Source organism: Hetaerina americana, unplaced genomic scaffold (assembly GCF_022747635.1).
Source record: "Hetaerina americana unplaced genomic scaffold, ioHetAmer1.1.p SCAF_3, whole genome shotgun sequence".
NCBI lineage: Eukaryota > Metazoa > Arthropoda > Insecta > Odonata > Calopterygidae > Hetaerina > Hetaerina americana.
The window spans coordinates 79165987-79298430 of NW_027286874.1; the positions used below are offsets into that span (position 1 = coordinate 79165987).

A 132444-nucleotide genomic window follows, 5' to 3' on the forward strand; every position below is an offset into this window, starting at 1 on the left:
GAGCATATGGGCTGCAGGCAACTTCACTCAGGTACGAATTCATACCGAGAAACTTGCGGTATCACTTTCTCGTTTGGAGAAAATTATAGGAGCAAAAAAGTCATAACTAGCGGAAAAGTAAGAGAACAATCATTAACACGTAATAGGCTTTCGCAACGCCAAACTCCGCGTGCGACGACGAGATTAGCTTTTGATTGCGGGAAGGTGAAAGTGGATGGGCCGAATAAGACGATGGAGAACGCGAGGTCTTGAATAGGAACGCTATTCTTGCATTTTTTACCACCAAATAAAACCCAAAGCCAGCGGTCGTGGGTAGGGGTGAAAGCAGCAGGCTTGAAAATCGTTTGCTCATCCAAAAGCCACGAACCGTCAAGACTTGGGTACTAATTGAATTTAAAGTAGACATGAAGGAGTTTTGATACAACTGTTAATGATTTTAGATCTAGTGGATACAAATTATGACACATGGGTGCGTCCCGTTCCATCGGAGAGAACATAAAATCGGTTCGTATTACGTCATACGTCAGTAACTTTCGCTTCTGAACTCCTTTCCGTCCCACTTTGATCGCTCCTAACCTCCAACTTGTCTTTTTATTACTTAGATTCAGTTTTTCTGTTGTATTTTTATGCTCTCGAATACCCATCTATATACTTGAAAGTGATCCCACTTTGTATACATATTATCTTCCCTACTGGTAGTATAGGCGAATGAAATGCAAGAAGAACAGAATGATGAAGGTGTATTCAAATATTCGGAAGATAAATCTGAGCGACATCTCTTCAATATTCGATATTTAATCATCTTTATTTCCTTGAGGCTAATTTTCTCGGTGGACAGAAAATTTCATAGATTGTGACTTTCTAAATCATGCCGATGGTCCATTTAATGAGTTTCGGAGCACTCTAGTAACATTCAGCTTATTACTTCCCATATTTCGGATGCCCAATAATTATTATGGTTTTCTCTTCCGGAATAAAATTACCTTAATAAAGTTTATCCGACTTATTTTAGTTCAAACTGAATTTGTGACCTGTCTCGTCCTGTCCATAATAATTTGAAAACATTAAGATATTCAATTTAGGGGATATGATAATCAAAAACGCTATTATTCCATTATTATGGTCCATTTCATTATTCGCGGTACAAAAACGTGCCAGCATATAGTAAAAGCATGGAATAGGTTTATCTAGTGTCTCGTGGGATTATTGCCCTTGGACGCAATTCTGCTGTTAATAGCAGTACAAACAATTTTGAATTATATTTACACTACTAAAATTGGCATGAGATGTCGTTACTGATGTGTCCGTGTAGAATTTTGATGTGAAGGATCAGAAAGTTGTCCTGAGCAAGTCTATACCAAGATATTAGATAAATAGAAGCAAAATCTAATGAAAATAAATGAAGCGCCTCTTGGCAGAATAAGTCTGTCCATTGATAAATGCGGAAAATCGTCAGTCGCCTAATCATATATCTTAGGTTCCAATAAATTGCTACAATCTAACATTAAAATTCGCGCTTCTCAAACTCCACACATTGGACTTCAAATAATTATTTAAGATTACCATTTCGTATTACTGTTTAATGTTGATTATAATTCCAATCCAACTAGCACATGCCTAGAGGTCATAAGAGAGGAATTGAGGGGATCGGGATGGTGCGGGGTCTAAAATACAGACTTCAAACAGGGTTCAAATCCTGAAGACAACAAATATTTTTCAGTGGTATTCCGACCCCTCCTTGAGGTGCTTTATGGAGAGCACTTTGAGAGAGTACGACATCCGTCGGATGGGACGTTAAACTGCGGACCCCTTGGCGCCTTTCGACTAGAGAGGCTAATGCCGACGCCGGGTATCTCTCCACCCTACCTTTCCCATCCATCCGTAATGGCCCAAATGCCCTTTGCTGCCGGTCGCTTCCTATAAAAACTACCCGAGAGGAATTGATCCTCTAGTTGTACGACATCACATTAATTTGTTGTCTTATTCCATATCAAAACTTTTACCAAAACACTCATATCCTACTAAACCGTTGATAGTATCCCAATTTATGTCTTTACGCAATGCCATAAATAAATACAGGTAACTCTTAACACGAGATGTGAGCAATGAGATACGGTGAAACGGCGGCGGCGGTGAAAAAGCTCGTTACTCGGATTTTCGAGAATTCTTTAAATAAATATGCAACATTTTATTGACTTGATGCAGAAATTACAAAAAACCTTTAAAACATTAAAAATGTGTCTTCCCTCAAATAAAATTTTTAATGCTGGAGTTACGAGAATTACCCTCTTCGATTACGATATTAAAAAGTCTGAGGTCAAGTCCAGAACACCAACACGGTTCCATGCGTTTTCCATTTATTTCACCTCGCAACGTAAAAATATTACCCCATAAGTAGGTACTGCCTTTCGCCATACGATTGACTCGTGCTTGCCCAGCAATTATCGAGGGTGCCACTATTTGCACTGTGAGCTTATCCAAGGACATTGTCATATGCCTCATACTCCTTTCTTCTGAAAGTACCATCCTGAGCCAAGCTCATCTCAGCTGAGGCATTAGCTTTTCTAAAGCCTGATTAGGTAATCCTCAGTCCTATGCGCAATTGAGATGGAAGTCCTTCCGGTCTGCGAACTGGGACGATCACATTTGCAGAATGACTATCATAAATTATCAAAGAACGCGAGTATTTACCGTGTGAAAAATCGTATTCATGCTCGAAGAAAATAAAATCCAATTCCAGTTTTTCAAACTTAATATTCGATTCATATTTTTACACTTGAAATGTACAAGATATTATGAAATTAAATTAAAGATTCAAAGAGAAAATGGTTAGTTTCTATTATTTTTTAGTAAAATTTGCCCACTTCATGTACACTAATGCAGAACTATAACTAATATGAAAATAAAGTAAAATACTTCGCAAGTAATTTTCAGTTAATGTCTGACATATTGTCTCCAAGCAGAGCAACACATACGCCCAATTGAACGATTCCTTTATTCGGATTACCAAAATACATATTACATTAATAAATATCGAGGAATCTATTGTACATTCAGATACAAACATCAAAAATATATCGGTAAATAAATGCTAAATTTTTTCCCAATTTTTCACAAAGTTAGTCTTTCAAATAAGTTAAACAAAATACGTGATCTTAGGTTTTGTTTCCACCGGAAAACAAAATGGTAATGATGACCAACCCACGAGAATATTTTAGGGAGAGAGCTACTGTGTTTTTTAATAGCAACAAAACAACTATTAATATCAACCAAGCAAATCTGAGCGAACTCTCACATGTCAGCAATTTTTCTACAAGCACTGTCTTAGGTATTACAATAATATACAGGGGCATTATCAAATAAGCGAATTCAATGATTACATACCTTCCAGATTAATACAAAATTTCACGAAAAACATGTACATAGAAGAAATCGCTGGAAGCTATTTATGATGCCTCTTAAACACATGATGATCATATGTAATAATAGACATTATACTCGTAAATTGCTTGTATATGTTCATGAACATTATTAAATATCCAAGTACCTTGCCTCGAACAAAGTCAGAATGGTGCGAAGTGATATTATTATCTCATCCAATACGGCACAAGATGTGATTCGTAATCGCGAGTTAGTCCGCTTATTTACGGAGCCAAATGCGTCAATTTGTGTCATTCTATGATTCCAGTACGGAAAGATCATTAAATGAATACAGAATAGTATATTCAGGATTCCTTTCTGGTATTCACTTCATTTTATGAATAAATATACTTATCAAGTCCAGTAGCTTTCTTTTCCCAAAAACTTTAAGTAAACCGGTTGACGGGTGAGGGGTGGTTGGGCTGAGGCTATCTACTCACCAAGGCATTAATTCACTCTTTCCCTTATCCGACCTCCTCCACAAACATGCAGATGCCTTTCATGAACTGTCCTTTTCCCGTCAAGAAACAAATCATATCAGAGAGAAAGAAAACGCGAGAACGTGATGGAAAGCGTTGCAACATAAAAATTTAAGGAAAACTTTACTGCAATGATTTCTATCAATTTTTCATTCTATTCCCCGTTAAGAAACGAATTCCTTTCAATGGCGACTCCTTTATTGGAGTGCATGAAGCCACTGCGAAGGGGGAGGTCCCTCTAAAGGGAACCGTTAGTGACGCGGGCGGTGTGGGGTCAAAAGCTCTAAGTGACGTCACTCATGGACGATCCCCAATCTGAGTGGTGGTGTTTTCATATACTCTCTCCCCTCTCTCACGTAGCTCACTGACGACTGATGACGTGGACGCGAAAAAATAAGAATTCAGCGTCAAGTACGTCACTCTGGCTGGAATTCTTCGAGAGAGCGGGAGCGAGGAAAGGAAGGAAGCCCGCGCACCGAGCGCCGACCTCCACCGTGGCACTTTCGTCGACTGGTTTTCCCGCACCGTGACCGTCTTTGGTGTAGTGAAAATGAAAAGAGATAGGGCACGAGGTGCAGGGAATGAGCGGAGGGTGGCCTTTCTCGAGACCACCCCTTATATCTCTCTACCCGTCCGACCAAGGTCCGGCTCGCCCAGGTTCAAGCACCCTCAACCTACCCGGCTCGACTTCTCCGACACCCCGGGAGATCATCGCGTCTCGTACCGACCCCGACCACCTTCTTCACCGACGCATTCCACGCCATTCTACAACACTCCAATCCCCTTCCTGCCTCTTCTTCCCCGCACACTCATTTACATTAACCCCCCCCCCCAGCGATCTTAAGCCCCCGTCCCCGCACACCCACCCCCATCTCCCCACGCGACCTTCCCCCCCGAAGCCCCACGTCCTCCCCTTATCTACAGCGCGCGTTTTTCTCGGCCCAACTCTTCCTCCCTCTCCCCGGCTCGTGCCCCCGCCGCCACCCACGTCCGCCCATCTTGCGTACGCATATATCCTGCCCACCGCACGTCGTCCCTCGTCTCCTCCTTTTCCACCTTACGACACCTCCACCACTCCGGCCTGAGTGCTCCACCTCCAACCCCCTTCGCCACCTGATCCATTTCCGAAGGCGTCGGAAGGTGGTCGAGTAGAGCAAACGGCCTCGTTCGACTCTCCATGAAGCAAACCAAGGGACTTTGAAGAAATCGACTTCAAATACATAAGTACGTTGTGTAGGTAAAGAAATCTCCCGAATTATTGTTCGATAATTTTCTCCTTGAATATTCCATTTATTAACGTCCAAGAAATTTGAAATCTGGAAGAGAAAGCAATCTCTTGGAAATTCCCATCTATATTAATGCTATTCTTCCGGAAAATTTACCATCGTGCACGAGGATGCTTTCTATCTGCTGTAGGTTGGTCCATACCTATATGCAAATTTTACTTTGCACTGTTTATCATTGGCATATATTGGCCTAACTCAAGGTCGTAGCTTTCCCTCTATAATTTGCACCATATTCCCACTATAATTTGGAAGTTTTATACACTTCCACCTTGATTTGGCGTATATTAACAATTATATCAAACAAGACCTAAGTCCATAGCCCTTTACAATTGTGAAACATGGACGAGTATGATATTCGACCACAGAAAACTATAAGTGTTTAAAGTATGGTGATATTGGAGAATGGATGAAAAAAGCTCAATAGCTATGATCTCACATGAGGCAGTTTTGAACAGAGTAAAAAAAAAAGACAAGTCAGGAACACAGTGGTTAGGAGAAGAATTAGAATAGCAAGCCATATAAAGAGACGCTATTGCCTGTATTAGAATGATTATTACAATGATTGATGAATCACTACAAGGGTAAACTATTGAGGCCGGCCAAACTGTCAGTACATCAGCCAAGTAATTGAAGACATATATTTTAGATTCGGCTAGCAGCTGAAGAGATTGACTCAGGGAATAGAGGATTGGCGAGCGACGTCCAACTAATCAAGAGGTTTAAGGAATAATCAAAGAGAAACAAAGGCGGACCAGATAAAATATCACGGACAAATTTAGACTTCCTCAAGCCTGCCTACGAATACATCTGATTATAAAAGAATTGTACAATTATTTTTGCCGATAAAATAACACACTTTGTAGTTTAATGGGAGGTAAAGTTGCCAATTAGATAGCGCGTTCGCCTACAGACAATAGGCTTCCGAGAACAAATCCGAATGATGCCTCTGGAAATCTCCAGCATCACTCATGTTGTAATATATACTGGGCACCAGGTCTTCTTAAGAAACCACTAACTTCCAATTGCCCTTCTCTTTAACATAAAGAGGGAATTCCGCATGTTGTGAGGCTTCGTACGAAGCAATTTCTACCCTTGCCCAACCTTCGGGTTGATTACGAGGATGGTAGTAGTTTAATCACGGAGGCTTCTTATGGCGTGCTAATCTTTCATAATTAGTGTTCATGAAAAATAGGACGCTAATCTTGCTACCAATTAACGAGGCCATTAATCAATCCTCTAATTATCTCCACTTTCTGAACAAGGGTGACCAGTTGGTATATCGGCTGGGCTATCACCCCGCCCGAGATGGTTCAATTCACTACAAAGTTAGATTATTTCGAGTTCTTTTCGCTCGGGAAATGAGCGCAGAATGTACAATATGGATTTGAAAAAAAGAGTTACTTGTTGCTTCACTCCGCAAACACCTAACACTATCCAGGTTTCCTCGCATTTTCCCTCTCCCTCAATTTTCTTCTATCTCTAACTTTCTATTGCCCTTACTGTGCCCACGCCTCCCTTCATAGGGTAATCTTAAGCTTTTTTCCCTTTGTCCCATTTCTTTACCTTTTTACCTCACTCTTGACTGCCCGTAATTCCGTGTCCTACACCAACTAATCCGCCAACCACCTTCCCCTCCCCCGCCTGTCTACCTCCCTCCATACTCTCCACCCCCGCGAACCACCTCCACGCCAGGGTGACGATTGCCATTCCATCCCCCGTCTGTCGCGCGGGGGAACGGGGAGGTGGTTTCACTCCGAAACAGCCTCATGCTTCGTGTCTGCTGCTGCCCGAAGTCTGGACAAGGACTTCGCGGGCTATTTACTCCCAGTCGTCATGTGTCCATAGGATGATGTTTCACCACTGCATCTGTGATTGCGTGGTGCTAAGTTGGACCTGTGGCTCTTGGAGCGTTTCTGTTTTCGAGAGGGCGTCGTATAACACTCTCCTTCGCGGCAATAGGTGGTGCATGTCGCATCACATTCGAATGAGCACGGTAGCTTTTCCTTGATGGGTGCTGTCTGGTTACCCCATGACGGCTGCCTCTAACCTTCTATCCCAAGGCATAAAGGGATTTTTTTTCTCATCTTCTCTCTAATTATGTGTATTTTAATCTCTCTTTATCCATACTCATATCTCTTGAACAACGTTTTATTCTTGAGGAAAATGAGTCTTCTACATACTTCCAGGAGCCCCGAAATGTGGCTTGCAGAATATCACATATGTTTAGGAAAAATGTGATCAAAACACGGATTGGTTTAAAATTTTGTATTATTCCCACAATAAAATGTGGGGAACACAAAAAGTGCCAAATGATGAAGTTAGATCTAGAACAGGTGATAACGATATTCGTTGAAACCAGGCATTTTTCTTTTTTCAACGTGCATTCTTTGCAGTAGAATTTACTCAAAATTTTAACCCAGTCCGTATTTTTGTATCTGTGGAATCCCATCAAGTTAAGGCCTCCCTAGTGAAATATGATGAAATGTCGTCAAACCTGTAATGAATAAAAGAATAACAAACTAAAAACTGGCCGACTACACCCTACACACATATTCTAAAAAGCTACCATTTGTTTCAATCCTAGCGATGTCATTTATTATATAGTATAAAACTGAAAACATATGCTTGAGGATGAAAGACCCTATTTACTCGTACAAGAGACTTCTAATGAAGTTGGTGCCATTATTGGAAAGCTCTTTTATTCCTCAACGTTCGTTTCACTGAAATACGTATTATTTACGAAGCAAAATAATAGTGAAACTGATCCATTATTATGAAACTGAAAGTAACAATTTTGAAAGTATTATCATATAACACGAAACTCCAAGAAAAAATGTTCGGCCTGTCAACAACGTCTCACGGGGTAATCATTTGGAAAATGCCATTAATATACCTGGAATGACTTCTCTTTATTTATTACTATCTTTAGTTGAGAGTATTAATGTCATAAACGTTTGTAGCTAGTATAGTGATTGGTACAGTAACACTCAGCCGTAAAGAGAAATAAACGCACCCTTAAATACAATACTTTTTATTGGAGAGTAATCCGAGACTTTGAGTTACACACGGTAGAGTACCTTCTTATAGAGCAATATCCAAAATTGGAAATCCTTTCCGTTTAACGTTCTCCCATGGAGATTAAAAAACTCTTTTTCTCCTCGATAGTTGGTCTAAACCTAGTTCTGGACCATGCCAGCCGCCGAAAAATAGGAAGGAAGATTCAGTATATTTGTCGGTATATACTCTCACAATGCACAACTCTAGTGCCAATGGGCTCAGAAAGAGCGATTTCATTTCGTTATGAGTAGAATATTTTGTAGGGCCCAAGTAATCGAGGAAGCACGAGTCGAGAACATATGCGTCATGAATTTCGATTGCTCGCCAATAAGAGAAGGCAAGAGGAAGGAAGTGACCATTTTGGCGAAGCTCGTCCCACCCACTAGAATAGCTGAAAGCCGGGAACAGAGCTATATGAGGAGAATAGAACGCACTGTCGACAAACACGGACTGGCTACACTGAGCAATAAATTAAACAGAATTATAACTCTAGAAGTCATTGAAGTGAGCATTGAAGTAAATTTAAAAACAAAAATAATGCATTATCTCTTCTAACAGTGAAAAATTTCAGTAAATAATGATAAGCGTAATGCTCATCACAGAATCCATAAGAGAAGTTTTATTTACTTCATATGTTAATCTAGTTATTTATTCATTATATTACGAGTATAAATGTAAAATTGGAGATAAGAAACTCGTACAAAGGTCGTTGGTATAATTAATAACATAAATTTTTACACAATGGGGGAGGAACCTGTAGAACTCTTTGTCATTTTGAATGAAATCTCAGATCATTAATTTTTTATATACTTACCCTAAAACCACAAGTATAAAGAAAAGTACATTTTATTTCCTCATTAAAATAACAAATAAAACCATTTATACATTACGTAAGGGCTCATTGATATAATAAAATAATAACGGCGAAATATTAACTGTCACTGCCTCATCTTGAACGTAAAAACAACGCAAATTTGTAATGAGGACACATATAATTATTTACGATACGCGTCAATTTTTTAGAACAAGGCCGTCCATTTTTCATCGGTTATCATAATCACCTGCATGGTGTTTGTGTGCATAAGTGGGACACGTCATTTAGTCGCGAAGGAGAATAATCTTGCTCCTGATACTCATCGAGTTGCTATTCCGTGAAAGTTCGTCAACCTGAATAACAATGTTTTTTTACCCCGATTTTCGTAATCATTTTGAATGTGTATGCCATATGACGATACTGCGAGAGCGCGTGTGCCACAACAGGAGAAACTCATAAAAAACCTAATTTTCAAACAAGCACAAATCGTTTGAAACAGTGAAAGTACATACATGTATTCTAATGCATATAGGCATATGAATCTTTAAATTGTAAAGGTTCGACGCAATTAACCATTTGTAAATTCACGGTGTGATTACTAATTATAATAATATAACTCGAAGTCTATGTCGCTATTACTGAGTTTCGGTGCCAGGAATACACTCGAAATCCCTAAATCAAAGAACCAACATATGTGCACATTTTTACAAACAAGTGAACAGCAAACGAAAAATGTGAAATTTGGGAAACATGAGATTTTAATTGAAACCCAATGGAGACTGACTGAATCTAATAAATAACATTTTTGTAAATGTCGAAGTAAAATAATTGCAAAAAAATCAGCAGAACATATTGACGAAAATATAAATATTAATTGAATTTAAGAGTAGTAAAAAATACTTCAATTTAGCAGGTAAGATTTAATAATAAAAATTGCATTAAGGCCGCATAATCTTCATTATCTAGGTTATATTAATACTCTAAGAAAATGGGCTCTGCACTGGAAAAATGTTGAAAAACGATGTAACAAATAACTACTTACAAATTTTCGAGAGGAACGCTAGACTAGGAGTCTATGAGTTTCATTTAAATGCATATTAAACCATAACGCACATCTTCAACTCAATTTAATTCGTGAGCAGGGGAGCGGTGCTTTACTGTTAAATCAATAGTCCAATGAAGAGTAGCTTTTTCTTAAAAATAGCAATATTAAATCCGCATGATTATGTAGACATATTTTATTTGACATACAGGGTGCGCTCCAAAAGTAATGCAATTGAATTTCCCGCGCCGCTCCTCTTGGTCGGAGTGGGATCGAACCCCTTGAAGTAGGTGGGGGGGACACTAAGCTTTGCCGCAAAACCTCTCAAAGCTCTCCAAGCTCTGGAAGCAGCAGGACGTCAGTTATTGCAAACCTCTGCGCGCCGACCGTGTCACGAAAGACCAACCGAGTGGAGATTTCAATTAAACTCTTGCGACGTATTGAAAATGAACCTGATTATTTGGACATTACTGGTGATGAAACCTGGGTTTTTCAATACGATCCAGAAACAAAACGCCAAAGATCTGAGTGGCACACCGACCAGTCCCACAACCCCAAAAAGGCAAGAATGAGCAAATAACAAGTGAAAACAATGCTCATTGTCTTTTTCGACCGTAAAAGAGTGGTCTATAAGGAGTTTGTTCCTTAAGGAGACAGTTAATACTGCCTACTACGTTGATGTACTGTAAAGATTCCGAAAAATAGTCATCAGGACGAGAAAAGACATCTCCACAACCTGGCAACTCCATCACGACAACGAGCCTTGCCACAACGCTCCACGAGTCCGCGAGTTCCTGGCCAAACACCAGGTGCCAACGCTGCTCCATCCCCCTATAGTCCTAATGCCGCCCCAGCAGACTCCTTTTTGTTCCCTCGGATTAAGGCAGCCCTGAAAGGAACCCTTTTTTCGTCCATAGAAGATATCCAATCAGCCGTGACAAAGACCTTGCGATAGGACCCCGAAGACGCTTTCCAGGGCGCGTACCGGTCATGGCAGAGTTGCTGGAAAAAATGTGTAGAGGCCCAAGGACAGTACTTTGAAGAATTTAAAGTATTTGTGCAAATCTGTCCAATAAATTACTTTTGGAACGCACCATGTAGTACGACGCAGAGATATAATGAAGTCAAGCCTCTTTTCACTCTCCTCAAAATTTGCTTATATACTATTTCTTTCGTTTTTTTCCGGATCCCTACTTGAAGTGATAAGTGGAGAGCACCTTGTATGAGTACGTCGTCCGTCGGATGGCACGTTAAACTGCGGACCCCTGGGCGCCTTTCGTTAAGCGTTGGCTGATGCCGACGCCAGGTTCGTCTCCATCCTTCCTCTTATCCCATCCGTCCCAAATGGCGCAAATTACCTTTGCTGTCGGTCGCCTACCCTAAAATTACTATTATTAGTATTTAGTTTCCCATGAATCGCGCTTTCAAACGCTAGCACCCAATGCCCTTCCAACCTTGACTGATAATTATTATTGATTCAATTTCTTCGATGAAAGATTAACTAAGATAACTTTTTAAGACACTGATGAAGTTACTCTGACGAAAAAATCTTATCACATATTTTATGAGAAAGTTTATAGCCCTAGCTAGAATCATATATTCTCATTTATATTCCTGTCAAATGATTTCATCCTCACTTTGAGGATACGTGCAAAAATTGATTATGTTCAGACTATATCGCGGTCGCCTGTTTTTCAAGATGATTTTATTTTCCTTGGTGAATTTTAATCATTTAAAACACAGAAACTCCATTTAATACTGGACCGTACTGGTAATTTACCCACAGATAAGTTTTATTTAATATTAAATGACAACTGTTACAAGTAACTTGTATGAACTGGTAGAAACAGATACTGTTAAATGATGACTAATATAAATTGGTATTGTAAGCATAGGTCAACATAATTTCAAATAACGTACTACACAAAATGAGGGTGAAGTAAGATTGTAATCGGAGACCTTCAACCTTCATATTAGAAAAAATATGCATGAATCACTATTATTCACAAACGAATATATCATCATTTTCAAAAGTTATATAGAATTTTGGTCCACTAAAAGAGTGGACTGTAATTCGTTTTGGCCATTATAATAAATTCTACAGCTTTAAACGGCCTACAGACCCTTCAAAATGGCAGTTCGATTCGCGAAACAATGTTTCCCACCCCTGTTCTAGAACACTACGAAATTAACTATTGAGGGATAATTACCTAACCTCCTGATATTTCCTAAATAAAACAACACAAAAACAGTAGATGCGAACTCTGAATTAACCATATACGAATGCATTGTCTTGTCTCAAAAGTGTACCCCTGGCTAATTCCAATCTTTTGAATATATGCGTCTGATTCCCACTTACTTCGTCGAGAACTTTCACTACCTTTTGAATTCCGCTAGAAATAATGGATTAGTAAACATATTTTCGTTAAAAGTCACTATTTTTCAGGGTATTTTCTCAATACAATTGCCCAATCAAATTTCCGAAGAACATTTTTAATCTGCCAACTTTTAACATTAAAAGTTCTGGGAATAATTAACGAGCGTATTAATACAATATAATACTCCCTCTAAATATGGGCGTACATAATCCCTTGTTTCCAGTATTGTTCCGTCAGAGAACTTCTTTAACTTTTTGACTTCAATTTAATGCTGAAAAGTTTTTCAATGTTGCCTAAGGCTGGAGATAGGGTGATGAATCCATACATTTCGTGTTTTACGCAATGGGAATCAGCTGCTGTTTAACTATTCCTTTTCTAATGAATTATAATTACCATTTCTCTCAAATTGACTCTACTTCTCTATTGGCGTTTGCCAATTAATGACTGCGAGTGGTAATTTCAGCACTCGAAGTCATAACAACTATTCTTCTTTTATGCATTATTGCTTCTAAGCATACATATTTGGCACACATAATTTGGGTGACTGTGTATCTGAATCAGAGCGTGAACAGACGGGGTCCCGAGTCCTTTAACTGCTGACGCAGGAGTAAAGGGAATCACAAAATCGATGACGTATTCAAAAACGGTTTGATCGTTCCCGGAAGTGTGCCGGAGTGGGTATCTTGCCAACCGCTGGGCGGCCGACGTCACGGAACTTTCAGGTGCTCGTGCGTTTCAAGCAGACTCCACCACGAAACCGCCTGTCTCTTCTCTCGAAACGGCGAGTTGGGGGATCGCTATGCGCCGGAAGAGCGTGAGGTGACTCGAGTGTGACTCACGGCGTATCGCGCGGGGGAATCCGTGGGTCATCAAAGAGGAAGGAGCCGCTGAAACTTTCTTCCCCCACTGTGGGCCCTGGACGATGCTCAGGGGAACGGCATGTAGGAATTCCGAGAGCTCTTAGCCATTTGTGCGATGATGCTTAAAGAAAGTTATTTGCATCAGCTCTTCAGATTCGCTGAATCATATAAAAAGGATCATAGAGAGCCAGGTAAGTGCCCGTTTCTGGTAACGTATTTTATAGTTCCCTATCTGAATGAAAAGATATATGAATCTAAAAAGAAATTTCTTTGAACATATATTAGAGTGAAGTCACATATCATACAAATATAGACATGCAAGCAGAAATGACGCCTCTATCAAGAATAATAATCACTTGAAATAGTACCTAATAGTGATAATTTATTGCATACTTTATTGATGGATGAAATAAAATTTTAATGCACATTATCATCACTCAAACTTTTACTAATACTTAATAATTATACCTCCTCCATACAGAGTTGACTTAGTTCATTTCAAATAATCAAACTTAGGAATATTCTCAAGGAATTGATCCTTTCAATCGAGGAACTAATTAAACAGCCTCACAATTACGATAGTAAAAACTCGTATAGTAAAAACCTCTATTTGGAAAGGTGATTTTCGGAGAACATTTGCTTAAAGCTTTTGACTGTAAAATATGAAAATCTTTCACTAAAAGAGGTTATTGTATTTTCTGCATTATCGTGATTAAACAGTTTGTCTATATATTTGGCTTACGTTACGCTACCGTTACAAAGGTATCTCATTTGAATTGAGTCTATTTTGCATAGGAGATTAAAAACCTTTAATTATGAAACAGCAGACATTCTGAAATGTTCGTAAAAAGTAGTAAACACAGCATTTATATAAAAGAATTTTGGGTTCTTGATCGTTATTTTTAATGATTGTGATTGTGAGGAATAAAATAAGAATGTATATTAATCAGCAGATCATCTAGAATAGGGTTCCCATCTCTCCCCACAATACGTTCTTACTATTGCAATAGTTTTCCAAAAATACAGTTGACACTCTTTGAACTTAACCTGATTTATTATAAAATATTTTTCTGATTAACCCCAAATACTCAACCTATATTCATGTGTAACAAAGTAGGTCAATAGGTAGAGCACCTTGCTGCAAAACAGAGGGCTCCGGGATCAAACCAAGTGGTGTCTCCTGACACCTCAAGCTAAACCCAAGGTGTGTGATTTCTGAAGAGATATCAGAAATTTCCGAGTCACCAGGGGCAGCATATAGTGCTAATCTCACCAATTACATCGTCTTCCGGAATAAAAACTGTCTATTTCTTAGATAGTCTACATGTAAATGGGGCCTAACTAATACGACGTAGCAGCCCTCCTTTAATTTTCCATTGCCTTCCATCGCCTAAAACCTGGCTGATAAAGCAAAGCTTCTTTACGTAAATTTAATGTATTTTTCTCGTTGCATATAAAAAAGGTTCAACATTTAGTTCTAAGCCCTTTATTAGGTGAGCTTGAGGTGTTACAGTTACATAAAAAACTAAATAAGGTTCTGCTAGTAAAACACATCTTTTGAAAGAAAATTCAACGATACCTATGGCCTTTGCAGTGTTCTATGTATTCTCTCCCCTATGGATATCTAAGCAACGCTTTTCCACCTCAGAAACTGGTTTCCAAAGGAGAATAGTAGCTCTTGAAGAGAGAGAGAGAATGGACTCAGCACAGCGGCTTGAAATAAAAATTCTAAATAGTGCATCATTCATTTCAGTGACTCTCTGCTGGAGGAAGTTAAAACCCTAAAAATGACTATCACCGTGAAGAACCCTAAGTGAATTCATCTCGATCAATTTATCATATACAATACAAATCTCACAAACATTGAAAATTTTATCCCTTACTGAAAAAAATAAAGGCCATTTTCTCCCAAAATAATGATCGGTGTGCTATCCTGGTAGTCCAATTTTAGAAAACTGAACAACGCAATGTAAATTGTAGTGAGCGTAAAATTTTCCTCGCGCTATCTTTATTTCGGTTATTTGGTTACTAAACCCTGGTTTGAATAATTTTGTGCAGACACTCACGAATTAGTAGTATAGAAGTACATGAATAATGTACGGAAGTGCCAAAAAATATTCATAAATACAATCACCCCCACCAGGTTCATCAAACTCGTATTTCCCTTCTCGTGAAACCAGGCGAGAAGATTCATCCCACAGTGTATGTATGAATCACCAATCTGACGTGTTCCCTCCAACATTCTTTTATCCGATATCGCAGAAGTCGACGTAAACTGGGTGCCCGGAGTCAGGTTAGGGAATCCGGAAGACATTCTCCTCATTCGGTTAGTAATGTGTCTCAATCACCGGCATACCATGACTCACCCTTCAATCTCACGTTGCCGATACCACTAAGTAACATTATTCAGTAGCTAAAAGGTTCAACCGCTAAAATTAAAGAAATGCGATATAATATAAATAAAGATCAGATAAAATATATCGTGTAGTTATTAGGAAAAGATCAAATTAACACAGAACGCAAATATATTTTAAGATTTTAACTCAATAAAATTCTTCGTTTAAACGCGACATTAACGTCAAGTACGATAGATTTTAGGCCATCTATGTATATGACTTCGCAAGCCATGAGTTGGAAGTCCATTATTTACCATTTAAACGGAATTGCTTGAGTGGAAATCTAAATTACCATCCATTCGGACTATTCCCTGGGCGATCAATAAAAATATCACAAAATTTGATACGAAACGATCCAGAAATGCTGAAGTGAAACATGCCAGCACCTATTACCGCAGGAGTACCCAAAGATAAATTGGTCACAAATCTTGGAATACAAACATTTGACGACCACAAAAATCAAGAAAAATTGTGGCAAGAGAAATTCCTTTTAAAACTGTTCATTCTTGCAAAACAAGGATATCTCGGGAGGGAACGGTTACAGGAATTAAGAAAAAAATACAAAATTCTATTTGCGCATGTCAAAGATTTCAAATCTTTTCTGTAATTTTCCTTACAATTGCACTCTTTCGCATCTACATTTCAAACACATTCAATCGTATAATTGGCTTAATAAATTCTTCCACCCCAGCAAACAGGAGGCATAGGAAGTCTGCTTTCCCCGGGCAGATGCGGTAGTCAACCAGTTAACTCGAAGCATAAAGAATTGAAGAATAGCGGAGGCATCCTTCTTCGGCAAACTTGAAATCCTTACAAACTTGAGAAGGAGATGTAATAGGGAATCTAGGTTAACCTAAAGCCTTTGAAAACACGCCACAGACTGGTCATGAGTCCCATCGATGCCAAGTAACGTCCTGGAGGCATTACACAGCGAACTTTTTGATTCCATTTGAGAACCAACAGCTGACAGGCAGGATGGAGAGCGGTTACTAGTTCTCATTGAGATCACCGTGGATGTTACAAACGCGATAAAATTGTGGAAGAATCCCTAGCACCCCAAACCAGCCTCCATAACTAATAGGAAGTTTTTTTCAATGAACTAAGGCATTACTCGTCTCGGTACGTTAGAGCAAAGAGTTTGACATAGCATTATAATCTTTCGTCTATTATGAGGAGATCCTATTAACGGCATTCCTTTTCTGGTAGAGTTCCATGAAAAAATTCCCACAGGGAAAGGTTTCATCTCTCAATCCATTCATGTCAGAAAGAAAGAAAAGGTACACTTCCGAAATTATTTTTACCCCTCCACAGCTGGATATTGAATTATTTTGAGATGTAAAATGTAAGCCAGCAATAAATTAAAGTATTTAGTATGCGGACTACATTGTAGCCATTCAGATTTTATCACACTGCAATTGGTTATCTGCATGAGTTCAGCATATTACAATTTCCATTTCTTAACGTCATTTATTACGTGATGATGAAAAGGTGAAGCTACCTCGTGTCTGCTCTCATTTTCTATTTTCCGTATAACCCACCAACACCACTGCAGAAATCAATCCAATGTGTTAATAAATGAGGGAAGAGCATAACGACGACTTTATGACGATTGAACTTCACATATCCAGGGTAATTGAAGCAGTTATATTCTCTATGCCATCTACATTCTCTATAAGCTTGTGGTGTCCAGAAAATCGCTCAGGAGACATCACCGGATTTTAAAGCCACGATTCTTCGGTCAGCAAACAGAAGCTCTCCTCAGTTCAGGAAATTCATGACACGAGAAAGAAAATATAGCAGAGTCAATGAGTTAAATGATTCAGAGTTCACGTACAGTGAGAATTTGTATAGCAAAATGATGTCATAAAATGGAATTAAACCCTCATTTCTGCTTCTTCTTTAACATACCAAGCTAGCTGAAATCTTTACAAGGCGGGATATTTTACAAGAAAAAAGTAGAAACGTGAGAGAGGGACTATTTGACGCGTTGCATATACGAAGAATTATTTAAACTTGTAGAAATACCACTTTTCTAATGATCGGCTGACTACTACTTTTCATGCTAATTCAATTTCCACCTCATTGACTCTCCATATGAGTGAATTTCTTTATCTTATTATCAAGTTTGCCCGCACCTACTTTTCTACTTTTTGGATAAAAATTTCCTTGTAGGAGTAGTCTTATTATTTACACCTGCAACTAAGACACATTCCATTAAAATTTGTACTTGCGACATATTACTACCTCGTATTGAGGAATGGCTGATAACATCACCTGAATATAATGTAGTGTTAGCCACGGAAATGTGGAGTTCCAAAAAGGCTACGAACCTAAATTGACAGAGCAAATCGCAAATGAATTATTCCTATGACGAGTTGGTGGGCAAGTTTATAGGAAAGGCTTCAAAAATGAAAAGACTAAGTCATTCAATGCTAAGGTACATAGGGATTGTAATCGCATGGAGGGAGTCATAGATGAATTAATAGGAATAATTAATAATACCAAGAACATAAAAACTCCAAAAAGTAATGAGAACTGTATTTTTAATAGTTACATAACGTGAGGAAGCTGACTGAGAAGAATTATTGTGTATATTGTTCCGTATCTTCACTATTATTCCGTACCGAGTAGCTAACGAGGTTAAAATATGTCGAAGTGAATAGGACGCCTCGGTAGCTTAACTGACTAAAGCTCTCGGACATCGAGGGATCCGGATTTGAATCCCGGGAAAGGCGAATGATACTTAATCTTTGAAAAGTCTGCATTTCAATGCATATTAGCTGATATATCCGAGAAAAGTTACTCTTGCGGTATGTCCCGCAGTTCTTTGAAAAGAGTAATTGACCAAACCTTTGACTTTTATTGGCGGAGTGCGAAAAATTACCCACCCAAGAAATTATCAACGACAGAGATGGGATAGATTTTAATGAAGAGAATAATGGCCAAATATTTTTCGACAATAAGAATTTAGCCAGTTTTTCAACCATGGGTTCTATGTCATGCTAATGCATTGCAAGAGACCAATGTGAGAGATATGGGACGAAGCTAAATGATTAATTAATTATAATGAGGCTATAAAAACGAAAAGGTTTATGTAACATTAAGTTAATAGGGTATTTATTAGTCTGGGTGAAACAATCCGCCTTTAGAATTGCAATTCGAAAAAATACGAGTCATATTCATAAATTAAAGGCCGTTTGCTTATATTTAAATATTGGCGCTTCAGAACACAGTTTTACTCCAGCAGCGCCATCTACAGATTCATTGAGAAGCTATAGCAGCATTTGTTTTGTTTCAGAAGTAATTTGCTTGTCCGTTCACGCAAACAACAATGCCCGCGACAATCGCTCATCCCGCCAGCTGTGAAGTGCGTTCTGTCATACTATTCTTGTATGCAAAAGGATTGACGGCTGCTGAAATTCATCGGGAGTTATGCCTAGTTTATGGAACTACAGCTATGAGTGAAGGAAAGGTTAGACAATGGTGCCGTGATTTTAAAATGGACGAACGAGAATGTCCATGACGAAGAGCGAAGTGGCAGGCCCAGTTTTCTTACCGATGAAATTGTTTCGCAAGTGGAACAAAAACTCCGATGTGATCATCGATTGACGATTAATGGACTGGCTGAAAAATTTCCTCAATTTGGACGAACTACTGTCTACAATATTGTCACGGAAAATCTCGGATACCACAAATTGTGTGCAAGGTGGGTACCGAAACACTGCTGCCAAAACCAAAAAGAAAATTCAAGATTTTTGTTGGAAACTCTTTGACCACCCACCGTACAGTCCTGACCTTGCACCTAGCGACTACTTCCTCTTCTTGCACTTGAAACAGTGGCTCGGTGGACAACGTTTCGAAGCCGAAGAGCGACTCAAGACCGGCGTTGTCAATAGGTTCAACTCTCAGGCGACGAGCTTCTATGCAGAGGGGTTAAAGAAGCTGGTGCAGCGGTACGAAAAATGCTTAGAAGTGAACGGCGATTATGTAGTGAAGTGAAGTAGGTTTGTAGCTAACTAGAAAATAAAATGTGTTTCACAAGAGTATATTTTTTCCTGTGACCAAACGGCCCTTACTTTATGAGCATGCCTCGTAGATGGGAGTTTCGTTTGTATGACTCCGAACTGGGTCTTTAAGGGGAGGGAATAAGAGAAATTGAAGAATTTGAGGTCTTTAAAAAATAAACTAAAAATAAAGAATGACCAACGAAGAGGTATGACATGATAGAAGAAGAGAGGAAGAAGTCAGGATACTACCTTGATCAAAAAGTTCCCGGAATAACCACCGTGTGGCGCTCCCATCGTTCCGATTTGAGTTCTGTTTTTTTTGTTAAATTGGTACATCTGTTGTTGATATTCCCTTTAAATCTTAGTGTCATAACTTGACATTTGCAAAAGTTACGTAGCCAAGAGTACATCTATCTCTGTGTGTGTTGGCGATTTTTTACAATTGCAGAAATGGATTTAAATTTGCAACAACGAACTTGTATTAAATTTTGCGTAAAAAACGGATTTAGTGGCGCACGGACGTTGGAAATGTTGGAAAAGTGTTTCGGCAACGATTCTCTAAAAAAAACGGTCGTTTACCAGTGGCACGAGCGGTTCAGAAGTGGTCGTGAGTCAATCGAAGATGATGAACGCAGTGGCAGACCATCGACATCGAAAGTCGGTGAAAAAATTGATAAAGTAAAAGAAATGTTGGTCAATAACCGCAAATTAACCATCAGAGAAATAGCGGAGGACTTGAACATTGCCTATGGATCCGCCCAAGACATTGTGGTTAATGATTTGGGTTTCCGTCGTGTAGCAGCAAAGTTGGTGCCAAAAGACCTCAATTTCATGCAAAAAAGAGACCGTGTTGACGTCGCAAAAGACATGATTTGCGAGGCTGAATCCGATCCCACATTCATCAAAAGGATCATTACTGGAGACGAGACGTGGGTTTATGAGTACGACACGCAATCCAGACATCAGGCAAGTGAATGGCGTTCACCAAATGAGCCGAGACCAAAAAAACCACGTCGTTTTCAGTCAAAAAAGAAGGCAATGCTGACGGTTTTCATGGATTACAACGGTGTAGTGCATCATGAATTTTTGCCAGAAGGCCAGACAGTAAACAAAGAGTATTATTTGGGCGTTATGAGACGTTTGCGTGAAGCAATTCGCCGAAAGAGACCAGAAATGTGGGCAGAAAACTCGTGGATTTTGCACCATGATAACGCACCGTCGCACAGTGCTATCATTATTCGTAATTTTTTGACGAAAAATGCAACAAATACCATCCAACAGCCACTGAATTCACCTGATTTGGCTCCCTGTGACTTCTTTCTGTTCAATCGAGTTAAAAAACCATTACGGGGAACGCGTTTTAGCAGCCGAGAGGAAGTAATGGAAAAATCGCAGGAAGCACTGATGGACATACCGAAAACCGAATATAAAAAATGTTTCGAGGATTGGATCAAGCGCTGGCATAAGTGTGTTGCAGTCGATGGGGATTACTTTGAAGGGGACAATATAGATTTAGATGAATAAACTTGTATTTTTAATTTTCTGAATAAATTCCGGGAAATTTTTGATCAAGGTAGTATATTGAAGGGGACAGAAAATATGGACGAAGTATATAATGGGGTGCAGTGCAAAAAGGTGAGTGGCGAGTAGGAGACTGATAGAAGAGAGAACGTGAGATATCAGGGACGAGGAATAAGAGACATTTTTGATGCTATGGAGGGCAATAAAAGGAAGGAGCAAGTTGAAGAGCTGGGAAAGGGCACAGCGGAAGGTAAAATCTTCATATTGCAATTACATGTATTAATTATTACAAAAGTGCAATTGAGGGCCATAGAGATGTCGTAGCTTTTAGAGGCAATCTGAAGTCTACCTCTAATAGATAAGACTACAAAGTATTTTATACAAATGGCATACGCACTGAAAAACTTTCGCTTGAGTATTTGGCTTTCCAGATCTGTGAAAAATAACCATCTCGAAAAATGGTATGTTTCAACGATTTTACCGTTGCTTAAGATGCATTATTACATAAATATTTATTATTATTTAGTAATCTACCAGTTATCATTATTACATAAATATTTATTATTATTTAGTAATCTACGTTTTGACACAGCTGCAAAATAAATATTTTGTGACTCCTAACAAAACACAATACAGCAAACTACATCAAGTCCCTCTTCACCTCTTGTGTACTTGCTTCCTCCCTTCATCCGTCCAACATCCCAATCCTGTTCCTGCATTTCCTCGTTTACCTAACATTCTCCTCTCTATTACTGTCTTCAAAATTCCACTGCCGATCAATACACCCTTCATCCATTTTTCCTACCACCATAGGATTTCTCCCAACAAATCCCTCTCCTCGCCCACCATACCTAGTACTTACTCATTTGTTTTCCTTTCGGTGCATTTCACCTTCTCCATCCTTCTCCACACCCATATTTCAAAAGCCTCCAATCTACGTCTATCCTCCTGCTGAAGTGCTGCAGGCATCCTTGGCTGACTGACAAACTAGAGCTTGGTCATCAGCAAACCTAACTGATTTTACGAATTCCCCGCCCACTTTCATTCCTACATCCAGTTCTTTCCATGCCTCTTCAATCATAACCTCCACGTATGGGTTGAACAGCGCCGGTGATAATGGACAACCCTGCCTTACATCACTTCCTAACACTGCCCATTGTACATGCATATATATATACATATATATATATATATATATATATATATATATATATATATATATATATATATATATATATATCAAGGTATATATAGAAGCACTGTATGGTAAAGAACTTAGGCCAACAAGGTTAAGCATAGAAAAGGAACATGACGTAGAGGAAGATAGCTTAGGTCCAGGCATACTCGACGAGGAGATAGAAAGGTCATTAAAGGAGATGAAACTAAATAAGACAGTGGGGGTGGATAACATTCCTGGGGAACTACTAAAAGGTTTAGGAAAATGTGGGAGGAAGAGGCTATCTGGACTGATTCATAGTATCTGTGAGGAAGGATTCCGGCCGGAAGACTTTGTTAGATCAGTGTTAGATCCTATTCCCGAAAAGGTAAAGACTACATCATGTGAGATCTGCAGAACAATAAGTTTGATATGCCACGCAGCTAAAGTTGTTCTCATGATCATCAACGAAAGAAAAGAGAGTAGGGCAAATGATTACTTAGGGGATAATCAGTTTGGGTTTAGGAAGGGGACAAGTACGCGTGATGCCATTGCAGTAATGAGATTACTAATCAAGAGGAATATAGAATACAAGCAGGACGTATTTGCCTGTTTCGTAGGTTTCGAAAAAGCGTTTGATAGAGTAAATTGGGAAAAACTAATGAGTATATTGGAGAATTGGGCATGGCCATGAAATCAAATTTGACGAGACCAAGATAATATCCAAAGAGAGAATATATTATCCCAGGCTAATAAGAGAATCGATCGAGATACTCAAAGAAAAAGACAACTTCAACGGAGAAGATGGCTACCGCCTATCAGGAGCGCGGAAAAGGATTTGGTGGGAAACCCCCGACCAATCATAGAGCAGGGAGGGAGATGTGAAACACACAAAAACGCGGCCAAAACAACGTCCCGGCACTTCGAGCTGAAGACGCTCGTTGAAAAACGGGAGAAACTGATGTCAGAAAAACAACCTACGCGGTGACATCCCGAGAATGGAGAGTCTTTCATCTGAACACCGCGAAAATCTACGATCCAATATATATATTTGCATACACACATATCGTGTGTATGTCACACATACGTGTGCGTGCGTCAAATGATGTTGTCATAGTCATTTACCCTTGTCGATTGTTTTTCAGTTGATGGTTCGTCGGCCACATGAAATAAATGCTTCCGTTCTATTGACTGAGTTTCGGCATCGAAAGGGCATTTTGATCATCATCGATTTTTTATGTGTGCTGCGTTACGTTCCGGGAATGAAGCGTGAAGTACTAATTATTTTTGCAGCCATTTTAAGCAACAGACCATAATGGATACCAGTCCTGAGGTGCCATTTGTACACTTCCACCGATTGGGCTTTGCCAATGACTCACGGATTCGCGTGTCCGCTCGATTTTATTATGGCTTCATATTATTTTTCAGATAGGAGTGAAATGGAATATTTATTAAGTTTAGTGCTAGCCAGTTGGCTTATTGATGGTCAAGTTCACTTATGATGTCTGATTGGTGGGTGGTCAATGAGATTTATAAAATGGGAATCCGGACCCAATCTTTTGTCAAGATCTAAAGCGAGCGGTATACGTACCTCGAGCTACCAATTGATTTTTTTTAAACGTGATGAGGCACGAAACTTGTATTTGAATATGGCTAGGCGCCCTTAAGATACATGATGAAAACTGGAAAGAGTTAACCATGCTTTTGTTATTTGGAAGAGCACTTGGTAAACATTCACTTACAGTACACGATTTTAGAAATATTTGCGTTGATAGAGGATTTTAGCTATTCCGATGAAAAAAATTTTCTCCGAGATTATGCTTCTGAAGAACCTAATTATTGATAGTGGAAATAATTTTGTGAGAGCAAGATAATCCGAATCCTGATTTGAAACATACTTTTTAGGTAATTTTTATAAACATTCTCGCTTTCCTGGGCTAATTTAAGAAAAACAAGTACACCATGTCAAGCAAGATACCTACCGGGATGTGCGCCGAATTTCACTGTTATATTCCTCGACAGTTGTGCAATTCGATTTTTGCAATGTGATTACCTTGTTGAAAAAATATTGGTTGTTATGGTTTCTAAGCAGTATTTACCCATGTTCGACCGCTTGTATGCATTATATTTTCGAAATTCTTATTTTCTGTGATAGATCGACTTCCTATTCCTAAAATACATTCGGAATTTGCGAAGTTGGTGTATTGACTGTCTTAAATGATTGTTTCATTTAACCTATATTCATTGCAATATGTATGTTTATCTCTCCAATGGACTTCAAACTTGATGTGGTGGAAGGGCTTGTACGTTCCAATCTCCCCTGGAGCTGTACTGGCGGAAGCATTAATAATTGCTCCCGGTAGGATCACCCATGCCAGATAGGTCGAAGGTTGGGAGCCAGACAAAAGGTATTCCACGCAGCATCTGCTCCTCAGTGAGGCGGCTGCAAAGACGTCTGGCCCCAGTGGGCCCAGGCCATTGAGTGAGTGTCACGCTAAATACATGCAGAAAATAGGAATAACCTGGAGGGACAGGAGGCCAATCCGCAACCTGTGCATGTCTCAGACTGCTCAGGTGCGGGTGGGAAACGGGGAGTCCGGATGGGCAGTGTTAGGAAGGGGTGTAAGGCAGGGTTGCCCATTATCACCGTTGCTAGTCAACCTGTATGCGGAGGAAATGATCAAAGAGGCATGGAAATAACTGGAGGTAGGAATGAAAGTCGAAGGGGGATTCGTAAAATCAGTTAGGTTTGCTGATGACCAAGCTCTAGTTTGTCAGTCAGCCACATGATTGCAGGAATTGCTGAGTGAATTGGAAATTCAGTGCGATAGATATGGGATGAGAATCAATATTAATAAAACAAAGGTTATGCGATTTTCTAGAAAGAAAAAGGCCAAGCTTAACATTAAAATAGGAGGGCAAAAACTAGAGCAGGTGAAACAGTTCACGTCTCTCGGAATTGTTTTGGACCAACACGATCAAAGTAGTAGGAACATAAGGAGAAGAATTTCGCTAGGCAAAAAGGCTTTCACGAGGAGGAGGGAGTTGATGACAGGGACGTTGACTAAGGATATTTAGAAAAGACTCGTTAAAACTTTGATATGGAGCGTAGTGTTGTACAGTGCGGAAACGTGGTCACTGAAGCTGGAGGATATATGTAGATTGGAGGCTTTTGAATGCAGTGTGGGTGTGGAGAAAGATGAAGAGGGTGAAATTCAACGAAAGGAAACCAAATGAGGAAGTACTTGGTATGGTGGGTGAGGAGAGGGATTTGTTGGGAAAAATCCATGGAGGCAGGTAAAATGGATGAAGGGCGTATTGATCGGCAGGGGGATTTTGAAGACTGTAGTAGAGGGGAGAATGATAGGCAAACGAAGAAAGGGCAGGAACTGGATTGGGATGTTGGACGGGATGAAGGGAGGAAGCAAGTACACAGAGATGAAGAAGGATTTGATGTAGACTGGGTTGTGCTGGATTGTGTTCTTTAGGAGTAACAAAATATTTATTTGGTAGTTGTGACCATCCAAAACCTACCTTAACCGGTAGATCACTTAAAAAATATCTTATCATTTAATATTACACGTATTTTTACCAGTTAGTCAATAGTGGTATGGGTCCAACAAACTTTCCTACCTTCATAATAAAACACGGGCAGAACGAATTGTTACTATATGTTCTTTATTATGCTCGAATTCCACCACATCACACCTGAAACTATTCAATTTGTCCCCTATCTTCTCTCTAAACCTCCCTGAAGTTGGTGTGATGCGGCTCCACAGAGGTCTTTTGTCATTAGATGCTTGTAATTCTTCCTTGAAAATTTACCCATACGATCTTTCCTTCAATGGATCCTTGCATTACTTTCCACAGTACGTTTCTGTACCTCCGAGTAATCCAGTTAGCATTCCTCTTCTTTGTGAGTACTCTATATACCTACATTAAGGACTTCTGCGGTCACTCGGTCTATCCATTTTATTTTCAGTCTTCTATAGCACCACATTTCCACTGCCTTCCATCTTTTTTACCTGTTGTATATGCGTCCCGCATCCACAGAAATTTCATTCTTTACACCTATAAGTTTTAAGCATCCGCTTCCTTACGTCTATCCTATTCTATGGTACCCAGCTGTCTATTATTTTTTCCCACTGGAAAGTCTTCTTAGCTCTCCGGCATAGTGTTTTCCCTTTCTTCCTCCAAGCTGGCTATCGTACAATGTACATAGCAAAATTTGTCCTGTTTCTCAAATGCGCATTTAATAAATTTTATTTTTTAAACTATTTTCCTTGTATTGGCTAGAGGCTATAATCATAGCTTTAGGCTTGTTTATCTCTTAAGTTGTGCTGTTTCACTGAGCTGGTTCCCAATACTTAGTGCTGAGGTTCGCCATCTGGGTAATGATGGATGTATCATCGACTTTCTGGAATCTGGAAGTGACCGCGGGTCTAAACTTACTGCACACGAGTTTTCCAACCGTACTACGTTAATGCTAGCTCCAGCAATGAGGTTAATTCTGAAATAAGCGCGTGTCATCAATGAACAAGTAATAAAGAATAATGAACGGCGAAGCTCGAAGGGTCAAGTCATGAACCATGGATAAGCTTATGCAAGAGGTTTGATAAAATGCGCAATCTATGACGGTTCCGAGATTGGCGAAAGGGTGGCGAGGGGTCCACAGCCATAATTTACGTCCTGAAGGTGGAGAGACCATTGGTCGATATGACAACGTTCACAAAACTGCCTGAGCGATAAAAGGATTTCTTTAAGGCAATTCTTTAAAGGTGTATAAATCCAATGTAAAAGGCAAATTGAAAGCACTATATAATCGTTCAGGGAAGATGCTGTATTCACCATACATTTTTCGTTTTTGAGCTTAATAACAAAAATGATAGAACCCACTAGAGCAGAACATTCCCAAGGCTAGCCAGATTTCCAATTCGAACCTCAGTGTCCCTGAGGGTAAGTACGCCACTAAAAAGTGGTACATAACAATCAGGATTGGTCCATGCAATAAAATATCACATTCGATCAAACGATGAAGTCAGCGGAAATAGGAGACAACCGAAACGTGATTGTGGAAAACAAATTGTGATGATAACTGAGGTCTGTTTTGAAACGGATCTAAAATTGAAATAAAATTTGGGAATTTAAATTTTAAAGATTGACTGAATGAAACTTTTTGATTTCTTGTCAGCAGGACAAATACGACTAGCATGAAAACTAGGCCCAAAGCCACAGCCGGGCTTCAAATATCCAGTCTATACCCCACGATTTGCTTAGATGTACGAGGGTCATCCGGAAAGTAGTACCCGTTCGTGAAATAAAGACACAAAAGTAAATATTAACAAACATAAAAAATTTTATTTGAAAGAGGATACTTTAAACTACTTCTCAACATAATCTCCAAGCAAATTAAGGCATTTGTCATAACGTGTGACAAGTTTCTGTATTCCTGCTGCATAGTCCTTCGCCGCCAGCTCATTGAGATACGCGAGGGACCCATCTTGCACAAATTTTTGCATAATGCAGATGGTGTTTAACAATTTCATGAACAATTGTTCGAGAAACATTGGGAAAATGCTCACAGATGTCATCAATTGTGACGCGCCGATCGTTCCTCACGAATTCGTCAACTGAGCTCACCAGTTGGTCTGTAATGACAGACGGTCTCCCCGAACGCTCATCGTCGTGTGTGTTCCCCCTCCCCATGTTGAAGTTGCGACACCACCGCCGAACAGACGACTCGTCCATTACATTGTCTCCATACACCTCCTTTAATTGGCGATGAATATCACATGGGCGAACGTTTCTTGCATTGAGGAATTTAATCACTGCCCTCACTTCACAACTGGCGGCGTTCTCAATTTTTTTAAACATTGTAAACAATCACAGAAACAACACAGGCAATGCTAGCGTCACGCAACTTGGCTCAGAGAAGGCAGACAAGCCACTGAAGCTATCTGACCTCGTCCAGCGGCTACTCGCGTCGTCAGCACTTCATGCGGCACGAACGGGTACTACTTTCCGGATGACCCTCGTAGGAAAGTCGATGGTGTATAAATGATAGAGCGGAAGTGATAAATATGATCAAAGAAGAGGAAAATGAAATAATCCTAGGAAACTAGAATTAGTTCAGCACTCGTGGCTAAATTAGAACGTTGGCTATACGTTTAAAAAATCATCGTTATTTGTAAGGAAGAGTAACTGAATAACAGAATCTGAGTTACCAATAACGTTTTAGGTATTTTGTACTCGTAGCCGTTAAATTTTTAAATATGTATCCATTACCGATAATCTACTCGTGATTCTCAAATAGTAATCGCTATAGCTATTTCATTGGTAATTTATTATTTCAATCTCGTATATTGCAACTGTCTTGGCACAGTTCTTTTCTATTTCCGGAGCCCAAACACTGTCAATATTCAAGCCGAAAGTTACCTCAATATTTTTAAATTTTCAGCACTCCATAAAATCGTATTTCGATATCCGACGCGATCTCTCTCCTTGCTTAGCTTCGAAAATGTGAGCACCTATGTCCAAAGGTTTTTTCAAATAATTTTAATCTTTGCCATTAAAAACCTAAATTGCAATATGAAATAGTTTTCTCAGGACTTTCTAGAACCCTATTTCAATTTTACGTATCTGAGGGACAAGTACCGAAAACATGGTCTATAGGTACAAACTTTGCATTGGAGCGAAGGCCCTCCAGTGCTCATACAATTTACAGATATAAAAACGCGTTATCAATTACTTGCTGTTTACCATTAAATGCCTTCAAAGGGAGCTTACAAAAACACCCAACGCAACTCATTACTGTTTTGTAGGCCACTTGCCAAGGATCTGTCAGCAGGAATTTCAAGGAAGTTTGCCTCAATGCATCGGCTTGATAGCCACCTTCGAATACTCCCAGCTGGTATAAAAAACAGAATTGCAATGACTTTCGCTCGGAACTCATCTTCTAGATCCACTTTTAAAATAATATCAGGAGTAACAAATCTAATTTGTGACATAATCAGTCATTTAAAAAATGTTAGTGGTGCAAGTAACTGGTTAGCCATTTAGAAGAGTTAGCGTAACTTAGTCCAGTTTATTTTTTTCCATGCTCTTCCCATCCCTGGTGCTCTATCAAAAATAGGAACGATTTGTAAGTTGGATATGTAATATTTGGCGATGACTGAATAAATTTTCAGCACTGGCGAAGTAAGACTTAAAATAAATAGGTACTTAAATTCAGGGAATATCGTGGGACAGAAGTCGATGACTAACTGCAATATGTTGATGACAGCAATCTTGGCACAAAAGAACGAAGCTATGAAGTGAATGTTGAACTGTATGGAAAGACACCCATCACTACCAAGCATTTATCATAAGCTGTCTTTCAATATTGAAAAAACCACCGCCTTCGAAGCTCTTGTCTTAAAATTTACCCAGCATAGGAAATAACTCAATGCAATAACAGTGGAAGAAGGTAAGAGTGAAAAGAGATCATGGCAGTGAACATTGAGTCAAGGTAAAAAATGTGGTGCCATAAAATGAGCAACATATTCCCCACAAAGAAGATTAGCTAACAGCTCAAAATAGGGAGTTCAGAAAAAATCACTCAAACATGCGTATGGATCCTAAATTCTATGGTATTGAGAAATGGATAATAAAAGTAGCTGAATACAATATATCGATACAGTGGAGGATTACAAATTTTGGTGTTATGAATCTCTGTGTAGATTGATTTCTAACGTTCGAATAAAAACATCTGGGGGAACATGAGCCATTCGAAAGAGACATAACACATTTACTCCTAAACATCGACCATAGAGAATGTATATCCCTCATTTTCCTACAAGAAACAGCAGCGGATCCATGTCATGGGGTAGTTTTTAATGAATAGATCGATCTTTAATCATGGTTTTAAACAAATTCCAAAGAAACTGCGGGAGATGCCGCAACAGTAACTTTTAACGGAGTCATCCGCTAATGTGCATTTTAATGCAACAATTTCAGAGCGTAAAAATCATTCGCCTTGACTGGGACTCGAACCCAGATCCCTCAATATCCGGTCGAGTCCCAGTCAAGGCGAATGATTTTTACGCTCTGAAATTGTTGCATTAATATGGTTTTAAACAACTACCATTTCATAATGATTCATCACGATCCATAGTTTGAAATATAGAAATGGGTCTTCGAGAAATAGATGTAGGCAAGGGACAAACGTACGTATTAATGTAGTTTCCATTACATCTATCAATCATGGGATTTAAATATTCTGCGTTGCCATGGTTTCAAGTCAGTGTTGCCATACTCCCGGAAAACAAACAGTTCATATCAGTTCGTGAGAATGCCGCTTTCGGACGCCAATGAGTTTTGCGTTTGTTTACCAATATTTTATAAGGAGAAATTCATAATGCTCGATGATTGACGGCAGGGAAACCAATGAAAAAAGTTAATTTTACTGAGATGAGAAACTTTTTCATTTTCCCGGTAGAATAGTTTGCCTAAAACCACGAATTTTTCCAAATAGCCGTTTCATTCATTTTTTCCATGTCCATAATATCTTTATGGCCAATTTTCATTAAAAACTTGATTTAATCAAATGGGAAATAGACTTAAATTGGCGGCAGTTTGGCAGCAGCAGGCAAAAGCAAGGGTGCATTTTGGACGTTTACATCCAATGCCAGACAAACAAAGTAAGATTGAGCAAAAACACAGACAGCATGACAATTTAAAATTTATCTTGAGAGTAAAAATGTTCATGACAATTGGGCATAATTGTAACTGCGAGAGAATTGTTAGGTGATCTCGGGTGAATTCACCTGAATAAAACAATAAAAATCACTCTTTTACCCCTTGCAATCATGATAGAACTAAGGTTGGCCACCAGAACAACTGCATTCGAAAAACCGAATAGTAATCTGCCATTCCGATTAGAGCCCATCGACTTAACCCGTTTTTTCATAATAAAAACTGGTCTACTAGTAACCGCCATGAGACAGACCAGTGTCTAATACGTCGAAAATGTCACTTATCTGTCGATGTTTAACACTGGAAACCCGAAATCACACCTCCCATATAAAAAGGGAAAGATATAGCGTAACATTCTCCCATCCTCCTGCATCCTTTGCCCCCCCCACCCCCCTATTTCCCCTCCAAATGTCCCTTTTCTGGTTTCACTCGCTCAGCCCTTTTTCTGTCAATTCCCCGAGCAATTCTTGACTTAGTTACATTACTTCTCTTTCATCTCCCCTCTGCTGTCTGCTCCATTATATCATGACAGAAATCATCATAGCATCCACAATCAGACCCATAATTGTAGAAAAATCAAATTATATGGAAAACTGCGAGATGTAAGTGGTCAATGATACGATGAAAGCCATAGGAATGGGAAGGCAAGCTTATATGATCCACCGTAACTGCTCCATGCCCTCTTTAAAAAGTTTTTACCTCACTTATTTTTGTTAAGCTCTACGTAAAATATGGATCAAAATTAACTAATCGATGAAGACAGAAATTAAAACGAGTTTCAGCGCATATTTTACGGTGATTGCTGGTCACTTCATACACCCACACACTTTCTTTTCAGGGTAGGAAAATGTAACTAAAACACACAAAAACTATACAGCGCCATTGACTATTGGAATGATGACCTTCCTGTAAATAATTGCTCCGCGAAAAGCCATCTAAGCAATTTTATTTCGTCTACCCGACGAGAAAATCTTTCAGCGATTAAATTATATGCGTGCTACTAAGTACAAGAATTGAAATAAACTTACATAGGCATGGTACGTTACCGTTTTGCTGTTACACCCGTAGAAGACGAGGAGAAGTATGTGAGCTTCCGATCTGACTTTTCAAAAAGAAGATCATTTCACTATTGACTTGTCTCTATGGCAATTTTTCTGATGATAGGCAATCGTTCCACTTGGATTTTTCTTCACTTCGTATTTCGAGAACGAATACATTACTTTTTGTCAAGTTTTAAACAGAAACGCGTAATAAATATCACTTTTACGATGAATTTCAGCGAATTAGCCGCTCGACATCCACCACTAAGAAGAATTCACTTTCAACTATTCTCACCATAGGAACCATTTTCGATGAATTTTTGTTTTCCAACTTACCCAGACTGCTCTACGCGCCCTCTACCTTATACGGGCGAGATTTTATACATACGTTACCTGTATCTCAGCTGAGTCCAGGTGGGGTGAAGCGAAGTCAGTTATAAACTAATCATATGAAGAACTAATTCGCTAAAAAGTCAACGGTCAGACAAAGTTTGGTGTACATTACAAAGGAAGACTGTATCAAAGGTAAAACACAAGATAATAAAATTTCTTTGATTAAAAAAATTATTGGCGGTACGCACTGACTTGAAAAAAATTAACGGTGGATATACCATCCATGCACAGGAAATGCACCCAGTGTATCTGATACACCGAAACAATTCCCGTTATTCGACCGATAAATTTACCTACATTGGACTCAACAGTTAACATTAGATTTGTATTTTGCATCAATAAATCATGGTGATGGTAATCGCGATTAAACTGTACAAAAACTAAAATACAATTCAACCATGAAATCTTGACCTCCCTTAGAAAAGTTATTTCGAAAATGTCATTAGCAAGTAAGTCTATTTGCTGAAGAGAAAACTCTTGCTATTACATTAGGTCCGTGGTTGCCTGACTTGCTTGAAAATAAATACGCGGGTAGCGGAAATTACTTTGTTACTGTTCCATATTTAGATCTAGTAGATTACGTATTTGCGTTCCTGCCTTTATTCCGAGAGGCATAATTTAGATAAGTATTTTTTTCTTTAAATATAAAATATACAATTGAAGAGCAACATTTTCGTGCTTGGTTTTCGGTAGCGTAGAGGGTAATCCTGTATAGGTGTACTCTTATTCAGCTGCTGACTTGCGAGCAATGGAGATACATGAGAATCAATCGTTAGATATGAATTTGTCAACATTAAATTAGGTAGGCCGATCCAAAGCACAGCTAAGCTTGGACGGAAAGAGGCAGAACTGAAAAACATTGCCCGCCTATTTTAAATATCAACGATATAAACGAGATGCCAGCTCCAAGCTCTGGCTATCGTCTAATATTTGTGTGAAAAATATGAATGACCGTTTCCGATCCCATATTGTCCCTAACTTTTGCTAAAACCCTTGATTCTTCTCTCGCCGCTTTCCGGGTTCTTAGGCCATTATCATTATCTCAGTGGATATATAAACGTACGATTCTTCATCCGGTTCGGGATATCAACTCAGTAAACAGCATAATTTGCGGCCGAAGACATTCAGCCGAGGTAACGCCTGATACCCGAAGTATGAAAAGTAAAAGGTGATACTTTATGGGATTAGAATTAAATGAAGTAAGAAATAATATAGATTTGAAAAATGGAGAAATATGGAATAAGAAAGGGTCTTATATCCTAAAATAATTAAAGATTATGTAATTAAGAGAAGCTCGCCGACAAACGTAAAACACAGCGATCTTACGCCAAAGTCACTAATTTATTACTCACTTGAAACAATCACCGTATGACGTCTTTTGCCGACGCATTCTTCTGATAATGTCGCTGTAAAAACCTGCGTTCTGCTAAAAAACGCAGGTCCCCAAACCTGAAAAAAAAATAATTTACTCGGCAGTACCCACATTGGCCCTTTCCAGAATCACCTTTTTTTCTTTTCGGTTAACAACCAAAGTTTTTCTCTATTAGGCGGATTGAGATTTAATAACTGGTTCAAACATACGTACGGAATCCTAAAACTTCCAAACGAATTTTCACGGGACACAGGTGGGAATTCTATTGGGAAGGGCGTCTCAGCAAAGCCCACAAGATTCTCATACTTCCTGAAAAAAAATCATTTGCAGCAATGTTGAAGACAAAACCAGATAACATTTATGATAGGAGTCGACAATGAATGAGAGAAGCTAACGGCATGAAATAATATCCAAAGATACTCTAACATGCCTCATTATCTATTCAGCGATCCACACACATTCTCGACTTACGATCTCACATTCCAAGAGCAGTCTGATACGCTATTGGAATTTTAACGTACCTATAAGGAATAAAGTACAAACGGAATGTAATTACGCGGAGGAATTTACTCCTTACCTTAAACCGCTTCCCCACCCAACGAATAAACGAATGTTCGAACGATAATAGATACCTTACATTTTTCTTACTTTCCGATCGGCGCCCTTTCACGTAATGTGTTTTCCACGCACCACTGCAGCATTTTCCCGAGGGGAACGAGACTGGTACTTCTAAGAACGCGCACGTCGACGGAAACCACACCCGCTTCAGAAGAATTAGGGTAGCAAGGGAACGAGCCAACTGTATTAGTAATTGATACAGATCTACAACTTTCTTTAGACGTTTATGAAGTCTTATATGCATTACTGCAAAACTTATGGAGGGGTTTAAGAGAATCTATTAATTATTTTACCAGGTCACCAGCGTTCCTCTATGTAGTTTTGAGTAATCATTCGTATAAAATACGGAATCACTAGAAATAACCAGCCAATCACAGCAATTAATCCAAAAGTTGGTTAGATCTGCGAGAGTAAAGTTCACTGAATACTAATCCCATCCCATGGTGTGTGAAATTCACACATCAAGGAATTATATTTGTAAGAAAATGTGGGCCCAGCTCCTTCCCAAAAAGATCTGGTATACGAAAACATCACACGGCATGGACGAAGCCGAGGGCCCGGGTACCACTCGGAATCAAACTTGCGTCCTACATTCAGAATCCCAGGGCTTTAATGACTGGAATACCACAGCCCCAAATTAAAGCAAAATATCCTGGTAATCCACATGAAATTTTTGGTAATTTAGCCACTGTTTCACTAAAATGTGGTTGCATGGCTATAAAAATTCTATTGTCGAAACATACGAAAATTTGTCAAAAAAATCGTAGGGAATTTTATTTCTAAGAATAATACTTTATCCATACACACCAGTCCTTTAGATGCCTGGGATGTTTGATTAAATGGCATTATTATTAATAACAGTTAAACAGTCAAGGTAGCTTTTTCATGGACCCTTGAACTATAAGCACTATTACAGTAGTTCTGTCAGGATGCTATATATCCTCATGGCCTTGTCCATAGTTTTCCCTTAATGCCCTTCCTATCTTGTAATCAAGTATACCTCCACCTAATCCATCCTCATCACCATCATATTATTTTTCTATGACTAAACTTGCTGGCCTAATATATTCACCATACGGTATACTGTATGTATTCTTTCCAACTGGTTTGGATCTTTCCTGTTTGATTAATACATTTCCTGTTGTATCTCTGATATTATGAATGAATGTCCTGTTCTTATTTCACAACAGTTCTTCCACTTTCCTGTACAGCATGCCCACTTTACCCTCTCGTTAAACTCCACATACCTTCGAACCACTCTTTCCACCATATTTCTGAGTAGAAAATTAAATTTATGCAATTAATTCAAACAATAAAATACAGAATAAATTAAAGTATGTTCTCAGCAAATAGTTTTAGATAAGCATGCATCACAAAATTTGTCTAAACGTGACTTTCATTCATATAGTTGATATTAAAAACCTTTAATAAACAGAGAATCTATAAAATATAAAATGATTCGCAATGATTTTTTACATCAGTATAGGAAATCAAGGAAAGTTAATTTTAATAATGAAGGAAGGTCGACTAGAATCTGTACAACTTGATTATTATCCATAACTGTGACCTGAGTTTCTCTGAGTACTTTTTAACTTCCAGAGGCCCCTGTGCCAATAAACTACAACAAAAATTTTAATTACAGGTGTTTATGCATCAATTATAACAAACACTGACAGACATTAGTAAGAAAGGAGTCAAACCATTTTTTCAATGAGTGCATTAAATCAATTTTTTTCAAGAATAAGAATATTTGCCCAACACCTATGTAAGAGAGAAGGAAAAATGACTGATTGTGATTCAATTTATGTTGATAGAAACTCAAGTTGAAAAACTATAGCTGAATTTTAAATTTAAAAATCACATTAGCTAGGGATATCAACAGTTTTATGAATACATCATACAGAATAACAACTATCAAGACTGGTTCATCTGGAAAGCAATCTGCATGCTTAACTTTCAACCTGAATATTGTAAGGTTGAATCTAAAATCAGTTTCATGAACTAGAGTTGTGTCCGCTATGAAACTTACATCAAGACTGTGTCACTTACAAATAACTTAGATCATGCTGAAGGCAGCAGGTAACTTCATACTGGACACAATACATATCAATATCTCGGTTTTTAAAAATTAATTGCAATAACAGGATCACACTGAGTGATACATATTACCATTATGAAATTGCTATTCACTAGGTAGGTACTCTATACATAAGGCATTCATCAACAATGAGAGTTTGAGGAAAGGCATTCATCAGCAATGAGGATTTGAGGAAATTGTAAGGTGTTTTCCTTGAATTTCAAAGACAGAATTCATTACTTTGAAGAACTCAGTTTTCACAGACTTGCTGGCTAATTTTTTCCCAAAATAACGAGAACATTTTCCCCCGCATCACTTGATCAGAATCATGAGTTTCTGCAGCAATGTTTTCATGGAGGGTCAGAAGCCACTGTAAAGGAATTATATTTTTTGACTTTTTTCACAGTTTCACTCAGAAACATTAGCTGGCCAACTTTTGAGTGTTTTCATAAGAATAAACACCAACAAACATTTTGAGCTTGAAAAAGCACGTGCTTCCAAACTTTTCACTTTAATGTCCAGATACCCAGGGCTGTTAAATAATTACACATTACTTTTTTCAATTAAGTAACCATAATTACTTACTAAATTACTTCCCTAGTACAGGAATCATTTAATTTTTTATTTCATGTATTCAAAATATGTAAAAAATGATTTTTGTGATTACTTGTAATCAAACAAAAGTGTTTGTTATCACCTTGTCAATTGTTTTTAATATTTTCATTGACGACAGCTCGGAAGTAGGTAAATTATGAGAAATTTGAAAAAAATTTAATTAAACAGATTTTTTATAGAACAGGCAAATGAATTTTGTTTAAGCTAAAATTATCACAATAAAAAATTCTGATTAGATAAATTAGAAACCTCCATTAGTCCCATCTTTGACCCAATGTAATTGAATCATTAACAAAATGTTCCTTGTTGATATTGTAGCCAGGTAAAACAAAAATGTTTTATTCAAACAATAGTAAGTCATACAAGTGGGTACAATTATTACAATATATTTCCCATTCTGCGTGCATAACATGTTCCTTTCCTTTATTTAACAAATTTTTGCATGCAGCTTTGACAAAACACCAGAGATTAAAGAATAGTTATGAAAAAATTCTTCTGCAACGAAAACCAATGAAAGTTCAACATCCATCCCAAGAAACAGTACAAACACACTTACTAATACAACAAATGTAGTTTGAAAGGGTCTCAGAATCACCACCAGATTTCAGTGCTAGCACAATAAGTATCCTGCATAGTAATAGGTAAACCTTTATGAGTAAACACATAATGCATCAGTGCTCTGGGAAGAGATCTGTAATGTGGACACCACTATTTTGTTACTCCCATGTGGTGGTTTGTGAAGATTCGAGCAGTAATTAAATACTTCATAAAGATAGGTATGAAAGCTAAGGAAATTCATGAGAACTTTCAGAACACTCTTTGGAGGACTACTCCTTCATATTCAACTGTTGCAATGTGGACAAATTAGTTTAAATTTGACTGGGACAGCTTATATGATGATCCATGTAGTGGTCAGCCAAAATGGGCCATGGAGGATCGCCGACTGAAAGTGTGAGAAATCACTGAAGCTGTACGGATATCATCTGACCAGGCAAATATCACATTTTAACAGTGGAGTTACATATGAGAAAATTATCGGCTAGATGGGTGCCATGACTCTTGACACGGGATTAGAAATGCAGCAAGAATGGAAATTACCAAACAATGTTGGAGCCATTTTAAGAGCAACCAACAAGATTTCTGAACCACTTTGTGACCACAGGTGAACCTTGCATCCACTACTATACCCCTGAGTCAAAACAGCAGCCAAAGTGGTGGAAGCATGTTGATTCATCACCACCAAAGAAAGCAAAGGCAATATGGTTGGCTGGAAAGGTGATGGCTTTAGTTTCCTCGGATGTGAAAGGGATTCTGCTGATAGATTACCTTCCCACTGGTGAAACAATTTCCAGACAATACTATGCCAACCTCCCTGGACCAACTACAGCAAAAGATACACGAAAAAAGGCCAGGTTTGGCAAGGAAGAAAGTCATCTATCATCAAGACATTGCATGCCAACACACAGGTGTTATTTGCCATAGCAAAAATATGTGAACTAAGATGCAAATTGTTGCCGTACTCTCCTTATTAGCCTGATTTTGCTCCATTAGATTTCCATATCTTCTCCAAGCTAAAAATTGCCTTCAGTGGATGGAGATTCTCTTAAAACAAAGAAATAAGAGCCACAGTAGATGGGCCTGAAGGATTCTAATTTTCAAGATTGGACCAAGACCAAGAACATTGCTGCACCAAAAGCATTAGTCTACAGGGAGACAAAATTGAAAAATAAAAAGTTTCACTGAGGTAAGTCATTTATTTCTATTCCATTCCGAGAGCTTCTCAAATTACCCACATAGTTATATGAGTACATAATTATGATACAGCAAGTTTAAAACTTCTTTCACAACTGAAATTACTTTGATCTGCAGATATGCACAAGAAACTTAAAAGCTGATCTGTTGTCACATTTGATCCAAATGGTTTGGTCAAAATGCTTGACTTCATTTGGATACCAAATAGGATGGATGGCACCTACTCAATCCAAGAATTGAGCTCAGTCATAATTAATAGTGAATTTTTATAGCCCTGAATATTATGTATGGAAGCCTTACACATGGGCTTGTGATAAAGCCAACTCATGATTCAGAAAATATTACAAAAGCAATTTCAAAATTCACATGCTTCACAGAAATAACATATCTTTTAAGTGCGAGTGATTTCAAAAGATGATTGAGAAGTTCATGATGATTTACTCTAGCATGGTACATATTTAGCATCCATCATATTAACTGGAGGAACTTTTCTTAAGGTTCCAAAGGTTAGTCAATTTATGAGCCTCAAAAAGTCATAATAGATCAATGGCATAATGTAAAATGAAGATATGATAAGTATTTGAACAATAAAAGTAACATGCAAGGATGAAAAATTGAATTAGTGTCAAAAAGGTTACAAAATATAAACCAAATTTAAAAACAGCATTTAGTTAATATTTAAAATTAAATATATATTAAAATAAAAATTAACTGTAATTACTTTTATATAATGTCAATTATTTTTAATACATTTTCAATGAAATTCACATCATTATTATAATGATTAACTCACTGCAAGAGAGTTCCCAATAATATTAAATGCAAATAGGGAGTCATGTTTGAGGTTCCATTTGCACATCCTCTGTTGAAAATTGAAAATCTCCACCTTCTACTTTACCCCCAATTCGCATCTGTAATTGAGCATCATGTTCCAACTGGACTAATTTCTTCCTCCGAGGCTCAACCCAAGTGCCAAGCCATTCATTCACAGTGGACATGTGGAATACAGAGGCCATGTGTCTCCGCAAATACACTTCAACTGAAGCAAGTTCAGTAAGGATACTATCATATGGAACAATAAAGAAATTTTAATTGTATATTAACAAATATCTTCCATAAATTTTTGCATAATACCATTCATCACTCAAAAGTATAACATAACATACATAATCAAAAATCATTTTCTATATCTCACACCACTTAGAATTATGATATTGAGCAAACCAAAATAGCAATGAACTCAAAGGTAATTTTTGACATGTAAGGGTAGAGCTCACCTATAGAATGTCAAATCTAATACATAGAGGGTATGGAGGACAAATCCTTCCCATGTATCATGATGGCTCCAATTATCGGAAACCAGAAAATTACATTCCTTTGAAATTAGATGAGATAAAACACATACTCACTGCTTCTGACACAACAGTGGAGTGTATAAAAATAGCCCTATTTCTATATTGATATAAAAACTTAATAGAAATGTGTACTTCAGCTAACTTATACACCAGGTGCATATACAGGGTTCGTCCGGAAAATAAGTGTACTGATTTTTTCCCGCCGCTCCAGGCGCGCCCAGCACCGCTCTGACGGGCTGCGATTGGAGGGGGGTATGTTGACAAGCGACGCTGAAAAAGGCAGTCGGCTCTGAGCTGTGGTGTAGTGAGGAGCTCTGTTAACGCGAACCTCCACGCTCGACCCACGTCACGGAACGCGATGCCGAAGCAGCGTTATTCCATCAAATTTGCGGTAAAGCTTGGGAAATCGTCTACCGAAACTGTCGGTATGATTAACCAGGCTTACGGGGAGTCAGCCATGTCCAGAAACATGATCTTTCGGTGGCACAAGATGTTCGTGGAGGGCAGAGAAGAGGTCGACGACGAGTCTTCGAGAGGTTCCCGATGATGCCTTCGCGGGAGCGTTCCAGGAATGGGAACGCCGCTGGAACAAGTGTATCGACTCACAAGGGTCCTATTTTGAGGAATATTAGCTTAAGATATGTAAAAGTGTAATAAATTTTTTTTCCTGAGCTCAGTACACTTATTTTCCGGACGAACCCTGTACATACGCTCATGTGGTCATTATCATTTATTATTAATGGTGGTCTACCAGTTAAGGTAGGTTTTGCATGGATACACAGAATTACCACTACTACATTTCAAAAGTATCACCCAACACAACATAAAGCAACATTCTACGCAATAATAAACCATTCTTCACGTCTACATATTTTTTGCATCCTTTCATAGTAGTAGTATTTAGGGGAGGCGACTGACAGCTGAGGTCATTTGGGCCATTAGGGATGAACAGGAAAGGATGAAGGGAGGAGAGAAACCCGGTGTCAGCATTGGCCTACTCTTGACGAAAGGCGCCAAGTGGTCCGCAGCTTAACGTCCCATCCGATGGACGGCGTACTCACTCAAAGTACCCTCCACAAAGCACCTCAAGTAGGGATCGAGATACCACTGAAAAATATTCGACACCGCAGGGATTTGAACCCGGGCCTGGGTGGGAAGCCAGTACGACAGCCACCGCACCAACGCGATCCCCGCATCCTTTCATTCTGTTCTACATGGCTATTCTTTGCTTCCCCTACCAGGCTAACCTAACATTCTCCTCCATATTAGTCTTCAACATCCCAATGCCAATTTAAATGCCCTGATTCTACTTTTCTTGCCTCATTTGAATTTCTTCAAAAACTCGCTCTTCTCCAGGTGACTGAGAAAGCCAAAACGCTCTTCACAATAAAGGCAGGCCAGGGAAAGATATTAGCCCCCTTCCCTCATATGTACATTTCACATGCCATTTTACTTCGCATTGGGTGAGCTCTACCTTCACCAATCTAATCAAATTTTGATTACCGAGGTTTTTAAATAGTCGACAGAATGATATGATGTCAAGGACTTGGTGGTTGTCTTTTATAGCATGAATAGCTACTGTGAATCGTTAACAAAACCTGCTTCTGATTTGAAAACAAGTTTCTGATTTACTAGCTTCTCTATAAAACTTTATGTTTTATAATTATACATCAACTTGTCTATTTGCCTATTTATTATCAACTGTTACCACATGTTGATTATTAAATAAAGAACACAATTTTTACTTTTTAAAAGGGATTGAAAACATGGATGAAGTAATTTGCTAGCCGAATCAAATTTTTTTTAAGTCCCATTAATGATGGAGAACATTTGCAATAAAGCTGAAAATAACATCATTCATAGTTGCAATTAGGCATTCATAGTATAATAAATGAAAAAAGAGCACAAAAGTATCCCATTTATGTAATTTATCCATATACTCCATGCTTACCTTGAAAACGATGCTAGAATACTTTCTATCTGCATAGGGTTAGTGTAGGAGTTTCTTATTTGCCATTCATTGAACCATGTTTCCACTCTAAAGTATAAGAAGAGAAGAAAAAATCACTTAGTTTGGCAAGATGTTTTACACACTTCGGCTGATTGTGTATCAAGATACATGCAGAAAAATTTCCACTGTGATCAAAGGAATAAGTCGGTAAGCATGCATCCAGAAATACAATGCAAAAACTGTTAAACTTTCTATTTTAATTAGATAAATAAGAATTTTAGTTGCAAGGGTATTAAAAATTCATTTCAAAGATGACTTGATTACAATGCAAGTGCTTCTCCAGATACTAAGCACAGTAAGAGTCTAGCAAAAATATAAACCTGTTTCAATATTGGCAGAGCTTTACAAAATTATTTGAAATACACATACGGCATTACGTTTTCCTACTTAATGAACTCTATGACGTATTGCCAAATAGGAAAGTCAAAATCAATGGGCCAAAAACATTTTTGAGAGGGGAGCACTGAGGGAGGGAGATGCATTTGGTAATGAATTTATAATAACTCGGAATTAGAATAGATATGTGAAATCATATTTTACCATTGGTTTAAATATTTAACCATTGGTTAAAGAAAACCGTAAGTAAAATCATGTGATTGGTGAATTTTTTATAATACTTGCAGATGCAGTTAACTTCATTTTTGCTGCTAAAATAATAAAGCTATTATGACCCAAGGTATTATAGTATCCATTGTTTGCAATAAAAATCAAAGAGTAAGTTACGTTTTCTATTAGTCTCTTGTATCACTGGCATGAGAGTCAATAAGTTAGGGTATGATGTATGCAACAACAATTGCAAGGATTAACAAGGCAAAGATGGCAAGAGCATTATCAACCAAGTTTTCACTTTTAAAATAATCAATCAATAGCAATTAGAGTACCAGGTATAACCACAATTTTTTCTCTTTTCTCACCAGTGGAACCTGCTTCTCATCTCTTAAGTGACAGTTCTCAAATGTACCATGGGGCCTAACAATATTAGAGGATGAGTATTCAAGAGGTTTGGTAATATTTTCTTGTCAATGAAATTACTTAATCATGACAATGTGCACACAGTATTTCACTCATTTGAGTGATCAACACGAAAATTAACTGAACACAAAGATTGGACAATATACATGTACCAATAATACATGTAATTCTGGTTCAGCAGGGATTTCATTTAAAAATTTAGTTCATGCTTGACCAATAAAAATTGTTACTGATTTATCTAATGCTAGTTTACACTATATCATTAAACTGATTGCTATTTAAAAATATGGGGCTGCAGTTCCAAAACTTTCCATGAAAATTGTACTCACAGAAATTGCAAATGTAAGATGCCTTATTGAGCAGAATGTTATAAACTGGAATGATAAATCAAAACCATTGACTCCATATGGTTTTTGTCACATACTCTTCCTCAATAACAATATAATATTAAGCAAATGAGAACAATTTATGAATTCATTGCACCCATGAGCATATGCCTCAAACCTCGAGCGAAATATCGGAACGTGGATTTGCTTACTGCTTTATAGCATAGTCAAGAGACAAACATTTTATTTTGCCTCAGAGCAAAGATGAAATTATGAAATAAAGTCACTAGAAGTTAAAAATCACTCAAAAAGGCAGCAAGGTTTGGGAAAATAACCTTTAAAAAAAGAACCAGTACACAAGTCACCATGCAATTCCAATACCGACATAGTGTGTAAGAGTAGTTATGTGAACTTAAATACAATGAAAAAAATGAAATAGTACTTACTGATCACCTTCAATAACAGAGCGAATTTTATCCTGAAGGTTACTAAACCATTCAACACCAACCATTATCTCCCACCCAGGAAATTCTAATTTACCTTGGGTCAATAACTGAGGCCTTAAAAAGGATACAAGAACAAATTTTGTAGGAATATTTTATTTACATTTCAGTATAACTTCAGATCTCAAATTCAAAGAAATTGTGGTAGATACCATAACAGTATCTTTTAATCGAACTTAATACAGTGAGATTAACATACAAACCTTGGATAAGGATTCAATGATATTGAAGGTGAATATCCTAAATCCTTGGATACACTATCATGAATTTCTGGACTGAAACTACCAGCAATCCATGATCGAAGGCATAGAGCAAGACATGGAATACCAACTGGTAGCATTTCACAAAGTGTTGCAAAGTGATCATACCTGGAAGCAAATTAAAATCACTTTTATATATTGTAGGTATTGACTTAAGTTGCATAATAAAATTAGTGGAACATCTTAGATGGCAAAGCCAAAAGCCACTAGGATTAAAATTATCTATTTACTGGCTAAACAAGACAAAGTTTGCATTATCGAGCAAAAACTAAGCCAATAGTGAAAAGGTAATAAGACAACACTTAAGATGCAAGATTAAATTCAACTTTTCAAGGCCATCTGAGGACAAATAGAGGAATACCCAATTTTCCAGGGTGTTCTACATCCAAAGAAAATGCGGGAGATGTCGCAACAGTAACTTTTAATGGAGTCATCCGTTAATATGCATTTCAATGCAACAATTTCAGAGTTTAAAAATCATTGGCCTTGACCGGGATTCGAACCCAGATCTGGGTTCGAATCCCAGTCAAGGTCAATGATTTTTAAACTCTGAAATTGTTGCAGTGTTCTACATCCTCGAACAAACATTTACTTTTGGTTTATGTTACGACAAATATAGTCAGAGGTTAATAATTATTGACTGCAGGTGTAAGAAATGACATAAAACAATCGGTAGTCTCATTGTGGTAGAGAATGTAACATTATATCCAGCTGTATGGTGAAAGTAAATATGAATGTGCCAAGAATATTAAGTACACCATCTTGATAATACAAGGATATGCTGAAAACTAATGCATACATGCTTGTAGACCACAAACAAAAAGCAATATCGTGCAAAAAGTACACTCAAGTACAATTCTTAAGTTTCAAAATCAAACATTTATTTTTCAACATAGTCACCGTTAAGGCTAACACATATCTCTCAACGTGTAAAACGTTTTTTCATTCCATCACTGAAAAACTCTTCCAACTTTTCTCTAATCCAGGACTTGACAGCTCCCATCACCTCTGCGGTCTGCGGTGTAATGATTACCCTTGAGGTGTCTCTTGAGTTGAGGAAAAAAATAAAAATCGCAAAGCTCAAGATTGGGGGAATAAGGAGGATGCGTAATCAGTTCAAATTTCAGGTTTTGCAGAGCCTCTCCAGTTGCGCGTGAGGTGTGTGGACAAGCGGTGTCATATTGCAAGATTATTGGTGCCCGGCCACCTTTAACACTACAAACTCGACATCAGAGGTGTTTTAGAGTCTGTATATACTGAGAAAAATTTACAGTTGCCCCTCACTCCAGAAAATCGTTCACATTCACTCTGTGAGCATCCCAAAACAAGATCAACAGAAGTTTTTTAGCAGATGGTTGTTTTTTGAACTTTTTCTTGACCACAACCAAAAATTTTTACTACCCATCAATTTACAGTTGACCTATCAACAGCATCATCACCATACACAGCCTTTAAACGACAATGAATCTCAGCAGGAGTCACTTTTTCAGCAGTTAAAAATTTGACAACAGCACGCTGTTTAACATATGTTGACATAGCACTAGAACTAATATCTATACTTCTGCTTCTCGGAATACACTGGATGAATGAAACGACCTCAAACCTGCACATGCATGTTGAGGGGGAATGTTACTTCCACATGCCACCAGGAGTGCTTCTGAAGGTCATTTTGTTTGTGGTCTACAAGCATGTGTGCATTAGTTTTCAGCCTACCCTCGTACATCATACCTGTATTGTAATTACAATTTATTAACAGTGGCCCTTGGAGGAACATGAATTTCTTAGAAAATAAGATTCTAAAAAAAATGCAATGCACTACTTCACAGAAATGACGCAACTCAAAAAGAATGCCCAGGGTTCAGGGCAGTATCACTTTAGTTTAATAAAAATTTGTCATCATCAATGCACTCAAAAATTCACTCACAATCACAAGAAATTAATTTCTTGGCATCTATTAATACAAGGAGGAAAATTAAATGTTTCCTCTTAATAACATAACCCACAAGTGAACAGATAACAGAGTCAAAATAAACAAAAACTAAAACTGTTAGAATAAAAAATAAAAATATTCAGATATCAAAATATTTAGGTCCTTTCTTTCACTTGAGGCATTTACTTCTACCTCAATTTGTATTATCCCAATGCAATATTTCCCAATGTTGGGCAAGTATGGTGAGGTCTGTGAAGAAGAATTGAGTTACCATAGCATGAATTAGTAGCTCACATGCATCTCAAAATATGTCAAATGTTTCCAATACTGATTCTTCCAGGATATTTGCCAAATCCCCTAATGTTTCCAGAGTTTTGCAGAAGGGTGAATTCCATTACTTTCCAATCTATCCCAGTTCATGTTGCTTATAATGAATTTTGATTCAGTTGCTACTCTATCTATCAAAATACTTATTTTATTCCTGTAAAACCCATTTGGCATGCCCCCATTCACACATGAACAATATTACTTCGCAGAATGAAAGAATTATTTCAAAGTGTCATTCATATATTTGTAGGGAAACCTATATTTGTTTGATTAAAAAAACGGTATTTCACTTAAATCAACATAATGGTTTAGTAATTTTAAAAATAGATATTTATGTGCAGTGCGCTTCATTTTCATGTGCTCTAACAATTTACTGATTACATTACAGAGAGCATTCAAAAATATTTTATGATCATGATAATAACAGCAGCATAGCTTTTGTATGATAGCAACAAATGAACAGCATTCAATTTCTCTTCATTAAGAGAATACATTAAGTAAAATGAAATTTGAAATTCAACCCATTAGTTTCATAAGATATAAAAATTCACTGATTTTTTCCTTCTCATATGACTTATTTTTAGAAATACATACCTCAATAAAATTACATCAAATACCATGCGATTACAGTCACACAATGCATCTAGTGATACATAATATTTACTATAAATGAAAATCTTCAACAGAATATAAAATAATTTATACACATAGACCCTTAAAAAATTATACGGAAATAATGCTATTAAATTACATCCAATACCTAAGTAAAAGTTTGATACTATAGTGTGCACAATCAATTACGATTACACATGATGCAAATAATAAATAGCTCACTTTTTGAAGTTAATTTAATACAATAAGAATAAATTGGGACAACCCTAAGCATTATAAAAATCTACAAAATTCTGACCTTGACCAACCAGTCAGTGCAACACCTCTGAATCTTTCAAATTTCCCAGCCTCTTCAGTCAAGATTTTAAGCCATGTCATATGATTATTAATATGGTAAGATGGTATAGGAAGCATTCGACTACTGCCAGTTGCTCCTTTGAAAGCTGAGGCCACCCAAAAATTAGGAAATATTTTAGAGTATTTTTCCCACATATCTATAAAAGAAGATTAGAGTTTCATGAGTGAATTTCATAAATAACAGAAAATTGAACACAATAGCTATATGAAATCATTTAACTACTACCTTTCATATACAAATTTCCTCCCTGTTACATGTGCAGCTCTAAACTATGAAAAAATAATATATAATATAAAATGATGGAGGAGGTTACAAACTACTGCAATTCTTGTTTCACAATTGAGGACAATTCCACTGTGACCCTTGCCACTTTTAACTCAAGGGCATTTAGTATAAAAGCTATGTTAAAATCACAGTTAATAGATCAAGGGTTTAGGAGAAGTATTGAGGTGATGCTGCACAACTCTCAATATCACTATACAAAAAAATCTAGGGGCTGGTACTGCCCCTGTGACCAGATGTTAGATGAGAAAGTTGAGGGATCACTTTTATAGGCTCTACACACTATCTCTTTCTCCCCAATTTTCTGACAGATTGTTCATACCGTAAACACTAAACCTACTACTATCCTTTAATGTCACTACCAGTGCCACTTCTTACAGAACCTTTGGTTAAACTCAAAAAGTGCACCCATCATCGTCTAACCATGAATATCAATGAGCTTCACCCCTCTATACTGTTGTTCTGATCTGTTTACTCTCCTCCACTTTCCCAACTTGCTTATTCGAGGCCCTCTTCCCTCTTGTCCTTGAATGCCTACATGACACACACAACCTCCTCATTTCCCGGATGGTACAAAAGTAACACTTGCTTTGTTCAAAGTTTTGCATTTCTTTCAAAAATGGCTAGAAAAAGATGAAACAGAATAAGATGCATTAAAGCATATATATATGAAGTATGGAATATAACAAAGTACTTTACTTCAATAACACCTACATTCCAAAGTGAATATTCATCAGTACAGAACAAAAATATAGAAAAATAAGAACAACAAGATACATATTTCCAAAGCTTTTAAATGCAGGCAAAGATAAAGCATTATTATAATGAACATCAATTGAAAAAGCAAGGCTATCTGGGAGCCCATTTTCTAAAAATATCACAATGAGAGATTAAAAAAGTTAAGAAATAATAAAAGAAGCAGATTAAAATTAGAAGAGACCTCAAAATAAATGGCCAGAGAAAAATAAGAAACAGCATAAGATTGCCAAGTCTGACCAGGATAAAAATCTGTCCAAGGGCAGGAAAGGGTTATTCAAGTAATGGGTAAGACAATGTATTAATGCCAATTTTTGACCTTCCCTATACAGAACTGCTTTCCTAGCATTCATTCAATGCTTGGAGAACATAAAATATAAACCTCGGAAAATCAAATATTTCTCCATTATTTTCAATTTAAAGGGCATGTGTCTTGGAGTGAACCCAGGGACGTTTCTTGGAGTTTCAAATTTTTCTATCTGCACCAGATAAAAAATTATTACTTCATTCTAAGTTCTATATATGTATATATTATAATTAATTTAATATAATTAAATTTAACTTGCGAAACATTTCAATTTCCATAATTTCAATAGTTTTAAATAAATACATTTTGCAACATAGCTCATTACTCTTTCCAGTATCCTATGCTCATTTCTTAAGGATTATATTATGCATGCATGTAATACATACATTTCCAAAACAGGTGTATAACAGGGAATTCAAATATATACCAATGAATTCCATAATGAATGTGCTTATGCAACCCTTCCAATCTATCCCTTCTTCAATTAAAGCCTTTAGAGAGTTATCATACCTAAGGATATGCCCTATTAGTTTTACTCTTCTTATGGTGAGTATCCTTCATAAGCTACTCTCATTACTTGCTCTTTAAATTACTTTTGTTTGATTTCCATCAATCCACTTTATTTTCATCATTCTTTGGGAGCACACCCTTTCCATTGCCTCCAAGATTCGTTTCTCTGCTACCAAATTGCCCATGTTTCACATCCACACAGAATGAAGAAAAAAGGTGCAATGCACAAAAAGAGACTCCACATATAAATTTCAATGAATCACTTCTTTATGCTCATGTAGGTAGTAATGGCCCTTTAAAGTTGTTTCTTTTGATTGAAAGCTTTCTTTACCATTCCTATTCTGCTTACTGTATCCCCATTGCTTCATTCATCGTTAATGATCTCACTGCCTAATAACTTAACTCTTATCCACTTATCTCAGTATGTCTTTCCCTCGTCTTGCTGGGAGATTTTATTCTCTACTTCAACTGCAGACAATTACCTCAGTTTTAATCTTGATTATCTTGAGATTGTAATTTCCCATCTCCATCATATTGCTAATTATCCTTGCAAGGCCTTTCTTCTTCTCTGCAAGTATTGCTATGTTATGGGGGATCGAGATGGTGCGGGGGCTAACGTACTGGCTTCCCACCCAGAGGCCCCAGGTTCAAATCCCGGTGGTGTTGAATATTTTTCAGAGGTATCTCGATCACTGCTTGAGGAGCTTTGTGGAGGGCACTTCGAGTGAGTACGCCATCTGTCGGATGGGACGTTAAGCTGCGGACCCCTTGGCACCTTCCGTAAAGAGTAGGCTAATGCCGGGTTTCTCTCCACCATTCATCCTTTCCTGTCCATCCCCTATGGCGCAAATGACCTCAGCTGTCGGTCGCCTCCCCTAAATATTACTACTCGCTATGTTATCTACAAATTACAGCATATTTATCCTTTTTCATTGAATTCTTGTGCCACCTCTAATATTTTCTTCGATCTTGTTATTTGCCTTCCCAATGTGTAAAACATATTAAACCATGAACATTTTTAAATATTCAATTGTTCCTGGCTCAACCTGGTGACTGGTGAAAAAGGAATGAGGATGGACTAGTGGGAAGAACTTGAAATCAGAAAGAACTCAAAAACGGGTCATGTGGTTAATGATTTATTGTTTGAATACCTCTCCCCAATCCTGGAAGTACCCCTTTCCCTCACAGATAGACCCGACAAACCCCCCCACCCCACCCCACTCTAAACCAACCAAACACCTGTCCTGACACTTAACACCCCTCTTCCCCCTCCCCATCAATGCCAATCGCAACTCCATTTTCTTTCGCCTCCTCCTCTCCCCCCTCTCTCACCCACCCCTCCTCTCCCTCATGATTGGTATATAAGTGAACTGCGACTGATTTATTTTGTACCTGATGATGACGCTTGAGCGTTGAAACCGGTTGTACGCCAATAAAGGACAGTGGAAAGTTACTTTGTACTCTTAATTTCATGAACATTTTTATTAATATAAATGCAAAGGAAGATTTAAGAATTAGATTATTATTCATACTAATCAATAGATTGTAGTAATGATACACTCTGAAGTTTTTTTAAGATAGATGTTGATCTCCCTCTGATTTCATTAAAATTTATTTAACTATGCTTGCAAACTACAAGCACCCATTTTTCATTATAAAAGAAGAGAAATTAAGGGGAAATATTAACCACATACATTTTGATTGTGATATCCCTGATGAGGCCACATTTCTTTGAATTAATGAAAGTAGTTAACCTATTTTGACAATTTGTATAGCAGTGGACTATTAGGTAACATTGGGCGTTAGAGTTAAAGGTAAAAGTTTTCTAAGAACCTAACTCATCCTTTTATAAATATTCATGACATAATATTTACCAATTCACTTTTTGATAGCCATAACACTTAATTCAAGGTAAAATTCATATAATTACCAGTAGGGAGTTGAAAGTTATCTTCAGCTCTATAATGCCATATCATGGGTTCCACATATTTCCCCAGATCATACTCTGCAGGAAAAAACACAAGCTTAGCCATGTCTCTTGGAGCCCTCCTTCATAAAGTGACAAAAAATAAATTCAAGTATGTAATGCAAAAATTTTCATAATGTCACTTCAACTAAGAAATTAACAACAGATGGCATAAACTATAATATGCAAACTCACCCATAAGGATTTCTGTGCTCATACCCCTCAGCATATCATCCCAAATAATTATACCCAATGAAGGATATGTATTTTGAATGAACTTTGCTACAGCTAGCACATGATTTAAAAATAGACGAGATTTTCTATTTTCAGGCTTTTCTAGAACCACTTGAGCTTGACATCTTTCACATAGTGCCATGTGCCACACCTTGGATTTGAAATAGATATATCAAATGAAAAGATTTTTGACAGAATGAAAAACCTTGGCTGACAGGTAAGACCCAAATGCCATTAATATAGCAATTATTGCCAAATTAAGAAAAAATAAATTAAATATTCATGTATTAACAATTAATATCTGAAACTGGCAATGCAACTCAAAGGCTCATCAATTACTCTAACAATGGCTCCAATTGGTTATTGAGTAATTTCTGTTTTATTTTTCACAGCAATACAAACAAAAGATGAAACTCAAATGAATGATCACAATTGTTTATGTCAAAGGGTCTCAGCTGGTGTAACACATCAGCATATTGTTGCACCGCAACAAAGTCCATAGTTTAAACTCTAACTCATTAGCCAACATTTGAGGTCCTAATACGTACAAAAGTGACATTGAAAATTTCAATAAAAACCATAAAATTTTGGACCTTCAGGTGATTTTTCAACCAGCAGGATTAATCAAATAGTTTAGATTTTTGCAGCAACTTTTACAGTTTGCACAACATTTTTATCCATTTAATATAATATTCTGCTTGCATTACTAGAAATTAGATCCAAAATTTTATTATTACATTTTAGATTAGATAGAAATTAGATTTCTTAATTTTTTTAGCTATGTTACTTTCATACTTTGTACCTCAATCAGTGCTAGGTACTTCCATAAGAAATATATGCAATGTTATTTTTACAAATACAACTAATTATCCTGAAAAGAAAACTGAATGAAATAATGTTCATTTAGGTATACTTTATGTAGTTCATGCGTGACTTTTGAATGAGTACCATACATCACATTACATTGTAAATAGACATATTTTCTTTAAACCACAGATAAGACATATGAAAAGCTAAAGATTTTTATTTAAAAATTGTTCAAAAATGAATTATTAGATGACAATTTGAAAGAACTTACCTCATCTGCTCCAATATGGAGGAAATTTATGTCGGAATGGAATTCAACTATCTGTCTTATCATGGCCTTCACCAGAGTCAGTGAATTGGGATTTGTTGGGCACATTGAGCTGGGATAGTTTTCAACTTCTCTCAAATTATGGAAAGTTTTGTGTTTTAAGACAAACTAGATTCAAATACAAAGAGAAAACATATGAAGTTAAGCATTCATATTGCACATATGCATATATATTAGGGTGCAGATAAAAAAAAACAAATTATGAGCTGTGATAGAGAAGATTTCATTTTGCTTCAAACAGATGTTATTAGAATTATTTTCATCAATTAATATTAAGGTTTTTCACACCTGGTTTGAACGTTCAAGGGTAGGGAAATTCACTATACACACTTATTAGCATTTAACACTCGATATCTCTACATTTGAACTCCTGCAACTAATATTTTTCTGAGGTGTATCATTTTAGCCATCTATTATAGTTTCAAATTAGATTAATTATGTGAACTACATCTCAGTTCACTCAAAACTCAACACAGAGTTAACCATACATCAAGTTTTGCTCATGCCTATCAGGCACGTCACTTTTTATTTATATGTCAATTTTTTATTCACATTGAATAGTTGAAATGGTTATCACTGACTGGCTCTACAGATATACTGTATACCTTTCCCTGTGCCGTCTTTGGTTCCCCAGAGGGTAACAGCACCCAAAAAATTACACAGCCTGGGTGAAGTTGAAGGTGCCCAGGTATCAAACCTAAGCCCTCCAGTCGGTAGTCCAAAGCTTTACCAAGTTTAGTCCCCACAGGACTCTCTTTTTTTATCTGTGCATAGCAAGTGACTACAGCTTGTTATTATATGTACACATCTCATTTCCTTGAGGACAACAAGAAAATTCAGAAGCCCGCTGTGGGATGAACCAACTTTTTAATAAACTTAGGAAGTGTTCATTTAATACATTGGATAAAACAAGGCAGTGTGACACCACCAAATTTTGATAGGATCATTTCCAAATACATAGTTTTTTGCAGTAAATTGCAGGGCTGACACTTAGAGTTGTCTCATCTTCATCAACTCTAAGCTATTTGCTTCAGTTTTACTCACTCAGCATCCCAACCCCTGAATGTGTGATCTCTTTTCCGCTAACATAGCTAAGAGAGTGCTCTCTGAATAGGTATGCATTGTAATGATCTGTCCAAGTCCACAATCACCCTATGGGGTACAATAGCTACCTTGTAATGCTAATTTTCTCATGAAAGTGTGAGGCACTATTTTAGAGAGAATGTGTTTTTATAGAAAACATCTTCACATAGAACTTCATTTCAAAAGTGGTTAAGGTTATGAGTTCTTCATTGTAATCAGAATTTGAAATGTATCCTCTTAAAATCCAGTAACACAAATTTAACCACCACACAACATTTAGCTTTCCAGGATCCATATTGGCCAAATCTTACGGGTATTTATCACAGACAGTTGCAGAATGCACCCATTGGAGATCTGATCTGTTCTCAGTATTTCCAAATCTCAAGTGTTAATACCTCTGGGTCTTCAATCTTATTCAGTTTAAAGAACCCTATTTCTCAGAGTCTTGAAGAGCTTTCTCAATTGAACTGGAGAACAAAAAAGAAATCAAATGGCCTTCCTTATACCATATCAGTAGTTCATTGGCAAAGAAGCAAAAATACTTTATTGCAAGGACCTTCTCAGTGAAATCATAGTAGATGAATACTTCCTAGTAGTAAGTGGCCTACCTACCCAGTTAAATTATCATGGCCTGCAATTTAAATCTTTCACATGCCCACTCTCTCTAATCCAAATATGTAGTAGTACTGTCATTGACAATTATGGTGTAACACCAGGGTGGAGAAACATGAAAAACATACATCTTCGGGAGATTAAAAAACTATAATGTGGACAACATACAAAAACCTGTGATGAAAAATGTTTCCTTTTTTTATACATTCATTTCATCTTTCTGGCCAGCACAATACAATCCCCTAAGATTATTCTCTTGACTAAATTTGGTTTGAAGCTGCACCAGGAACAAAACGTGTTCTCTCCTGATTTTTGGATTTCAATGCTCCAATTACATCAAGAGGCTTTCATACCTGGAAGAGCATATTTTGGATAATTTTCGACTAATTTGGCACATAATTTGCATGATCGATTAATTTAAACTGATGATGGATGACTAAAACATTATAGTTTAACTAATGATATTTACTCTTTAGGTCACCTAGGAGGTAAAAAGCGGTGAAACTGAGTGCCAAGCAAGAACAAGTAATGTACTTGCATTTAACAGAGCAGTATTTCCTCAAAAGTTCAAACTTGATGAAGTAAACCTTAATTTTGAATGATATTACTAAAATTCAAATAAGGTCTGTTTAGAGAAAGAAAAGGAAACATTTTTTCGATTTAATATTATATGTATAGGATATTCATTTTCAATTCTATCAAAGTGCACATGGCATAAAGCTAGAAATTAATGCTGGAACAATTTACCACATAGTTGAGTGGTATATTTAGCTTACTTACATTTCATATTTATTAATATGTAGCATTGGATCTAGTAACGATAAAACTTGGAACAAATTTTCTTTGAAATTAATCCCTATCAGAGGTAGGTAACTCACTGGTGATTTATCTTAAAATTGAGCCAAGAGGTGAATTTCCTAATGATTCACATTAATACATGTCAAATATTAATTACCTCAAGATGGCCAAACGTCTGCACTAGAGGGATAACAATTAACCCATTTTGCTTTGCAAGCTGAAGAAGCAGTGAAGCATCTTCTTTAGAATATAATCCATGGTTTGCAGGCCCACTTGACCCAATGTCAGCCACTTCCTCGGCATATGGAAATGTGTCCTCCCATTCAATAAGAATCCCAGTAGCACCCAATTTTTTAAACACAGGAAATATCTGGAAAAATTGACACCATGATTTATAAAATCACACAAAAATGATAATGCATACAACTGGAATTTCTTTCCTAGTCAAATCATGCTTAAAACTTCGTCCACCAAGCCGCAAATGGTGAACAGGCCAGAAGATGTAGCAACATTTAGCTAAGCAGCAAAATAAATGAGCATGCTCACAGAAAAAGTAATGAACTTTAATTGGCAGCACCTGAGAGGTTTGAGGAGTTTATTGACTGGGTAAAACAAACCCAACACAAAATGCACCATATTTTAAGGTACTGTAATCAAGTGACTGGACTCCACCAGAGAATGTCTTCACTTATCCTATTACCCATAGGCCATTATCTTTATAATGCTGCAATGTGGGATGCAATAAGGTCATATGATTAAGCTGCACCTACACAGAAACACCGAGGGTCAACATTTGTGCCAAGACCAGGGTCTACGCTGGCTCCACAAACTACATTTGGTAATGCATTATCTTCCTGAATTGGCCAAAGATTCATCCTCCCCAGAAGAGAAGTTGAGCCCATATCACCTCATGTAGAGCAGGGTAAAGCAAAAATGTTCTAATTAAATCAAGAGGCTTCCATGCTTGGAAGATTATACATAGAATACATCTTGATAAATGGAGCTAGAGCAGTTTATCAATGCAATTGTCTATAGAATAGCTGACAATGCATCTACATCAGTAGAGAGGTCAACCTTACACTGTCTGCCATTATCATGGGTTGCATGTGTAATAAAAAAATATGCATAAGAACCGGAGATGACAATGAATGGGTTGAAGACTGCAAAATTATTGGCTGCTATAAAACAGTGGCACAATAATTGAAGAATGGAGTCTCAAAAATAGTGGAAGCATATTATTATAGGTAATTTACCGGTTAAGGTAGGTTTTGGATAAACATAATGTGGAAGCATATATGTAAAACAATTTTAAGAGTTTATTTAGAATATATATAATATATATATGATACAAACGACAGATTTATGTCGATGCTGGTAGCAATGGAAGATAATCAGATACCAGAGTGTATCTAAGGTGTTCTTTTTGTGCGCTTTGGCTCCAAACCCACAAAAACCTTAAATGTTTCTCTCAATAATTAGATATTCATTTTCAAAAAAGTGAAACAAAATATTTTCACATCAGTTTCCACAAATGTGTTGCTTTGAAGATAGCATACAGTTTAATAATTTTAATACTTAAGTCCATAACCAATGTGCACTTTTATATTCGGCGATTTGAATAACATTTTATTCAAAAATATAATGTTGCGCTTTCGATTCAAATTCCAAAAGCAAGTCCATAGTAATTATACAACCTAAGGTCCACAAAATCCATGGGAATTTTATTGGCTATAAATTGGAACATTATTGCATGGTTCAATTATCTCCCCATGTGGTGTGCTGCTAGCTTGCAATCTCTTAAACTGCAAAACTCGCATCATCCATCCTACAGTAGGTTATTTACGTAACCAGGTATTTATCCATTTCATATTTTCCTTCTACTCTCAATTTTAACAGTGAACGACCGACATTGAATGGGCTAGCATTATGTCATGAAATTTCTATGGACAAATATGGGGTAACAAAACTACTGAAAAGTGATAAATGCATTTGGTAGCTGCACTCACTAGTTGTTTAACATCACTGGTGATATTATCGCACAATGAGCCAGCCGGTTCATGATATTACTGCAATGACTCTTGAAACAAAATATTAAAATTTATAATGAATAAAATAAATTGTGCAAAATCTCCTAGGTTCCGTCAAATCTAGCACTTGAGCAGTAATTTCCACTATAAAAGACGAAGCAAACAAACACTTACTTTCTCAAAATAAGAGGTTTTTGGTGAGGCTCCTTTGAGGTCCAAATGAACTAGTCTGCAATAGAAAATTACTGCATGATCCATCCAAATATTAACGTTTAATAACATGACAATATTTACTTTTCTGTATAAACCACCCATATATTTCCATTCGACTGAAAAAAAACAAAATTACCTATGAGCTGAAATAATATTCTGCATTGTAGTTAGAACAAGTATTCTCTGCTTCGGGCTTTCCAATCCATCCACACTTATCCAGCTGTTATCCGAAATTTTAAACACGAAGGGTTACCCCTCAATACTTGAATAAAAAGACGTTCGAGAGCACACAAAATGTTCTTAAATACCGTCCGAGTAGGTTATTAGTTTTCAGGGATGGGGAAATTATAGTCATAATAGTATAATACATTGGCAAACTTACCTTTCCCCACTATCTAATTAAACTATGTCTTTTCACAGAGAACTTTCCTAAGTTCCATTCGCTCAAAAAAGTGTCCTTTACAACGGCAATTAAGGTGAATATGTGAATGTCAATCTGAAATATTTGCATTCAATTACATTGAGCGAGAATGCCTTTCGTTGAGCATTTAACTCTCAATCAACTCCTTGGGAAATTACGAAATTTTACCCAACTAATGCCAGCCACTTATGTCACCGGTCTAAGAAGGCAGATTTGTTTTGTTTCTGCTAAAAAATCTGAAAAAGCAAACATAAATATAACGTTAGAGATTACTTAAACGATATCATCCCTAGATAATAATTATTCTATTGGAAACTTCATATTTCCCACTAAATCACCCTAAATAACCACAAACAATTTATTTTACATATATCTCTTTCCTAGAACTCCCCACTCATCACAATTCGGTTCAAATTCAGCCTGGAACGAAGTTCATCGCCATTGGCCAAACCCAATTGAAGCAAATCAAAACACAGTCGAATGTAATTGAAATATCTCGACTGAATTATTTTTAATTATAAGATATTTTCAAGGAGATATCAATATTTTTGAAGAAAATCTTCCACATTCGTATTTTGTCACAGATTCAAGTATAAATTTACTGAACGCCGTAACGTCCCAATTACAATCCGTAACCCTTGACAACGATAGCAGACGACATTGGGGAAAGTAAACAAACACCGTAGTCGGTGAACGTATTTACGGAGTCTTCAATTTTTAATACCTCGTCATCATTTGAAACAATTACATACTTACTATTACAAATAATTTTAATTTTTTGCTTTCTTTTTTTCATATAACTAAATATATATTTCCAAAATATATCACCGTTCGATTCAGTTCAGAGATCCGAAATTTATTCTGCAAAAAAATTAAATTGGTCTGGTTGAAGTAGTCACTGAATTAATATAAGACAGTATGAAAGCATCACTTAATGTCGCTTGTTGAAGTATGCCGCTATTTTTTAATAAATTTAATCCAAAAAAGACACCACCCAGGAAAGCACCCCTGAGTGCAGTACACTCCGGTTTGAGTACAAAAAGAACACAGGAAGAGCTAGGACTCAACATCGGAGAAATTAAATTGCGACTTGGAGGGGTAGAATCCGTATTTGAGGATGGAGAATGGATTACTGGTGAGGTGATACCAACACAAAATACTATTAACTCTAAAGGTGCATGTTAATATAAGTTCCACTTGCCCTGGATTCTTTGGAGAGTCTAATTTATCAACTCCTCGAATAAAATCATGCCAAGTTTTACTGTGATGATTTCATATTTTTCGTGTTGTTCTCCTTCAAAGTTAGCATCCAAAGTTACAAATAATGAGAAACTCTTTCAACTGCTGATGTTTGTGGCTGTTTCTTACCTGATGATAAAAATGCCAAAATTTTAAATATTTGGTTGCTTTTTCGTTGCTTTTGTTTTTGACCTTTTTATGTAATGTCAGAGTGAAAAGTGGATGATTTTTCCATCACCAGCACTTTCGTTATAACGATGAACTAGTGAGGAAATGTACTATGCGCTAGAGTGTCTTAGGTAAGTGGGTTAGATGCTACATATCTTCGAAGACCAACCCCATTGACAGAATCGCTAACTTTCGACAACTTCTGGAGGAGAGGGAGTAGCTAAATTCCCCTAGTCAAGAGTGAAGGATGACTACAAAGTCTCTTATCATTTTAGACGAATCACGAGGTGTGAGAACATAGGAACTGGTGGCTTTTATAACAATATATTTTTCTCGACTCAAAAGAACTATTGTCTCGATTTCCAGTCTTATACTCCTCTGACCCCTTCCAATATTCCTTTCCACAGTCTTCAACCCGTCCATTGCACCCTCCTCACACCTCCCATCTGATCCTCTAATAAATTACCAAAGATTTACTTCTCTACTGCTTTCTATAGACAAGCCTCATACAGATAAATCTTGGGTTATTAAATCTTATGGAAATTGGTTTCTAATATTTTAATTCTAAATACATGAAGTCAAAAATTACTTTTTGTACATTATGACGTGGTGTCCTTTGTTTAAAGATATTGCCTTTATTGAGCACAGCTACCCATGTTTTTCCATTTTTTCAGATGATATAAAAATATTATTAAGTCATGAGAACAAACAGTTCAGCTATCACTGGCTATATGGAATAGTGTCACTTTCATGCCATCCCACAAAATGATTATTCCAATCTCATTTTCTCTCATTAACTCAGTTTCATCAGGTAATGAACTAAAAATGTCAAAAATTTCCTCAAATTATGCCCTTGGGAGCAAATAGTAAATTAATTTCTTTGGGCGCTATAAATTTGCAACCCCAAGAGAAAATTTGTCCAATAAGAGGCCCTTCTCCTTGAGGTATATCCACAATAGTCTGGTGCAAATTATTCGCTTTTAACTTGACCCATAAACCATGAACAGGGTTTAGCCACATGACAACCTTCCACTGTCTTATACTTTGAGTATCTTGTTTCAATCTGAGTCTATACTTTGAGCATTTTGATGCATTCTTGATTCAACAGTAGTTCAGCCATGGCCATAGCCTTATCAACTTCAACTCTCTATGTTACATCCTGAACCTCTGTTTTCTTCTCTTCTTCAATCAAATCAGTTCTCCTTATCTCTTTAAAATAAATGACTCCTGAACCCCTTTACACTTCTTTCATTGATGATTTTACGGAATAATCCAAGATTTTACTCTAAAAAATCTAACATTAATCCCCCAGCAGTACAAATGAGAGTTAACTGATGATGATACTTTTATGGGGACAAACTGTGGCAAAAAAGAGGAACAAAATTATTCATGAATGCTTAAACATTCTAAACTTTTACATTTCTAAGCCTCAATATTATTTGTTTCCTTTGCATATACCCTTCTATTCCATGGTCTTGGAACTATGTCTATTTTTGGAAAACTTAATATATCAACACTAATTTTGATTTAACTAAGCTAAGTAAACTAAACTAAGAAAATTAAATAATCAACATTAATAAATCATTCACTAAATCCACAGAATCATCTAATGGCCCGCCAGTAAGCAGTAAATCTCTATCAAAACTGAAGCAACGCACTCAAACATTGGAGGAAGAAAACAATATGCTTAGGATCAAGATTGAAGTGCTACTAGACATGGTAACCGTAAACATTATCTGAGTAATGAGGGAAATTAGCCATTTAAAATAACATGACATTTATTTGCAGTTGACAGAAGTGACTGATGAATCAATTCGACAACGTAAAGAATTGGATGAACTTCGGAATTTTGTAAGCGGATCCAAGATTCCAAGGAAAAAAGAAAAGGGTAGAAGAGATGCATGATAATATCAATTCTGAAGGATTTAAAAGAAAAATGATCATGAAAGGAGGCATATATGCTCAAATTCCAGAGAAAAACTCCTATGGACTAGTGGAACAGTATATAGTGTCATTCTATTATAAATTATGCTCCTCTGGAATCAATGCATAAGACAGAGCATTAAAGTCTCTCTCATAGTTTTGTAATAATTCATTAGCAGAATTTGTAAAATATTTCTCATTAATAAATATTAATAACAAATTTTGAAAGAGCTTCATCTTCATATTATTGTGATGATTATTAAAATGATATGTATTGCCTTGTTCCCATGCTCATTGATACTTAAAACTTTTGTACTTGGAATAAATGTATACTTTTAGATGCAAAACAAGTTTTTTGGGTTTACTAATTTATTAGGTCGCCAACAATGACAATTTGGTGTTTTGCTTTGTTTCAATAATTAAATAGGTATATCATAATAAAAAAGTAATTATCAGCAGAGGAACAGCTAATAACAAAAAAGAATGACATCTAAGAAGGTATGAAGAAAAAACTAATCTAGAAGGTTGTATTTAAGTAGATGAAATTGTGTTTGCTGGTGGAGATGAAGTCAAGGGAAATTTATTCTGCAAAAATTAACTATGAATGAATAGGGAATGGATACAGTGGAATAGGGCTAATTGGAAAATGGAATTTTGGGGAAAATAGACGATTATTATGATGGTTTTCTCTTAGGATGTAGAGAAAAAAGATCTTTTTTACTTTGTAAGAAAGAGCCAAAAAAATCATTTATGACACAATAACAACTTTGACAACATTGCCTCATTAGAGCAGTTTCAATGGGAGGGGCTGATTTGGATAAAATAAAATTAACTAGACTATGCAGTAACACATGGAGGTGTAGGCACTTCACCAAATGTTTGAACAATTTTCTAGGATGAGGAGAACACATTTTTAAAATACTAATTTCACACCAAGTAAATTTCACAGAAGGGACCCATAATGGAATGAGTTGGTACAAAGTATAAACAACAAGCATTGCTTGGGTAGGCATGATGTATTTTTAATGCACCCAAGGATCAAGCAATTGGTCATTTTAGTTTACCACTGAGTATGGAAGTTAACAGGATGTATAGACTAAATGGAAAACCATTAATCTGTCATCATTTTACATGCTGATTAAACATTTCGGTATAAGTGAATGTACTTAGATTCTGGGACATATTCAGCAAGATAAAGCATTTAAACCATAAACACTTGAATAATAGCATTACATGCACTAAGAATATGAGCATGGATTAAGGGTGAATCAAGAAACTTGGCTACTAGTAGGGGGATGGAGTAAGGCTATAAATAACAATGTGAAAATCCACAGCACTTATTTCAACTCTAATGAAGGTATTGAGTAGTGTTTAATCAAGTATTATATTGTAGAAGGGTTGGATCTGAAAGAAGTTGTATTTACAAGACTGACATATGCAAGGTAGATTTTATTTAAGATCAAGCTCTGGGGTCAATGGCACTTGGGAGGCTACAGTTCCTTAAGCCCCCTTTCCATGGAACCACCCATTATATGAAATATGATGTGATGCAATAAATGGCAAGCTTACTAGTTGCATCTTCCTAAGTTCATATTTTAATGCCACTATCTAATAAGACAGTTTCCAAACTATAACTCTTCTATGAGTGTCCTATTTCAGATACCTTACCAGCTGCCCCAAGTACATGCATATATATATATATAAATATCTTCGAAATGGAATGCTCTTCGGCGACGCACAAATCCCATCTCTCCCCCGCCCCTATCCGCACCATGCAACCGCCCACGCTGCAAATGCTGTCATCTTTTAAGACCCTCCCCCTCACTCAGTACCAACTCCCAACCACTCGCCACCTGTACCTCAAAAAATATTATACATCGCCTCTCCTGTAACTTCTGCCCTGCCTTCTACGTGGGCGAATGCATGACCGCACTTTCCTTCCGCATGAATAACCACCGATATTCCACCAAATCTCCCACCTTTCTTAATTATCCCACCCCACTCACACTGCTTCCCACAATCAATCTTTTGACGACTGCTTCTCCATTTCGGTGATTGAAATCCTTCCCAAATCTGCAAGTAAAATAGAGGTGAGAACCCGCGAGATGGCGCATATCTGGGTGGCCCAATCATTTAAACCGCCCGGGCAGAATCAAGCCCACTGAATGCATCATATAGCTGCCTACATATCCCCCCACCACCCCCTTGTTCATTTCCTATTGGTCCCCTACCTCCCCTTCCCCCACCTCTCCCCCGCACATGTCCTCTCCACTCTCCCCCGAGAACGTCATTCTGAAGACGACAGCCGAGCTCTCGAAACGTCAAATAACAAATTGTGAGTTTCCTTTCTTTGTGTCTCTATATTCTAAAAATCTACCTCTGTGTTTATATATGTATATATATATATATATATATATATATATATATATATATATATATATATATATATATATATATATATATATATATATAATCTTTATAAGAATAAATTTTGAAACCTTAATTATATATATATATATATATAATCTTTATAAGAATAAATTTTGAAACCTTTCCAATGATATTTAATTTCTAAATGATGATGATACTGCTTTAATACAGAATAAGACTGCATTGCATTAGTATAAAGGATTCTATTCTTTTTAATATTATTTGGAAACATGCCTTGGGGTAAGACTAAGTAACTTTTATAATACCCAGAAAAATAGATTATTGGCATACAATAAATGACAGACTCTAAGACATGAAATACTGTGGATCATCCCTCAAACAGAAAAAAGTTTTCTCCACAACTCTATACAGAAGTTAAATAATCAAACATAAATTTTCCTCATCCCTTTCACCAGGCTTCGGGGGGATTAAACTTTCAGTTGATATTTTGTGAAAAGCTATAACTTTCTTTACTCCATATAATTTCTTAGATGAGTCTGGAGACCCAGAGTCAGAGGGTTTTAGAGACCCATTTGGTCCAGGTTTAAATTGCCTACCAAATGTCATCCTCACAGATCAACACAGTGTCTAAACCCCTGCAGAAAAGCATCAGTTGATATTGCCATTTTACTCACCAAATCCTGGGATTTATGATGTATACCAGTAAAATGGAAAGCTCAGATCCCTTTTCTTTCATTAGGAAAGACTAATCCAGCAAGGTCTACACCTATCAATAGCACAGATATCAAATTTTAAATAATTGCTTTACTGCGAACCCAACATTGTATGGTAACACTGGAAGGGTTGCCAGGTTCTTCAAGTTACATATAGGTACCATCAACAAATTAAGCTCTCATCTACAGCAAAGTATACACAGGTATAATGAAAATGTAATTAGTTTAAATTCGCCAAGAAGATAGAGTAATAATTATGGTGCCCTCTTCACCCGGGATACAAATACTAAAATCTCAAAAAATTATTGACTCTCAGAGTAGCAGTATTAATAAATGGTAATCAACCCCTAGATGGTAATACTATATACTAAAAAATGGTTGAAGAGCATCATATTTGTACTTGAAGATGCAACAGTGAAAATATTTGTGTACTACATTTTGTATTGCGGAAGTTACAGCATGTTTGTTTTGAATATGGTTAAATGATCAGGTCAAGATATTTCATGGGCCATCAATGCATTTTCAAATTTCTGAAATGAGCTTTTTTTAAAGTGGAGGATATTAGAGGAGTTTTAGTTGGCAAAAACAAACAAGAGTTGTATCTAAAGGAAACAGCTAATCTTTTCATAGAGAGGGCATTAGATTTTATTTTAAATACACTACAGAAAACCTAACTGGGGCTCTTAATCGTGCATTCTCAAAGTGGCTAAACATTATTTCCATTCAGATATATAATTAAAAAATAGTGTAGGGCATTAAAAATAGTGAATGACACATACGGGCACTCTTAAGATGTCAATACTAGCAATGTCCCATAAAATCTTATGTATTTATGAAATGGTCACATGAAAATATGTTGAACCCCAGAGTCAATGCTACCCAGAGGGTAGAGTTGAAAAATGAATCCAATGAGGATTGGTGATTCTTAAAAAGTCAGAGGAAAGAGCAGAATAGAATGACAATAGAAAATTAACTCTCTCAGCCCACTTAGCTTTGATTGTACTCTTGTACCAGCAGCCTAAAAGGCCAAGGAATCATTATAGCTGAATTTTATATTTTTTGAAAGGCCAAAACTGTTGACATAATGGAACCTATCAAACTGGTATGGGCATTCACCACATGAATAACGAATGGTGTTAACCATACCAAAGCAGCTAGGGGGAACTGAATGCTTGAAAGGCTAACCTGAACGTAATCCTATTCATTCTCTTCCTCCATACCCAACTCCTATTCTGATTGCCTCTCTACATCTCAAGTAATGGTCCTCACTGCTATTGCCACCATTTACCTTCATCCCACTCAAATCCTCAAAATATCTTTCTCCTTATCAACTGGTCATAAGGGCCTAATTTTTCAGAGCTACCAGTCAATTTACAAGTCCTCTGAAAGCAGTCTTGAATTCAATATAAAACTTTCAAACTTACATGCCATGTAATGTAGGCAAGTAACAAGTACTGAACCATTTATTACAATCAGCAGACTTTTTATGTGAAAATCTCAAGAACTTAAAAAAAGCTTGTAGCTTTGACAAATTTGGCAAAGCCATGTCAAATAAGTACCTCCCTGAGATAGAAGTAAAAAGAGGAAAAATGACCAGTTATGTATTATCCAGTGTTATATAGCCAACCCCCTGCCCCCACGAGACTACCAAAATCCGACCCACGTAAATTGCTGATAACCATTGAATTTCAGCATTAGTTTCAGGAGGGGGTAGATTCCTTGGGCGAATTTCAGTGTAGGGGATACTGCAATGTCTATTTAACATGGCTCTTTTATTCGGAACCCAAAGATTTAAGGAGAGAATTTACAAACCGGTAACTTTCACATTAAAATGTTCTTCCTTAATTACAAGGCCTTTGACCTTGTCTTTGTCCCCAGTCTTTTATTCCTCTGACCTCTCCCATTTTCTTCTCCACAGTTTTCAACCATTGCCACACACCCTACCCCCTGTAACTTTTATTCCGATCCTCTCTCCCTTCACAGTTCCCCCATCCAGCTGAAGCCACTTGCCTCTCCCATGAGCGTCTAGTTACTCTCCAAAATACATACATTGATTTTGTGACTTAATTTTCATATAAATCTAGTGGCTTTGCAGGAGGATTTTGAGTACCACTGATACCTTTACGGCAAAAAAATTTGAATACCATTCTATACATTTACGTTAATGTACTGATATAATTCATATGTATGAAATATTAAGTGGTATCAAAAATAATGGTCTCTTAAACATGCTTTTGCAATTTTAACTCTTTATTTTGTATCTGCCCAGGAAGAAATGCAAGAAAATTTAAATCTTAATCCAGGAATATGAAATTATCATTATTTTGTCAACATTATTTTCAGTTCAGACAGTGTTAATATACAGTATTTGCATGTTTCGTGAGTTGCCGCAGAAGCTTGTCCCACTAACCCTACCACCCTCGCTAAGCCTCAGGTATGCCTCGCAAATCGCCCATCAGAGAGATGGAGATTTCCCCTACGGCCAAGGATTGAATTACTCCCCGTTTCATCTCTGCATTATTAAAAGAATAGTCATCGCCATACCAGCCATCATATGTTCTAGCAAATTCTGAAAAATTATTTCACCCCGATAAAAAGGAACTGAAGCCGTTTACTGCCGGCAGCAAACCTGAAGGCCGAATTTCGTCAACACAAAAATATGCGTTCACATTTGATTTTATGGAAAGCTGTTCTCGAAGCGATATGCGTTAACAATCAAGATTTTTGAGAGGCAGCACGAAATTTCTTGTTCCTCGGTGAAACTTCTGGTACACGGACAGTGGAAAGCGTATCAAGAGACCCCCCAGACGCTAAAGAACTGCTAATTGACAACCAGCGATGCACAACCGAAAGTGGGGAGCCTTAGCAATCGCGGTAATGTATGCACGTCTCATCAGCATTTCCTCCATTCTTCATTAGCATTCAGGAACTAAGTGAACTAAATTTCTTGCTGGTGTCTTTGAAAACTATTCGTCAGCAAGTTACGTAATGTATGACGGAATTCACTTCAAACTTTTCAGTTATAGTGCGCGAAATTACAATCCTTCGGTGCGCTCCGATTACTGCAAATAATTTTACGCCACTCGAGTTAAGTTTTATATTAATGAGTTTACGTGGAATGAATTGCTCATAAGCGAGATGAACTCTACATCAGAACATTCTGAATTCAGCAACGCCAACTATTCCAACTCTGTTAATTTAAACAGCGATCATAAATATGAGAATGAAGAAGATCCAGTTCAAAGTAATTCCACAGCCTCTTGGAGACAAACACTGCAACAGGTGCAGATATTCAACGTTCATTTATATGTCTATTACACTCTTCTATTTTTCTTTCGTGAGTGTCGCTGTAATTAAACATAATTTATCATGTTATAAACAATTCGGATAAACCTATTTTCATCTTACCCGTAGGCAATGCTGGTGTTTGTGACGAATCTACACTCTCTAAGTGTAGGAATAGCCTTAGCGTTTCCAACTGTAGTCATTTCCCACCTGCGCAGTTTAAATGGCATCTGGACTTTGCAAGGAGAAAAGTTTAAAATATTTTTGGGAACAAAGGACGAAGACAATGAAATTTCTTACGACGACGAACAAGCATCGTGGCATGGTAGGCTATTAAGTACATAATATCAATATGCATAAGCAAACTGACATAGAAAGACAAAAATTGCATTATTACGCCTGAGCAAATGCACCCCTATGGATATTAATCAAAACGGGAGATAGGTTTGCGAGACCTAGAACTCGCCCTTTAATGGTAGTAGTGAAATCGTGTAAGTTATAAGGACAGCTGTATACTACGTTTACCTTCTCACTCTATATCGGTACCTAAGCGGCTTAGTGCCAAACATTTTTACCTGTCTTTACATGCCCAAATTCAACATAACAAGAGCTGTCAAGAAGCACGGTTTCTCGTCCTAAGGGGTTTTGCAAGTGGTTCTGCCCGCAACAGACCCTGGCCATGCCTAAATCCCCCTGACTACAAAACAATTGGTAAAAAATATATTATTTGATTGCCAGTCAATTAAGTATTGTTTAGCTAGCATTAATAAATATGCAATAGCTAAATAATAGAGGTGTGAATGTAATGAAAAATACTGATGCCTGGATGTAACTACGCAAATGTTATTGTATGAATGATACAAGTTTTATTGAAAAGGAAGAAAAAATGCTCACAAGTTTAATAGAAGTGCATATGTCATTGGAGTTCAATGTAGGCCACCATGGTAACTGGACAGTATGAGTAACTTTGTATACAACACAGATTTTTTCTTCCATTAATTTAAACAGTGATAATAAATATGAAAATAAAGAGGACTCAGTTCAAAGGAATCCCAGAGCCTCTTGGAGACAGGCTCTAGAAAAGGTGAAAATATTTAACGATCAATGAAAATTCCATTGTACATGTACGTCTTCAAGGGTAAATAATTGAAACTTGCAGCCGATTTCAGTGGTGAACATGCTGTCAAGAGGTTTTGTTAAACCATCCTAGAAACATGAAAGCACAAAAACACATATGTATGAATAATATGGAGTAGATAGAAATATGAACTGACTCACAGTTTCCATCAGATCAAAAAATGCCTTTGTCTTCAGAGAGCAATCTGTATACACAAATAATTATCACACTATAACCAAGCAAAAGTACAGCAGCCAAATCATATTAAAGATTCAATAGCATGAATTTACCTCAATATAAGCAATTTTGTTATGCCACTTCTTATGTTCTTCCTCATTCAGCCAAGTTTCAGAAAGGCATAAAACATATTTGTTTCATTAGAAGTATATTTTCAGTTCATTAATTTTCTTCGACAATCACTGCTCATTAATGCAGCCTATTCATAGTGTCTTGGGTTTTCTAATTCCACTTTGGCCTCTCATGATTATTTTGTCAGGTACATTTCTGAGCACTTTGCTTCCATTTATGATGTACTTCAATTCACAGGTCATATTATTTGGTGTTATATCCTGTTGCTGCTCACTAAGAAGGAAAATTAGGTCAAGAAATTTGTTTAACATTACCTAATGCAGATTGGCCAAAACCTTCAACCAGTCAGATAATCTTGCCTTAAAATTGTATAACTAACTTCCCTATACTGCAAGTCTGATTAGTTGTGATAGGTTCAAAACTGTAATTGAAGATTGGTTGATTTCAAACCCCTTGTATTCTTTAAGTGAATATTTTGAACTAGATTTTTCAAGTGTGAAACCAAATACATGCCTCTCTTCATCATGGTACTGAATGTATTTTGAAGGGTGAATAATAAAAACTTTGAAAGTTCCACTTATGTTTCTCTGAAAAATGGCTGGTTTCATCGAATAATCGACATCATCAGGTCTGATGATGTCAACTATTCAACGAAAACAGTTGTTTTTTAAATAAAAATCAGTGGAACCTACAAAGTTGTTATTATTCACATTTTATCATGAAGTTCCATATAGTTGAGCCAAAAACCATAGAATTGAATGTATGCATTTAAATGGCTTTGTTTTTGATGACATCTATAGTAGCAAGGGAGCACATGTGCAGTATGCCATTGTGGAAAAATGTGAATAAGATGTTGCTTTGAAAGAAGCCAAGAGTTGTTAAGAGACCATTACTTCAAGCTGCATGTCAACTTAGTCTATTAGTTCACGCATATAACCTTCTAATGACAATGAGGATATTGAAAAATATAGAACTTATCCACATATCACAGAGTGACCTTTATATTATATTTGAACTTACTTTTTGAAGACTTGTAATTCGACTAATGGTTTTGTGAAAAAGTTAGTCATTATATTATGATGCAGATCATTTTATTTTTTGCAAGATGAATAAATTAAGGTGCATGGAAGTTAATTTTGGTTGTACCTTCTACAAAAATCGCTGTTCAAAAATCTATATCCAGAGAAAATCCACAAATATGTACATATTTTGGGATAATCTAATAACTTCTTTTTCTCATTCAACAGAATCAGGCGATATTCGTGGAAGTTTTCTCATTGTGAGAAAAACAAATTTGCACTTTTCCACAAGCTCATTGGTAACATATTGTGCATTTTGGTTCACAGGACCATCCTCTGGTCATGTGAACATTCAAGATGGTTCTGTTAATTGAAACACAATGTATGTTACCAATAAACTTGTAGAAAAGTCCAAATTTGTTTTTCTCACAACTTCATTTTACATTTTCAAAGCACCTTTCTATTAGGAAATATTTAAATTAGGTAGTAAAAAATTAGATTGGAGAATTCTGAGAGAAGAAAATTCCAGTACCATAAATTGCCAATACCATCATCACCACCATTATTATTATTTAACAGGTGTAGCCTTGAGCACTCCTTATGATTAACCCAATACATTCTGATTTTCTTTGCATGGCCGACATTTAAGGCAGTCTAGCAGTCACATCCATACTACTTGGCAGTTTGGTGGCTTCGGCAGTTCAACCTCGGTTTGGAAGACGAACGGTTCTCAATGTAGCCAACATATTCCTTGTGACTGCATGGAGTTTGTCATCAGTGGCACAACAACCTGCATTGATTCTAGCATCATCTTCTCTTACATCATTTTATGCAGGCACTCTGATTGCTCCCATTCTAGTATATCAAAGCGAGACTCTCCCACCCAAGTTATTGAGATCTACTTTTCTTCTCCCAGCTAATCATGTATCTTTCATGCTAGGAATGGTAATTGAGATGGCACTAGGCGCTGTCATTTATTGGCGTACCATTGCAGCGATAAACACCATTTTTCCAGGGATTTGTATATTGATTGTTCTTGCCCTCTCCAAGAGCCCTTCATCCCTACAACAATATAAACGGAGCATTAAATCTTTCCCTCCAAACCCAGAAATTAAAATATCAAACTGCTCTCTACAAGATGAAAATGGTTACAAACACAAAGTGGATAACGTGAGAGAAGCAAAGATACCCCAAAGCACTCAGCCCTCTCAAGGTAAACCTTCAAAGTTCCATGCAATTACTTCGCTCACAGCATTGTTGTGTTTCCATCACTTATGTGGAATCACAGTAATACGAACTTACAGCACATCGCTTCTTGGGATGCTTTCAGCATATGAATTGCCAACTTACATTCACATTTTCCCATTCATACTAGCATGCACCCAATTTTCTGGCGTTTGCTTTGGACTAGCTTTAAGGGGCTGGTCAGGACGCTCATGCAAGATACCTCTACTCTTAGCATCATATGTCGGAAGTACAGGCTCTTGCTTAGCCCTTGGTTTCTATAGCCACTTCCATGTACACCAGTCAACTATACCCCATCCTAATGTGAAAATTACATCTGCAATCCCAGCTTGGCTCCCCTCAGTACTTTTGGGGATTCATTCTTTTGCTTCATGCATGAGCATACCTTTGTTACCCGACTCATTAGCAGGGGAATTTTTGCCATCATTCTCCTTGGGACTGGCTAGTCGTTTTGCTCTATTTTTTTCTTGTATCACATGCTTCCTGGGAAACAAATTTTTCTTTTCTATCGTGCAAGCGATGGGTGTAAGGGGCTTCTTCTGGATTTATTCTGTAACTGGATTCCTATGCTCAGCATTAATATACACATTACTTCCCAGGAATGCAGATGATAATGGTAAAGTTTTAACAAAAAGTGTTTGGCATCACATGAGTGAAGAACAAATTGGTACTCAGATGGATAATTCAAGTATTAATAGTAGTGAAGGGAAGATCACAAAGCCAACTCATGTTACTCAAGAGAATGATAGAAATTTTGACTACTTTGGAAAAAACAATAGTTCCCCTAGTGTAGAACATAAGGATGAAAGAAAGAGCATGTCTAGAGAGATACCTGAATGGCTGGGCGACATTTCTTGGGCAGGTCGTCATGGAGGTTGGTTAATAGAAGAAAAGAGGAAAGGAGGCTGGCAAGTAATAGAGAGAGGGCACAGGCATGAAAATGAGGGAGTTAGGAGTATGGATGTTGAAATTGGTACGTGGATTGGTCACATGATACACACAGTCACGAAAGCTGTCATAGTGGAGGAGAGTAAAGACTTGGCCAGATGGAAGCTTGCAAATAGGGCAAAAAAGCGCTGGATTATAACACGTGGACCAAACAATCTTTGGCAAATATGTTCAGCACCATGGGAAACTGACACAAGTGATGAGAGTGAAGAATGCAATGAAAGTGATAATACAGACACTGCTGATGAAAGTAAGAGCAATTCAGAGAGTAGCTACTCTGAGGACATTAGCAGCAATGGGTTCAACAAAAAGAAATCAGCTGGTACAGATATTCATGAATGCTGCTCAAGCAGCAAAATTGTTACTGACACCAATAATTATAGCTTCAGAATTGATCCAAGTAATGAAGATACAAAACATTCTGAAGGAGAAAGTATATCACATGGAAATTCAAACAAATATCAATTTTTACATAATAGGAGTCATTCACTTACAGTGATTTAATGGGATGGAATTGGTGCTAGTAATCATTAAAATATTTACTACAAATGACTGATGACAATGAGTAAGAACACTTTGTAGTACTCTCCGGGATTATTTTAGATTTTTAAAGTTTATTTTCATGTAAATAAAGCTCTCTGACATGTAAATAAAAGTTAATATTCTTCATTAATTTTGTTTTTTTTAATGGACCTAGAAACAACTCTGGACTCTGAAAAATGAATGGTCCCTTGGAAAAATTAGTCCTCAACATTAACCATAATCATACATATCTAAAAATAACAACAATTAAATTATTGTTCCCTGAAATATATGATTAAAAATACATTGTAATATTGTGAGACCTATTGAAGTCTTCAATTAAAAGAAGTACTTGAAGATGTCATTTCCATTAATCAATTTATCATAAATAATCTTATTATGCATAGATATGGTTTTCAATTTGTCAACAAAAACATAGTCATTTTTGTTTTCACTACCATAGCAACAATATCAAAGGTGTTAAAGATGGCTTAAAGATATCATCATGATAAATAACAAAAACATCAAAATTAGACATGTATAATGCTGACAGGACTTCATGCTCTCAAATTAGACAGAAAAAAATTAGTGCGAAATGTAAGAAGTGATGGTCGCCTGAAGAAGTATGAATCCATCAGTGATGAAAGGGCTTGGACATTGGATAAATATGAAAGACAGCACTACATTAGGGATTACATAGCAGCACCTGTAAGCCTTTGCATGAAAATTGCATATTTTTTTATTTTCAGTTTATCTATAACACCCTGATGAAGTTTGAAAGAGATAAAAGTACACCTTATAATCATCAGGATGTTCATGTAAAATGCATTAGAGAACCATTCAAAATATATGAATGTAGCACTAGAGTGTACCAAAATAGCCTTTAATGCATTTGAAAATGTGGTATCTAGTACTATATTTGTACTTGGCATACTGAGAATCAGATATATGGTAAATTATTAAACTCAAGTTTCAGTTCTCCTCACTAATCTCCATTGAAACTAGCGATTTGGTCACAATTACTACAACTCAGATGCCTCTTTGAATGAATTATTCTTAGAATACAATCCAGCAGACAGTATTCATCAACAAAAGACAATAACATATAGTTTTCATTTCAACTTGCCTTAACTTATTATTTAAAAAAATTCTCTTCAAAATGAGTACTGTTAAGCCATTATTGAATTTTAAACTAATTAAGACAGTGATTTTTTCAACATTTTTTTATTGAAAAAAATTAAATTCTCCAATTATGATGCATGATTATCAGTGCACCTTTATTACAGATAGTATCTAAATAACATTAGCAATTAATAACTTAAATGATTAATATTCCTAGCAGTTCACTAAATTAATAATGCTTCCTAAATGAAAGTCAAAACCAGATAAGTTATAACACTAAAGCCAAATATGGCAAATTTTGTGACAAGGGTTTGATAGATAGATTGATAGTAGTCCTTGATATTTATGTATATTCAAAATATTGACATGTATGTACATTCAAAAATGGCATTTCCATAGCTAATATTTCAACGTTTTTGTGACATGAAGTCAAGGAATATGTCACTAAATATAATGTGAGAAGAAACTTGGCAAAAAATATATTTTTAGATATTTTGCAACTGATACTACTAAACACCCTCCTCACATGCATGTATGTATATACATGTATGCATCAATAAATTTATTAATATGAGGTTTTAAATACCATAAACATAAAATCTATTATTTTCATCTTAATCTCTGGGATCCATTTAGTGAGATCAAGTGGCTGGGAAGAAAAGTGAAAAAGGAGTTTTTTTCTTACTGGAGCTTACTATGTACCTGTTTCATGAGCAGACAAGAAACTAGTAATTCAACTTCAATCTCATACAACAGGCTAACTTTCAAGGAAGGTTACAAGACCACAACATAAAAATTACTATTCTAACGCACATCATGAAGATGGCCATGACTTGTCTCAAGCAAAGTTCAACAAAACTGAAATTCAAGCTATCTGCATAAAGCAAATAAAGTTTTGCAAGGAGCATTTTTTTACCATGCTTTAACACCAGAATTCCATTGAAAAATATCAGCAATCAGCTTATTGAGTCTTTTTGCTGAAGGGCAACATCTTTAGTACATTTATTGCAGGCAGTGAAAGTTCAATTTCCTTAGTAATAAAATTATTTGGCTGATAGGCCCACTAGTAGGAAAGGAAACAATGCATCACCCACAATAGATCTATCACAAGTGGAAGTATCCCCGAGTTTAATGTATCCCCTAATGACTTCACCCTCTCAATTTTAACACAGATATAACAGGAAGGGAGATGTTTCCTTATCAGTTCCATGGTCATCCAATGGGAGAAAGCAACCACTCATATATCTGGGCATACTAGTCCAAAGTCATGATTTGTAACCACTTCATTACCAAGTTGAGAATGAAATGAAGACATTCATGAAAGAAACACCTTTTAATTCAGGATACTTGACACCTTTTGACTCATGTTACTTTGTATGCTCCCTTATCAGAGTAAAATCTCCATATTGTGCAGTAGCCAGGACCAACACTCAGATGTATTTAATACTGAAGTTCATAGGATGAAAGTGTAATCACAGGGGCAGTCATTCCTGCTTGATTGAATCATATTCACACACAAGTTCCAATTTGAACCGTCAATGAATTCAATATGCAATTCTTCATTATAAAATATCATCAGTAAAAACTTTAATATTCATTGTGTAATCACCGTGTATAACATCAAAGCAAATATTCAATACATGTATTAAATATCCAATTATCAAATACCTATGCATAGCAAAGTTTCATGCATAAGTTATAAAGGCATCACATACTTGCTCTCTGTTTCCTGCAAAAGAAATCTCTATTGCCTCTTCGAGTTAATTCTTTTTCTAGTGTCTGTAGTTACCGAGTGCATCAAATGGAAATGACAAGAAAAAAAGCAGCATCACAGGCTTGTTTCAGGACACCTATTTCAGATGTTCACAATACTTGCAGTGTCGCATGTCATCAGTATACCAAATGAATGCAAACTCTCAAGAAGATTGGAAGAGATGCCCACTCATACCCATGTCAGTCATACTATTAGCCATCTATGTACCGGCATTTAATTCTTAACCAACTTATTTCACTTGGGCAAGTGAGTTGGAGAGCATAGGATATGTTCTGTGCTGTGCCATCAAGTTGGGTTTTCAGAAAGATGGCGGATGAAGGAGGCAGAATTGGTAGCAAGTATCTGCGATTACTGTGCAAGGGTTTCCCTTGTGCTTTCTCTCCTCCGAATGTAGGGTGGATGGGATGAGGAGCATCACAATGAATGCCATCCAAAATTGAACGACTTCTTTCCTCTCATGTCAAACAATAAATAAAAAAAGCTTATTTTCAACAGAAGAATTTAAGGGAAAATGTGTTGAGCATACCCAAGAAATACTACCATAATATATACAGTTAATTATTGTGAAGATCCCATTCAAGGTGTACTACTTTCGGGGTGCTCCGACTGCTATATTTGCACCAAATTTGCTTAAAGTAAGGCATTTTCAATAGGAATGGAAGCAATATCAGGAATTTGGAATTTAAATATTTCCTATCTATAAAGATGGAACAATCCAAAAAGCAAAATTTCAATAACCACGATGAACCAGGAGAGATGGACAAAAATATTAATACAAATTCCACGCTCATGTATGCACCTTACCAAATTAATTAATGCATTGGTTTGCAACATTGCCTGGCACAAAAGATCTTAGTGCTGAGAGACAGTTCAGCTCAGCTAACACCAAGCAGCTCAACTCACCCCCACCTAATATTCCTTCCCTGGGCAGTGCAGCCAATCCGCTGGTTTTGAACAACTTTTTCCCACTAAACCATTTAAAGGCTCAGGATATATTCCTTATATTTAAAAAGTAATATTTCAGGTACCTTTAACATCCTAGAGTAAAACTTACTCCAGCTAATGACAAAATACAAGACTTTTTTTTTAATTTCCCAGCCAGAGATTGAATGGGGCATGAAATGGGACAAGAGTTTATTCTGTGGAACTATTTGTCACATAGGGGTTTAAAAATAGGGGTTTACCTCTAATTAACCTAATACTATATCCATTACAATAATAAATCCTCAGAATTTAGAGCAATTAAAAGAATGTGCCAGACAGAGAGAACGAAAATTACCGGCAATCTGTAAGGTGAGATTTAGAAGTTTATTCAGAGGTGAGGAATTTGGGTATCTTCAATGGGATTCCTGAAAGTATAACCATAAAGTTCCCAGATTAATAAATAAAAGCCACATTTATACGTTTTTCAGTTCACTATGTTTAAACCTACTTCCCAAGTAACAACTTTGTTAGCTGCACAGTCTTGATCTTTGACATGAAATGCATAGGTTCTGCTATAATAAGCACAATTACACTGAACAACTAAAATAAATAATTATCCACAAATTGATTTAATACAGTGCATATTAATAGTGTCTTAATAGCTTTTTTGTTAATCACTCTTTACTGATGGTAGTATGGATCCTCCCAGACTGGTCAAAATGAAAATTGCCAAGATAAGTTACCACTGTATATGCTGTTGGGAGCATTGCTGTCAGCAAAAAATCAGAGTTTAGATGACTTAAAAGATCAAATCCATCTGCTTGGTGATGCCCTAGCAGCATGCAAAAAGGACTTGGATATCTGTTTCAATAATAAACAAATCAGAAAACCCAGTGATACAGATGAACGTATCACAAAAGTTGAAGATTATGATAACAAAATAATTTATCGAAAATCAATTAGTCAGGAAGAAACAACAACCATTGAAACAGAAGATGGAATTCTAACAGATACAAACATTGACTACAGTCTTGAAACAACAGAAATACCAGCAAATGGAATACTGACAGATGCAAACATCAACCACAGTCTTGAAACAACAGAAATACCAGAAAATGGAATTCTGACTGATACCAACATTAACTACAGTGTTGAAACTATTGATATACCAGAATATGGAACTCTGACAGATACAAATATTGACTACAGTCTTGAAACAACAGAAACACCAGAAAATGGAATTCTGACAGATACAAACATAGACTACAGTCTTGAAACAACAGAAATAACAGCAAATGGCAATGAGGGTGAGAAATATGATATGACACAATCAATAAGCCAGAAAGAACCAGAGATGATTGAAACTGAAGAGGAAATTCCACTATATACAAACGATGACTATGAAGACAATGACATAAATGACATGGTGGGTGAAATATACTCATAATATTCAGGGAAATGAAAACTTAGATTCCCACCACATCAATATTTCTAATATATTAATTAAATTGTGCTCATTTGTTTATGTTATAGGATATGCAAGAATGTAGTGATTCTGATGTTTCTTATGATGAAAATGACCAAGAAGCAGAGAATTTGTACGAACAATTGGCAGACTGCGAACATGATGAAATTAAAGTTTATATTAAGATGTGTGATGCTGATGGGAAAGGACCAGCAAAAGAGGCTTTCATTGGAAGTTTAAAGTTACCAAAATCTTTAGTGACTGAGACTCAACAAATGACTCCATCTAACTCAGGCTATGGAAACCAAATGAGATCTAATGTAAGTGGGCCAAGGGCAGTTACAATTTATGACTCTAGTAACAATTAATAGAATTTACTTTTCAGAGACATAACATATGGCAGCTATTGAAGTGAAGACATTTTTGTGTCTGTGGGTTTAGGAATGAGGCGTGGAAATTGTTGCTAGAGAGGGACACGTGGATATCCTAGGAAAGTAATTTGATAAGAGGAGATGGTAGGTCTGAAACAAATGGAAGATTTACCATTGAGGGAGGGCATAAAAAGAGTGCTATGGGAGTTAATGAAGTGTTGCCAAGGAAGGAAAATATTAAGTATACATATATTAGCCACAGCTAGGATTTCAGGGGAGCATCAGGAAAAAAATTCAATATATGGTGATCATGGTATATATTGGCATGAGAGGGAGTGAATCTATTTCCCATGGTACAAACTCTTATCTGAAGGAACTGGTTCCTGAGGAACATGGGTGAAGTACACATGAAAGGAATTCATGATTGAGACGCGCTGAGAATTTGGATTGAAAATTTCAGAGGAGAGGCCTTCTTCTTGGGGATTGAATTAATTCCCTGGAATTGGTAAGTAAGTATTAAGTCTCGCAAAAATAAAGAGTCTGGAAGCATGCCTTCCTAATTGCTTTCCATTTTATACAGATCAGCTACTTTTACAGGTATTTCATCTCATAAATACACGAGAAAATGAAGCAACAAATAATTTATATATTTCATTTATTGTAATAAGTAGTACTTCTTTATTCAAATACATAGTACTTCACATATGCGTAGAGTACATCGTATTATATAAATGTGCATATAAATATATGATCGGATAGGATAAATTTTCTGGCAGTACCATTTATTAGGATATGAATATAGACATTTTTACACGCTTTATGTGTGTGTGTGTGTGTTAATATATATATATATATATATATATATATATATATATATATATATATATATATATATATATATATATATATATATATGTATATATATATGTGTGTATATATATGTATGTATATATATATGTGTGTGTATATATATACATGTATATATACATGTATATATATATATATATACATATATATATTTATATATATATACATATATATACATATTTATATATATATATACAAATACATGATAACTACAAAGTTCTGGGTGCGCGTTATACCTAAGGTGTGCATTATCGATGGGAAAATATGGTACCTTAAATTTTCAAAGGTGTGGGCTGAATGGGATATGGTAGTCCAGGGGAAGAGCATGGGACTACTGACCTGAGGGCCCGGGCATGCCTCTAAAATTTCTTTGGCCAAGATTATATATTATTATATTTTCCTTCTTGGCCATCATGGTATTGTTTCCATTCTCTTTTTCATTTCTTCTCTTAATGTGCATTTACTCTTTCATCTCCAAAATCACATCCACTCTAATCAAATTTCAAAATGTTAACATTACTCTCTCGAATATTAATTTAGCACCTACCTGCATGTAAAAAACCAAACAATACATAGCAATATTCACTTAAAAATTTACAATGAATTATATACTGGATTATCTCGTACCCACCCTATAGTTACTGCATCTGCAACAGTCCTGATTCTCTTAGCAAATTTTTCTTCTGTCTCCAGTCACCTCTCTCCTCCAAGGCAAATATTCAGATTCTTTCTTAGATTAGATATCCTAAGAGATATGATGAAAAGTATTATTTTGGCCAAGAGAACCATAGTGGAAAAAATATTATGTACCATTTCTCAGGATAGGCTGCAAAAATATTCTCTTTCATAGCCACAATGACCAAAATTATGAAAAAATACACGAAGCATTCTGTTCTGCCTTTGAAAAATGCTGCTCATTAATAAAAGAGAAAAACTTTCCCGCAAAATTTACATGTAAGTCATGTAATACAGTAACCAACAAGTTTTATTTCCATTAGTTCTTAATCCATTCACCAAAGCTCTGCATTGGAATACTTCAATGCCTGTGCATTGGTATGAGGCCTGGAAAATATGTACATTATTTTGCACTACTTTAACTTTCTAGTCAATTTCAACATGGCGCAAATGACCTCAGCTGCCGGTCGCCTCCCCTAAATACTACTTTAACATGACTTTCACACTCCATCTAGATTACTAAGGAATTATTCGTCTAGTGAGAAATGTCTTCTACTGCTGCAAAGTTAATATTGGCCTGCTAATTGTATCATATATAAGTTCTAACAATATCTTGCTCAACTTGATTTTCTTACCATTACCCTCAAAATAAAATATATTATTTGAACACTGATTACTATTATAATGTACTGTAGTTTAACTTGTTTCATGCTGGTTAGCAAGAAATGACTCGCTCTTTGTAGACACTTCCACCCTCAATAATTCATTCGAAAATATGTACTTCAATTTCCATTTTCATCATGCTTGTAAAATCACTTCAATTTATATTTTCTGTACTTTTTTCACTAACAAATTGTATACAGAAAGGCTTTTATTGCATGGTAGATCCATTTAGGTTTTTGACTTGCCTCAAACAGTTGGACTTCTGTGAAACAGAGTTGATGTAACACGCTAAGACTGAGAGAATGTCACAGGTTTGAGTATTGCTGCTGTTGGATTGAGTATTATTATTAATGAAAATAAAACCACAAAATATGTTCTTGGCAACAAATCATCACGGAAAAGAGTCACTAGTTGGTGGAAAATAAGAATTAAAATTTGCTAAATATAAAAATGCATGGGCATGAGACATTATTTTTTGACCAACCTCTGAACTTTTATTCAGAAAGAAAGCGTCACTACTACTACTCTAAAGCAGTCAGAAACAGCTATTACTACATGGGTAGTAGGCTCACAAATATATTGAGAGACAATTTAATCAACTTTTCTTTTGACCATGTATTTTTAAGAATGAGAAATAATTGCATTCACTATTGCATGTTTATACTACCTAATATCACACATCCTTCATTAGTCATTCATTAATTACAACTCTTCAGAATCATCTCTGCGATTTTTGAAATTACACGTACATCTGCTCTGCAATTTTTAATATTGTACAATTCACATTTTTTAATGGAAATAGGAATCAAATCAAGGAGATCATTTTTGGGAACATTACAAAATTATATCGGTGGTAACTCAGAAAATTTATTCATAAGTGTTAACACTCTTCCTGTAAGCTAAAAATGACAGTTTATACATGCAATATAATTTATGACAAAATTGGCAGTTTATACAACAGGCAACTGCAACTTAGGTAAGTCATTCGACATGAGGGAGCAACCAAACCTATGATATAATTAGAGAAACACTTCTTTTTTCAGGGTACCTTTAACTCAAGTAGAATGTTGGATGATCCCTGCCATGAACCTTACCATGCTTATTCAATGAAATGCAAGAGTCAAAGCTCAAGATCAAGGCCGCCATCTGCAAAAGAATACATAAAACAGCTGGAAAGGACACAAAATCTCAATTATTATGGGAATTGCTGTGACTATGCATCCACAGCATATAGCCATAATTCTTCCTTTGATCAATCTGGTTCACTATTTGAGGAGTATCTACCACGAACATCAGATGAAAATTCCCAATATTCTTTTAAAGAACCTACACATGAGCCTACATACATTTATGGAAATTATTTTAATCCACATAGACCAATTTCTTCTCAACAAAGCTTCTCCACAACTGCAAACACGGTGCCCAATTATCCATCTACTAAACAGAGAAGAATAACCAAAAAAAAATACACATCACAAAGATCTAACAGTCATCCTCATGATCTTCATTCATATAATTTGTGTAGAGAAAAACTTAGACCTAAAACTACTTCAGAAATGAATCCATTATACATAGAGCGCACTACTAAGAGAAGAAAAGAAGTAGAAGAAATTGGGATAAAATATGAGGATGAGAAAGAAATGTTCTACCCTGGAGAGACTATCACAAATAAAACTTCACAGGCCACTCAAACAGATCTTTCATGTTCAGAAATTGAGCAACCAGGAATAGGGAAGAACAATTATATCAAATCAATGCAAGGCACAGATGAGAGTCAACAGCATCCTTACCAAAAGCATGAAAGAAAAGAAAATACTCATAATCCTGAAGCCATTGGTCCTAGCTTGCACCCTAGAAGAATGAGAGTGAATCAGAATGAAATTAGGTCTCAAAATTCAACCCCTCGCACTTCAAATGTGATGGGAAATAATGACCATAGGGCTCAAAGAACTTCTTATCCGTCCCAATATACTGAAGATTACCGGTCTAACAGCATGATTGATTCTCAATCAGATATAAATAAACATTTTCAACCAACAGTAACAGCATATTCAAATGGTCACAGAGAAGATGACTATTCTACACCAAAATATGATTCCTCCTACATAAATGATGCACAGTATCTAACATCAAGAAAAACAAGACAAAGGCTATCAAGTGAGGGAAGGCAGCACAACTATTACCCACAGAATTCAGCATGCAACAATAGCACTCTTCCAATATCATTTATCAAGCCTCAAAGAAACATTCCCACATCACATGCAGCATGCCAGTCCTACCAACCAGCCAGAGTCCTAACAACAGGAGAGTACAGCCAAAAATTTATTGCTGAAAATTCTGTATATCCATCACAGTTTTTCCAACAAAATATTTCATACTTGCACCCTTAACCTTTATTTTTCGGAAAATTGATAGGTTAGGCAAACCAGACCAAAGTATCACCAAATGAAAATTTATATAAAAGTCCTGTCACTAATAAAGTATTATTGTAAACATGATGAATTCTCTGTTGTATACCTCTGATGCTTCTGAAGGGATCAATAACAGTAAGTGCATACTTAAATTTAATGGTAATTTCAAGTTGCTACTACTATATATTGCTTCACCTTTAAAACTGCACTTCTCCTATTCTTCCATCAAATGAACTTCGTAAAATATAAAAATTGGAAACAATGTTCATGTATAATGTCCATACCCTTAATTTTTGATAATATGAAAAGAAGTTTCCATTTATTTCCAGGGTTTCCAAATCCATTGGTCAAAAGAATTCCATAAAATAAGGGGTTAAACTGTTTAGAAGCAATACTTCCAAGAGAAATGAAAAAGAATACTGAGTGTAACCACATGCATTGGTATAAGCTAATACATGTACACTAACATATGAAAACTCACCATGAAGTAATCTTTTGGTTGGCCCAATAATACACATGATAAATAAATACATTTTACACACTCATAGGTATCTGCATAATAGTAATAACATATCAGTATTGTACAAATTACTGTATAAATTATTTTGTAGCAGTATTTTCCTTAAAAAGAAACTCGTGCGCTATGGGGTGTATTACTTAGTCTTGACTTTTAATTATGCAAATATATAAAAAACCATAAACAGTAATCAACCCAAAGGTCGGTTTAGTAGGTGATGGCAGAGTTCACCCAGTACTAAGCCCTATACGGCTTGTGATATTCACACGTCAGGGTAGGGCGGCCAGTTCCTTTCCCTGTGCCGGTTATGGTTTCCCAAGAAGATCTGGTACCCAAAAAATCACATAGCTTGGGTAGAGCTGCAGGTGCGCAGAGTGCCTTACCCGGGAATCGAACCAGGGACCCTCCGGTCAGCAGTCCAACGCTCTACCCACTGGACTACCACGACCCATTATGCAAATATAATGAATAATAATTGATACCTCCTGATATAAGCATACAAATATAGCAAATTAATGCATATTAGCATTCAGGCCAATTAATATAATATGCAAAGGTGCGATCTAGCATTACCCGAAGACAGGCTAAGGAATGCTTTGATGCTATTATACCACCATGTGATTCCTGCAAACCTTTTTTTATAGGTATGAAATCATTATTGTATTTAGTTTATACATCTTTAAGGCTCTAATCCATGCAAAAGTTAATCCAGAAACTTACCAATTAAGATCTCACATCCATTACTACACAACAAGAGGTGAAGCGAATCTAAATACTAAATATTGTAGATTGTCGTCATCTTACAACACATTTCATAATGTGAACATATAACTGTATAACTATCTGCCTACTCAGTTGAAATCAGACTCCATCCAGAGTTTCAAGACTAGGGTATACAAGGGTGGTCCCATAATTACCCGACCTGACCTAGAGATGGTGGTAGTTGTTTGAAAAATATCACTGCATTAGAAAGTATGCAATCTATAAAGCATAAGCTTCAATTTTGAAGATGCCATGTTGTTTAGTATTTGTTTGGCAGCCATGAATAGAGAACGTTTCCAGTGAATATGTGAAAATGGAGAAATTTGGTCATCGTTATGTGATACAATACTTTAATTTGAAAGGTCTCAGGCCAGCCAATATAAAAGCTGAACTGGGTTCTACTCTGGGTGAGTCTGCTCGTTCATGTACAACAGTAAAATATTGGGTAGCAGAGCTTAAATGAGGCTTTACAAGCTGTCAAGACGAGTATCACATTGGTCGACAAAATGAGGTGATGACTCCAGAAATGGCAAAGAAAATCCACGAGTGATACCGGATGTTCGCTGACTGAAAGTACACAAGCTAGCAGTCTTAGTAGGCATTTCAAAAAGTGTGATACATTGCATATTAAATGAATTTTTGGATATGAGAAAGCTGTGTGCAAGATGGGTGCTGCGTTTTCTCACACTCGAGTAAAACCAGTGTCATGAAGATGTTTCAATGGAGTGTTTGGCAAAGTTTCACAGCAACAAAGCAGAATTTTTCTGCCGTTTCATAGCTACAGATGAAACAAAGGTCCATTACTTCCCACCCGAAACAAAAGAACAATCAAAACAATGGATTCAAACAGGAGAACTCCTAAGAAGGCAAAGACCATTTCATCTGCAGGCAAGGTCATGGCATTGGTTTTTTGGGATGTGCATGGGATAATTTTCATTGACTATCTTGAAAAAGGAAAAACTATCAACGACGAGTACTATGCAAACTTATTGCAACGTTTGAGCAAAGAAATCAAGCAAAAGCGGCCAAATTTAGCTAAGAAGAAAGTGTTGTTTCATCAAGACAATACACCAGCTCACAAATCCATTATCGCAATGGCCAAAATTTGCCAATTAAGTTTGAATTGCTACCTCATGCCCCCTATTTGCCATATTTAGCCCCCTTTCATTATTTTCTGTTCGCAAACTTGAACAAATGGCTCGGTGGTCAAAGATTTTCCAACCATGAAGTGATATTGGCAGTTAATGGCTATTTTGAGGAGAAAGACAGTTCTTATCGAGAATCTTATCTTAAAAGGGAATCGAAACTACTGAACATCGCCAGGAAAAGTGTATAGAGCTGAAAGGAGATTATGCAGAAAAATAAATACATTTTTTTCCAAAATTTGTGTTTTCTTTGTTGGGTCTGGTGCTTCTTGGATCACCCTCAAATACCTGGTTTCTTGATCATCCACTTTACTCATTGAATGAATTCTCTACTCTACTCTTCTCTAATTTACTCTAAGTACCCTCCACAAAGCACATCAAGTATGGTTCGAGACACAACTGAAAAATATTCGAAACCTGGGAGGGAAGCCATACGGCAGCCACCGCACCATCTCCATCCCCCTCATGATATTTGGAAATAATTTCTTTGTTCATTAAACACCTGCAGGATATCAAGCAAAGGTTTGATTTGATGGCAACGGCTAAAACTCACAGAAGTCTCACCTCTTCAAAGAGAAAAAACCATTAGGGTAACATAACCTGTCCTTTCCCCGTGACACCCGAGTTCGAAAATAGCATTTTCCCGGAATATATTGTAGCCGATACACAAGGGAGACTGGCGTGAGTAAAGAAGTATCTTATGTCACCAGTTTTTAATTTCGGGCCTCTGGTAAGTAGACGCATATCCTATCAGCTAGGTTATCATATTTATACGGGATTTGATAATAAACACAGTCAATTTCAAGGTTTTTAACATCATCATTATAGATATGCATGGCACCAAATTTAATTGAATGCAGTGATGGCATGGAAGTAACACAGTACAAAACGAGGTCAGGCTGAAATATGAATAAATACCTGACTTAGAGTTGTGAAAATTAACTCTGCAAACTATAACTACTGTTATTATTAAGAACCTTTCACGGATAGTACAATTTTTACACCCTTAAAGATTCACAGCAATAAGGAAAATGTCCACGAATGGGCTGCTTCCCACAAATCACCATAAAAATTGAAATATGTTTTAAGATCATATTAGAGAAGCCTCGAGTGATGTTGCACTTTGCTCAGTCAGGCAACACCTCTCCATTACCTTAGAAACACCTCAACATTATTCATTAATAACCTCCTAAGTAATGAATGACTTCAACCTCCTATTCAACAGTCTTATGAAGTTTATCTATAGCAAACTGGAGTATTACATTTTCCAGAGAAAGTGACATAATGGATTTCACTTTGATACTTTGGCGGTGAGCTTCCATCAATAACAATTGTTTTTGGTACCATTTAAATATGCGACACCATTTGGCCGTTTCTGTGGTCAGAAAATGCCTTACTAAAAGCGTGATGACCGCGTGAACTCGGTAGATTTTAAAAATTGATAATAAGTCCCGCAGATTTCTTGCTTTTTCTTAACTATATAAAATTATTTTAGTTTGCAATTAGGTACCTCATCTACATCCAATTTTCTATGGCCAATACATAGTTCGGTTATCGCAAATAACTTTTTTTTTAGTTTTCAGACTTACATTTCACGAAAATGTGAACATTTTAATTCGGAAATTTAACTTTTTCATTCTACTCCAACCCTAAATGACTTAGGAGAAATATCTTGATATAATGCCAAATGTTTTTCAATGGCAGCAATGAAAAGGCCAGATCATGTAAAAGGCACAGTTACCCTGGTTCCTCACGTGAATGTATTGTTGACGTCATATATTTGATTAGCCATTAGTTAATGCTTTGGGCCGTTTAAATTGTCCAGTAAAGTGCCAACTATCTCAATTTTATCTTTAGTTGAAATAAAATATAATTCAGCAAAATCATAGTGGAGAAGAATGTTCACAGATCTTCATTCCTACGGACGTCGGAGGCGGAGGTACTTGCGAAGGAATAGAAGCGACGGAAGATTGAAGAGATATAGATCATGCGAGGATGGCAGAGCTTGGAGCCAGGACAGATACGAACGGCATCGTCACATCGCAGATTATATAGCATCAGCTGTACGTATGCATTTATTAAAAGCACCATTATTCAGCACGCGGTAAAAATATTACAAACTCGACCCCAATATCATTTTCGGCGAATATTAGCTCTCCGCATCCTAGTTGAAAAAATTCGAATACAACTTTTATACCATTTCCGTTTTCAACGACTAAAAAATACCAATAGGTAGTACTTAGGCGCAAAATAAATGGTTTTAATTTTAGAGTAATAGATGCAAAAGAATTGGAATTGCCATTTATACAGGCATGTACACATTTATTATATTTTTTAAAATAAAACTATTAATAATTTTATTTTATTAATGGTATTATTATTTACTTACTATTATTCCTTGTGCTTCATATGGTAGTATCATTTTTGATATAATTACAAAAAAAGATTCTTGAAAGGTAATAATTGTTCAGTTAAACTACAATTACATTTTTTATCTATTAAATTCTATCAAATCACTGCTTTAAAATACCATAAATTTAACGAATGAGTCTTAAATGTCAATAAGAAATATTGGCACGGTCCAGCATACTGTTGATGACAGGCTCAAGATACTTTATGGAATGCATAACATCAATTTGACTAACCTCCCCAACCCTGGTTACACGATTGATTTTGGCCAGTAGCTTGAGCATAATGAAGGTTATTTCCTCTACAAATTAAAATTCAAAGGCATTACGGAAAATACATATGTACTCTTCAGTGGCTTGTAAAGGTTCCTGCGATGAGTGCTATTGATTTTTTTAGCCTTAAAACAAACCTCGTCATTCAGGAAGAAGAGGCCATAGTTCAAACGTCTAGTGGCCATTTTCTTCTATAGGCGGTGACCACTGAAGGAGGAAAAATCGCAATGATTATAACACAAATATATCTTCCATTTCCAGGTTAAAGGGCCTTTTTCAGGTTAAAGGGTTAAATGAACACATTCTAGAGGGTACAAAACATACTGGGGCTTTATTTTCCATGTGCTCTAATAGATACAAAAAAGGGAAATCATTTTCAATTAGAAACATCAATAACATCAATCAGCAATTAGATTATAAATCTTTAATTAGTCAATAAACAACATAATGCAATACACCACCTTATTCCCGGTACTGATATATTATTAGAGTAAGAACATTCATCTCAATTTTCACAAGTTCAGAACTTAGGAGGCAATTTTAACACTTTCACAAATTTCTTAGTCTCGGTTTCATGAAGGGGCTTAAGGAGCAAATCTGTAAATCGATGCTCTGCTGGAATATAGTCAAGTTCAATTTTTTAGCCCACTTAGCTTGCCTTAAAAAATTATATCTATAAATTTCACACCATTGTGATACTATCTGCTGTTAGCAATTTTTGGGCAGATTGACTACCATTTACTTCTGATCCAGTTATGAGTGAAGCCTGGATCTGCATCTGAGGTTCTGAAACAATTTACAAAGTGTGAGACCAAACACAGCATGTATACCTTTCTCATGAATCTGTGACGGTGACAATACATTTTCAGCCAGCTTTGGAGCATAGGTCATTTATTTACAGATACAATTAAGCCTTCTTTTTCAATATTCATCATCAAATCTCCATGACCTACAGACTCATACCGTTCCCTATTTGAATAATGTACACTATGCTTATTATGCTCCCATAAATAATCATAAGTCTCTTTATATATCCCTCCAATGAACTCTTTCACTCCGCCACTCTCCAAGACAATTAATATATATTATGATTTTGTGATCCTAACTGACCATTTAACTTTCCTGCCAATTTAGTGCCTTCCCCAAGAGCTTCAGTATGCAACTCATACAGTGACTAAAAAAAATAATTTTGCCCTATACTCTTAAGCTTTGCCTACATACTGAGAAAATGGTATTTTAGGATTCTTAAACATAGCCTTATAAAAAATGGACCGCTTAACATGTTTTTGTCTAAATAAACTATATTCTGTAGCTGTACAGGAATAAATGTGAGTATATGTGAATCTTAATCAAGAAACTTAAAAGGGTTATTACTATGCTAAAATTTTGTTCATTTCAGTCGGTGTTAATGTTCAGTATTTGCTGGTTACACCGGTTGAATAAAATCTGTTTACCATCCCATCCCCCAAATTTTACCTTACTGATTAAGTCACTGAATAGTGATGAATACTAACAAAAATGGATGGGAAACAAATTATTATCATTTGTAAGTGGTTGAAAAACTATTTTTAACAATTAAATACAGCAACATGTAACGAAAGTGTCATCCATGATATAAAAATCAACTAGAAATGCATTATCATTTAGGTTGAATAATGATCTTCAGGTTTTCTATCTTAACAGAATAAAGTTCATTGCTCAAAGGCAGAGTTGAAAATGATCATCATACATGAGAACCTTTTCTTTTTGCATTCAAATGCAAAAACCCAAAGGAATTGTGTAGGTAGCAGGGATAGAAACTAAACTGTTTTATGAACTTACTATTAAAAATAAATCCAATTAAAAAATATATACAAATGTAAATGTAACCAAATGTGAATGTAGGTACATCCAAATCATAAATTTGTTCTTTTATTCAATCACATTGGCCTCAATATCATTAGAGTAAATACAGAGGAAAAGATCTTTTCAAGAGAAAATGGTTTTTAGGGAGAGTAAGGCCATTGAGAAGAAAAACCGACAGCAGCAGCATGGAAAATACAGAAGAAGACTGAATTAGTTAGAATAGGAATTTGGTCTGTAAGGACAATGTACAGGTAAATTAGAGAATATTAAGCTAGAGATGGAAAGGGAAAATATAAATATTTTAGGTCTATGTGAGATGAGATGGAAGAATAGCAGGGAGTACTGGAGTAATAATAATAATTTTATTTCCCCAATTGACAAGTACATAGTATGGTACAGAATAGCATACAATTATGTAATTGTATAGGGTACGTCAAGAAGTACAGTAACTGGATTACTAGCCAGAGAAAAGAAAAATAAAATAAAATTACACCTACACACATAGTTAAGGATTTACACAATATAAAATTCAGAATTACCCAGAATTGAAGTAATCGTTCACACTGTAAAAACATTTTTCATTTAAGTACATAAATAACTTATTTTTAAAAATAGAGAGTGATTTCTCATTTTTTAAACTAATGGGAAGCCTGTTGAATATTTGGATGCACAGAGAACGAGGTCCCTTGGACATCATTGTCATGCTAGCAGTCACTACACACAGATGATTTCTTGTCCTAGTCCCATAGGCGTGTATGCCATTATTTGATGGGAATAGATGCATGTTCTTTTTTACAAAAATTATCGAATTATAAATAAAAACACTAGGGACTGTTAAGATGCCAAGGCTTTGAAAGAGAGGTCTGCAGTGGGCTCTATAGGGTTTATTGCTCATGGACCTAAGCAATTTCTTTTGAAAAATAAATATTTTATTTAACTTAGTTGAAGACCCACTTCCCCAGATTATGATACCATATGATACAAGGGAATAAAAAAGACCATAGTAGAGCATTTTTAAAACATCCATACTAACGGTATGTTTCAGAATTGAAAGAAGATAGTTCACAGAATGTAATTTTTTACTTATATTTGTGATGTGCAGGTCCCATTTCAGGTATTTATCAAAATATATTCCCAAAAATTTATACTCGTCAATAATTTTACAGTTATTTGACATAAGCTGAGAAGTACTTTTATCAGAATGACAGATTTTTGCAGAGAAAATCATGGCCTGAGTTTTTGTTTCATTGAGAATAAGGTTATTCCCATAGCACCACTTGCCCATGTCTTGAATAATGGTTTTACCTAGAGTCATCAAATCTTCAAAGGATTTCTGATACAGCACAAAGCTCACATCATCTGCAAATAAGACACAGTTACCGAGAGGATTTACACGTAATTTTTTGGGTAGGTCATTTATATAAATGAGAAATGAAGTTGGACCCAACACTGACCCTTGAGGAACACCTTTTTTAACACCTAATGGTGAAGAGAGGAAGGTATTCCCATTCTTCTGGACAGCTACCCTCTGTTGCCGATTTTTGAGGTATGTTCCCAACCATTGCTGTGCTTTGCCTCTAATACCCATTTGGTCACATTTGAACAAGAGTTTATCATGCTCAACCATATGAAATGCTCTGGACAAGTCAAAGAATACACCCATTACTTTCTGCTTGGAGTTAATTTGTTGTATGATCGTGTCAACTGCATTGAAAATTGCCTGCTCTGTTGACTTCCCTTTTCTGAAACCAAATTGTTTTGAGGATAGCAGGTTATTACCTTCAAGGAATTCTGTCAGCCTTTTATTAAATACATACTCAAATATTTTTCCTAGCTGGGGGATAATAGATATGGGCCGATAATTTCTCACATCATTTTTTTTCCTTTGTTTTTATAAACTGGTATTATCTTGGATACTTTGAGTGCGTCAGGATATGTGCCTTCTCTCAGACTCTGATTTACAAGTAAGAGTAAGGGACTTAAAATTTCATCTATACAATTATGAATTATTTTTTCTGATATACCATTTATATCAGTTGAGGCTTTCTTTCCTACCTTGGTAATGTATGAGCAAAGCTCTGAAATGCTACATGGTTTAAGAAAAATAGACTTGTAAGACGTAGCAAAGGAGATATTGATATCATGAGGAGATTCTTGTACATTAACCATTGGTAGCTTTAAAAAGGAACTATTGAATTCGTTTGCCAATTTTATTGGATCCACTGGTTTATTTTTATCATTCCTAAATTGATCTGGTAACTCCACAACATTAGATCTAGAATTTTGTTTAATAATATGCCATGCCATTTTTGTGTTATTGGTTGCATTTAAGATTAGTTATAGAGTAGTGTATAGTAGAGGAGATGAAAGCCAGAGAGGGGTTGCCATAATATTGAATAAAGAGGTAGGAAGAATTGTAGTCAACATAGATCAAGCAACGTATAGAATATTACTTGCCAAGTTTTTTTGACAAGCTCACTTACTCCTCATTTGCATTAATTATAGATATGTCAAGTGAAGCAATCTTATATTATGAGTGTGCAATAAATGGATGCACTGGAGAGAATCTTAGGACTGGAAATGAGACTTTTGAGAAGAGGAGGAAGAACTTTACCCACTAAGGGAATGTCCGACAAATCACAAAACAACAAAACACTAGAATTTCTATAACATTGTATTTATGTATGTTAGACCAATATTGGGAAGAATTCTAGAAAACTAAGAGGAAAGTAACAGTGAAAGCCATTCATTAAATACATTCATCAATTGCCATAATTCACAACAACAACAATAATAATGATACTTTATTCATATTGAAATTAAATTTAAAATATTTCGCCTTTCCACATAAATCACTTTTATTACTACCTAGGTTTCGTTATGTTATAACATCATCGAAACGAAAAAAATGAAACCTAGGTAGTAATAAAAATGATTTATGTGGAAAGGCGAAGTATTTTAAATTTAATTTCAATATAAGGAATTTCCACCAAGTGACGCCAGAAACTGTTTCATTTATTCTTTATTCATTTTGAAAAATGGTGTAACCATATGAAATGTGGTAAATATACATATTACTTAATATATAATCATGAGTTCTTAAATGTGATGAAGATTGTCACAAAAGAATTCATTAAATGAGGAAAGTGGGTGAGCAAGTAACCAGGTATACACCCTATTCTTGAAACTCTGGATGCAGTATGATTTCAACTGAGTAGGCAGACAGTTATACAGTCATATGTTCAGATTATGAAATGTGTTGTAAGTTGACAATCTACAATATGTAGTATTTAGATTCGCTTTACCTCTTGTGGTGTAGTTATGGATGTGAGATCTTAATTAGCAAGTTTCTAGATCAACTTTCACATGAATCAGAGCCTCAAAGAAAAAAAAATATATATATATATAATGTATATATATATATATACACACACTAAATACAGTCATGATTCCATACCTAATAAAAAAGGCTAGCAGGAATCACATGGAGGTGTATTAGAGCGAATAGCTCCCTTGGTAGTAGCAAAACTTTGTTTAACATGTGGGGAATGACCCCCTAACTCAACACCATAATTCAAATGACATTGAAAGAAGGCATGGTAAAGTGTTAAACGATACTCATTTGAAATGAGAAAGTTGAGCTGTCTTAACATTTAAACAGCTTTACTCAGTTTATCACTGATCTGACTGATGTGGGTCTTCCAGCAAAGTTTTGTATCAATATAAATTCCTAGTATTTTAGCAGTTTCAACATCAGTTATTTTTGATTTAAGATTGCATACGACATGCTGGATTTTTTTAGTATTTAAATGTAAATGATGAATATGAAATCATTCCTTAGCCTGTCTTTGGGTAGCGCTAGATCGTACCTTTGCCCCTTCTAGATGTTGAAATTTTTGTACAAAAGTGGTGTCATCAGCATATAAAACAGAAGTCGCTAGAAATAAATGAGTAGAGGACCAAGGACAGTGCTTTAAAGAATTTTTTGTGTTTGTGCAAATCTGTTAAATAAATTACTTAAAAAAATAACTGCATTACTTTTGAAACGCACCCTGTATTCTATCTTGCAATCAAGTTTTCCTGGTCCTAAATTGTACTTATCAACACCATATTCCCTATCTATATTCAAACTACCTGGCCTTACTTAGCATTATCTTCTAGATCCTCCATATATTCTTTCCATCTTGTGAGAATCTCATATTTTTTATTCATATTTTACTTGTATCTCAAATAGCATAAATGGAATTTCCTTCTGAATATCCTGACTTCCTCCACCTTTCTGTATAGTGTACCCATTTCATCCTGTCTGTGTAAACTCTGGATATCCTTACACTATTCTTTTCACCATGTTTCCTTTTCCATATTTATTCCCTCTCTCAGTTTGTTGTTTAGCTCTTTGTCCTTTCTTCTTTCTAATTCTATTTTCATGCTCTTCTATTTCCTTCTTTCATCCATCTCCTGAAATAATTTCTTCTGTAGTCTATGGCTTCCTAACCCTTTTCCTTTTAAACTTTTCTATTATTTTGTTAGCTGATTTCTTTATTGCATGTTTAAGAATAGTCCCAACTTTTTCTATGCTACCCCACCCCCTAATAAATTCATCAATTTCCTCATGGTACTCCCTTTACACCCCAGTTTAGTCTTCTTATACTCTTTCCCTTCCTCAATTTCTTAAATTTAACATTACACCTCATGAGCTCTTAATTGTGATCCAAATCGACATATTTGCCTACCAACACAGTCCAATCATTAAGATGACTATAGAGGCCTTACCTTCTCTCTTGCTGGGCACTGTGGGCCAAGTTCCATAGTTGTCAGGACTCATTTTCATATCAGGCTCCATCATCATTTCTGGGAGTAAATAATTGCGGTAGTTTCCTGTGGTGTTCCTCGAGGTTCTTTCTAGTTATCACTTCTTCCATCACCATAGCTCTATGGATCATGGGAACATGCCAGCTCTTCCACCATGGCAAGATGGTAGCCCATGGAGAGGGTTATATCTTTATACCTGTAGATAAAAGTAGTGTCACCAACAAACAATATTAATTTACAAGGTATATGATGAGGTAGATCATTGTCCATAAGAAGAAATTAAAGTGGTCCTAATCTTGAATGTTGTCATGATGGTAAAACATGTGGTTTTAACTTAGCACCACTAAAATCAACATATTGTTTTCTGTTAGGCAAGTAAGATTTTTACTAACTCATGGTGAATCATAATAATCACATAATAATAGTCTATTATTTTGCATAATATAAAATGAGATAAAATGTCAACTGTTAAGATACATCACATAGTGTCAGATAAACATACACTCAATTCAAAAGCAGTTATTTTTTTCATTAAAATGGATTCTATAACCAAGGTGTTTAATTCATTTATGAGACTGAATGCCAGGCAAAGTCTTGAGAAAGGGATTGTTGGTATCAAAATATGCATGCATAAAGCTGCTGCTAAAGCTTTAATAAGGTTTCAAATAGATAGAGGAGGCACAAGAGATATTGGCTGATTTACGGTTGGGTTAAACCCCCTTTCTTATGAACAGGTATCTTATAGCTCTGCCATGCTTTAAAATATCAGAGCAGTATATCTCTACTACATACTCTGATGTTTGTGGCCAAAGGTTGAGCAATAAACACTATCAATTCATTGAGAATGTTATTTGATAACTACATCTTTCTGCACTTTGAGACTTTGAATTGCCCAATAGTTTTAATAATTCCATTAGCATATTTCTATTTGAATAGGCACTTTAGGATTTTTCATTTTCTGACAAACTCATCTCGATAAACAGTTGTGGGGTTCACACGATAATATGCTCAGTAGAGGAAACCAAAAAGTAAACAAATTCATCAAATGAGTACTTTGTATATCTCTCCATGCAGCCTGGCATTGATTTTTTGTTTGGGAGCTGTATTGCACTGAATACTTCCTTTTCATCTCAAATATTAGTCATTTACTTACTTTCCTTTTTTTCCATTTCACCTTTTTAGCTCATTTGTTCTTTTAGCATGGCGTGCAAATGAACTACCCTTTTTTTATCGAGTCAAGTTCATAATTTTATTATTTAGTTGGAATTTAAAATGTCTTGAAGTATTACAATAGATTGATTTCATAGGAAAATATTATCAAAGTATTAAGAATAGGTGATGGAGGTAACAAAAATTAATACTAGCAAAAAAATAAGTCTATCATACCTGGCAGAAGGTAAATTGAGAAGCACAAACTTAGTTTTATTTCTATCTTATTTTGGAGCTTTTCCTAACGCTGTATTTGATTGCATTTCATTGCAATTGAAATAATAACTGCAAGATGATCAGATGCCTTATGTATATATACCTACACAGAGTAGGCATACTCTACCCAATGATATCTCTGGATGTCAACATTGAGCATGATGTTTTAAGTTTGTTATGATCAATCAACTTGTCCTAACATTTATCATCATGTTTTACCCTCAATTCCGATATCTTTTTAATTTTATGAAAGTATTATGGGACTTCACCTGGAGATTGCACTCATTGGGGGAGATATGTCCCTGTCCCTGTGATTGTTGACTTAATGGTTGACTCTTATAAAAGAGCCCTTCAAGAGCTCGAGGAAAAACTACAGAATTTAGAGCAAGACCACAGAGAATATGAGATGGGAGAAACACAAGTAAAGCCAAGCACAGTAAGTATTGAGTGACAGAGCCTCATTAATTTTTATTCATAGAGTAGTACTCATTAAGCTTCAAAGTAAATATTCTGAGTTGGGCTCTGTCTTAGAATTTACTAAGAGTATACAAATGGATTCATAATAATGTTGTGTGAGAGGAGAATATCTCATTGATTATGCAACAAAATTATGCATAATCATTGTGCAAAATACAAATTTGGGTACAAGTTTTAGCACTGCTATGATAAAATCCTGCTTGTTTCAATAAACATAAAATATAGGTCTATTATTTTCCCCTACCTCTCCCTCCCCCTTTTGGGTATCCTCCTCTATGCAGACTTAAGAAGTAGTAGTAGTTTTGAGGGGAGGCGACCGACAGCTAAGGTCATTTGCGCCATAGGGGAAGGACAGGAAAGGATGAAGGGTGGAGAGAAACCCGGCGTCGGCATTAGCCTACTCCAAACGAAAGGCGCCAAGGGGTCCGCGGCTTAACGTCCCATCCGACGGACGGCGTACTCACTCAAAGTGCCCTCCACAAAGCACCTCAAGTAGGGATCGAGATACCTCTGAAAAATATTCAACACCGCCGGGATTTGAACCCGCGCCCTCAGGGTGGGAAGCCAGTACGTTAGCCCCCACACCATCTCGATCCCCCGCAGACTTAAGAATCTCTGACTTGAGGTCAAGTGCTTACCCAAGGGATGATGGTGTGACAACAAAGTCAACTTATGCCTATGACTCAATGCAGCATCACGGTACCAATACAGCTCATACTGCACCCTCAACAGTTGAGTCCCAACTTATAGCATTTGGCATAGCAAAAAATCCAGCATTCAGGCTACTTGATGTGTGGCAAAAGGCATGACTGGCTTTAATTTCTACGTGTAACTTTAGTGCCCACCAAGGTCTCCTTAGGTGCTGGTAAAAACCAAGATTGAGATAACAAAAATTATGCAAATAGATTCTTCCATTATTTAGAAATAAATTAACTTGTTTTTAAATTTAATGTAATCACATTTTTGAGAGAAATTCCAAACAGTTAACAGTGAAAGTTTTTGCGCATTTGGTCCAATTAGTGTTGCCAAAGATGCATTGGGTAACTAAATTAGACTTAAATGGTTGTACAACATATTCCAGATGCATTAGTTGATTATCACTTGTGATAATGTCTGGTTTGACTTACCATCCATGCACATTTCCTAAAGCATTTGAAGCAACACTAGTTAAATCAATATTTTATTCACCACTCAAGATGGAGGAAGTAAGCGGTTCTCCAACTACACTGATAAAATAAATTCTGCATTTATTAGTTCTTCAAGGAGATGCCCATATATGATCGTATGATTACTGAACCATGTTCCATTTTTTTGTATTACAGTTGGCATAAATAATAAAATTTTGGTTGAGGAGTTTCTTAGGATTTCGATCAAAGTTTTTCTAAAAAGGGCTTTATGTCTATACTTGAAGGAAAGTAAGCAAAAGGATGAAAGAATCATTCTTAATTCTTCTTACAATTTCTGCTACTGCAGAATATTCATTGCCTCAATTACGTTGAAGCTCCGTAGGAATTCAGGTAAATAAAAGAGCAATGGGCAAGAGATGGATAGTAGAAATATTTTAATTGGCTCAATCAAGGATAGCCTTCCAATTGGCATTGTATAGTATTTTGTTATCAGAGATAAAAATGGTTTCAATAATTATGCAGTAATATGCACAAATAATTGTAAATAAAATGACATTAACTGTACCATAAAAGATTCAAACTCCTCTTAATGGATTTACAGCTATTCTTTTTTAAATTATCGTTTCGCCTAATATGGGGCTTTGATGGCTATGTAGACTGAGGATGACAACATATCAGCGTGTAGATAGGAGGGTTGCTATTTATATTTTGAGCCTTGACAACACTAAGTACTTAAGGCACCGTCTGAAATTTCCATCTTCCATTTTGTCATTTGATAATAACTTATGTTGTTTACAGTGACTCGAAAATTTTGTCTCAGCAAAAAAATGGTGTTAACTCGTGAACACTGTCATGCAATAACTTTTTTACGGCTTTCGACTTGGATTATCTAGACAGAATTGCATCGATCAACTTACTTCCACTTTTGGCAATGAAGCCCCATCCTTTGCCACTATGAAAGGCTGGTATAACAAATTCCATCATGGCCACCGTTCGCCCAGTGACAAAAGTCGTGAAGGTTGTCCAAAATCAGTTGTGCCAGAAAGCATTAATGCTGTTCAAGAACTTGCAAATGATCGCCTTTTTCTTCAGAATAACTGGACATGTGGCAACCATACCATTAGAGCAACGTAGAGCCGTGAATTCTGAATGGTACACGGCATTTGTTTGCCAGAAGTGCTTGGTGAAATATGGAAAAAGAAGCGGCAACGAAGAATCATTCTTCATCATGACAATGCAAGCTCTAACTGATCAGCTGAAACAACTTCCTAATTGACTGGCCAAAACGTCAAATTGATGGGTCATCCTCCCTACAGCCCTGATTTAGCACCAAATGACTTCTTTTTACCCCCGTTAATCAAGAAAAAATTGCGTGGCCAACATTTTTCGGCACCTGAAGAAGCCATTGATGCATTCAAAAACCATGTTTTGGAGTCACACCTCAATCGGAGTGGGAAAAGTGTCACAAAAATTGATTCGAACGCATGCAAAAGTGTACTGATTATCCAGGAGAATACTTTGAAAAACAATAAAGCCATTTTTAATGATAAATTATGGTCTTTTCATTATTGGGCTGCAAATAAATATAGCAACCCTCGTAACATATTGGACGAGCACTTTTATTCTCCCAACAATCTTTAGTATAAGTATCACCTGAACATTGAATGTTCAAGAACCCAAATAGAAATTTAGCTTTGGGTGTCCACTTTTGTAATCAGGGGGTACAGTCACACCACAACTTCAAAAACATTCCCTATCATTTTAAAATATTCAATCTACTTAGCACTAAAGTATTGGCAACCTTTTCATAGATTTTTTCTTTCCGTTTTTTACTTACATACTTAACTTAAACACAGTTTTATGCACACTACATCACATTGAGCCTTCCCACAATTATACCACAACTTTAGCCAACTGATCAAAACAATCATTATTCCACACCAATGATCAAGTATTAAATACTAAACACAAATTTCACTGCATGTGGTTAAATATGTATGTGTGCAGTTAAATGTGCATTTTGAATATATTTCAAGTTAAGGTCTATTCTTGTCCACTATATAGCATATAGACTAGTCACTAAAATGACTATAATGGCTGACATTTAAAAAACACTGTCTACAGGGATTGGTAAAAAGGTGCACTTTCAGTACCCATAAATTTTTAGGCACATGATTTATTTTGCTAGCCCAGCCATTTTAAAGTTCAAATATTATGGAATGAAAAAATATGATAGTCCTGTAAATGAGATAGGAGATTGGGTGAGAGAGAAATTTTTTCTTTTTGGGATGCTTCATTTTCCTCTCACCTTCCTCTATATATCAACCTTCCACCTGTCATGAAAAATAACCCACGCAAAATATGTACATTGTTCATTGGACACTTTTCAGCATAGATATATAAATGAAGAGTAATGAAATCACACTAAAAAATGTTTCCATAAATCCTAAAAGCCCTTTTGTTTTTTTAGAAAACTATAGAAGATATTAATCATAACTGTGATGGTTAGATAAGAAGGGAAAGTTAATATTTCATTAATCTTAACAAAGTTAGAAGAAACGGTAATAAAATAAGCAAAAATGGGTAGCCACTTAGATGGGGGTTTTGTTTAAGAAGTCTTGGCAAATTTGCTCTTTACATGACATTCATAATTAATTAATATACACTATAACCAGTAGAAAAGTTTTTATCAAAACGCCTTGCAATTAGATTCCTTCAATTGTGTGATTTTTACTTTCACATGTATGTGCTATATCTTCCAAAATATGACAAATTCAGTGCTATTTTGCTGTAAATTATGTTACTTTTGGCCAATTTCATATAACATTTTGTCCATTTATTACTCAATATAAAAATTTGGATGACATCATGATTCCAAGAAAAGAGATTTGATAAACTCTGAGGTTGATACAAAAAGGAAAGAATCCTCAGAAGTCCATGAGAAAAATGATGAATTACAAAGATTAAAAAGCATTAGTTCTGTGAGTATGTATATTTTCCTATAGAAATTAACTAATTCTCTCATACTATAATAGTATCCTTATGTATTGACAAATGAACTTTTGTTGCATTGGTTTAATGATTTTTGGATGATTTCATGATTCAATGTTCCAAGAAAAGAGATTCTAGAGCCATAGAGGTTGATACAAAAAGGAAAGAGTCCTCAGAAGTTCATGAGGAAGATGATGAAACCCAAAGATTACCAAGTATTGACTCTGTAAGTATGTAAATTTGTCTAAAATACTACCCATCTAATTCTTGTCCATTATAACATTATGTCCATTAATTTTTAAATCAAAATGATCTTTTAAATTACATAATAACTAAATATTCCAAGAAAAGAGATTCTAGAGCACCAGAGGTTGATACAAAGAAAAAAGAGTCCCTGGAAATTCAAGAGGAAGGTGAAAAAACCAAAAGATTATCAAGTATTAGGTCTGTAAGTATGTACATTTGTATTATGTATGCATTTATTATATCAAAATAATCTATATATATATATATATATATATATATATATATATAATGTATAACACTTAGCACTAGTGGACACAGACAAAAACACACAGAACCACACAAAAAAGAGACTCACTATTTTTCATAATTTGGACACAGAATTTGCAATGACCCTGATTCCCTTGATAATTTCCTTTCAAGTCTACACTGTTCCCTCCTCAAACAAGGTTATCCCGAATCCCTCCTGAACAAAAGAATCTGAAAACATGCCTACACTCCCAAACCTTCCTCCGCTGCGGAACCCCACCCTCTTTCAATTTGCACCACATACTTCCCGGGCTTAGAATCTCTACGATCAATCCTAAAAGACCTCTACACTATCCTCAAAAATCATAATACCACCGCCAACCTTTTTCCCAAATGTCCCTCTGTTACTTTCAAACGCCCCGCCAACCTATCCGATCTCCTCAAATCAACCAATCCACTCCTTAAATCCCCAACCCGTCCCAAAACCACTCCCACGCCATGCAATAAACCTAGATGCAAAACATGCCCTATTTTCAAAACCAAAATCCCATCCCTCTCCCACCCGCTTTTTAACTCTCGCCCACCAATTCCCTCCTCTACTTGTACATCTAGCAATGTAGTGTACCTTCTGAAGTGCCAACTTTGCCCTGCCTATTATATTGGGCAGTGCACCACACCCCTCAATATCAGACTTAATAACCATCGAGCCTCATGCAAAAATTCCTCCTTAATTGATATGCTCTCTATCCCCAAACACACCTCCGAACACAACACTCCCTTTTTAAATGCTATAGTGTATCCATCATAGCATCCCTCCCACCCTCTGATCCTCCACTGAAACTGAAAACATTAGAGCAATCCTTCATCTGGCTCTTGGAGTCCTGGAATTGGCCAGGAATCAATATTAGGCATTAATTACCCTGCTCCGAATATATTTTCATCCCCCTTCCACCCCCATCACCTTCCACATTTTCCCCACCCTTCTAACGCTGCCCCTCCAAACCCGTCCCTTCGGAATTCTCTCCCAACCTTCCCCTTCTATCCATCGCTCCAGCCCTCGTATTCCCTTCAGTTCTGTCCCTCTCTTCCTTGATAAAGGTGGTCAAGACCACCGCAAATTCGAAAAATAGTGAGTCTCTTGTTTGTGTGTTTCTGTGTGTTTTTGTCTGTGTCCACTAGTGCTAAGTGTTATACATTATTATTCACGTCCTTGAGACTTTCAAAAAGTGTTATATACATACATATATATATATATATAAAATATATATATATATATAAAATATATATATATATAAAATATATATATATATATATAATATATATATATATATATATATATATATATATATATATATATATATATATATATATATATATATATTATATATATATATATATATTATATATATATATATTATATATATATATTATATATATTTTATATATATATATATATATATATATATATATATGTGTGTGTGTGTGTGTGTGTGTGTGTAAAAGGAAACTCACATTATAGATTGTTTGAGCTTTTAGCCTTCTCTGTGGCCTTCTTCTGGTCAGACTGGAAGGTCTTGGACAGGGACTATGGAGTCTGTGGGGGAGGGGGAAGGAGTTGCAGGGTGGGCTGGGAAGGGAATTAAACATGCCAATTAAAGGCAGGAATTTTAAATGATCAGAAAGGTAGTACATAAGCGGATTCGCAAGTTCTCTACCCTATATTGGTGCCTGAATCAGATGAGGATTCTACGATGGTTAGGGAGAAACACTGGTCAAAGGAAAGGTAGTGGGAATTTGCATGTGAAGGGATAGGAAGAGAAGAGAGTAAGGCAGAATTACAGCAGTAGCAGTGATTGTTCATTTGAATGGATAAGGGGGTAATACATTCGCCTATGTAAAATGAAGTGCATTGTTTGCATTATAAAAGATAGATAATGTTTTTCGAGAGGCAATTAGCATGGGAACTAGGTGATGGGGCAATGAGGGCATGTGGGGAGAAGGGAGAAGATCTGATAAGCAGACATGTTTTACATAGGGGGCGGTTTCAAGTAGGGAAATATGAGGAAATTTGTATATAAAAGCCATAAACACAGCAATCAACCTGAAGGTCGGTTTGGTAGGTGATGGTAAAGTTCACCCAGGACTTAAGACCTACATTGTATGAAATTCTCACATCAGGGTACGGGGGCGAGTTCCTTTCCCTGGGCTGGCTAATAAAGTAAAGTTTCAAACCTAATGATAAAGTAGGTATCCCACAATTAACTTAGACTAGCAATATTGTACAGTGCTGCAACTCTTTGATTTTATAGCAGCAATCAATTGGACAAAAACATTTTAAATTCTCTGCATACAGGAGATATTTAATTAGCCGATAAACAGAGCCAACTGTCAATAAATAAAAGGAAAAGATAGGGTCAAGGTGCAGCTTCTAAGGAACACCAGATGTTGCTACAACGACAGAAGATTTTGGATTTTGAAGATTTGGTGGTGGGACGCTGTCTCCTCTCAGAGAGGCAACTTCATAACCAGAACAAAGGAAGTCCAAAGATACCATAGTCCAAATCTCCATAGTCTTAATCAATTGCATCATGCCACTAAGCTCATCCTATCAAATGGTATTTTGATATTGTAAATGCAATGTAACATTACACTGAAATAAAGCCAGGTTGGTAATAGTCAAACTGGCTTTCCTGAAGCCATTCTGTTCATTGACTAAGACATTATGAATTAGACAATTTAGCCTATCAGTGATTAATTTTCAAATAATTAATTTAGCAAGGGCAGATTGAATAGTAAAAAAACAATTAACAATTATCGACCCGGAGGTCAATTTGATAGGTGAGGGGGAGTTCACCCAATACTGAGCCAAATGGTGGGTGAAATTCTTACATCAGGGTAGGGGAGCCAGTTCCTTTCCCTATGCTGCCAATGGTTTCCCAGAAAAATCTGGCACTTGAAAAAGGGGTTGATGGGTTAAAAGATTAGATTGGGTGCCCAGAGGAATGCCTGTGAATTGAACCCAGGCACTCTGATCAGTACTCCAACACTCTACCCCTGCACTACCACATCAATATTGAATATTAATTGGTCAATATTTTCTTACATCATATTTAGCCCCATCTTAATGCACAGGAATTACAAAGGAAGTCTTAAAAGACTCAAGTAAGATATCATTACACAAAGACATGTTGAACAAAATATTATCCTGATTGGGTTTCCTGAAAATATTTTTCTTCAAACTTCTATGTGATACGTATAAAGAGTCATCACAGCAACTTACCTACATATGCTGATGCACATAGTATAATATCTGGTACAGACATGCACTCAATGCACCTTGCTATAGATTCAGGAAGTCAACCAATACTTTGGGTTGTCTGAGAGCAAGGCTTTTCAATATGCTAAAATTCAATGCCTCAAGTTTAGGATAAACTAATTTCAGAATCGTTCTTTTCACATGTATTGACACTCTTAACACATTAAAAGAAGTCCCTGAGAGTAAGAACCCGAATATTGTATTCTAAATTTGTTCTATGCCTAATTGTTCTTGTGTGTCAATGATTTTGCATAATTGTATGTCCAATGTTTAATAGAGTTGCATTGAATTGACTTGAATATACTGGGTACAATATGAATTTTAACACAACCTAAGATGAAGAGGAGGAAAATTATATAGGTTTGTACAATTGGATACATCTATACATTGTAATTTGTCAAGAATAACATTGGTAAAGAGCTTCAAGTTTGATGAACTCGTTATATCAAAGAATTGAAAATTTGATAAAGTAACAGAGGAATCTTAAGTATAAAACCTGGTGGGATGATTATGAAAAAGAGTGTGGTCAGAAGATTTTAACAATACATATTATTAAGAAACATAAAATTTGATAAGATTTGATTTTATTATTCCAAGAAAAGAGATTCCAAAGCCTCAGAGGTAGTTGCAACAAGGAAAGAGTCCTCAGAGGTTAGTGAGGATGATGATGAAACCCAAAGATTACCAAGTAATAGATCTGTAAGTATTTAAATTTGTCTAATTGATTTACTCATTTAATAATGAATACATGTAATATTGTCTTTTTTAAAAATCAAAATTATCTTTTGAACTACATAATCTTTATTATTCCAAGAAAAGAGATTCTAAAACCTCAGAGGTTGACACAAACAGGGGAGAGTCCTCAGAAGTCAGTGAGGAAGATGATGAAACCCAAAGATTACACAGTAATAGATCTGTAAGTATATAAATTTGTCTAATTGATTTACTCATTTAATAATTGATACGTATAATACAAGGGTGGTCCTGGAAGTACCCAGCCTGACCTAGAGATGGCGGTAGTTGTTGTAAAAATATCACTGTACTAGAAAGTACACAATCTATTAAGCATATGTTTCAAGTTTGAAGCCATGTTGTTTAGTATTTGTTTGGTAGTCATGAATAGAGAATGTTTCCAGTGAATATGTGAAAAGGGAGAAATTTGGTCATCGTTATGTGATACAATACTTTTATTTGAAAGGCCTAAGCCCAACTAATATAAAAGCTGACCTGGATTCCACTCTGGGTGAGTCTGCTCCTTCGTTTACAACAATAAAATATTGGGTGGCAGAGCTTAAACAAGGCTTTACGAGCTGTCAAGACGAGTATCGCATTGGTCGACAAAATGAGGTGACGACTCCAGAAATGGCAAAGAAAATCCACAAAGTAATACTGGATGATCCTCGGCTGAAAGTGCACAAGCTAGCGGTCATAATAAGCATTTCAAAAAGTGCGATACATCGCATATTAACTGAATTTTTGGACATGAGAAAGCTGTGTGCAAGATGGGTGCTGCGTTTGCTCACACTCGAGTAAAACCAGTGTCATGAAGATGTTTCAATTGAGTGTTTAGCAAAGTTTCACAGCAACAAAGCACAATTTTTCTGCCCTTTCATAGCCACAGATGAAACACATGGGTCCATTACTTCATACCCGAGACAAAAGAACAATCAAAACAATGGATTCAAACGGGAGAACTCCTAAAAAGGCAAAGACCATTTCATCTGCAGCCAAGGTCATGGCATTGGTTTTTTGGATGCGCATGGGATAATTTTCATTGACTATCTTGAAAAAGGAAAAACTATCAACGGCGAGTATTATGCAAACTTATTGCAACATTTGATTGAAGAAATCAAGCAAAAGTGGCCTCATTTGGCGAAGTAGAAAGGGTTGATTTGTCAAGACAATGCACCAGCTCACAAGTCCGTAATTACAATGGCCAAAATTCGTGAATTCAAGTTTGAATTGCTACCTCTTGCACCCTATTCGCCATATTTAGCCCCCTCAGATTATTTCCTGATCACAAACTTGAAAAAATTGCTCGGTGTTCAAAGATTTTCCAACCGTGAAGAGGTGATGTCGGCAGTTAATAGCCATTTTGAGGAGCGAGACAGTCTTATTATAAAGAGGGTACTCAACTCATTGAACATCACTGGGAAAGATGTATAGAGCTGAAAGGAGATTATATTGAAAAATAAATACATTTTTTTCCAAAATTTTTGTGTTATCTTTGTTGGGTCGGGTACTTCTGGGATTACCCTCATAATGCCCTTTTTAAAAATTAAAATGATCTTTAGAACTACATAATCTTTAATATTCCAAGAAAAGAGATTCTGAAACCTCAGACTTAGTTGCAACAAGGAAAGAATCATCAAAAGTCAGTGAGGAAGATGATGAAACCCAAAGATTACACAGCATTAGATCTGTAAGTATTTAAATTTTCCCCATTGATTTACCCATTTAATAATTGCTCAATATAATATTGTCCTTTTTAAAAATCAAAATGATCTTTTAAACTGTATAATCTTAAATATTCCAAGGAAATAGATTCCAAAGCCTCAGAGGTAGTTGCAACAAGGAAAGAGTCCTCAGAAGTCAGTGAGGAAGATGATGAAACCCAAAGATTACACAGCATTAGATCTGTAAGTATTTAAATTTGTCTAAATCTTAAAGCATTTACAAGGGTAGATAGAAAGGTTCTTGGAATCACCACTAGATGTCACCGCTAGTGCAACAAGTTTAATCCTTGGTAATAGGTAATACTTTATGAGTAAACGCCTAATGCATCAGTGCTCTTGGAAGAGATCTGTGGTGCAGACACCTCTACGTTGTTGTTCCCATGCAGTGATTTGTGAATATGGAAAAAATTGAGATTTGAGCAGTGATTAAGTACTTTGTAAAGAAAGGCATGAAAGCAAAAGAAATTAATAATAACTTTCAAAACACTCTTGGGGGAACTGCCATGGAGGATTGCCGACTGAAAGTGCGATAAATCACTGAAGCTGAGTGATATCATCTGAACGGGCACATAACATTTTAAGAGTAGAGTTGCATATGAGAAAATTATCTGCCAAATGGGTGCCATTACTCTTGATGCAGGATCACAAATGCATTATAATGGAAATTTCCCAACAATGTTTGACACATTTTGAGAGCAACCAACAAGATTTTCTGCGCCGCTTTGCGACCGCAGGTGAAACTTACATCCACCACTATATCCAAGAGTCAAAACAGCAGTCAAAGCAGTGGAAACATGCTGATTAATCACCACCAAAAAAAGCAAATACAATACGATTGGCCGGAAAAGTGATGCTTTCAGTTTCCTGTGATATGAAAGGGATTCCTGCTGATAGATTACCTTTCCACCGGCCAAACAATTATCAGACAATACTACCGTATGCTAACCTCCTGGACCGATTACAGCAAAAGATAAATGAAAAAAGACCAGGTTTGGCAAGGGAGAAAGTCATCTATCATTCAAGACAATGTACACCCATACAAGTGTTGTTTGCCATGGCAAAAAATGTAAATTAAGATACCAACTGTTCCCACAACCGCCTCATTCACCTTATTTGGCTTCATCGGATTTTCATCTCTTCCCCAAACTCAAAATTTGTCTTGGTGGATGGAGATTCTCTTCAAACAAAGAACTAACAACCAAAGTAGACAGATATTTTGCAGGACAGAAGAAATCTACTTTTTGAGATGAGACGAAAACAGTGAAACATTTCTGGACCAAGTGAATTAGTGTACAGGGAGATTACGTTGAAAAATAAAAAAGTTTCACTGAGGTAAGTCTTTTATTTTGATTCCATTCTGAGAACTTTTCTAATTACCCTCATATTGGTTGTCAGTTTGAGAATCATGTCTACAAATATTAGAATTAAAGTGATGTTTTAAATTACTTAATCATTAAATATTTCAAGACAAGAGATTTTAGAGCCTCAGAGGTTGATACAAAAAAGAGAGAGTCCGTAGAAGTTCATGAGGAAGATGATCAAACCCAAAGATTACCAAGTATTAAATCTGTGAGTATTTATATTTATATAAATAATTTATCAATTTAATTATTTATGGTTATTCTACTGTCCATTTTTAAGAATTAAAATGATCTTATGAATTACATATTGTTTAATATTCCAAGAAAAGAGATTCTAAAACTTCGGCGGTAAATGCAAAGAGGGAAGAGTCCTTAGGAGCTCACGAGGAAGATGATGAAATACAACGATTGCCAAGTATTATCACTGTAAGTATGCAATTATTTATTTTTAATTTAACTAATATAATAATATTGAAGAATTTTCAAAATAATGAATTATATCCATACACAAATACTTTGAATAATTTACACCATGATTTTTTAATTTTTACTTATTGCTTAAATGATACATTTTGAAACCATTTATTCATCACAGAATTTTTGAGCATATTATTATAAATTCAATTTTTACTTTCTTTAACAAAAATTAAAGTTTCTCATATTTGCCTATTTTTTGTTTTAACTATAATTATGATGAAAATTGAATTCATCATTCTACACTAATTATTTATTACCCACGTTTCTAATAAAATGTTTCCTTTTCTTTTGAAAAGTTTTCTTTAGTAATCTATGTCATCTTACCCGTTAATTAATAATCATAACTTAAACTACTTGCTTTTATTTTCCTCTTACCAAGTACATGTAATATCTAAACATAATATATTTTTTGTCAATTTTTTAAGGTCAGAATTTAGAAAATATGATGAATCCTAAGAACCCAGAACAATTAACAGTGTAATATTAGAAATGCTAGATATGATAAGTTTAAAAAACCAATTTTTTGGAAGCATAAGATTATAAAGGCAAGATCTGGATAGTAGTTTATTTTTATAAGTAATAATTTTAATATGTTTTAATATGTACATATGTAATTAACCATTAATGCTCATCAACAATGGACCTATTTAATCTTATTCACCGTTGGCCATTATTTGAAGTCCTCGTCAGATTTTAGAAACATGTTTAATATCTACCATGACATATTTCTCCTAAACCATATTTAGAGCCCTTACCTAACCAAGGGGAGAAGACAAGGGAAAAAATATGGGGTGAAATGAAGGCCTGGGTTACAATTCTAATGACCACAAAAATCTAGGTCATTTTTAACTGAACAAAATGTTCAATTCTACTCATACTTCGACTTCTTTGGAGATGGTAACTTCATCTCAATTTATTAAATACCATTCCTTCTGTCTCCACCAGAGTTCAACTATTAGGCTTGAAAAAAGCTGGGTTTCTCAAACCCACAACTAATGAGTTTGATCGTTTGGGGAAGAGGGGTAGTTAGCGAATGAGAGATAAGTGGCATAACAGATTTAAAAAGCAATGGATGTGGAACTTGGGTCTGTAACCACCCATAAATGTGGGTATTCTAAAATCAGCCCAGCCTGGATTTTAAAAAACCCAACAGTACTTGTAATAACAGTGAAACAAACAACTAAAGTCACTGTAATTCTAAGGTATTTCTGCTATTCATAATATACATAATTACATTCATAGAATTTAAAATAAATTTTATCAAATTAAAAAAATATAATTACCATTGAATATTTTCTAATATCCATTATGATATCTCTTGAATTAATCTCAAGGAAAGAGCCTCAAGATTATCAAAGCTTAGTCAAATGAATGAAGACCAAATGAATATGAACCAAGATGAATATGGCTCTGATGAGGCCCTGGAAGACGAACCAATGTACATAAGATATAGTACTGACTATGTAAGTATCGAATTTTCTAGTGAAATTATAGTCATCATAATTATGGTCAACCAATCAAATAAATTTGTCTTATTTTATTGGAATGAATAAATTGGCATAAAACAATTGAAATAAGCATGGATTTTGGATTTATAGTTTTAACAGGAAGTCCTGAAGTCAAAACTAAAGGTATGCATTGCACAAACTTAGAAATATATTATAACATTTATTCATTCAAGGTACTCTACCTATTTAAAGGTAGGTTTTGGATGATCCCTAATGACTGTTTACTTCTGAGTACATATTGCAATTACTTCCTCTTACTTTGCCTTACATTATTTCTTTCTTAATAACTTCTGCCAGCCTGCGCTCACCTTCTGTTTAAAAGTGAAAACATTAATGTGTATATTTTTATTAACATCAACAACTCATTTCTATTTCATGTCTTCCTTATTTTTAGTTAATTATGGCATGCATATTTTCATTAAATCATTCAGTAAAAGTACATTTGTATAATTAAAAATTACTGCTTTCATTTTGAATGCTTACAGCTTTGTGTTATCAATAAATTTTCAAAGTTACCTAATAGTATGCACTCATTACCTTTTTCTGAGAATGCCTAGATGTAGTTAAATTACACTTAGATAAAAAGGTCCTTCTTTTAATAGTGGACTATTATCATATGAAATCACCTATGAGTATTGAGTGAGAGATGCATTTTGTGATGAACTATGTTCGTATGAATATGCTGGCAATAATGTTTCTTCCATGAACGCAAACGTTGCATGGGCTTCCAAATATTCAATATAGAAGTAAAATTTAAAGGCAAAATAATTCCCAAACTAATCATAACTGCACCTAAAAAGAGCATTTCCATTTTTGAATGTTAGTCATTACAATTCTCAAATCATCCCTAGGAATCAAAAGAAGGCCAGGAAGTTAAGGACAAAGTAATGAGGCCATATTTAGAGGCTAAAATAGAAGATCTGGCTCATGATGACAAACTATTGAATCTTCAAGAAGCAGCAGATGCAAAAGCAAAAGCAGTAGAGGTATATATATCACAATTAAAAAGTAAAAAAAAACCTCAAGCTCATAAAAAATAAAATCCAACAGATACATAATAGTTCAACATTTATTTGACTTGTGATTGAGGTATTAGAAATATTATTTTACCATTACCTTGAGGAGCACTGGAGTTCATGCCTACTTGATGCCTTCATTATGGTCATCAATCAGGACCTAACACTTATATTTTTGTTTCTGAAAATAAAAGAGGAATTATTAGAGTTACATCTAGTTATAGCAATGAAAATATTTGACTTTCTTATATATACTGTTTGACCACTTTGGGGTCATTCAATTTTGAATCATTCACCTGATTTTCACAATGAAACTCAATGAATGTTCATGTTCTACCTCCAAACTATTAATCTATGTAAAATTCTTCTACCCTGAAGCACATATCTCTAAGGCATTGGGGTTCAAAATTTTGTAAAATTGCGAATAAATCTCATTTCTAAAACTCCCCCTTTACCATACAATGGATAAGGTATAAAATTCATAACTCAGAGACCTATCAATGTATCATTTTCAAATTTCATGCCATCCCAAACAGATGACAGTAAAAAATGTTTCACCAGCTTTGGCTTTTTCTGCAAACCATTAAACATACATTCCTTAGGTTTTACTTAGTTAAAGACATGTATTCTTTCTCTGGTGGAGACCAGTGAAAGAATCAAGTATTTGTTTATTTAACTACTACATTGGGTCAGATTGAGACTTTATAGCCCCTTCTTCCATCTAGCCCTAAGAAATTACATTGATGACAATTACATACACCCAAGCCCTAGGTGGAGGAAGACCCACCTAGGCAGCAATCGAACCCATGGCCTCTGGGTTGGTAGACAAGGACGTTACCCCACCACCACCAGGGCCGGCGAATATGGCCATAAGTGTGTATTGAACTTTTATATCACTTTCCAGGTGTTCAAATGCTACTAATCCAAAAACCAGTGATTATTACAAGCACATGTGATGCATGTAGAGATCTGAGACATCTTGATGACTTGTTGTTTTTCACCAGAGAAATGGAACATGAAATTGAAGTTTTATTCCAGCTCCTCCTTTCTTTGCTCTACCTTCAGACATGGGTGAAATAATGTTAGCCATACATAAAACTGTTTTTACTTTCAAGAAACAGTCTTCTAGCTGCTGATATTTTAACCTCTTAAAAACCATTCAGAATTACATTTTTTCAACTCTTAACCTGCAGAAATTGATGAATTTTTCAGTAGTCTCTTTAGGGTTCCACTATCAAGAAATTCCTCAAGTTTTCCAGGTTTGCATGAAACATTTTCAGTTTTCCATATTCCCAAACAAGTTTATGTTTCAGCAAATATTAGTCATGTTGTAACTGAGTGCAATTTCAGAAATGACAAGGAATGGTTGGTAGTGTCATTGTGACTGACTGACATTAGTGGAGTAGTCCCTATTACAGCATCTAGGTCTAACATCTGGGGATGATGGTACTTACGATAAAATTAAAATTTGCATGCACTCATGGTCAGACAGTATGCCCATGCTACAGAGATGAGGGCAAAAATAGAAAAAAAACTGAAAACTAGACACTCAAGTGATTTTCACACTCCTTCACACCTCTTAGAATGTTTTAATCGAGTAAATGAAAAACTCTTACCCTCCCACTCCCCATCTACACCCTCCCTCCCATTGACCATCCTCCACTAGCCCTCATCCTCCACCACACACCACTTCACACATTGCACCACTGGGCCCTTTATCCTCACTCTTACCCAGAAAAGTCCCAACTAGTTTCCCACCCATCCTTAACACATGGTATATATACTCAGAGGTTTACCATTTAAATGGAAAGTACCTGACGAAGCCCTAACAAGGAAAACTGGTTGTACTTATGAAGTAGTTAAGTAATTTCTGGAATGACCAAACACAACAAAAATAAAATAAGTATGTATAAGATAGTTTCTCAATTTCCAATTAAAAAGGCACTTGTTTTGATCACCAAGTAGTCATCATCAGTGGAAAAGAAAGAACAATCCTAGCTAAAAGTAAACACCTATTCAGTCAAGTCCAATTTTCTGACCTCTTGAATCTTCAAATCACAGCACACCGATGAAGTCCATACTATTCATAGCCATGGAGATAGTTTTAGCAGAAGTAAATGTGTATTACAATATGGGTAATAATTAATGAAGCATGGCCAAGACTAATTAGTCCAGCAAACCACTAATAATAAACAAATTCTGAACTGCAATAAAATGTTTATTATTTTGTTAATTGAAGGAAATGCTGATAGGCCTAGGAAGAGAAATCTCAGAAGATGATACTACAGAAAAGCAAATGGTTCCTCCTTGTACGACAGAGAGATACCGATGCAGAAGCAGAAGAAGAAGGAGGAGGGATAGAGATAAGCAGGATAATATGAGTTCTTCCAGGGAGCAATGCGATCAGCTTGTATCTTATTCTGTACTAAATGAAAGATTAAATGGTCTCCAACAAAGGCTGTTGTTAATTGAAAAATTAAGAGAACATGAAGAAAGAAGATTATGCGAACTTTTGCAGAAAATTGAAGATCAGGAGAAAATAATCCAAGGACAAGAAGAAAAAATACAAGCATTGGAAGTGGAGTTAGATAATGAAAAGAATAAAAATGTTGAAATGCTAGGAGAAGGAGAAGATGATGGGATGAAAATTGAAGGGCAATTATTCAAAGAATTGGATGAAAAACAGCTAGATGAAGGCAATACAGATGAATTAAAACAGCAGCTCCCTGAAGAAGAGAAAAATTACAGTGGAATTCAAAGTGAAGAATCATTGTTAACACCAAACATAATTAGCCAAGTCCTTCAAGAAGATGAGGGAAAAATTAATGAAGATAGTAAAACTGACACGATGGACATCACAGAGGAAATGAGGGGTGAAGTCCAGGGGGATCATGAGGCTCGCATAACCAAACTAGAGGAAGATGTACGTAATTTAGAAATGGAACTGGAAAAGGTGAATGCAAGGTTGGAGTTAAAGAATAAAACAGTTGATTCACTGAATGAGATTGTAAATGTAATGAGAGAAAGACTAAATGACCGTGACCAAGAACTGGAAGAAAAGGAAAATAAATACCGCAAACTTCAAAAGGAAATTTCCGACAGGAAGTCTTCCACCATAGAGGCTAAACCTGAAGAAAAAGTGAAGCATGATGCACAGGAAATGGACTTAAAAAAGGAAGTTAGCAAAGAAGCAGGTATAACATATTACAAGGAAAAAGGCCATGTGGAAGATGAAGAAGACCTTGGTAAGCATGGCATTTCTCTGTCTCAAGAGAAGGATCAATCCTTGCATGCTGACCTGGTCACCACACAAAAGATGGAAGGTGAAAAGGAGGATGCACATTCAGTGGAAGAAGAACGACAAGAACATGTTAAAATAGAGGATAAATATGAGGAACTAGAACAGGCAGAAGATGAGCAGGCAGACCAAAAGAGAGATTATGATGCACAAGAAGTGACAACAACAGATAGGGAGATGAAAGGGGCACATGATAAAGAGGGAGAAACAATTGAAGAGACCATGAAACAAGAAAGTGAAGACAAGGAATCAAGAGACAAGATCAGTAAGGAAGAAATAACTGCAAGTGGGGAGGGGGAGAAAGCACTAGTTGATGATGCTCAAGTTTTGAGGGAAGCTAAAGTAGATGAAGGTATATTGAAAAGAGCAAAAGGAGAGCAGGATCAAGAAATTGAAGATGAAAGAAAAGAGGCCAAACATCCAAGGAAAGAAGATAAAGATGATGAAGAAATTAAGTTAGGTCAAAGTGAAATAAGTGGGGCAAGTCGAAAAGAAGAAAAAGATTGGAAACAAGAGCAAGACAGAGAACATGATGATAAACACATTACAGAGGAGTGGACAGAATCAAATGAAGTACCTAGACAAGACAATTTAAAGGACATGCAAAAGAAAGAATCATGGAAGGATGAGATGGAAGTTGTTGGAATCAAGAAAGGTGAAGAATCAATGGCAAATAAGGAACATTTGACAGAAGATGAAAACAGGGATGAGGAAGACATGCTTCATAAGAGAAAGAGTGAAGAGGAAAAGGATGAGAGAGAAGATATAAAAACTCTTGACAGCGAGAAATATGAAAAGACTGTTGACCAAGTGATTGAACCTCATAAGAAATATGGTGGAAAGACAGAAACTGATGATGAATCCAACAAAAAGAATGAATATGATCAGTCTGAATTTGAGATGACCAAATACACAAGGGAGGTTACAAGTGATGAAGAAGAACTAACAGGATTAGATACATCCAATAGTGAAATAAAGGTATCAGAGAAAAAACTAGGTGAATACGGCAAGAGAAGAGATGATATGATAGATGAAACTAAAAAGGAAACAGACTTGGAAGAGGAACCGGAGAAATCTGAAAAGAAAAAAGATGAAATGAGAGATTCTTTGACAGAAGAAGTTAAGATTGAGAATGACGTTGAGGTTTCAGAGACAAAAGGAGATGAAAAAACAAGAAATATCAATATGAAAGTGTCTGAAGGAAACAAGAGAGATGAAATGACAGAGATAATTAAAAAGGGAATCAATTTGGATGAGGAAGAGAGAACAATATCTGGTAAGGAAGTGAATGAAATGGCAGATTCTGAGAAAAGAAATGATGAGAAAATAGAAACGGATGATAGAGGAATTAGAGCTAAAGAGGATTTAAACGATGGGATAGCAAATATAGATCTAAAAGAAAGAGATAAATTGGAAAAGGTTAAGAAATCAGTCAAGGAGAGTGAGGTGAGGGCTTCATCTATAGAAAGGAGAGGAAGGACAAGGAAGGAAGAAGAAAGGAAAGATATTAGTGGTAAGCATGAAGATAGGTCTCTCAAGGAAGTGACTAAAAGAAGGGACCAGCAAAGGGGAAAGGATGGAAAAGAGGTAAATGGAATAGAAGAAAAAGTAACTAAGGAAACAAAATCACTTGAGCCATGTTCAGAAGATGATGACCTCCTTTTGGCAATGGTTCTAACTCTGGGGTGTGATGAAAAAGGAACACTAGAAGTGACAGAAGATATTTCCAAGCAGGAGGAAACATCTAATAGCTTAAATCAACAAAAGACAACCACAACAGGTGCTGCGATCTCTCAGAAAAAAATGAGTGGAAGTAAAGGTACAAAAGAGGACGGAAAGCAAAGTGATGTTTTATCAATGGAAGCAGAGGTATTATTTTTTAAAGGGGAAATAAAGGACTCAAAAGAAAATGTTGAGCAAGGAAGGGAAATACCCATAAGACAGGGGATAACTGATTTACATTTGTCTGAGGAGCAACATGTTCTCACTACAGCAATAGAAGATAGAATGGACTCCAAAGAAAGACAAGGTATGATCAAAAATTATATTACAAATCACAATACTGTCATCATTACTTTTCAATCTGAAAATTAGCAACAGCTGCTTACAATTTCCTAATGATCAGAGTATATTCCTAATACTTTTATGCATTGTGTTTTACAAATCTTTAATAATAACTCAAGCCTTTCCCAAATTTTTCTTTCCCTATACTTAAATGAATTAATTGTTCCTCATGGTGTTTCAACTTCATCTTTCTATTATTTTCTGAGGGGTTTACTGAAGGATGATTTTGCCTTCTCCTTTCCTTTCACATAACTATTAATAATCTTATTTCTTTACATCCTCTTGATTTTCAGTAGCTATCTCCTATGTTAACTTCCAAGGTTTTCATTACCAATGTACATGCTACAATTCATAAAGTACACATAACTCACTCCACCCAAAAGTTTTCACATGATACTTTCACATTTCCTATAAATATAAATGAATTCTGTGGAGCTGCTGCTAAAATTTTCAGTGCTCATCTAAAGGAGGTTATGAAAAGTAAAAATTCTTCTCATTGCAACTAGGGTTAATGACATATGTACATATATTGAGCTCAATCTTTTCTTTGCCAGCTATGTAAAGCGTAGTGGCACAGATTAAATTGATCAGATGAATTAGATTAAAACTAAGAAAAATCGATCAAACAACTTCAGTTTCTGGATGTCACAAATTAACATTCCCAAAATTTGCAATCAATGTTTTTGGGGAAAGCATTTGTCCTTTCATTATGAAAGTGTTCTTCACTTTTAATCTATTGGGATTAATATTTATCATGATTACTCGAACTGTAACATGTTGTGAGAGGTGTTAATGAAAGAAACAAAATAAGTTCAAAACAAAGCAAATAGCAATCTGTTGCAGTGAAACAAATGTAAATAAATACAGCATGACAAGTCACTCATGCATCCAGTCATTCCAGTTCATAAGACTGATAATTTAATGAGCAATCATTAAAATGTACACAGATAAATCTTTCTAATATTTACTGAAATCTATTAAGCAAATGCATTAAATTATTATTTTACATGCAATACCACCATTTTCATTATGTCACTGTTTTTTTGCATAACCTTTCAATGAATGCTTGTGAATCCTTATTTTCTATCACTAAAATGCATTGTCCATATTTATGCCCTTATGAGCCCACAGCCTACAGAAAGTGGGAGGAATCTTCTTATTCCTCACTATTTTGTATCACTGTAGGGACTGATGCTTCTGGAACATCTCATTAAAAATTAAAACCTGCATTTAATGTTTCTACCAAGCACACTGCAAGCTGCCTCAACATAGAGATGTGATCCAAAGTCCATTGAAAATGGCAACGAGCATGTACCTCAGCTGGAATAACTCTAAATTTAATGCCTTGCATGTGAATTCTAATCATCTGGGAGTGGTTCTCAATCGAACATTTAACAAATTTCTCTTTCTCTCATGCTCCTGCAAAAGTCACTAAATTTCAACCTTTCATCTATTTATATAACTTTATCATGAATTAATACAAAAACTTGCAATGACACAAAATCATGATGCAAATGATTTTTTTCATAAGCACATCAAGGACTAAAATGACTTTTATCCCGATATTGATATGCCTCAATTTTTACAGTAACAATAGTAAATTTTGGACGCATTGTGGAGTTGAGCATAAACTTACATGCACTTACAGTAGAATTTATGCATATCAAATTCAGTATTTCCCAAGAAAGAATTCAAATAGTTGATCACATGTTTGTAGTAACTTTTCAAGTTTCAATTTAATAATGAATCACATAAAAAATAAATATTGCCTTACTTTTACGAACAGATTCAAAGGAATTGACAGAACTTTGGAAGAGAGAAGATAATGAATTTTCTGAGGGAGGTGAAGACTTATCTGAAGGAATTAATGATTTTACTGAAGAAATTAATGAATTTTCTGAAGGAACTGACAACTTACCTAAAAGGGATGATGAATTATCAAAAGAAAGTCATATATTTTTAGAAAAAAATGAAGATGAAAAGCATTCTCTTGAAAAGTTAGATACAAGGGAGAGGATAAAAATCGAAAAGGAGAAGGAACTAAATCATTATGGTATGTTTCAAAGGCTTAAATATTTTTGTAAAGTATTGATGTTTCATTTTATAGGTAATGCACAACAATAGCTCAAAGTAAATTATTTTCCTTGATTGATATTAAATAATTGATAAAAATCAATATGGGGCATTGACAAGAGTGGCATTATGCATATAACAAATTCATAAGCCAGAGGTACTTTATTAGTGATAACAAAAGTAAGGGGCAAGAGGGTTATTTCTGTATTATTCATTGAGGAAGGTGAGAATTTTAGACCATGATTCCCATGAGGGTTGCACATGGGATTTGAGCATGTGGAGCAACTTTCACCTGGAGGGCAGTGTAAATATGAAGTGAAGTAAATCTCTGTGAGCAGAGAGTCCTATTACATCCATGCAAATATTTTAGTTTTTTCTACAGTCCACTATTCTACCAAATGAAAATATTGATTTGCCATTTAGTCATGATTCTCTGTCCAATCAAAGGTATTTTTAATAATTTTCCTGCCAGCAATGCTATCTCCAGTATTCAAGAATCTAAATACCACTAACCAACTTACAGTCCCTTCATTTAGATAACGTCTAGTTTGAGATTCTGGAATTCGTCATTTTAAAAGTTTCAACAATTCCTAGATGCATGCCCTATTAATAATTCAGCTAAGACATAAAATATTAACTAGTAAAGATTACGAGTGTCTATTACTTTTTAATGTGGTAGTGGCAACCCTTGAAGACCTGATGAAGACATTACAAGAGAGGGCTAAAAAGAGAACACTAAGTAGTAGTTTACTCACTACGGGGACAGAGAATGTAATGGGAAGAGTGGAATCCAGTGAACAGTACTCAAAAACTTTGTTGGCATTAGTAAATACACAAAAGATGGAAAGACTGCAACAATGTCAGTGTGACCCAATACCTTCAAGAAGAGCTCCAATGCATGATGTGGATTCTGGTGTACTGACAAAAATAAAATCAAGACACTCTTCATCTGAACAGTATTTATCTGCATTTTCAAAGTTGCCAGATTCAAGAATTCGCCTGTAAGTAAAATTAATCCCTTCTCAGTAAATATGAATCATTAAAATGAAAAGCAAAGGTGGAATATTTCATCCAAAATTCATGAGGAAAAATTATCTAATTGAACATCTGGGTGTCCCATGAAGGCATTACTCTTGAAGTTTTTGTGCCTATGCATACCCCCATGCATAATTAATATTGCTACAGAGGATTGTGCCCAACTTAAGATTTGATATAAATTAATGGATTAAAAAGTATATTTTTTTCATGAACCTGAAATACTATAATTTTTTAAAAAAGGATTTAGGTAACTTGCTCTGAGCATCCATGAGCATTAACCATTATATTTTTTCCAACCAGTGTTTTCATGACCTAAAATTATCACTGCAAGATTTCAGCAGAGCATAAAAATATTTATAAATTTATATATAGTATATATATATATTATTTATATTTATATATATATTATTTATACATATATATTATTTATTTATATACATATATATAGGATGCAGACAAGTGGGTCGCGGTAGTTCAGTGGGTAGAGCGTTGGACTGCTGACCAGAGCGTCCCGGGTTCGATTCCCGGGCAAGGCACTCTAGGCACCTGCAGCTCCACCCAAGCTAGTGATTTTTCGGGTACCAGGTCTTCCTGGGAAACCATAACCATAATAGGAATTGGCCCCCCTACCCTGATGTGTGAATTTCACACGCCGTATAGGGCTTAGCACTGGGTGATCTCTGCCATCACCTACTAAACCGACCTTCGGGTTGATTACTGTGTTTATGGTTTATATATATATATATATATATATATATATATATATATATATATATATCAAAGGTCACGGTAGTCCAGGTAGAGCGTTGAACTGCTGACCGGAGGACCCAGGTTCGATACCTGGGCAAGCCTCTTTGGGTGCCTGCAGCTCAACCCAAGCTGTGAGATTTTTCACATGCCAGATATTCTGGGCAACCATAACCGGCACAGAGAAAGGAACTGGCCCCCTTACCCTGATTTGTGAATTTCACACACTGTCGGGCTTAGCACTAGGTGAACTCTACCATCACCTACTAAACCGACCTTAGGGTTGATTACTGTTTATGGTTTCTATATATATATAAATATCAATTGATTTGTCCCTTCCCTTGGCTACTAGAACTTAACAAATAATTAACAAAACTTGAGTAAATCTTGCTGATAAATTAAAATCATAAGAATGATTCAAAAACACATCATCATGCTTGGAAGAGTAATCTGGCCAAGAGGGAAAATCTTTACAAAACCATTTCAAGAATTTGGAGCTAGTTTCTTTACGGTTTATATTGCACATTCATATTATTTTGAGACATCTTGAGATGTTTGTAAAATTTGGTACATATAGCAACAATATTATTTATTTATGACAAAGGGAAAAGTTTGCATGGCATTAATCAAAATTATTTTCTTTCATGAAAAACTCTAAATATAGGTTATACAAACATTGGCGCTCAAGGTCCGAAGCAGGAAGTTCCAGCAGTTCAATAGAAAATGGGAAGTATCTTTAACTTAGTTAATAAGTTTCTTTCATCACAGTTACTTATTATGACAAACTCCCATAAGGGAATAAGAATCAAAAGCACTTATTCCAATTTATTTCAAGTAAGTTTTTTGCCTGTTTTAATTGTGTGATGATTCATTAAAGTTCAATTGTGTATTGATATAGGCCTAGCCCTTGAAAGAAAAAAATATTTGAGTTATTTATTTCATTCGGTTTAGTCAGAACTCCACAAACTATTACCTCAGGATAACTATGAACTACAACAAATTGCTATGAAATATGACCATTCATCTAATGTATTCAATCCATCCCATCACCTACTTGTCACTTTAAAAAAAAGGTAAGTAAGAAGGCTCCGAGGGATCTCATATGCTATCCAGACAAAAAAAAAAGCAATTATGCCCTGAAAGAAAAAACATGCAATAGTTCATATCTCCTACTATTTGCAGTTATATGTAGTAACCAAAGGTAATGCATGTAAAATCCAGGAGCGTGAAATGGAAGGATGGCAACTAGAGTAGAAAAAGCAGAGGGAGCAAGTAACATCGAAAATGAAGACCATTTTCACAAAATCAAATTACTTGTTTAACATATGTAACAGTATCTCTTTCAACTAATACGAGTCAAAATGTGATTTGAGAAAATGAAAACCATTTGACTCTAAACGCATAGTTATTCAAATATATTCTGCATTGCATTTATTTTTATGGTGAAGTTTTTAATTATTGTAATCCAGAAACTCCATGTGTCTCTTTATAAAGGTCTACTATCTCCCTATATAGCCTTTATTATTCTCCCTAGCCTTGTTCCAACTTTAATTCTAACATGCTCAACATTTGCCAAAATGGAATATTTTTAGTATTTTTACAATCTGATTACTATGCTACCATATTAGCCACATGGTAGTAGCCTTAGTTTAACTATTATCTGTAATTATCCTGATTTAATTATTTCTTTAAAATAGATTTTCATTTCTATGCAAGCTGTGCGTTATGTCAAAAATGAGGTTCCTTGAGCCTTCCTAATATACAATAAATGCTTTGTTCAATACTGTTCAATTGCTTTTGGTCAGCAATTATCTATAACATATAGTGACAGAAGATAGCCAACTTATTGCTAACCCAAAACTCCTTGGTGTGAAAAGTTTTGAAAGAACTCTCAAAACAAGGGTGGGCTTCAGTTTGAACAGAAATGGTTTATGCCTCACTACATCAACCCTGAAACTGTATATCTTACTTGGTCTTTCCGCAGAGATGTCTTCTCAAGATGATGTTTCGACGGGAGTTATGCTGATGACCACTTTGGATATCTTCTGATATCTTTTTGCAAGGCTAATCAGAAAACTAAACAACACCATGCAGAGAAGCCAATTTCAAGAGCTTAGCATAGCATCTGAGGCCCGTTTCTCCCTTTCCCACATGCAATTCAAGCTTTTGGACTTTGAGAGGCCTACTTACCCTTTGAGGCATTACACGTAGAAACATTTGAATTTATCAATATCATTTCCTCCAGATTTTGGGGAGAGATATTGATGTAGAATGTTTATTTGTTTTAATGAAAGGATTAGGCCATAAAAATGTCACAAATATCTTTTCACTAACATTTTTTCATGCGATTACACAGTGTTAACAGGCAATAAGCTATCCATTATTTTCAATTTCATTGCCTCCAATTGGCAGGGGTAGGTTCAGTGTCAACTTTTGCATGGAGCTAGCCCGGCCATAATGTTGAGCAGGGGTGGTAGGAAGGAAAAATGAGGAAGAAGAGTGTAATCAGTAAAAATTTCATTGAATGTTGTTTTTATTTTTTAGGGAGTTTTGGTAATTTTAATCAATTTCTTAGAACCAAATAAAGGAAATATATTGTGAAAGGTGTTTCTTGGTCCACTTAGCTCCCCTGGATCTGCCACTGCTAATAGGGAATAGAAATCTTTCTTGCTTTCCTGTGAGTCCCTGTAAAATTGCACTATTACAGCTTATTATGCCATAATGGGTGAGCTATAATAATCACATGAAATGACTGTCTCTTGAAGGTTTTAGAAGGCATGGTGGAAAGGCCACGTAAGAGAGGGTGGAGGAGGGTCAAAAAACTTTACACAAAATATTTGCCAAACATATTAGCTTTCATAATTAATCACATTACTCATCATTGTTATAAGAATTCCCTTGCTACATATTACAACTTAGATCTACACTAAATTTACAGACGCAACAAAAACTATAAAGCATTATAGAACAAGAATTTCACAGCCTAAAAATCATTACCCTTGGCAGGGATGATTTATAAGTAGCAAAATTCTCACATTTCAGTGAACAACATAACTCCATCAAAATAACAGCCACGGAATTTCATGCAGTTCTTTGAATTTGAAAATTGTTATTTGTAAACTATTTCTTTTATCTAAGTATTTACAGTACCTTCTGTGGACTAGAATACTGAAGGACTCTTGGCATGACCTTCCCCATGCTTCTTCAAGGAATACCAGGAGAAGAACCAGTACATTAATGTTATTTTACGCAAATAATTATGCAAACAATATGAAATCAGAGATAGTAAATAACAAAGTCAAAGTAACCGAATTTCCAGTGATGATAACCATGAAAATGGTATTACTTACTCATAAAAATTACATTAAGAAAGATATAACTATCAATTGCAATCTACTCACATTGTCAGAGTGTGTCATTCATTACTTATTGCTACACTTTTGCATGATACCATTAGGTTCAGATCAGTTTTTGTACAATTCTTTCCAGGTTTCCGAGGTCCATAGTTTAATGCATCAGTGAGCAAAATTTCTCATTAACTGTAACTCTGTTAAAAGAGCGACATATGTATTAAAACAGTAAATAAATTCTTCACTTAGACCTACTTTAATTTTTTTCGAAAGATACAGTAATTTATAACTGTGATATATAATTTAAAGATTTTTTAAAATGCAATTGATACTTGTAACTGATTGGCAATTTAGAGAATCAACTGTAACTGACATATCACTTTTCCCATGCCTATAAGATACCATATAAAATCAGCGATAAAAAATTCAAAATTTTTATCCAACTCCCTCTACCTCCAAAATACTCTTTTGATTATTCTTCAAATGGCTATGCATTATATTATTATTTATGCATGGAAACATTGCAGTTACTTTTGTGATGCAATAACACATTGCATCACAAACATCTTTCATGTGATTAGAAATTTGACAATCAGGAATAAGGAAAATGAATCATGCCACACCAGTGAGGTAAATAGAATTATCAAAAGTACTGCTACTAGAATGCATAGGGATGGGTCAAATAAAACATTTAGTCTCCTGTTTTTAATTAAATCTTGAATCCTCAATTTTATATTTGGGGGTCAAGTCACCATCCCTATTTCATCAAATGAGTATTTGAGTTGAGTTCACATTCAATTTGTAATGACAATGTGAATCTGTAAATAGTTTGATCATTCCCCTCCAATGCAAATTTACATTTTAAGTAATTCAAAACAAAAGATGTGATTTCAATTTAAATCATTATTTTGTAATGCTTAAATGCATTAGAATATTTTCCAAGCATTTCCACTTTCATTGATTGAACTTATGGCCATTATTCACATATGATGAGTAAAACAGGAGAGTGAGACAGGAATATTTACTTGAATGGCCATTTGAAAGCAATCATACCTGTATTTTACTAATTTCACAGGCTCTTTTTCACTTGAACTTGTCTTCAGGGATATATTTTTAGTAAAAAATACCACTTATATTTAAGTCAAATTTCACACAAAGTTTTGAAGCGATATTCTTTCAAAACAATGACCCTCTTTTTATTTTAAATGGTCACCCAGCTACAAACTATTTCTGAAAGAGCTTCCCACAAAATAATATTACTGGGGCAAACAGCATTTCAAAATAAATGATAAAAGAGCCTCAACAATGCATAAGATATAAGTATTCAAATAAATTTTAGCTGGAAAAAATTTTTTGAAATAACTCCACTCGTTTAGGGACAGATTTAATGCTGAGCCTTCACATTTTGTTAGCATAAAAACTTTTATTGCAGACGTAAATTATCTTACAATTTGATACACACTTGCATCTCCAAATATTTGAGAACATGTGTGATACATGTATATATTATACTTACCAATCTTGCATCAAATTCAATATTTAAAAAATCTAAACATCATTTAAAACTTGCATTATACACCGATGATGTATTAAAATAAGTTTTATTACAAATTAAAAAATCATTTTTTAACAATTAAAATTAATATTCAATAATGAATCCTAGCTATAATCAGATACCTTTAACCTATTCCAAAGAAGAATTGTGTAGAACACAAGCAGCTAATGTCACAGTTGCCACAGAATGGCACATGTCACCACCTAAATGAAATTCTTTCCTTAAGGGATTCCAGTCATTAACTAAATTCAGTGACTTTAGTCTAGGAAATTTGCTGATGAAATTTGATAAAGCAGTAGAACCAAAATTCACTGCCTCTTCATGTGTTTGACTAAACTGTACTTGTGAAGATCCCGTAACTCGCAAGTCATATGGTGTAATTAAGGTTGGTAAATGGAAATACTCACACCCAGCAAGTAAGTGGTATCCCTCAGTTATGAGGAACGATTTATCTTGCACATCAGAGCCAACAAGTCTTGAGTAGAGGCGGCTTGATCTCAAAACCTTGTTAGGAGACCAGCTTCCCGGAAGACCAACACAAACATCACGTATTTCTTCTCGATGATCTACGACAGCCTGCAATGCCACTGTTGGACATTCATATGCATGATCATAAAAATCTTCCATACTGTAACTGACACTGATATCACTTTTTATATTATTTTTCATTAATATAGGTAGTTTGCTAGTCACCAGCACACCAACAACTCCAGGGAAACCATACATTTTATCAAAGGCATCAACTACTTCATAAATTTGAGAATGGGAAGGCCAAGATACCCTCTCTGAACTTACAGATGCTAAAGCCTTAATTATTTTACCAAAATACCCTAAGGTAACTGATGGTTCCACCAGCTTCAAGGGAGGTTCACTATCCTCTAATTGGCATAGCATCCAGGCAACAAACAGAATTCCCTCATGAAGAGAAATATATGGGCACTTTTCGCCTTTCATTGCAACACCTACATCTTGAACAAGTAACTGAAAAACAATGAATACCTCTTATAGTTTTTTACATGAGAGTATATCTTACATCACAGGACAATTTCATTTACACCCAAACAATCAGTAGTTTTCAAAGCAATTGTTGGTTTGATTATAGCAACACAGTGGGATTCTGAGGTAATGTTATGAATCACCACAATCATGCTTACTTACATCTCCTTAATAACTTAAGTATCTCACAATCAAGTATACCTGAAATTATCAGCAAACCCTTATTCATAGCTCAAATTTCAGGTTTTTCCTTACATTTCCTTTAATTTTGACTTGAAAGTGCTACCAACACAATGCACCCAAGAAACAAAGACTTGAGGTGATAGAAGGCATCCATAACAAATTTAAAAAATAGCACTTTTCCACTAAAATACTTATTACAACATGCACCAACTCTGAGTTATTATCATCAGGTAATAGATATGAAGATTTTGAAAGGGAACTAGAAATAAGGTCTTGTGGCTGATTGGGTCTCAGTGAGTCACCCTAATGAATATTTTATGTAGTGGGTAAGTGCAATATTTTTATTCATAATTTTTTTGCTTATCTACATCTACGTACTATCCATGGAGAGATGTATGTCCTCATGGTTTTGTTAGGGTGAAGTGTATTGTTTGGTACTTATGGAGACATTCTTTAATGGAACATACAAATACATTTGAAAGTTCATGGTACTAAGATGTCCATCAATTTGTAATTTAATAAGCAACATTCATTTAGAACTTTAAAATCACTTAACGTTTGTGCCTTTTCATTTATTAACTGTTAATATAGAGTAATATGAATTGGAACCTTTTGAGTATCAAATAAATTTTAAATAATTTAAATATCAATCTGTTTGTACACAAGGAGGAATACTATAATGTGGAAAACCAATAATCAGATAAAGGGAAAGTGGAAGGTTCCCATGAGGCGTTATTGTTCATTCACTGAGTATTCATCATAACACCTCACAGTTAAATCAAAGGGCAAAGCATTATCCATTTATTTCTTTGGAATAATGAACATGATTCATTGGCAGAACACTTAAGTAATAAACGCATATGATTATAAATTCAATGTAGACATTCATAGATATTTATTAGAATTTTCTTCAATCCCAAAAGCTGCCCTTTTGGTAAGAAACATGAAAATAGGAATGTCCCTATTGCTCAATATTAGCAACGGCAAGTACAGATGCATTGTTATGTGGCACATGGAGCACAATCATTCATATGTTAGAGAAGTCATATAGGACTCAACATGTGGTCCGGCAATACAGAACAGAAAACATTCATAATCCCACATGTTTCCTGGGCTCGTATTAAAAGTACTAATTTTCGTTCAAAAACTGAAATAATATTCTCAACTCACTGCATTCTCATAGAAACGTATTTCCCTAATGTTAAAATTTAAAAGGTCATTCTTTTTAAATTGGAATTGGCAAGAAACAGTTCAGCCTTTTATTTATACTGACAGAAGAGAATAGCACTGATGCATTAAGAAAAGATAATAATTGAATAATTGAAACATGAGAATTGGCTGTCTTCACAGATAAAAGTTCACAAATGTATTTTCATGGTGGTCTAAATCATTTTCAAGTTTTCTTGAACCTGATTTTCTCTACGAATGAATCAGATGTTTGAGCGATTCCGTATTGTTTTTCTGGAGCATAAATCCCTTTGCAGTTGCTCTCCTTGCCACACAATTGGTCAAAAATTGGGAAAACGATTATGGTGGAAAATGTTGACAAGTGCCATCAGACATAATTTACTAAGACCTGATCATCATTTCCCCTACGCGTTAGCCCACTCCAAAGCTAGATAATTGGGAGGGTGGAGGTGGTCAACTGATATATACTTATGTAACCAGGGATAGCTTGGAAAATTATAGGTCAACATGTACATTAATTAGGGCCTTCCATTCATTCAAATACATTACTGATACTAGTCGAGAATTCGGTGTTAACCAAAACGTTGTGTGGGTAATAGTTAAAATAATATTTATTCTAGCTACTAATTTAATATTTTTAGAGCTATTCTAAGACTAGATTGTTTTACAGATATTCAAATGCCCAATTACTGCTTTAAGAGAACATGGGATGATACTATAATCGTAAACATCTTTTAAATTCCAAACATTCACAAAATTTACAATTTATATTCACCAAATAATATTACAACACAGATAAATAACATTTCTGACGAATGTTTATGCTCACAAATGAATAGACCATTATTATCATTAAATAGCTGAAATTGGCGACCTAAGAATTTATTTAACATAATTAAAAATCTTTAAAATGCCAACTATAATAATCTATTGACTTGATTAAACGTTACTTTTCTATGAGGCATCTATTCATAGATGTCTAATTTCACCTTGGTAGGTCCTAAGACGTCAAATTTTACGGTAGCTTTTAGGAAACTGTTAAAAAATATTGTAAATACACAACCTCCAAAGATTCACTGCAGATAGAAAAATATCTGCCTAGGGATGATTCCTTTCTGCTAATCTTCATAAAACTGCCCTCCAAGTCTGAACGGGATGGAATTACCGATGCTCCAAGAGCTGCAGCAATAACTTTGTTCTTACATGACTCTGCCTCGTCTTTTAAGTAATCTACTATAACAGAACAATTAGCGCTGGAAAGTTCAGTAATTGCAAATTGGAACAATGTCTCTTTCCAAGAAAGAGACATCTTCGAATTTCGGTGACTTGGGGTCACTTGATTTCTCGAACAAATTTGTCTTGTCCCCTACGTTTAAGTCCTTGTTTAACATTGGCTAAAAGCGAGGGAGCTGCTAGTCGCACGCTAGACCAGATAGTATCATTTTCCCCGAAGAGATGGCACTATTAACCGCGGGCTTCCAGTTTTGAATGTGTTGCAACTTCTTTCTTAATTACTTAAGCATCCGATTTCAATTTTAAAAAATATGCTACAGCTATTTTGACACTTAATTGGTGCACATTGACTTTATTTATATTTAGGTAACCTAAATAGTAATTAAAAACAAACATAATTGGGTAGAGACAATCTTATCACCAAAATGTGTGTGGTACTTTTCATCAATTTATATAACATGAACCCTTTATCGGTAAATTGTCTGCAATTAAATGGCAACATTTTAATCAATCATGTCAATTTATATACCAAGGATAAAATATAAAATTGCATTAGATTGAGAAAAAGCCAAAATGGCAATGAAAATAGAATTAAACTGAAATGCAGGCTACATAATCCATTTTTTGTAATAACAATGATACTTTGATATGAATCGGCTTTCTATGTATATTAAAAGCTTAGTGAAATGATATGAGTTCAAACCAGCAAAATGTCAAATATTTGGAGCACTCAAGTGTTGATAATAATGCCTTGGCAATAACTCACATAAAATGGTGGCAACCTGGTTACAGCTTACTTTCTAATAATCATCAATCAGTTTGGGGGTTAATTACTTACATTTTAAATATGTATAGCTGATTTGATTCATCACAAAAACCCACTAACTAATTTTATTTCAAATGACCAGAAAAAGGAACAAAGAATCTCATTTCGTTGAAAAACATTCCAAGAGTATCACTTAGTAAACCTTAGTAAGATTTTATCAACATTACTTGAAATTGAAGGAATTTACTGCATCACTGCCTAAAATGTAATTCAGTTTTACAACTTATACCCATGAAATTGCCACATTCATTCATGTTAATCTACTCAGCACCTGCATTGAAACTCATTGTTATTCATATGGAAATTCTAAAATGCCCACAGTGGTTCCTTCCCATGAAAAACAGCTAACCTGGAAGATACATAGAAAATAATACAGAGCAATTTCATTAAACAAATTGAAGACTATGCCTAAAATGGCCATTTTTGTCCCAAGAGACTATGAATTAAGTGATACTAACTTATATTCCATTTTAGTCATTACTGCCATAATGCTGGTATAGCTATGACACAACCAACAGCTATGGGAATAGCAAAATGTTAATTCACAAGAACAGATCACAGATCCACACAAGATTAAAAGTTACATATTGATAAATCAAAAAGTTCGCAAATAATTTCAACTCAGCCCAATATTACAGAGATACTGGCTCAGAAATACTCCATCCATTTCATAGAACTCATCAACTTCTTTATTTCACTGAAAAATTAAAATAAAAGGAAATAATTTTACATTGGATCAGCACACAAATGATGGAATGGTTACATGCTCAAAATTAGAGTTTACTTACCAATAGACATATAACTCTTCTTCATCAGAAGGTGCTTAATACCTTCAATCAACTCTTACCTTTTGTATACATGTTTATTCTAATATTAAATAAAAACACAAATTACTCCAATACAATTCCGCTTATCAATATGGGTGGAAGTTGGCCTGTTTTTAGTTTGAATTTGAAATAGCAAGGGCAAGGAATAGACTGGAAGTATTTTGCATGTAGTTCTACTTTTTAACTTGTAGAGGAGCTTACATCACCTCAATTAGAACATAGTTCAGGGCAGAATGAGAGCTAAAGCAGTGAAACAGGCCTGGTCAACTTATTTTCCACTGCCTCAAAGTGAGTTACAGAATACATGATTACAGGCTAGAGACCATTTAAAATCAAAAGGTATGCATATTTTAACTATCGAAAGTATTCTATTTCTTTCCCCAAGATTCAATACACAACTTTATCTCCCCCTGAACATTATTACTTCGATGAATGCAAAAATTAACCAATTCAATTTTTTGCCTCAGAGTTCATGCTTTTAATGTTTGATTATTTCACACATTACTACTGACGCAGTAATTTATACATGGGTAAAAATAATGTTTCAGCAAGATTACAACTTTCAAATATCAGCAATTAAAAATTTACAATACTTCCAAAGACTAAAATATTCAATTAGACCATGCATTCAAATTTCATTCTTGGTTTTGCAAATTAATTCCAACTTACATCACTTAAATGAGCTGGGATAGACCACAGCTACCACCTGATAGATACAGGCACAGTCTAACATCCACTGGAAGACTGTGGTGAAAGTCCTCAGACCAAACACATATAGAGCATACTGAGCTTGGCAAATTAAGTCCCATCTTCATCATGGTAGGAGGAAGGTTCAACAATATCAATATTACATGACATCAATTAGAACATAGAGCAGGGCAGAATGAAAAATTAAGGACTCTATGAACAGACCCAACTCTCCTCCTGCATCACTGCATTCATGCTGAAAAAGAAGGCAATATCAAGTATCCTTTGTTAAAGGCAATAACAATCAACTAATGTAAACAGGTCAATTCACTTGCACATGGGAAAAAATGGGCTTGAAAGCACTGAATCCACCTACTTAAAGAATGGCAGCACCCAAATAGTTATATAGCCAAGTATAAAACACTTAAAACTTCATGGGGCTCCTAGAGAGGTAATAACAGTATTTCTGAAATTATTTCTGATTAATTCATTTAAAAGCAGTGACAATAGTAATATGATCCAATTCGTCCAGAAAATTAAACCACCTCTGATTGAAAGGTCAAAGGTTGGAGTGCAGATAACCAGTCAGGTCTTCTTGATCTGAAATACTACTCTGAGTCTGAGGCCGGCTAAAATACATTTAGAGGCAATGGCTAAGATTTTTGGGCATTCCTCGACATCAGGGTCTCTTATTTAAAAAATTGCACTCTACTGCAATGTTTATTCAGCATGGTAAGAGATTCAGATGGATGAGAGTGGGAACAAAAGATAGAAAGAAATAAAAGGGAAGTATGGCTTAGTGTGGA

The 132444-nt window shown here is 35.8% G+C and overlaps 4 protein-coding genes across 5 annotated transcripts; 2 read left to right on the forward strand and 2 right to left on the reverse strand.

Annotated features, from left to right (window-relative positions):
- Window positions 1-37595: 37595 nt before the first annotated feature.
- Window positions 37596-58412, reverse strand: LOC139690210 (hexosaminidase D-like). Of its 2 annotated transcripts, XM_071587506.1 has the most exons (13): window positions 57976-58412; window positions 57730-57855; window positions 57555-57609; window positions 55511-55723; window positions 52804-52968; window positions 51687-51876; window positions 51456-51530; window positions 47611-47806; window positions 44387-44551; window positions 44127-44240; window positions 42323-42409; window positions 39810-40078; window positions 37596-38207 (listed from the first exon to the last, which is right to left on the reverse strand). In XM_071587506.1, the coding sequence occupies exons 2-12, from the start codon at window positions 57753-57755 to the stop codon at window positions 39850-39852; spliced, it is 1515 nt and encodes a 504-aa protein (XP_071443607.1). In that variant the 5' UTR covers window positions 57756-57855; window positions 57976-58412; the 3' UTR covers window positions 37596-38207; window positions 39810-39849. The 2 variants fall into 2 exon arrangements, with proteins under 2 accessions (XP_071443607.1, XP_071443606.1); XM_071587505.1 differs by lacking the exon at window positions 37596-38207 and having other exon boundaries at window positions 39691-40078.
- Window positions 58413-58645: 233 nt separating this feature from the next.
- On the forward strand, window positions 58646-61475 carry Cby (beta catenin antagonist chibby). The gene is made up of 3 exons (XM_071588339.1): window positions 58646-59149; window positions 61022-61140; window positions 61210-61475. The coding sequence occupies exons 1-3, from the start codon at window positions 58966-58968 to the stop codon at window positions 61324-61326; spliced, it is 420 nt and encodes a 139-aa protein (XP_071444440.1). The 5' UTR covers window positions 58646-58965; the 3' UTR covers window positions 61327-61475.
- A 52340-nt stretch (window positions 61476-113815) lies between these two features.
- Window positions 113816-116965, forward strand: LOC139691020 (golgin subfamily A member 6-like protein 25). The gene has a single exon (XM_071588734.1). It carries the CDS (start codon window positions 113816-113818, stop codon window positions 116963-116965), a length of 3150 nt encoding a protein of 1049 aa, XP_071444835.1.
- An 8567-nt stretch (window positions 116966-125532) lies between these two features.
- On the reverse strand, window positions 125533-129442 carry LOC139690895 (uncharacterized). The gene is made up of 2 exons (XM_071588512.1): window positions 129129-129442; window positions 125533-126679 (listed from the first exon to the last, which is right to left on the reverse strand). The coding sequence occupies exons 1-2, from the start codon at window positions 129372-129374 to the stop codon at window positions 125828-125830; spliced, it is 1098 nt and encodes a 365-aa protein (XP_071444613.1). The 5' UTR covers window positions 129375-129442; the 3' UTR covers window positions 125533-125827.
- Between the last annotated feature and the right edge of the window lie 3002 nt (window positions 129443-132444).

Excerpts from the sequence above, each read along its gene's own strand:
- LOC139690210 (XM_071587506.1), bottom strand. The coding sequence starts at position 57,755 with ATGCAGAATATTATTTCAGCTCATAG. Across the intron at positions 57,610-57,729 it reads AATATTATTTCAGCTCATAG|ACTAGTTCATTTGGACCTCA; the intron begins GTAATTTTGTTT and ends TTTCTATTGCAG. Across the intron at positions 44,552-47,610 it reads GCACTGACTGGTTGGTCAAG|GTATGATCACTTTGCAACAC; the intron begins GTCAGAATTTTG and ends ATTTGCTTCCAG.
- Cby (XM_071588339.1), top strand. The coding sequence starts at position 58,966 with ATGCCGCTATTTTTTAATAAATTTAATCCAAAAAAGACACCACCCAGG. Across the intron at positions 59,150-61,021 it reads GGATGGAGAATGGATTACTG|AATCATCTAATGGCCCGCCA; the intron begins GTGAGGTGATAC and ends CTAAATCCACAG. Across the intron at positions 61,141-61,209 it reads TTGAAGTGCTACTAGACATG|TTGACAGAAGTGACTGATGA; the intron begins GTAACCGTAAAC and ends ATTTATTTGCAG.
- LOC139691020 (XM_071588734.1), top strand. The coding sequence starts at position 113,816 with ATGCTGATAGGCCTAGGAAGAGAAATCTCAGAAGATGATACTACAGAA.
- LOC139690895 (XM_071588512.1), bottom strand. The coding sequence starts at position 129,374 with ATGTCTCTTTCTTGGAAAGAGACATTGTTCCAATTTGCAATTACTGAA. Across the intron at positions 126,680-129,128 it reads TCTGCAGTGAATCTTTGGAG|TTACTTGTTCAAGATGTAGG; the intron begins GTTGTGTATTTA and ends ATTGTTTTTCAG.